We start from the raw sequence: 127,448 nt of genomic DNA on the forward strand, positions 1-127,448 counted from the left end.
CCATCACAGTGCTGGAGAGATGGTTCAGCAGTTAATAGCTTTTACTGTCTCAAGGGACTCAGGTTCAGCACCCAAATAGTGCCTCACAATCACCTGTAATTAATTCCAGCTCCAGATGATCCACTGGCCTTTTCTGGCCAATTATGACTCCTGTATGCAAGTGCGGCACAAGTCCACGTACATGCGCATAAATAAAATATGAAACAAAACAAGACTGCAGTAATAGTTGGTGCAAGCACAGTCTAAACTAAAATTCCCAAATTAGTGGGTGAAAGTTTCAGTATAAGCAGGGCATTTGCATACCCTCAAAATATTTGCCCCTCATAAATGTCTTCAGACTTGCAATGGGGGAAACTAGTAACTTCCCAGTGGAAAATGGCAGCCAATCACCCTTTTATCATGTGAGCAAGGTCTGCTATCCATGAATTTGAGACAGTCTTTTCCATTCTTCTTTCGCATCATGTGTGCACTGGGTTAAAAGTAATTATGTCAAGGTCAAAAGCAGTAGAGTGCACATTTTACGGTATTGCATTGAGCAAGCTTGAGACCGACTTTAGAAGAAACCACTTTCCCTTTCTCACTGACTGGGAATCCTTTCCAACGAATCCCAGAGAACAGAGTTTACCCAATCTGCAGAAGGCAGAAACTATCCAATCAGAGCAGGTCTTTCACGGCCTGGCTAAATCATGATTTTCTTCAAAAGTTTCTCTAGCAAAGGAAGCTCACACCTGTAAACTGTTACAGATGTTCTTGTTTTAATATCTAAAGAATGAAGGCCAGTGAGATGACTTCCTCAGGGAGGCCAGCAAGTGTGATGATCCCCAGGACCCACATGATGGAAGGAGGAAACCCAACTCCCAAAAGTTATCCTCTATCCTATGTATATGTTGTGACATATGCACATGCATTGCACACATGCTCGCTCGCTCTCTCTCTCTCTCTCTCTCTCTCTCTCTCTCTCTCTCTCTCTCAAACAGAAATGTAACAAAATTTCTAAAATATAACCAAGTAATCCACTTCAAAAACAAATAGTTATAGCAAATTCTTATCTAGAATGGACAAAAGAAGGGACTGGGGAGTTAGCTCAGTCAGTAGAGTGCTTGTTAAGCAAACATGAAGACCTGTGTTCAATTCCCAGCACCCACATTAAAAAGAAAAACCTGAGCATAGTAGTGCATACGTATAATCCCAGCACTGGCCAAGGAGAGATGAGCATATCCCTGGGGCTTGTTGGCAGGCCAGTCTAGCTTAATCAGCAAACACTAAGTCTGAGTAAGAAAGCTTGTCTCAAGAAACAACATGGATGTTTCTTGAGGAACAACACCCAAGATTGTCCTTTGACCTCCACATGCATGCTCATATTTGTGTACAAATACCCTCCAATACACACACACACACACACACAAATAAAAATGTGAAATGCACAGAAGAGGCCAAGTACAGAGGGGAACTTGTTAACATTTTCCCATCCCTTTTCTTCAACATGGCTTTGGCTAAGCAAAATGGGAAGACAGACCTGGGAGACTAAGAAGGAATGCGACTTCTACAGTTTTCTATGCACATTATGGCCCATTACTAAGAAATTATAAGAAAATAGTATTTTCACAATTAAGGTGCAAGTCAAAACATAACCAGAAGAAATTCTGGAAGCAACAGGCATTATGCTTTTGTGAGAAAAGTTGATATTCAACATGGGAACATGGGAATAAACATACAGATTTTTTTTCTTTTTTTTTTTTGCAGGGTCTCACTATGTCGCCCTGGCTGATCCAGAACTCACTCTATAGATCAAGCTGGCCTCAATCTCACAGAGAACCACCTGCCTCTGCTTCCCTGTGTGGGCTCCAGTGGTTCTCAACCTTCCTAATGCTGTAACCCTTTAATACAGTTCCTCGTGTTGTGCTGACCCCCAACCATAAAACTATTTTTGTTGCTACTTCATAACTATAAATTTGCTACTGGTATGAATCATAATATAAATATTTGTGTTTTCTGGTGGTTTTACGCAACCCTTGTGAAAGGGTCATTCGACACCCCCCCCCCGTGTGCAAAAAAAAGGGTCACAACCCACAGGCTGAGAACCACTGGAGGAAAGGCTTGTGCCACAGCACCAATGTAGCAGGCCACTTGCTTTAGGTGGACAGGGCTCAACTGAGAAGAAGGAGCCAATAATGATTTCCTGATAAAAACTGACCTGCACAAGTGGGTTGTCCCTCCTCACTCCCGAACTTTAGCAGTTAAGTTCAGGGGCCCTATCAGAGGCCACATTACACCTGAGTTGGCTCTCTAGGCTGTGCAGAGTGTTGTGTTCCACAGTTCCAGACAGGGGGAAGGGGGAACAATTAAGAATGCCCAGAGTCTGGGGGAGCAGATTGCCTTGTGTGGAAGGGGTGGGGGTGCAGCCAGATGTCAGGTCTAAGTGTTCTCTGTGCCAGCCGAATGTGAACAGGACTCTACAAACAATGGGCAGCGACAGAAGTCCCCAGGCTTGGAGACTTGGCCCTTGGAAGCTTGGCTCTGGTAGACTGCTCCAGAGGAGGAAAACCCTGGGAAAAGTGAAAAGGCAGAAAGAGGCCACAGCAATTAAAGGTCAGCATTGTGAACAAGAGGAGTGGCTATTTGAGAGCCTTTTTCTTTTAAGACAGGCTCTCACTATCACATGAAGCCTAGGCTGTCTCAAAACTTGCTTTGTTTACCAGGCGGTCCTCCAACTCAGAGACATCTGCCTGCCTCTGCCTCCTGAGTGCTGGGATCAAAGGAGTGCGCCACCACTTCTAGTCCTTGAAAGCCATTTTCAAAGTATATCTGAAACATGCCATGTAGATTCTGTTATGCAGATGATTTACATTGGTAAGGAGCCAAGGTGGAGAATTCTTATTTTGTTGTTTGGTTGGTTGTCTGATCTTTTGGGTTTTTTGTTGCTTGTTTGTTTGTTTGTTTGTTTGTTTTTCAGAAGTGTCTCACTGTGTAGTCCTGGCTGTCCTGGAACTCACTTTGTAGATCAGGGATCTCAGAGATTTACCTGCCTCTGCTTCCCTGAGTGCTGGGATTAAAGGAATGAGGTTGGAGGATTCCGTTTTAAGATTTATTTATGTTTACTTTATGTGTGTGAATATTTTGCCTACATGTACGCATGTATACCGTGTACATGATTCTTAGTGTCTGTGGAGGCCAAAAGGCTCTGGATCCCCTCGTACTAGAGTCACGGGCTGTTGTGAGCTGCCATGTGGGTGCTGGGAATGGAACCTAAGTCCTCTAGAAGGGCAACTAGTGTTCTTTTTTTAAAATTTTTAATATTTTTTATTATATATTTTCCTCAATTACATTTCCAATGCTATCCCAAAAGTCCCCCATACCCTCCCCCCCCCACTTCCCTACCCACCCATTCCCATTTTTTTGGCCCTGGCATTCCCCTGTACTGGGGCATATAAAGTTTGCATGTCCAATGGGCCTCTCTTTCCAGTGATGGCCGACTAGGCCATCTTTTGATACATATGCAGCTAGAGTCAAGAGCTCCAGGGTACTGGTTAGTTCATAATGTTGTTCCACCTATAGGGTTGCAGTTCCCTTTAGCTCCTTGGGTCCTTTCTCTAGCTCCTCCATTGGGAGCCCTGTGATCCATCCAATAGCTGACTGTGAGCATCCACTTCTGTGTTTGTTAGGCCCCGGCATAGTCTCACAAGAGACAGCTATATTTGGGTACTTTCAGCAAAATCTTGCTAGTGTATGCAATGGTGTCAGCGTTTGGAAGCTGATTATGGGATTCTAAGTGGATCAAGGAACTTCACATAAAACCAGAGACACTGAAACTTATAGAGGAGAAAGTGGGGAAAAGCCTTGAAGATATGGGCACAGGGGAAAAATTCCTGAATAGAACAGCACTGGCTTGTGCCGTAAGATCGAGAATTGACAAATGGGACCTCATGAAACTGCAAAGCTTCTGCAAGGCAAAAGACACCGTCAATAAGACAAAAAGACCACCAACAGATAGGAAAAGGATCTTTACCTATCCTAAATCAGATAGGGGACTAATATCCAATATATATAAAGAACTCAAGAAGGTGGACTTCAGAAAAACAAATAACCCCATTAAAAAATGGGGCTCAGAACTGAACAAAGAATTCTCACCTGAGGAATACTGAATGGCAGAGAAGCACCTGAAAAATGTTCAACATCCTTAATCATCAGGGAAATGCAAATCAAAACAACCCTGAGATTCCACTTCACTCCAGTCAGAATGGCTAAGATCAAAAATTCAGGTGACAGCAGATGCTGGCGAGGATGTGGAGAAAGAGGAGCACTCCTCCATTGTTGGTGGGATTGCAAGCTTGTACAACCACTCTGGAAATCAGTCTGGCGGTTCCTTAGAAAATTGGACATAGTACTACCGGAGGATCCCGCAATACCTCTCCTGGGCATATATCCAGAAGATGTCCCAACTGGTAAGAAGGACACATGCTCCACTATGTTCATAGCAGCCTTATTTATAATAGCCAGAAGCTGGAAAGAACCCAGATGCCCCTCAACAGAGGAATGGATACAGAAAATGTGGTACATTTACACAATGGAGTACTACTCAGCTATTAAAAAGAATGAATTTATGAAATTCCTAGCCAAATGGATGGACCTGGAGGGCATCATCCTGAGTGAGGTAACACAATCACAAAGGAACTCACACAATATGTACTCACTGATACGTGGATATTAGCCCAAAACTTAGGATACCCAAGATATAAGATACAATTTGCTAAACGCATGAAACTCAAGAAGAATGAAGACCAAAGTGTGGACACTGTGCCCCTTCTTAGAACTGGGAACAAAACACCCATGGAAGGAGTTACAGGGACAAAGTTTGGAGCTGTGACGAAAGGATGGACCATCTAGAGACTGCAACTAGTGTTCTTAACCATTGAGCCATCTCTCCAGCTCCAAGACTCCAATTCTAAACAAACATTTTGTTCACTGGCTTGGAGTCTGGGTGGATGGGTTGCTCAACCAACTGAAGGCAAAAGTTTCTGTTGGGTGGGGATGAAGGCAAGATAATGGACTCATATTTGAACCTTCTTCAAAGAGAATGAAATATTGGTTCACTTTGTAATGTAGATGATCCTGGACAATAGGACAGTAACCAACAGATTCCAGTCACAAAAAGTCATTTATTGTATGACTCCATCTCTAGAACAGGCAAACGCAGAGAGACAGAAAGTAGGTTTGTGATCCCTATTGGCTGGTAGAGTTAGAGAGAGTTGGCTAACGGGCATAGGGTTTTGTTTTTAGAGTGATAAAATGTTCTAAAGTTAACTATTCGGTTGGTTGCACAACTGTGAAAACACTAAAACGGGTGAATCATACACTTTAAATAGACGTTTGTGCAACATGTGAATTATTTCTCTTTTATTTATTTATATTTATTTTTATTTTATTTATTTATTTTGGTTTTCTTTTGAGACAGGGTTTCTCTGTGTAGCTATGGCTGTCTTGGAACTCACTCTGTAGCCCAGGCTGGCCTTGAACTCAGAAAACGCCTGCCTCTGCCTCCCAAGTGCTGGGATTAAAGGCGTGCGCCACCACACCGGATTTCTTATAAGCAGAGATATATGTAATAGTCGCTGTAAAATGTCAGTGTGGGACTCATGGGAAAGTTTAGAGCTGGATTGTAGTGATGATTATAGTTCTCTCAGTGCCCGTGGGCTGTACGTACACTTAAAATGGTTCTGGGGGTGGGGGTGGACACATGGCCAGAAATTAAAAGTACTTGCTGCTCTTGCAGAGGGCCTGAGGTGACAACAGCCTGTAACTCCAGTTCTACACACATGCATAGAAAACACTTATAAACATAAGATCAAGCCTTAGAAATTTTAATCCAATCATCTATAAGCTCACTATTACCAAGATTTCCAGAGATATATACATACATGCAGACAAAACACCTATATACGTAAGATAAAATAAATACATCTTCTAAAAGTGGCTAAAAGGGTAAAATGTTATGTATCTTTTGCCACTAGGAAAAAAAAAAAACCATTGTGGTTGATGGATTATGAGGCCAAGCAGTTATTTTTCCTGTGCTGAGATTCTGAGCCCAGTGATCTGAGCTGAGGATGGGGAGTCCCAGCCATCTCCCAGGCTGTGAAGCTCCCAGTGTGGAGAGCAAACCCAAGATGCATTCGTTCTCAAGCCCCAGAGGAGGTCATGGGAGTTAATTGAAAAGTCTCTGAACCAGGCACTTACCTAATAAGATATGGCACAATCCTCATGTAACACAAGGTCTTATTAAATAGAGTCAGCTAAATCAAGTTTACTTCCTCAAAAAATAACTACAGTCTAGCCACAGGCAAAAGTAGAGTCACTGAAGTTTGTCCCATGTTGGCCTTGCCAGCCCTGAGCCTGGGCTTCTTCTATTCCCAATGGGTTTTTTTGTTGTTGTTGTTTGGTTGATTTTATATTTTATTTGTTTGTTTGTTTGTTTGTTTATGCCAAAGGGGAGCACCAGGCGTAGTGTCCAGCAGCAATGTGTGGAAACTGACTAGCAGTGTGCACTGGATACCCTATCACAGACCTGCCCACTTGGAAACACACTGGCCCATGTTTTAACCAACTGTGTGGGGAATTTTGATACAGATAGCACAGGAAAACTCTAGCTATACCTCTGCTTCTCAGACCCAAGATGAATGACTGGGGCATCTGAGAATGTCATTGGTGCTGCCCACCAAGCCTGATGTCATGAGTTCAATCCCAGGACCCATATGGTGAAAGGAGCAAACTGACCTTTTCAAGTTGCTCTCTGACCTCCTCATACGTGCTATGGAGCACACACACACATCAAATATGCACACACACACACAAATGAATAAACAATTGAAAATTTGAAGGTTACTTAAAAGAAAATGAGCTGAAGGGTGCTACTGGTTACACATACCCTGACCTAGCAAAATTGACTTGATGTCTTATGAAAGATATGTGTCTCATTAGCATTACAAAAATAATACCTACTAAGGCCTTTAATGCCAGGGGCCAGCCCTGGCGGGGTGTTTCTTCTTTCTTGTTGGTTCTTCTTGAGGCAGAAGAGGGGGGAGAGTGTAGGCGAAGGTTAAGACTTTGTCGTACGAGAAATTTAAGGTTGTTGTATAATAAAAAGTTATCTAAGTCTAACTTACTATGCTATTGTAGCTAACCTGCCTTCTGTGATCCTCTGAGGCCAGAAAATGCAGTTTCTGGCACTCAGGACCTCATCCTAAAACAGCAGGAAATTAAGTAAAGGATTAATTGCTAGAGCCTTTCCCCTATTGTCCAGATGCCTCTTGCTTGTCAGGCTAGGGGGAAGTTTGGAGCAATAAACTTCTACTGAACCAGGAGAAGAGAATAACACTTCCAGAAGAAAAAACTTTTGCATAAGTGAATATGCATAACCTCACATAAGTTCATATACAGATTCATGCATGTGTATTTATTCATTTATACATTTCAATTCAAACCCAGTTGGGCCCAGTTTGCATTCTCACAATTACATACTTACACACACATGCATACAAAGACCAAGCACCAGTGCAAAAACACCTCACTCATTCTGGATGAAAAATGAGCTCCAATCTTTATTACATAGAGAAAGAAAAGGCTTCTACCCTTTTAATGCTAAATGAATTAAACCCATGTTTGTAAGAAAAAAACTTTGTTTCTTTTAATAAGACTAAGCCTGCCTTGTCCTTATCATGGGACCTGTTCAGTCCCATGGTAAGGAGAAGCCTGCCTGCTCCTTCTGCTCTCTGCTACATCTTATTTTCTCCTCTTTCCCTCTGCATTCTGCACATTGCTCTCTTAGTATTTCATGTTACCTATAATTTCTAAGTTACTCCACTCTGCATTTTTCTTCTGATCTAAAAAGTGTTCTGTCTAAAAACTTCTCCTCAGCTCAGTTCCTCTCTCAGCTCAGTTCTTCTCACCTCTGCTCCTCTCACCTCAGTCCCTCAGTTCTCATTCTTCTCTTTGTCCTCAGCCTTTAAACATCTTTCAGAATCCAAGATCACATGCTAAAAGTTCACCAAAAGTTCACACAGAAAATCAAATCATAAATTGAAAAAGAAGTTTACAACAGAGGATGTTTGCATGCATATCCACTAGGAGTAATATCTGGCTAAGCATCCATCATTTGTCTCAGCTCCACAGGTTCACTGAAGGTTTAAAACCATAACTAAGTTATAAGTGAAGCTTTGTATAGATAAACCCAGTTAATATTTTATCTTCTGTCCTAGCACCTATAATAAATCATTAGTTCCCCTTTTATGACCTTTGGTTAATTGTTTTACAACCTCTTGGAATGTGTTCTGAGTAGCAGAAAGTCTGGTTACTAAGAGCAATTAACTGGTGACACCTGGGAGACGGGCAGAAAAGGACCTAATAGCAGTCCCACTATAAATGAGCTTAATAATCACTGATATAATCTTAGGAATGCTTATAGGATCATCATAAAGACTTAAGTCATCTATTTATCTATATAGCATCACTATAAGACACATCTTCGTGGATCTGCAGAGATCTGTTCCAAAGGGGTGTGCTATTACTTAGTGATTATTATATATGTTTAATAATAACAGGAAAAGCATATTAATAGCAGGAATCTTTCCTAAAATGAATCCCTTACAGCCTTGCTTAATAAGGGCACACCTGTTGCAGATTATATAATAATCTGAAGCAGGCCATTTCAGGATGATCACCCATTATGGCTCTTGACACTTTAAAAATAAAACTCTAGGCTCTGGAGAGATGGCTCCGTGGTTAAGAGCACTGATTGATCTTCCCGAGGTCCTGAGTTCAATTCACAGCAACCAAATGATGGCTCACAACCATCTGTAATGGAATCTGATGCCTTCTTCTGGTGTGACTCAAGACAGCTACAGTGTACTCATATACATAAAATAAATAAATATTTTTAAAAGATCTGTATTAAAAAATAAAAAAAATGAAACTCTAGAGACTGTATGCTTATATTTTTCAAAACTTACTTTAATAAGTGTTTTCACATGCTTCAAACTCCCTTCTAGCCCACCATCCAAAGGTAGGGGAGAAGAGATGGGTAACAGGACAATATGGATGTAGACCTGTTTAAAAGAATTTGAGGGGAGGTGGCTAAATCTTTATTGTCAGGATACCAGCAGTCCAGTTCAGTAGTGTCAGGATACCAACAATCCAGTTTAAAAGTGTCGCCAAACAGGAATCAGCAACAGCATGATCCAGCAGAAACAGTCAGGCCCCCGCCAAATGGACACCAGTCAATGGAGCGACCAGAACCAGCCAAAATGCCAGAAGTTTTCTTCCATGCCTCTCTCTATGAAATGAAGATCAGTGAAGAAGCAAGACCACCAAAGCATTGCATAGCTAGCAATGCAAGCATGCTATGACTGACTGTCTGTTGGGTCTTACTTATTTATACTCTCTCCAAACATCAAATGCCCTCTCACAGATCTGCTTCAGCAAAACATCACATGAGTCTGCTCAGGAAAGCATCATATGACACAACCAGAAATTTCTACTTCAAAAGACATATACTATAAAATCAGAAATCTACATACACACACACACACACACACACACACAGAGTGCTCTTTTGTATGTACAGGCAAAATATTCATATACATAAAACAAAGCTTTAGAAATTTTAATCAAATCTCTAATTTTAGTACTACCAATTCTTGCAGAGATAATTATTACTATTAACTGGCTATATTCTCCCCTATATTTTCAATAAACCCCTCTCCTCAACCATACCTAGGAGCAGTCATGTCCTGATTTTCATTCATTATGTACATAAACTACTCCTCCAGAAATTACTTTACTTGGTGTCATTGTGATTTTTATCTGTAACTCCTTTCTATTGTTCTAATGATGAGAATGAAGATCCCTTGCTAAAGTGTAGTTCTTCACAGGTGATGGCTTCTGGCAGGGATAGGGAAGGTCTCAGTTTTCTTTAAATTGAGTTTCTTTTAGAGGCTGGCCCCTGGAAGTTTGACCATACTCCAGTGTGTATATGAGCAACTTAAATTGGACTTGGAATCTTTTCTTTTTATTTCTTTTTTTGCTTCAGGGAAGAGATCACAAGAGTAGGGGTGGACCTGAGAAGACTGAGAAGTGAGTGTTATTGGGGTGTATTGGGTGACATGCCCAAACAATCAATAAAAATGTTATGTTGGAAAAAAGAAAGTGGAGCTCCTTGTGGAATTGTGTCAGTCTTTTTCCTTAGAAGATTCTCAAGTTACCTACATTAGTTAGAGAGAGAGAGACAGAGACAGAGACAGACAGACAGAAACAGACACAGAGACGCAGAGACAGACAGAAAGATGGAGAGAGACAGAGTTTTGTTAGGTCGTTTTGTTTTGCTTGCTTTTCATTCCATCTGGAATCCTAGCCCATAAGATGGTAGTCCCCACATTCAGGAAGGTTCTTCCCTCTTCAGTTTCTTCTCTGAAATCCCCTCACAGACTTGTCTCCTAGGTGACTCTGAATGCAGACAAGCTGACAGTAAAGATTAGCCTTTTCTTTTTCACATAGATTTGGTTGGAAAATACTAATCCTGTCAAGAGTAGGGGTTTGTTTGTTTGTTTGGTTTTTTGAGAATGTATTTGTCTTAGTTTAGGATTACTATTGCTGTTATTAAATACCATGACCAAAAGACAAGTTGTGGAGGAAAGGGTTTATTTTAGTTTGTTTTCACATCACTGTTCATCACTGAAAGAAATCAGAACAGGAACTCAAGTAGGGCAGGAACCTAGAGGCAGGAGCTGATACTTTCTTATAGAACACAGGACCACCGGCCCAGGGATGGCATCACCCAAAATGAGCTGGGCCCTCCTCCACTGATCACTAATTAAGAAAATGCCTTACAGCCAGATCTTACAGAGGTATTTTCTCAATTAAAATTTCCTTTCAGATAACTCTAGTTTTTGTGTGTCAAGTTGACATAAGACCAGCCAACACCAGTATTTTATAACCTTACTCTAGTAATTAATTCAAATTTCTGCCTTAAAAACACTTAAGCAATTCTGTGCCACTCTTAAATGAGGTGGTAAGCCTTTTTCAAGGAGTCTGTTCTCTGCCTATCTATAGTTTGAGCTGACCTAAGCTGGAGAGCTTTTTACAACATGGCCTCACTATGCAGACATGACTTTGCCTCAAACTCATAATTTTTCTGCCTCGGCCTCCCAAGTGCTGAGATTACAGGTGTCACCATTACCCCTGGCTGATGATGCTTAATCTGAGATTTTTTTTCCTTGTGCACAGCTTGACTAAGACCATCTAGCTATTTGCTACCCAGAAACTATCCTGAGCAGGAAAAATTCTTTGGCTGGCTGGTTGGCTGGCTGGCTGGCTGGCTAGCTGGTTGATTGGCTGGCTGGTTGGCTGGTTGGTTGACTGGCTGGCTAGCTGGTTGGTTGGCTGGCTAGTTGGCTGGTTGGTTGACTGGCTGGTTGGTTGGCTGGCTGGTTGGTTGGCTGGCTGGTTGGTTGGTTGGCTGGTTGGTTGACTGGCTGGCTGGCTGGTTGGTTGGCTGGCTGGTTGGTTGGCTGGCTGGTTGGCTGGTTGGTTGGCTGGCTGGTTGGTTGGTTGGCTGGTTGGTTGACTGGCTGGCTGGCTGGTTGGTTGGCTGGCTGGTTGGCTGGTTGGCTGGCTGGCTAGCTGGTTGGTTGGCTGGCTGGTTGGCTGGTTGGTTGACTGGCTGGCTGGCTGGTTGGTTGGCTGGCTGGTTGGCTGGTTGGTTGGTTTTGGAGGCAGGCAGTGTCTCTTGTAAACCAGGATGACCCTCCAACTTGCAACAAGATGAGTATGTCCTTAAACTCCTGACCCTCCTGCCTAAGTCTCCCCAGCATTGAGGCTCTAGGCATACACCACCATTCCAGGCTGAAAGAGAGAATCTTGAAATGATATTTTGTCTTATTCAGTTAGTAAAGTACAAGACTGAGGAATTGAGTTTAGGTCCCAAGACACCTACATAAAAGGCCAGAGCAGCACTGAATGTTTGTATCCTGCACCCCACCCCCGTGGCAAGGGTGGGATGGTGAGAGAGATGAATAGATTCCTGTAGTTTGATGGCCAGCTAATGGAGCCAGATGGCTGAGTTCCAGGTCCAGTGAGAGAACCTGTCTCAATATAAAGTTTTCAAAGTAACAAAATGTAAAAATAATTAAAATGATTTTTAAAAAGGATAGTCATTATAGAAAACATCTATGGCCTCTACACATTGCACATATATGCATGTGTGTGCACACACATGAATACATACACACATAAAAATTTTTAAATAATTAAAAATGTAGCATATATATGTGTGTGTGTGTGTGTGTGTGTCTTTCATAGCCATAAATAACACGGTTAACCTGTCATATAGTTACTAGATCTTTCCTGACCTCAAATAAAGAAGTGTAAAATTCCATATGACAAAATTTTACAGATATAAAAATTTATACATCTTATATAACAGAGGCATGGCATATATGACACTGCTCCTATGCCTCTGGGCAGCAAGAAGGATGATTTTAAGATAATCACCATCTCTGATGGACAAGAAGGGTCTGTGATGCTCCCTCATGCTCTTCTGCTAATCTCTAACGTCAATGTAAGTCAAGTGTTATTTCTATTTTAACAACTGAGAGGACTGGAGTTCAAAGAAGCTAAATGGCATGCTCCATCAGTGCTCCTTCCCAGAAGAGAGCAGTCCAGGGAACAGAAAGCCAATTGTGTCTGATTGGATTCGAAATGACAAAATTGTCAGAAATGTAACTAAATAGCCTATTTGTTTTGTCATGGTTGAGAGTTCCTACTTAATGGTCTTTACACAGAATTTCAGTGCATCCTCATAGATATTTTGCTTGGCAAGGGATCTGAATGCATTTGTGATCTGGATGCACATCAAAGGCTCATGGCATAACACTACAAAAGACACAGAAAACACACTTACCTATCTCAGGCCTCACATTTTCTTTTAACTTAGAAAAGACAACCACTCCCCAAAGGTTACCACTCCCCTCCCTGCCCCGTCCTCCCTCTCTCTCTCTCTCTCTCTCTCTCTCTCTCTCTCTCTCTCTCTCTCTCTCTCTTTCTCATATAATTATATATGTGTGCCTGTTCATGTGAGTGCAGGCACAGACATACCGCCATATGTATGTGGAAGTCAGGTCAGCTCTTGCCTTTCTGCCTTAATTGAGTTTCATAATTGTGTTAGCCAAGCAAGCTGCCATATGCGTGTCAGAAGATGCTCCTGCCTTCAGCCTTAAGCCACCATAAGGCAGTGTTAAGATTACAAATGCTCTCACTAATTACATCTGGCTTTTAAAATAATTTAAATTTCTTTAATTAAACTAAAATTTTAAGAGTTGTATATGTGCCTCAGCTTTTCATAGCCATACACAATAAGCAACATAGGTAACCTAAACTTCTGATAAGTACTAGCCCTTCACCGACCACCTAAATACATAAATGAAAAGGCTTACATGGCTACTAGGGATCTGGTCTCAGGTTGGCAGGCTTTGGGGATGAGTCCTATTACCCACTGAGATACTTCCACAACCTTGTTCTTTGCTTCTTAAGCCAGAAGAGCATACGGGTGTAGTCAGGGGCTAGGCATGCAATCTTGAGAGATTTCTCTCTGTGGTTAAAGTTCCTCATCCAGAAAAATGAAATACCAGTACCTACCTCACAGGACTCTAATGAACTGTAATAGAGCAACCCTTACAAGGTGTTGGGATAGTGTCTGGCACTGTTTTAGATTTTCCTCAATGAGAATAATGTTAATAAAAGAAAGGACTGTTTTTAATGATTACCATCTCTTGGGACTAGGAATCTAGCTCAATTGTCAGAGTACTTGCCTAGAATGAATGAAAACCTAGGTTCAATAGGTTCAACCCTGGCACCACATAATAGCAGTAGTCACCTGACTTGGGAGATGACGGTAGCAGGATAACAAGTAAAGGGTCATTATGAACTACATCAAAAGTTTGGGGCTACCCTGGACTCATATAGGGTCATCCTGGACCCTGTCTCAAAGAAACACACAAAAGAGTGTCATATCTCATCCAGAGACTGCCCCACCTGGGGATCCATCCCATATACAACCACCAAACCCAGACACTATTGCATATGCCAGCAAGATTTTGCTGAAAGGACCCTGATATAGCTGTCTCTTGTGAGGCTATGCCAGTGCCTGGTAAATACAGAAGTGGATGCTCACAGTCATCTATTGAATGGAACACAGGGCCCCCAATGGAGGAGCTAGAGAAAGTACCCAAGGAGCTGAAGGGGTCTGCAACCCTATAGGTGGAACAACAATATGAACTAACCAGTACCCCCAGAGCTTGTGTCTCTAGTTGCATATGTAGCAGAGGATGGCCTAGTCAGCCATCATTGGAAGGAGAGGCCCTTGGTATTGCGAAGATTATATGCCCCAGTACAGGGGAATGCCAGGGCCAGGAAGGGGGGTGAGTGGGTTGGGGAGCAGGGTGGGGAGAGGGTATAGGGGGCTTTGGGGATAGCATTTGAAATGTAAATGAAGAAAATATCTATTAAAAAAGAGTGTCATATCTTTACTATTTTATGTTTCCTTATTTTAATAGTTTAGAAAAAGTAATGGCTACAATTGAACAAATAAATATCTAAAGTGATTATAGAGTTTTAAAGTGTGTGCCACTGAACAATTGCAGCAAATATCCTAAAACTACACTTCATCAATCTAGCACATTGACAACTTGTATTGGCCATCTCTCCTTCCCCAAACCTGCTAAGAGGTAGTGAAGGAATATGTGGGACGCCTCTGCCAATGGCAAGAACAGGAAAGGAAACATCAAGGCACTGAATATGTCAAGGGTAGGGTTCAAACAGAAGCCTGGCGAGCCAATGGCTTAGCAGGAGGCCATAAAACTACAGCCTGCAGCACACTCTGAAAGGGACCCCTCGACCAACCAAACTTCTGCAAAGCTCAAGGCTCAGATCAAGGTCATGATGTCATCCTTGCTATACTAAGTAGTTGAACTCTCCGGTCCTCCCCTGACTCTGTCCAACCATCTAGGCACTGCAGGTAGGAGATGCCTTGTTATGCAGGCATTTATCCCAGGACCATCTAGTTCCCAGTATGGTAAAGAGCAAGGCTTGCTCATCCCCCATGTCCTCCTGGACACAATGAAATGAGATATACCTTCTTCAGAATCACCCAAGGGGACCTAGAGAAAAAAATCCCCAGATGTGAACATGGGAGAAACTCCAACGTGATAATGGTTCCCTGAAGGACCAGAACCCAACATGTGAGCTCCACAGTGGCTTTTCAATGCCTCTGCAAACTGGAATCACTAGTGAGTACTTTCTGTGGGATTGATGCAGCTCCTGTACAGGCATAATCAACTCCTCTGATCTTATGATAGTATCCCTGACATTTACTATGCCTAGCTCTGCTAACCCCCCCCCCCGATGTAAAAGTCTAATTCTATTTCCAAACTTTTAGACCCAAATGCCTACAGTGGGTTCTGTTTTCCCACCTTAGTCTTGGCAGTCTCGAAAAACCAAAAAAGAAAAAAAAAAAAAACCCAAACTGAAGGGAAGAAACAACCAGACACACAGACCCTGAGTATACCAAAAAAGTACATGCATTTGCTGTCAATTGATTCTCAACAAAGCTACCAAAAATAGACATTGGGGAAAAGCAGCCTATTCCACAAAAGATGCTGGAAAAACAGAACCACACATAGATGTTTGAAACTTTCCCCCGTGTGATGGTTTGTATACCCTTGGCCAGGGAGTGGCACTATTAGGAGGTGTGGCCTTGTTGGAGTAGATGTGTCACTGTGGGCGTGGGTTTTAATACCACCTTCCTAGTTGCCTGGAAGTCAGTCTTCCACTAGCAGCCTTCAGATGAAGATGTAGAACTCTCAGCTCTGCCTGCACCATGCCTGCCTGGATGCTGCCATGCTCCCACCTTGATGATAATGGGCTGAACCTCTGAACCTGTAAGCCAGTCCCAATTAAATGTTGTTCTGTATAAGAGTTGCCTTGGTCATGGTGTCTGTTCACAGCAGTAAAACCCTAACTAAAACACATATATTCATTAACAAGTCTTTTAAACTTTTAAAAAGAAAAATACAAATGGACATAAATACATGAAAAAAATGCTTAATATCATTATCCACCAGGTAAAAGCAAATCAAAACTATGGTAAAATATCGTCTTAGCCGGGCGTGGTGGAGCACGCCTTTAATCCCAGCACTCGGGAGGCAGAGGCAGGCGGATTTCTGAGTTCGAGGCCAGCCTGGTCTACAAAGTGAGTTCCAGGACAGCCAGGGCTACACAGAGAAACCCTGTCTCAAAAAAAAAAATATATCATCTTACTCCCATCAGAATGGCTATTATTTTAAATAGAAAAAGCAATAGCAAAAAAAAAAAAAACAAAAACAAATACCCAAAACTTAAAAAACAAATGTTGTCAAGCACTTGAAGGAAAATGTGTCATATAACTAAGTCTATGAAAGACAGTATGGAGCTTCCTTCCAGAAACTAAAACTAGGGGAAGGAGAGAGGGCTCCATGCTTACCAGCAAGGGCTGTTCTTCCAAAGGAACTGGATTCAATTCCCATCATGCAGATTACAACCATCTGTAACACCAGCAGTAAGGGACCCAATGCTGGCCTCGATGATCACCAGTCATACACAGACATTCATGCAGGCAAACCATACAGACAATGGCATATGTTTTAGCCATAAAGAAGAACGGAAACCCTGTTAATTTAGACAAAATGGAAGGAATTATAAGACATCAGGTTAAGAAAAGAAGAAAAAAGACTCAAGAAAAAGACAAATAACACATGTATCACTTATATTCTTTAGAAAAAAAAAAGTCAGGGGGCTGGAGAGATGGCTCATCAGTTAAAAGCAGTGGTTGATCTTCCAGAGAACCTGGGTTCAATTCTCAACAACCACATGGCAGCTATCTGTAACTCCATTTCTAAGGAGCCAACATCCTCACACAGACATACATGCAGGGAAGACACTAAAGCACATTTGAAAAAGTCAGCCTGAGTCTTGGTCACTGTTCTATTGCTGTGGAAAGATACCATGACAAAGGCAACAACTCTCATCAAAGAAAGCATTTAACCGAGTTTCAGAGGCGAGTCCATTATCATCATAGTGGGGACATGGTGACACGCAGGAAGGCTTAGTGCTGGAGCTGATGTGCATCCAGATTCACAAGAAGCAGGAAGACAGACAGAAAGGCAGGCAGACACACAGAGAGAGAGAGAGACAGACAGAGACAGAGACAGAGACAGAGACAGACAGAGACAGAGAGAAAAACAGAGAGACAGACAGAGAAAGATAGAGATGCACAGAGAGAGACAGAAGCACAAAGAGAGAGAGAGAGAGAGAGAGAGAGAGAGAGAGAGAGAGAGAGAGAGAGAGAGAGAGAGACTCTGAGCCTGGCTTAGCCTCAGTAACACACTTTCTCCAACAAGACCACACCTCCTAATCCTTTCAAATAGTGCCACTTCCTAATGGCCAAACATTCAAATATATGAGCCTATTCGGGCTGCTCTTATTCAAACTACCACAGCCATGGTGGTGGGAGTATAAAGGTAGATGTGATCTTTGTATGCTATATGCATGTATTTAAGAGGTTCCGTTAATTTGTGCAAGTTGTATGTGTTATGAAACGTTGAAAGAAAGCATGTGTGCCTACAAAGTGGATACACACATGCCAAAAGTTGACAAGGATTGAGACCAAATTGTTAAATGCTATTACTGAGTAGTCAGAAGTAGTGGAAATCAAAGGGAAATTAAAGTTCTTATGTATAGTTTCTCACTTTTCAGAACTTTCCCCATCAACGATACATGACCTATAGAGCAAGAAGAGCTTATCTCCAGGTTTTATAATAGCCCATGCAAGCATGAGTATCTGAAAAACCTAGAGAGTAACTGCAGCACCTGACGTCAAAGACTGTGCATGAAACAGTGACATTGCTAAAGCATCTCTCAATTCCCATTAGTAATTCATGCACCTGGAAACGTGATTTAGACATTTAGACGTGCGTTAAAGCCATTGCTGTAAATGCACAGATCTTGTTCTTATTTTATCCTAGGGTCTATGAACTCATTCCACCTTAATGTGTGATGCTGGTCCTCTGGTTGCTAGGCAGCATTAAAAAACAAACAAAACAAAACAAAACAAAACAAAACAAAACAAAACCGGCAGTCCCTCTTTTGTCCTTTAGGTGGGGCAAGAAAGCTTTAGAAGACTATCAACCAAAGTAGCAGGAGAGCCAATTGCTGATGTAGTTGGGGGAACCCAGAAATTATCCCCAGTCCCTTTGGTGAGATGTTTGCTAAAGAACTTTTTTTTTCTGGGACAAAACCTGTTTTCAGAGAGTTTTATAGTAAAAACTCAAGTTGAAACACAAAATGTTTCAATACGATAAGTGCACCTGTAAGCAGAACCTTTTCCTAGTATTTTTTAAATGAAAAGGTACTCCAATTGAGGCTCCGAGGAGATGGGTCAGCTGGTCAAGTGCTTGCTCTGAAGCATGCAGAGCACAGTTCAGAGCACCGGAACTCATGGGAAAAGCTGGGTGCTGTGGCAGTATACTATTCTGTGGCCTGCCTCAGACTCCCGATTTCACAGATGTTACAGTTGCACTCTAACTCCAAAGGTTTGTGTGTAGGAGGTGTGATCTTGGGAGGGGATGGACGCCTTAACTGGGGTCTCAAGAGAAGTCTTTAAAATGTTTGCGAGTGTGACCTAGAAGGTGCTACGAGGACCCTGACTCTCTCCTTTTCTCTCTGCTCCTTGTCTCTTGGTGGAAATAGTTTTGGGAAACAACTCCTGCTATAACCAGCTGTCTCGTTACAGTCTCCAAAGCAACAAACCTAGATTGACACCTACAGGAATATATTGAGATACTATAATCTCTAAGACTAAGAGGGGGGGAAACACTCTTTTCTCCATGTTTGGTTTTGAGACAAGGTTTTGCTCTCTTAACCCAGGTTACCCTTGAGCTTGCTTCAATCCACCTGCCTCAATCCCCCAAGTACTTAGATTAAATATGTGCATCATCCATCTTGTAAAACTTGTTCTGGTTTTCTCCTTGAAAGTAGGTCTCTGAGAACACTTTGTTACAAGGACAAAAAGCTGACTGGCAGATATATCGGATGATTGACTGATGAAGGAATTGACTGTTGTTGGGACTCTGGGTGAAATGAACAAACATTTAAGATAGGAATCCCAGAGGAATTTTATGGGTGTGGATGGGATGTATCAATGTAAATTAGTAATTTCTAACATATACATATGTATATGTTAATATGTATAAGCATGTATGCATATGTTTCCCAGATATGGCTGCTGAAAAGATTTATAGATGTAAAGGCCTATGCAGCAGTAAGCATTAGTATCTAAGAATCCCTCTCTAATGCTATCACTCAGGCTGAGAAAGAGAGGTGAGGGGGGAAGATGGGAGATGTTGTAGTATAGTCTGGCAAATATTATATGCATGCTCATTTGAAACTATTGATGCATTTAAAACTTTTTTTTAAATATTTTTTTTTATGTATCCGAGTATCTGGCCTGCATGTGTATAAGTACACGGGGTGCATCGTACCTATGAAGGCCAGAAGAGGGCCCCTGGAACTGGAGTTACAGGTGGTTTAAAAGTCACATGTGAGTGCTAGAAACTGAAGTGGGGTCCTCTGCATGAGCAGCAAGTGCTCTCAACCACTGAGCCATCTCTCCAGCCCTTGAAGAAAACCTTTGAATAGATAGCTTGTCATATATGATGATGTCATCCATTTCTAATTAAGTTCAGATGAAAACTAATTGACTTCTAAAGGCCCACCTGAGAAAATAGGGCCCAGTAGGGGAGATGCTGGGCAAGAGAATGATAAAGGAATAGCAAAGCTTGGGATCAAGAGGAAGCTCACTGGGGATGAGCAGTGAGATAACTTCTCACACAGCACTTGGCCCATAGTAGAGGTCTCCTGTGTGCTTCAGCCCCTCTTTGGTTAACCATAAAACAGAGAACTCTTGGGAGATCAGTTTGGGCACATAGGAACCCTCAAGAGCAGTCCACCTTCATGCCTGTCTCTTCAAATAGTTCTTAGGCCAGCTGCTAGAACTTGAATTTATCTTCCACTGGTACCAGGAAGCTACTAGAAGACTGTGGCTAAAATGGAGACTGTCAGTCAGTAAGTAATTTTGAGCTACTCTAGCAAAGGAGAAGGATGAAATGAATAGACGGTGGTTCCTAATTAGTGAGTGGGGTCTTCCACAGGGGTATATTTAAGTATACTGAGACGACTAATCCAGTGAGGCCAGAGAGTCAGGGATTAGGCACTCCACAATGCAGAGGCCAACAAAGCCTTGGGGATAATGGAAACTGGGCAAACATGTGCAAAGGTAGGAAAGAAAAAGTATATGGATGAAGGCTCAGAGGTTAAAGTGCTTCTCATGTAAGCATGAGTTCAGATTCCCAGAAACCCATAGAAATGCTGGCTGGTCATGGCTGTCAACCTCTATTCTGACCTAAGAAGACAGAGATGAGGGACCCCAGAGTAGGTTGGTTAGCAAGACAAGCTGTATCAGTGAACTCTGGGTTTGACTGAAAAGGCTTGCCTTGACAACTGCAGAGATGGCTTTCCAGTTCTAAGCAGCTAAGAGCACGTACTGCTCTGGCTGAGGACCTGAGTTTGATTCCCAGCACCTACATGGGAACACAGCCATCTGTACCTCCAGTTCCAGGGGCTCTGATGCCATTTTCTGTCCTCTCTTGGCACCAGTCAGGCATGTGGTGCACATGCATTCATTCAGGCAAAATAAATCTAAGTACAAAAGACAGAACATTTTTTTAAAAATGTCTCAGTGAATAGAGTGGGTGATCAAAGATGGATCTTAATGTCAACCTCCAAAAGCATGCAAACATGTGCATGCAGCCACACGTATACAAAAACATCTATGCCCACATGCACAACACACACGGCAAAAGATAAACAAACTAGAGTATGGCATACTCGAATGGGTGTCAAGCTGCTTGATGCATTCTGCTGGGAAGGCAGCAACAGCATCCTCTAGGAAAACACATCTGTCAGATTGGTTATAAAACAGACGTGAAGCTGACGTCAAAGCGGAGCAACCAGAACTCCCATGCATTGTTGGTGAGAGTATAAAATGCTGACACTACTCAGGAAAATAGCTTGGTATTTTTATTACAAAACTGTCCATGTGATCATACCATCTGACAATCCCACTCCTGGACATTTACTTACATTCAATAAATTCATGAGGGAGTGTCGACTTTAGTTTATTCATGATTGTCAAAATATGGAAGCAACAGATGGTGATCAAGTAGCAAGGCAACAACTAAATGATGCCATAAGTACTACTTAGCAATAACAAAGAATGGATTTGGAGCAATGAGGCAGGGAGGGCTCTTGAATGATGCAAAGCAGTGAGAGTCACTTAAGTTTTGAGTGTGTTTAGCAAGTAATCATAAAAATAAACAAAGGCACAGAGCAATTGTGATAAAAACTGCATGGTACTGGTATAGTGACAGACAAATAGACCAATGGAATAGAATTGAAGACCCAGAAATGAACCCACACACCTATGGTCACTTGATCTTCGACAAGGGAGCTAAAAACATCCAGTGGAAGAAAGACAGCATTTTCAACAAATGGTGCTGGCACAACTGGTTGTTAACATGTAGAAGAATGCGAATCGATCCATTCCTATCTCCTTGTACTAAGGTCAAGTCTAAGTGGATCAAGGAACTTCACATAAAACCAGAGACACTGAAACTTATAGAGGAGAAAGTGGGGAAAAGCCTTGAAGATATGGGCACAGGGGAAAAATTCCTGAATAGAACAGTAATGGCTTGTGCTGTAAGATCGAGAATTGACAAGTGGGACCTCATGAAACTACAAAGCTTCTGCAAGGCTAAAGACACCATCAATAAGACAAAAAAACCACCAACAGATTGGGAAAGGATCTTCACCTATCCTAAATCAGATAAGGGACTAATATCCAATATATATAAAGAACTCAAGAAGGTGGACTCCAGAAAGTCAAATAACCCCATTAAAAAATGGGGCTCAGAACTGAACAAAGAATTCTCACCTGAGGAATACCGAATGGCAGAGAAGCACCTGAAAAAATGTTCAACATCCTTAATCATCAGGGAAATGCAAATCAAAACAACCCTGAGATTCCACCTCACACCAGTCAGAATGGCTAAGATCAAAAATTCAGGTGACAGCAGATGCTGGCGAGGATGTGGAGAAAGAGGAACACTCCTCCATTGTTGGTGGGATTGCAAGCTTGTACAACCACTCTGGAAATCAGTCTGGGGGTTCCTCAGAAAATTGGACATAGTACTACCGGAGGATCCAGCAATACCTCTCCTGGGCATATATCCAGAAGATGTCCCAACCGGTAAAAAGGACACATGCTCCACTATGTTCATAGCAGCCCTATTTATAATAGCCAGAAGCTGGAAAGAACCCAGATGTCCCTCAACAGAGGAATGGATACAGAAATTATGGTACATTTACACAATGGAGTACTACTCAGCTATTAAAAAGAATGAATTTATGAAATTCCTAGCCAAATGGATGGACCTGGAGGGCATCATCTTGAGTGAAGTAACACAATCACAAAAGAACTCACACAATATGTATTCATTGATAAGTGGATATTAGCCCAAAACTTAGGATACCCAAGATATAAGATACAATTTGATAAACGCATGAAACTCAAGAAGAATGAAGACCAAAGTGTGGACACTGTGCACCTTCTTAGAATTGGGAACAAAACACCCAGGGAAGGAGTTACAGAGACAAAGTTCGTAGCTGTGATGAAAGGATGGACCATTTAGAGACTGCTGTATCCAGGGATCCGTCCCATAATCAGCTTCTAAACGCTGACACCATTGCATACACTAGCAAGATTTTGCTGAAAGGACCCAAATATAGCTGTCTCTTGTGAGACGATGCCGGGGCCTAGCAAACACAGGAGTGGATGTTCACAGTCAGCTATTGGATGTATCACAGGGCTCCCAATGGAGAAGCTAGAGAAAGTACCCAAGGAGCTAAAGGGATCTGCAACCCTATTGTTGGAACAACATGATGTACTAACCAGAACCCTGGAGCTCTTGTCTCTAGCTGCATATGTATCGAAAGATGGCCTAGTCGGCCATCAATGGAAAGAGAGGCCCATTGGACTTGCAAACTTTATATGCCCCAATATAGGGGAATGCCAGGGCCAAAAGAATGGGAATGGGTGGGTAGGGAAGTGGGGGGCGCTATGGGGGACTTTTGGGATAGTATTGGAAATGTAATTGAGGAAAATATGTAATAAAAATATAAAAAAAAAATAAAAATAAAAAAATAAACAAAGGCTTTCATAACCAAAGAATGAAATTTGAGGTGCAGAGATGTATTTTAAAAAGCCAATCTTTTAAAAAATGTTTTTCTTTTTATTTACTTTACATCTCAATTACAGCACCCAACCCTCCTCTCCTCCCAGTCCTGCCCTTATAAGTTGCTCCCCCGCATTGGCCCAGGGAAAGGGTGTTCCCCTTGGTTACCACCCACCCTGGGACAACTAGAGCCAGCAGGACTAGGCACATCCTCTCCCACTGACGCCCAATCATGCAGTTGAGGTAGGGGGAAGGGGATCCAATGGCAGGGAACACAGACTGAGACAGCCCCAGCTTCACTTGTTAGGGGACCCACGTGAAGACTAAGCCTAACATCTGCTACAATTTGTAGTGGCTCTAGATCCAGCTTCTGCACTCTTCCTGATTGGTGGCCCAGGCTCCGTGAACCCCCATGGCCCCAGGTTAGTTGATTCTGTGGGTCTTCTTGTGGTGTCCTTGACCCCTCTGACTTGCTTACTTCTATCCCTCACTCTTTCATAAGACTTCCCGAGCTCCACCCGAAGTTTGGCTGTGGGTCTCTGCATCTGTCTCCATCTGCTGCTGGATGAAGCCTCTCAGGAGACAGTTATGCTAGGTGCCTGTCTGAAAGCATAGCGGAGTATCACTAATAGTGTCTCTCTCTCTCACACATGGGAATGGGTCTCAAGTTGGGCCAGTCATTGGTTGGCTATTCCCTCAGTCTCTGCTCCATCTTTATCCCTGTGACTTTGTTGCTGGGAATGGAAATTAATCTAGACAGTATGGAGTATCCTCAGAAAACTGAAACTACTGCTTCTAGGTATAGATTCAAAGGAGATTGAAGTCAGCAAGTCAGAAATGCCTGCACACCTGCGTGTGTTGTTATGGCACTGCTGGTGGTTCCGATATGTCCTTCCAGGGCCAGTGAGATAGATGGCTCAGCCAGTGAGATGGCTCAGCAGATAAAAGTGCTTGCCTTCTGTGAAGGGACTCTGGTCAGCCCAGCCTGGCAAACACGGCTCTGGCAAGCCTTGCCCTTCTCCCTTATTCCTTTGTTTGTTTGTTTCCTTTGGTTTTTCGAGACAGGGTTCCTCTGTATAGCCCTGGCTGTCCTGGAACTCACTCTGTAGACCAGGCTGGCCTCGAACTCAGAAATCCACCTACCTCTGCCTCTGCCTCCCAAGTGCTGGGATTAAAGGCGTGCACCACCACTGCTCCCGCCCTTATTCCTTTTGCCTCACTAAAACTTACATTACATTCCTAAAGGTAACCTCCATGGTCCTGCTGAGGCTATCAAAGTATTGAAATTCAGCAATCAAAAGCCCCTTTTGGCTCACCTAATTAACATGCCCAATTAAATTTAAACACCTTATTCTAACATGGGGTTTCCCCTTTTACTTTTATAAACCACCATTTGCCTATGGGCCAGGTTTGTCTCCTCTCTACCCAGAGGTAGTCCTTTGTCCTCTGGAACAAACACCCCCCTTCCCCTTCTCCCTCTATCTCCTGTCTTTGTCTCTTATCCCCTGGCCTCTCTAGGGCAAAAAAATCTTTTTGCTGAGAACTTGGCCTTCAAGGTCCTGAGCCAATAGAGGTGTCTTATATCATCCAGGCCTGAAGACTTTAATTCTTTCACTGGATCCTATGGAGAAAATGGACTTTGGAAGTTGTACACACACACACACACACACACACAAATGGGACATTGTTTAGCCACAGAAAAAAAGAAATAGTATTTACGCAAGAGCCGAATAACAGGATATCATATTACATGACACAAGACACAGAAAGTCAACTCCCTTTTCCCCCCTTTCTCATAAGTTAGAATTAAAAAAATATATATATATATATATATATATATATATATATATATATACCAGATATATGGTGGCACCTGCCTTTAATCACAGCACTCAGAAGGAAAGGCAGGTAGATGTCTGCGAGTTCAAGGACAGCCTGGTCTACACAGCCAGTTCCAGGACAGCCAGGGATATCACACAGAGAAACCCTGTCTCAACCTCCCCCGTCAAAAAAAATCCCCTAAATATTAGTGACTTAACAAAGAGTGAGAAGGATACCTGTGGAGTGGGGAAGGGAGGTTAGGTCTGAACAGTATAGGTCAGACATATGTATGGAAATATTACAAGCCCCATTTATGTGCACGATTATCATGTGTGAAATCAAAACTGTTTAAAATATTAAAAACATGTCATTTGATAGGGGCTGAAGGTCAAGAGAGTGTAAAACCCACAAAAATTCGGAAAGGAATTTTTGCAGGTGGTATTCTGTATTTTGATTGAATTATTGGTTACATAAGGGTCTATAGTGAGCAAACTCATTCAATACATAAAAGATGAATATCATTTAGCACAATAAACTTGACTTTTAAATTTAAAAAAAAATATTTTTGTGCATGGGTGTTTTGCTTGTATCACTAATATCTGTGTACCGTGTGTGTGCCCAGTGGCCACAGAAGCCATAGAGGCTGTTGGATCCCCTAAGATTGGAATTACAGTTTATGAACCTCCATGTGAGTGCTAGGAACCGAACCCAGGTCCTCTGGAAGAGGAGCAAGTGCTCTCAACAACTAAAACAGCTCTCCAGCTCCCAGACAGAACTTTTTACCTGAAAAATGGTGTCAAGCTCAGGGTTAGAACTTTTTCCTTAAAAAGCACTGTCAATAATTTTTTCATATAATATATTTTGATCATATAATTTCCCATCCTCCAACTCCTTCCAGATTCTTCTCCACCTAACCACCCTCATGTTCTTTTCTTAACCTCTCAAAGAACAAAACAATAACAAAAATAAAAATCAAGACAGAAAAGCTAAAGTCAGCAAGACAAAAAAAAAACCCAACAAAACAGAAGTGCACAAAAAACTGTGCAGTCCATTTTATGTTGGTAACCTCCAGCTGGGTCTGGGGTCTGCCCTGGAGCATGGTTGGAGTGTGGCCCATTGGAGAAAACAAACGGATTTTCCCTTTCTTTGCAGGTATTGAATGCAAACAGCTTTTTGGTTAGCGGGACAGCCCTTTTGGTCCATATCCCCTTCTTAGTCCTGGAATTTTGTCTCGTTTGAATCTGTGTAGGCTGTCGTTAGTTCACATGTGTATCAGCCAGACTCACTCTACAGCATGTCCTAGGTTCCATTGTGCAGATATATTACCCTTTCTTTAGCCATTCTATCAATGCCACTTGGTTTACACCTTTTGGCTCTTCTGATTAATGCTACAATGAACATTAGCACACGGGTGTCTGAGCTCCTGTTTTCTTTTTGGATGTATAGCCAGGAGAAGTTGCCTGGCCATATAGTAATGCTGTTTTTCTGACTGAGTATCTCAGCAACTATTTTTTTCCTGTACAACTGTTAAGAAACTGTCAAGTGAGCAGTATTTTGTTTCCTGCAGTATCTTGCACAAACTGTCACCAGCAATCATCTCTCAACATTGAGGTCACTTTCTTCTCTACTAAACATTAAGTATATTACAAGAGATTAGAAACTGAGACAAGAATTTCCTCTAGAAAATTATCTGTAGGGCCAGGCATGGTGGTGGCTTATGCCTATAATCCCCATGCCAAATAGGGTACAGGATTTCTGGAAGTTCACAGCTAGCCTGGGTTACACAGGTTCACAAAAATAAAAGACGAAAGAAAATTACCTGCAAAGTTCAACCTGCTTTTAAGTATCTTAAACAATACACAGAACAAAAATCATTTCCCAAATATTAACATTATAATGCAGGATTTTATGTTTAGCCTTCTGGAAATGGGATTCTATCCCTTGTCCTATACAATGGATGCAAGTAAATGTCATACTAATTTAGACATGTTTTATGAATGTTTATGACCATCTGCAAAGATTAAATATAAATGAAATATAATCTCTACCTCAAAAGCAAAAGAGAAAGGAGGGAGAGGGAGGGAGGGAAGGAGAGAGACGGAGATACTCTAAACCTAGGTAGCCAAACTCAGAAAGGTGCTCCAATGAACAAACCTAGCAGGTACAAGGAACAAGTATAAGAGTCATTGCTGGGTCCCCGTCCTTTTCGAACCTAAGTGAAATTGGGTTGACGTGATGGGATCTGGTTACCATCTCTCCTGGCTTCCTTGAAGGTTTTAAAACCTTAACTCAATTTTGGGCCTACAGTCTTTAATGATAATTTTATTCATAGAGAAAGAAAATAGTTTTGTCTTTAAAAACCAATGTGTATCCCAGGCTATCCTAGACCAAGAACCTGTTTGGCCCCACAACCAGTTTGTATTTCCTTAAAAAAAAAAAAAAAGGCACCTGGGCGTGGTGGTGATGCCTTTAATGCCAGCACTCAAGAGGCAGAAGCAGGTGACTTCGGAGTTCGAGGCCAGCCTGGTCTACAGCAAATTCCAGGACAGCCAGGGCTACACAGTGAAACCTTGCCTCAAAATACCAAAACAACAAACAAACAAACAAAAGAAACAGTGAGATGGAAACTTTTATATAATTATATCACACTTTGCCTGTAATAATTTATACTAAAATGTCAGTATCACATATAAATAAGTTCACCATTTCTTAGAATGTGGGAGGAGGAACATCAGGAAATGAAACCCTACTGGGCTAAAGTGAAACAGAATTCAAATGAAGGTGATCCTTGTTGCCATGTTTGTAGTGACTGACATTCAATGATGGGGAGAATGGAATGTTCTTATCACTTTAAGAGACTGACTTTCATAAAAATGTTAGGGTTTTTGTTATGTGACAGATAATAGAAAAGCATAGTCTCTAAATCCCACCAGTTAAGTAATGAGGTGTTAACAATGAGTAAGTATGCTTTCAGATTTCTATGCATTCATATGTATACCCAATAATAATAACAGCAATAACTCACTACATTTCTTATTTTCATTAAATGCACTAGAAAAGGAATCAGAAGTGAAATAGAAGGAGCTGCTGACATTGAATGCTGTCAAGCTTTGGGTTCACATTGAGAAGCACTGTGCTAAAATCAAGGAGCTGTGAAAAAATTAACATTGGTTATTAGGGCCTGTCTCAGTCATTGTTCTATTGCTGTGAAGGGACCATGACCAAGGCAACTCTTATAAAAGCAAGCATTTCTTCACTGGGGGCTTGTTTACACTTTCAGAGATTTAGTCTATAGTCATCATGGCAGGGAGCATGGCATGGAACTGAAGCAGTAGCTGAGAGCTACATCTTGAAACACGGGAGGGGGGATTGCACAGGGGACAAGGGACTCAGACTGGCAGGGGCTTTTGAAACCTCAAAGCCTTATCCCATGCTTCCTCTAAGAAGCACTCATTGACTCTATCAAAGCCACACCTCCCAATCCTTCTCAAATAGTGCCATACTCTGGCAACTAACCATTCAAATATTATGAGCCTACAGGAGCTGTTCTTATTTAAACTACCACAGGGTTTCACTGATGGTACCAAAACATTCCACCACTGGGCTTAGGCCTTCTGGATCCCAATCTTAGGATATTATGACTTGACATGACAGCTGACCATGGAAGACAGTTTTAGTATTCTATCCATTTCCCTCCACGTTTCCTGGTCTTAGTTCTATCTCCATGGGTTCAGAGTTTTCGGTCATGTTTTGCTGGAAGCCTGTGGGGCAAGTTGGAATTCCCTTTCCTCTAGGTGCTACTTAACGCCTACAATCAGGCTTGCTGGACCAGCCAAAGGTGTTCCTTCTTTCTGTGACTCTAACTTACCCAGGCTTCCCTACACCTTGGGAATGTCTAGTCCTGGGAAATAATAACTTTTTGCTGGAGTCCTGGGGATAGCATAGGGGTTTCACCTTCACTTTCCTCCACATAGTGCTGTCATCTATTTATGGAAGGATTTGAACTTATGCATCTTGACATGCAACACATAGCTGGATTCCAATCCTCTCCTTCCTTGTCTGGTGGCTGCTAGACATTATGTGCTTAGTTGTTGCTATCTAGTGTAGGCAGACTTTCTAACTTAGCTTTACTTTTTTTGTGCTTCAAAGCATCCCCACCTTTCCCTAAAAAGGCCTCAAAGTGCTGCAGATGTAGCTCAATAAATAAAACATCTGCCTTGCAAGTGTTGCTAAGTCAGCTGACTCCATTTTTCCCGTTCCCTAGTTAAACATGTTAGAACTTGATGTCTATGTTCCGTATGGTGTTCTATAAGCATATCCCAGTTTTTTTTTTACTTGTTCCTCTGTAACTTTGTCACTTACATATCATAAATTGTTTCATAGTATGTTCAGAGAATTGGCTGACCATAAAATGTCTCATGGTATGTTCTAGGAACTGTCTGACTATAAACCCACATGTACTTTCCCCAAGTTCATAAAAATAACTGCAAATATCTGCTTTTTACAATCACCTGCTCGCTTGCTATACAAAAGGACTCCCCTGCTTTTCGTCGTAGTTGCTTCTCTCCTTCTTGTAGGAGACTGCAAGTTTGGCGCAGCTATAAAGATTTTTTTCTTTTTTCTTTTCTTTCTTTCTTTCTTTCTTTCTTTCTTTCTTTCTTTCTTTCTTTCTTTCTTTTTTTACCTTATAACCTCTTGGATTTTAGCTCCAGGTTTTCAACATCAAAGCAGTAAGAGTCCGAGGGTTAGACCTCAGGCATCAACAAGCAAACAATAACAACAAAAATGGAGTTCATTAACTGTCTTTTCTAGTTTCATGCCAACTAGATACAAGTTAGAGAGAGTAGTTCAATTAGAAAATGTCTCAATAACAACCAGCTGGAGGCAAGGCTAGAGGGCATTTTCTTAATTAATGATTGATGGGGGAGGGCCAAGCCCATTGAGAGTGGACCAATCCCTGGGCTGGTGGTCCTCAGTTCTATAAGAAAGCAGACTGAACAAACCATGGGATGATGCAAGGCAGTAAGCATCACACCTCCATAGCCTCTGCACCAGCTCCTGCCTCTAGGTTCCTGCCTCCAGTTTGAGTTCCTACCCTCACTGCTTTTGAAGATGAACTGTTACATGGAACTATGAGTGAAATAAACTCTTTCCTTGCCAAGTTGCTTTTGGTGATGGCATTTCATAACAAAAATTGTGGCTAAGACATTAACTAAAATATGTTAAGTTGGTATGCATCTATTTAAAGTGTTTTAATGTAACTAATTTTTAACAGAAAAAAATACGTGCTCATCCGGCCGGATCAGAACAAAAGGAAGCAAATTCACCCAAGAGGAGTAGACGGCAGGAAATAATCAAACTCAGGGGTGAAATCAACCAAGTGGAAACAAGAAAAACTATTCAAAGAATCAACCAATCAAGGAGCTGGTTCTTTGAGAAAATCAACAAGATAGATAAACCCTTAGCCAGACTCACTAGAGGGCACAGGGAAAGCATCCTAATTAACAAAATCAGAAATGAAAAAGGAGACATAACAACAGATCCTGAAGACATCCAAAACACCATCAGATCCTTCTACCAAAGGCTATACTCAACAAAACTGGAGAACCTGGATGAAATGGAGAAGTTCCTAGACAGATACCAGGTACCAAAGTTGAATCAAGATCAGGTTAATGATCTAAACAGCCCTATATCCCCCAAAGAAATAGAAGCAGTCATTAATAGTCTCCCAACTAAAAAAAGCCCAGGACCAGATGGGTTTAGTGCAGAGTTCTATCAGACCTTCAAAGAAGATCTAATCCCAGTTCTTCACAAACTATTCCACAAAATAGAAACAGAAGGTACTCTACCCAACTCATTCTATGAAGCCACAATTACTCTGATACCTAAACCACAAAAAGACCCAACAAAGATAGAAAACTTCAGACCAATATCCCTTATGAATATTGATGCAAAAATCCTCAATAAAGTTCTTGCTAACCGAATCCAAGAACACATCAAAACAATCATCCATCCTGACCAAGTAGGTTTCATCCCAGGGATGCAGGGATGGTTCAATATACGGAAATCCATCAACGTAATCCAGTATATGAACAAACTCAAAGACAAAAACCACATGGTCATCTCCTTAGATGCGGAAAAAGCATTTGACAAGATCCAACACCCATTCATGATAAAAGTCTTGGAAAGATCAGGAATTCAAGGCCCATAACTAAACATGATAAAAGCAATCTACAGCAAACCAGTAGCCAACATCAAAGTAAATGGTGAGAAGCTTGAAGCAATCCCTCTAAAATCAGGGACTAGACAAGGCTGTCCACTTTCTCCATACCTATTCAACATTGTACTTGAAGTCCTAGCCAGAGCAATTCGACAACAAAAGGAGATCAAAGGGATACAAATTGGAAAAGATGAAGTCAAAATATCACTTTTTGCAGATGATATGATAGTATATATAAGTGACCCTAAAAATTCCACCAGAGAACTCCTAAGCCTGATAAACAGCTTCGGTGAAGTAGCTGGATATAAAATTAACTCAAACAAATCAATGGCCTTTCTCTACACAAAGAATAAACAGGCTGAGAAAGAAATTAGGGAAACAACACCCTTCTCAATAGTCACAAATAATATAAAATATCTTGGCGTGACTCTAACTAAGGAAGTGAAAGATCTGTATAATAAAAACTTCAAGTCTCTGAAGAAAGAAATTATAGAAGATCTCAGAAGATGGAAAGATCTCCCATGCTCATGGATTGGCAGGATCAACATTGTAAAAATGGCTATCTTGCCAAAAGCAATCTACAGATTCAATGCAATCCCCATCAAAATTCCAAATCAATTCTTCAACGAATTAGAAAGTGCAATCTGCAAATTCATCTGGAATAACAAAAAACCTAGGATAGCAAAAACTCTTCTCAAGGATAAAAGAACCTCTGGTGGAATCACCATGCTGGACCTAAAGCTTTACTACAGAGCAATTGTGATAAAAACTGCATGGTACTGGTATAGTGACAGACAAATAGACCAATGGAATAGAATTGAAGACCCAGAAATGAACCCACACACCTATGGTCACTTGATCTTCGACAAGGGAGCTAAAAACATCCAGTGGAAGAAAGACAGCATTTTCAACAAATGGTGCTGGCACAACTGGTTGTTAACATGTAGAAGAATGCGAATCGATCCATTCCTATCTCCTTGTACTAAGGTCAAGTCTAAGTGGATCAAGGAACTTCACATAAAACCAGAGACACTGAAACTTATAGAGGAGAAAGTGGGGAAAAGCCTTGAAGATATGGGCACAGGGGAAAAATTCCTGAATAGAACAGTAATGGCTTGTGCTGTAAGATCGAGAATTGACAAGTGGGACCTCATGAAACTACAAAGCTTCTGCAAGGCTAAAGACACCATCAATAAGACAAAAAAACCACCAACAGATTGGGAAAGGATCTTCACCTATCCTAAATCAGATAAGGGACTAATATCCAATATATATAAAGAACTCAAGAAGGTGGACTCCAGAAAGTCAAATAACCCCATTAGAAAATGGGGCTCAGAACTGAACAAAGAATTCTCACCTGAGGAATACCGAATGGCAGAGAAACACCTGAAAAAATGTTCAACATCCTTAATCATCAGGGAAATGCAAATCAAAACAACCCTGAGATTCCACCTCACACCAGTCAGAATGGCTAAGATCAAAAATTCAGGTGACAGCAGATGCTGGCGAGGATGTGGAGAAAGAGGAACACTCCTCCATTGTTGGTGGGATTGCAAGCTTGTACAACCACTCTGGAAATCAGTCTGGCGGTTCCTCAGAAAATTGGACATAGTACTACCGGAGGATCCAGCAATACCTCTCCTGGGCATATATCCAGAAGATGTCCCAACCGGTAAAAAGGACACATGATCCACTATGTTCATAGCAGCCCTATTTATAATAGCCAGAAGCTGGAAAGAACCCAGATGTCCCTCAACAGAGGAATGGATACAGAAATTATGGTACATTTACACAATGGAGTACTACTCAGCTATTAAAAAGAATGAATTTATGAAATTCCTAGCCAAATGGATGGACCTGGAGGGCATCATCTTGAGTGAAATAACACAATCACAAAAGAACTCACACAATATGTATTCACTGATAAGTGGATACTAGCCCAAAACTTAGGATACCCAAGATATAAGATACAATTTGCTAAACGCATGAAACTCAAGAAGAATGAAGACCAAAGTGTGGACACTGTGCCCCTTCTTAGAATTGGGAACAAAACACCCAGGGAAGGAGTTACAGAGACAAAGTTCGTAGCTGTGATGAAAGGATGGACCATTTAGAGACTGCCGTATCCAGGGATCCATCCCATAATCAGCTTCTAAACGCTGACACCATTGCATACACTAGCAAGATTTTGCTGAAAGGACCCAAATATAGCTGTCTCTTGTGAGACGATGCCGGGGCCTAGCAAACACAGGAGTGGATGTTCACAGTCAGCTATTGGATGTATCACAGGGCTCCCAATGGAGAAGCTAGAGAAAGTACCCAAGGAGCTAAAGGGATCTGCAACCCTATTGTTGGAACAACATGATGTACTAACCAGAACCCCGGAGCTCTTGTCTCTAGCTGCATATATATCGAAAGATGGCCTAGTCGGCCATCAATGGAAAGAGAGGCCCATTGGACTTGCAAACTTTATATGCCCCAATATAGGGGAATGCCAGGGCCAAAAGAATGGGAATGGGTGGGTAGGGAAGTGGGGGGCGCTATGGGGGACTTTTGGGATAGCATTGGAAATGTAATTGAGGAAAATATGTAATAAAAATCAAAAAAAAAAAGAAAAAAAGTTTTCTCTATGATATGGTGATATGGTGATGGGTAGTTTTAAACTAAAATTTATGCTGAGATTATAAGTTAACAAAGAGCCATAAAACACACACACTGTTCAATCTTTTGTGTCTCTGTGTTACAGTACTTAATGTTCTACTTATAAATTCTTTATCTTTGTAGATCTTTCCCTCTAGTGGTTTGAGATTCTTTAGAGCAGGGATGGTGTTACTATTGCCACCATACTACCAGTGACAAGGTTAGCACATGGGAGGAACTGAAAGGGAGCAACGGTATGAGACTCAGCCAAAACTTTTCTGGGGTAGAACAATGGTTCAGCGAGGAAAAGCATTTGCGACACAAGCATGAGGATCTGGGTTCAGATACCCAGAACCTAAATAGAGCCAGATGAAGCAGCACATGTCTGTAATTCCAACATTCCTACAGCAAGAGAGGAGATGCAGACAGAAGATCCCCTGGAAGCTTGCAGGCCACTGAGCCTGCTATATGCAGCAGCAAACATGACACCCTGTTCAAACAAGGTAGAAGACAAGGACCAACACCTGAGATCATCTAACCTCCACATGTAGAATGAAATACGAACACTTATACTCACACACTCCAAAATAAAAGTAAAGTTCTCCTCTTTTTGTTTTTGACATAGGGGTTTCTCTCTGTAGTCCTGGCTGTCCTGGAGCTCACTCTATAGACCAGGCTGGCTTCAAACTCAGAAATCCGCCTGCCTCTGCCTCCCGAGTGCTGGGATTACAGGCGTGCGTCACCACCGCCCGGCTTAAAGATCTCCTCTTAAGCATTTAAGAATTCAGATTCTTTTTGAGGGCATTGAGAGTAGTCTTGTTCAATTTCCGTGTGAAAAGTGCATATGTAAATTTTACTATTTACTGATGTCTCGTTCAGTTAATATTTAATGAGTTTCTACTGTTAATTAAGATGCTAGATGCTGGGGATTATGGTGAAGAAAATGGACATGGTCCCTGTTTTGCTGTATGCTGTAAATTATCCTAACTTTTAATTTGTCTGGGATTATTTTTGTATCGTATGAATTTCTGAGACAATATCTCATACAGTAGCTCAGGCTGACCTGAACTCTTCAAACTTGAGGCAATCCTTCTGCCTCAGCCTCCCGAGGGCTGGGATTCCAGGTGTGAGCCACAGAACTTGGGGTGCACTTTAAATTATAAAACAAGGATTTCTTTCTAGGCTATTAATCTGATAGCAATACTGTCTGAATAAGTATTTTGCCAGATAAAAAGCTTTGACTTTTGAGGCACTGTCAAAAATTTAGACAAATATGCCTAAATGGGCATATTTGTGAAATGGAATACTAAATTAACTATCTTACCCTTAGGTGCTACAGTAAATAAAAGCATCTATAGTCATTAGTTTACCAAGCTTTATTTCTATGTTCAATGGCCATTTTCCTTATGACACTACAGAAACTACACATACAGGGACCACATGTCTCATCTATTTTCTTGTTCATCATTACACGAAAGAAACACACACACACACATACACACACACACGAGATTGAAAGAGAGAGAGATGATAATCAAATGACTACTAGTTTTATGACTATCTACTAGAATATGGGAACAAATGAAATCAATTATCTTAAAACTAGGGACTGGACAGATGGCTCATCAGTTAAGACCAGAAGCTGGTCTGAGGCCCTTGATTCAATTCCCAGCATCCAGTGGCATCTAACAACTATCTGTAACTCCAGTTCCAGGGCCTACATCCTCTTCTGGCCTTTGTAGTCATTGTATGATACACATGTGTGGGGCAATGGGCTACGCACAGACAGCCTGGTCTCCAGTCGAGCTGAGGTCTTGAACCCCAGTGGTACCCAATGGGTGGTAATTTTCACCTACATGGGACGGTAGGCGTTTGATCATGTCTCCTGGACCTCTGGCTCCTGTCGAAGTTACTGCCTCCACAGCCCCCACAGGAGAAGCATGTGGCTTACAGTCACATAGACGATGTCCCAAGCTTCTGGCCTTCTGGCTAGACTCCTCCCCAGTTACCTAGCAACAGCAAGATAACAAGGAGGTTGTTTGGCCCCTCCTTGCTCTTACTCTCTAAGCTTTTATTTCTCTTTCTCTAAGCTTTCACCTTTCTCTCTTTCTCTTTCCCTTCCCCCTTCTCTCCTCTTGGCCATGGCTGGTCTCTCTCGTTCTCTCCCTCTTCTCTTCTCTTTCTCCCTGCCTTTCTACAATAAAGCTCTAAAACCATAGACTGTCTCTGTTCATTAAGGCTAGGATTAAAGACACTCACCTGCGTGGGAACCACCCAGCTCCCCTCTTTCCCTCTGCCTTCTCTCCACTTATCTCTGGGGCCAAGTGCCGCTATTCTGTTCTCAGCAACTCTGTCATATCCAGCATGGGATGCGGGAGACTGAGAACCTGGTACTGGGGGCTGCTCCTTGTCCAACCCCCGCCATGTGGGGTCAGTGGCTTCACACAGCCAGATGTCCACCAGGGCCATGTGAAAAGTGTTCAGCAGTCCTCCCACGTCTGCCCGCCCAGAGCACCAGAACTCTGGCCAGACAAGGGCTCTCTCCCTCCCCTCTCTTCCCCTATACCCATAGCCCCACACACATGCAGGCAAAAATAATATTTTGTTTTTCAAGACAGGGTTTTTCTGTATAGCCCTGCTGGCTATCCTAGAACTCACTTTGTAGAGCAGGCTGGCCTCAAACTCAGAAATCTGCCTGCCTCTGCCTCCCAAGTGCTGGGATTAAAGGCGTGCGCCACTGTTTTGTTTGTTTGTTTGTTTGTTTTTTTTAGGCAAAACACCTATGTAAATAAAATAATAAAACTAAGCTTCATGGGGGGCTGGAGAGATAGCCCAGCAGGTAAGAGCACTGACTGCTCTTCTGAAGGTCTCGAATTCAAATCCCAGCAACCACATGGTGGCTCACAACCATCTGTAATGAGATCTGACACCCTCTTCTGGTGTGTCTGAAGACAGCTACAGTGTACTTATATAAAATAATAATAATAATAATAATAAATAAACCTTAAAAAAACCCCTAAGCTTCAAGGACTGAAGATGTAGTTCACCTGGCAGAATTCTTGCTCACCATACAGAGTGAAAACATGCCTGTAATCCCAACGCTCCAGAGGTCATCATGGCCATCCTCAGCTATATAATCAGCTCCATATTAGCCTGGGCTACATGAGACCCTGGCTCAAAAAATTACAAGTAGTTTTTTTTTTTAAAAAATACCCAAACACCACAAACTTACTGTACTATTGCATACATAAAATTCTCCTTTGCCCTAAGCCTCACATTTAGTAGGGTTGGCAAAGCTGGCCTTCTAGCGGTAGCATGCAATACAAAGTCATCTGTGTGCACCATCTACGTATCCTCCAAAGAGCACTGAATCAAGGCTCTGACTTCCCTCATCACTGACCCATTTAAGGAAGAGTGGCTCTTGTGTGAAAGAAAAACATTTCAAAAAGAACAAATGGAGAAAATATACATCACTATGTGTTTACCAGTATTCAGTATCAATAGGTTGTCAGTTTCATGAAAAATACAAAGAATGCTCTCACCAACTGCCAGGTAACAACAGCTTCAAGCAGAAAGAACAATATTTTATTTTCTTACAAATAAACATGTCACAAAAATTTGTCTGGGAATGTATATGTACTTTTAAGCGGAAGAAAGAAAACAAAGACGTTTTTGGACCTATAGACTGTGTTTACTATCCCATGGGTCCTATCTTACACATAGTAGATATGAAACACCTATCAACTGAACCAAAGATATGCTGTCTGTAAGATGTGTCTGCAAAGTGTCTAGTACCCTAGTAGTAAAGTACAATGTTCAAATATGCAGGTTTGTCTGTCAGATTTGAAAAGCCTTTAAAAATATAATATGCATAAGCTTGCCCTGAGGGAAAAGAAGATGGAATAGAGATTATAAAATCCTTACATTTTTTCCACAATAGCATTTGAAACTAGAAAAGAGCAAATGGTCATGGAAAAACCCAAGATACACATGACCCGGTGGAAAAGATGCACCTCTTTTTTAAGCTTCTTATATTGTATTACAAAATGGATGCCACATACAGGCCTTGATCTTCGGAAACTTCAGAAAACTTCAAGTTAGAAAGAAGCCAAAATGTCATCAGAGAAAGAAAAGCCAGTATAAAATTTGCTACTGTAAGGCCACTGTTTAAAAGTTCTTTCATGTACAGACACTAAATAATTCTGACACCTGTTCTTAAAACACAAAGCTTTCAACATATAAATGTTTACATGGAATTTAATTAAATCCTCTCAGTGAAACCATGCTGAGAGAAAGATGCATCAACAAAGAGTGCCCCTCAAATGCTTCTGCTCAGAGTTTTTGCAAAAGAGCTTGTAGTTAAATACAACTTTTGAAATTGAATACTGTAAAAAAGTTGCAGCATTCCACTACTGAAAAATAAAGATATTTTATCAAGAAAGTTACAGTATTAGTGTCAATTCCAATTCCTGACAAAAATGAGATGCTCAGTTAAGTCTTCATATAGGGTTGGCTCCACTTGCAACAATTCCAGGTTGTTTGTCCTTGGCAATACTGGGTATTCCTATCAAGAGAAAACAAGAGAAATATGGATTTCCATGGAAAAGTCAGTTTCCAACATCTGAACTAAAGTTTGTGCCATGGTGCAGTTCTCAAATTAATCTGTATAGTGCTAACTTGCAACTCACAATTTACACAAAGCTAATGTTTAACCCTGAAGATATCATTTAAACATAGAGCACATCAAAACAGCCAAAACCCAGTAAATAGGTAGGACAAGAAACCCCACTAGAGGGCACTTGTATTATTAGCACATGGAGAAAGCTGCAGTGTGCTCCTTGGGGGATTTTCAGGGAAAGAAAGCACTCTGGCCTCAAATTTTGCCTCTCTAGTCCCCAGCCTGACACAACAGAGACACCTGTGTACAAGCTAGCATATTATTCTTTCCATCACATCCATGACTTCTTATTCCAAAACTATATCAACTCTTGTAATGACTGATAATTGCAAAGAAAACTTTTGAAAAACTTTCCTCACTTTCAGATGGTTGTCAACAAAAGACATAAGGCTTCAATAAATATGAGAAAACACTCACAAGAACAGGAAGATTATGATAAAAGTAAAAGATGTGGGTTTTATATTGTGGTATGGTGCAAAACCACTAAATTACCAACTACAAACTTGATATAAAACTATACAAATATTAAAACTAAAAAATGGTAGAATGGCATGTATTTCAGAGACACTGAAAATAAAAATTTATGCAAATATATCCTTACCTTTTAACTAGGCTCTTACATTAAAACTGAAAGAAATGCAAAAGTGTATTTATTTTTAGCATTAATATTAGATTTTTTAATTGTTTAATTCCAAATAAAAACAATGCTGGTAGAAAAATCTTATTTCTTCTATCTTGCTTAACAAACACATGCACATACATTTTCAACGTCATTTATCTAAAACTGGTACATGAAAATAATCTGGTAGGTGGCATTGTATTTTATTATTAATTGCACAATATAAAACCATATAAGTGTATCTTCAAATAACAAGCCACCAACACATTGGTGAAATGAAAAGAAATTCTATGTACAGTAATTCTAAAAAAAAAAAAAAGTTCCACTGAAAATCTTATGGAAGCATGCAATTTTTGAATTACTTTCATCTTGACATAGTTTATCATCTCTCCAACTGATCTCCCACTCTTCCACTGATTTGAAAGATATTTTTAAGTGTAATACTGAACTGTTTTATCTATGTTTTTTTTTGTTTTTGTTTTTCAAAACAGGGTTTTCTCTGGGTAGACCTTACTGTCCTGGAACTAATTCATAGACCAGGTTGGCCTCTTACTCAGAGATCTCCCTGCCTCTGTTTCCCCAGTTCTACTGGGATTAAAGGTATCTGTTCCACCACTGCCCTCCTTATCTAGGTTTTCTTAACAACACAGGACCACTACAAATGCTGCCATGCTAGTCTTATTATGTCTCATTTTAATTCCCTGGGAGCCTGCTACCCACTTCTATCCAAACCTCTGCCTTCCCTTACTCTACACAAAGCCACGTGTTAGGATTGAATCTATTTCTTATCTTTTTACAATGGTTTGAGATTATAATGACATCATCTCTTCCCTTCTCTTTTTCTCTTTCCTCATTTTCTCCCATCTCCCCTTCCAAGCTCTCCCTTTTATTTTTACCATGCTCCTTCAAAGTCATGAGCTTCCTTTAATTACACAGCACCTTAGGTCACTAGAACACCCTACCAGTGGAGACAGGATCTTATTGTTCAGTACTGGTCACAAGCCACCCTGCGAAGCTTCCAGGGATTTTCACATCTCCCCTATCTTGGTGGATGCTAGGATTGCAGATGCACACTGCTTTTTCTGGATTTATGGAGACTGTGGGACTGAAATTCAGGTATGCACTTACACACTTACTGAGCCATCTGTACAGGCTCCTTGAATTTATTATTTTGTTTTACCTGGGGGAGGCACCCACAGCACGGAACACTGAATTCTGAGTGATGGTGTCAAGAAAGTGAACAAAGAATGGGGAATGTTGGCCTTTAATCCTAGTACTCTGGAGGTACAGCCACGTGGATTTGTGTGAATTTAAGGCAAGCCTGACATACATAGACCAGCCAGTACCATGTAGTACTTGTCTCAAGGCAAAAAAAAATTGGTTTTTGCCAGGTCATGATGGCACATTCCTTTAATCCTAACACTTGGCAAGCAGAGGCAAGCAAATCGATCTCTAGTGAGTTTCAGTCCAGTATCATCTATAATAGTGAGTTCCATGTTTGCCTGGTTTATATATTTAGATAGACACACACTCTCTTTGTCTCTCTTTCTCTCCTCTCTGTCTCTCTCTCTGTGTCTCTCTCTTTCTCTGTGTCTCTGTCTCTCTCCAAAGAAGGAGCTGGATCCTGTAGAACTACTTATGGGCAGTTGTTAGACACCATGTGGATGCTGAACATAAACCCAGGTACTCTGTAAGAGCAGCACATGCTTTTAACCTTTGAGCAATCTCTCCAGTCCCACTCGTATATCTTCTAACTGAAAATTAGTTATTGAGTATAGAAGTAAAAAGACTTGGGAAGTTGAAATAATTAATATACCCATATGGTAGAATATATGTTAATATACCCATACAGAATAATATGCTTACCTTTTTGAAAAATATATGAAGAAACTCAGTGTACATGTCATGATCCTAACACTTGGGTAGTTGAGGTTGGATGGTCATGAACTCAAGGCCAAACTGAACTATATAGTAGAATATTGCCTCAAAAATTTTTTTGAAAGTAGAAAAGAGAAAACACTCAAAAAACAAAAACCAGAGAAGCCAGAGTCTCCATGTCCAAAAGACTCCAGGTCCCAAGTGATGATGCACACGTAACATTTCCTTTTTATGTTGGTATGCTGCAACTCAGGCTTGACAGACACTTAGTAAATTCTTGCTGATTAATCTGATCTTGGTTCTTTCTCTTCTCTCTTTTTTTTTTTTCCAAGACAGGGTGTCTCTGTGTAGCCCTGACTGTCCTGGAACTCACTTTGTAGACCAGGCTGGCCTCAAACTCAGAAATCCACCCGCCTCTGCCTCTGCCTCTGCTGGGATTAAAGGCGTGCGCCACCACGCCCGGCTGGTTCTTTCTCTTTGTGCTGCACGACTTTGAACCTTTCTTGTAATCCCAAGGCCACAAATCCCAGTCTCTAATTTCTTTCCATATGTTATTTATGCCTTTTCTAGTTATGGTCAGTTTTTTTTATTTTCGCCATTTTATTTTTGTTGTACATATTTGCTTCAAATCAATGAATTTCTAAGTCAGGTTCAGGTAACTGAAAGGCCTTTATGAGGAGTTTATATTGTCTAGACCCAACATAGGATGCAAACACAGTCTGAAGTAAAGTAGGAAATAACATTTTTATAAAAGCAGGCTTAGAAACTGTAATCCAGTAATTGAGGATGTTTCCCCTCTGTGGGAGGGGACTTGATTCATACCTGGCAGCAAGGCCCCCATTGACGGGTATAGACAAAAGGATAGGGTCCAGACTACCCATAACCAAACCAACTAGTGCACCCTGTGTTGTGGTATAGGTTTCACAGTTCAAATCACCTGTACTCAAAGATAAACTTACAAGACTTTGGTAGAACAGGTTTGCTGTCAACAATGGGATCATAGCCATTGGTAAGGTAGAAGCTAATCGAGCTTGTGTCACATTCCTGATTCGCTATTAGGCTCCCCAGAGCAGCATAAGTCCAATATATGCTGATCCATATTTAAGCAGATTCCTGTCTGATTCTGGAAGTTGTTTAATTTTTCTGGATATGATACGATATTAAATCATCTTTGCTAGTACTTGGTTTATGACTTTCCATCTTGGACCACTCAGCGGAATGACCGCAGCTTATGGTCGCCTCCTCCAGCTGCCCGTGCTTGCCAAGGTCTTCCCGTACCCAAGTCTACTGCAACCTTTGTTAGGGTCGCCTGAGCTCCATCTCTGGCTCACACGTGACTCTACTGTCAGTTTTAATAGGCACATAGCATATGGGGACTGAAGGATGGATGGTTTTAAGGAACTGTGTGCCTTCCTGACCAAATGCATAAGTGCTTATGGGTTTTCAGTGGCTATCGTCTTACCACTTATATTTTTTTATTTCTTGAAATTAAAATATAATTGCCATCTTTTCCTCCTTTTGACCCTGTATTTACTAGGTCTGGGCCCTATTTTGACATATAATTAGATCATAAAGTTTTTTTTTGGGGGGGAGCAGGTTCTTACTCTGATCCTCCTAGAACTTACCATATATCCCCAAGCTTGCCTTGAATACATGACCTTTCATATTAGCCTGAGATTACACACCTGAGCCACCATAGCAGCTGTCCATCAAGCTTTCTAAAAACTTCCTGTGAGAAGCACAAGCTGTTATGAAAGATATCTGAGTGCTAGGACATTAAAAACAAGCCTTTTTCCAGGAAGTAATGAACATATGTCCCTCATCTTCCAGTTCAAATACAAAATTCAAGACTAGAGAAACCCATTATAAGTGAAGACAGTATTCCTTCCCCAGCTAAGAAATAGGGTCCTGGATCAGATTCGGTTGTTCTCAGATCACTTTCTCTTTGTTCCAAGATGGCCTGATCCCAGGATCTTGTCTGAAAGAAACCCTCTTTAGTCAGATTGATTTCCACTACTGGCCTTTTGTTCCTTTGTGGGAATTTCTCAAGTCCCCACCCTTGTCTCATCCAATCAGGTCCCTGCTATTATTTAAAGTAACCCAACTCACAAAGTGCATCTTGCTCAGTCCAATTTGAGGAGAAAATGGACGTAACTTTGATTCACATTGTGTGTATGTGTGTGTGTCTGTGCATGTGTGTCTATGTAAAAGCCCAGACTCCCAAATGGTACTCCAAATCGGGACCCTTCTGCTCCTCCTTGAGGAAGAAACATACTATGGAAACAAAGAGACCATTCAAAAAATGTGGCAGCAAAACTGGATTTCTAGCCAAAGAAGAGCCAAACTAAATTTATATCTATCTCTTACCCTTTACAAAAATCAGTTCAGTTTGGGCGTGGTGGTGCACACCTTTAATCTCAGCACTTGGGAGGCAGAGGCAGGCGGATTTCTGGGTTCGAGGCCAGTCTGGTCTGCAGAGTGAGTTCCAGGACAGCCAGGGCTACACAGAGAAACCCTATCTTGGGGAAAAAAAAAAAACAGTTCAGAACAGATCAAAGACCTACATTTATAACCTGAAATACTGAAAGCTTTTGAAGAAAACTCAGTGGTTACCCTTCAGGATATTGGAGTAGATAAGAACTTTTAAAATAAAACAGCAAGAGCACAGCATTAGCCCTAAAATCAAAATAATGTGACTACATGAAAACAAAGTTTCTGTATAGCAAGGAAAACAACAAGCAGAGCTAAGAGTGCACACAGAATGGGAGACAATTTTTACCAGCTATACTACAGACAACAGGCTAATACCCAGGATTCACAAATTGCAGAAATCCTAAGTCCATCTCTTATCCTGCAAATTTTCAACTTCCTTTTTCTTTAGAGGTAAGTAGTATCCATTTTCATACATAGCAAATTTTCATTATCCAAAACTCCGTTCACTGGCCACTAGATTGATTCCAATTCTTTGCTATTATGAATAAAGCAGTAAGAAACATGAGCATGTGTGTAAATATCTTTATGGTAGGATATGGAGTTCTCTGGGTATATGGCCAAGAATGAGAAAGCTGGACCATATGGTAGTTCTATTTTTAAGTTTCTGAGAAAACGGATTTCTATAGTGCCATATTAATGTACTCCTACAAATAGTAAATATGGATTTCCCTCTTTTTACAACCTCTCTAACATCCATTGTCAGATTTGTTGATGGCTACCATTTTGACTATGGTGAAACAATATCTCAAAGTGGTTTTAGTTTGCATCTCCCTGATGGCTAGGGACACTGAACACTTTTAAAAATAGTTATTGCTCACTTGTATGTGTAAAGAAATTGGATAAAATGGTTAAAGACCTAAAAATGAAAATGGAAACAATAAAGAAATCATAAGGGAGACAACCCTGGAGATAGAAAACCTTGGAAAGAGAACAGGAGTCATAGATGCAAGCATCACCAACAGAATACAAGAGATAAAAGAGAGAATCTCAGGTGTAGAAGATACCATAGAAGATATTGATACATCGGTCAAAGAAAATGCCAAGTGTAATAAAAAGTTCCTAACCTAAAACATCCAGGAAATTTGGGACACACGAAAAAAGACCAAACCTAAGAATAATAAAAATAAGAGGTGGTGAAGCTTTCCAGTTCAAAAGGTCAGAAAATGTCTTCAACAAAATCATAGAAGAAAATGTCCCTAACCTAAAAAAAGAGATGGCCATAAATATACAAGAAGCCTACAGAACACCAAATAGATTGGACCAGAAAAGAAAATTCTTCCCATCTCATAATAATCAAAACACTAAATGTACAGAACAAAGAAAGAATACTAAAAGCAGTAAGGGTAAAAGACCAAGTAACATATAAAGGCAGACCTATCAGAATTACACCAGACTTCTCAACAGAGACTCTAAAAGCCAGAAGATCCTGGACAGGTGTCATAGAGAGCCTAAGAGAACACAGATGCCAGCCCAGGCTACTATAGCCAACAAAACTCTCAATCACCATAGATGGAGAAACCAAGATATTCCATGAGAAAACCAAATTTAAACAACATATCTTTCTACTAATTCAGTTCTACAGAGGATACTAGAAGGAAGACTCCAACAAGGTATGCAACTACACCCAAGAAAACATGAGAAATGAATTATCTCAAAACAAACCCAAAAGAAGAGATCACACATACATATAATACCAGCATCACAATACAATAACAAGAACTAATAATCATTGGTCACTAATATGCCTCAACATCAATGGACTCAATTCCCCAATAAAAAGACACAGGCTAACAGACTGGATATGTAAGTAGGATCCATCACTCTGCCTCATACAAGAAATATACCTCAGCAACAAAGATAGACATGACCTCAGAGTAAAGGGCTAGAAAAAAAGTTTTCCAAGCAAACTCTCCCAATAAATAGTCAAACTTGGGGCTGAAACAAAGAGAACAATACAAAGAATCAACAAAACCAAGATCTGGTTTTTTGAGAAAATCAGAAAGATAGACAAACCCTTAGCCAAACTAAAAGGCTTAGAGACAGTATCCAAATTAACAAATCAGAAATGAAAAGGGAGACACAACAGAAACTGAGGAAATTTTTAAAAAATCATCAGATCTTACCACAAAAGCCAATAGTTGACAAAACTGGAAAATCTAGATAAAAAGGATGATTTTCTAGAGAGATACCATGTACCAAAGTTAAATCAAGATCAGGTAAACTATGTAAACAGTTCCCATAATCCCTAAGGAAATAGAAGCAGTCATCAAAAACCATCCAAAAAAAGGCCCAGGGCCAGATTATTTTAGTGCAGAATTCAATAAGATCTTTAAAAAAAAAAAAGAGCTAATACCAATACAACTAAAACTACTCCACAAAACAGAAACAGAAAGAACACTGCCAAACTCATTCTATGAAGCCACAGTTACCCTGATAACAAAACCAAAGGCTCAACAAAGAAAACTTCAGATTGATTTCTCTTATGAGTATCAATGCAAAAATGGTCAAAAATAAAATTCTCACAAATGAAATCCAAGAACATATCAAAACAATCATTTACCATGATCAAATAGGATTCATCCCAGGGATGCAGGGATGGTTCAATATATGAAAATCCATCGATATAATCCACTATATAAGCAAACTCTAAGGGAAAAAAAAAATCACATGATCATCTCATTAGATGCTAAAAAAGCCTTTGAAAAAAATCCAACACCCCTTCATGTTCTAAGTATTGGAGAGACCAGGTATTCAAGGCACATACCTAAACACAATAAAAGCAACATAAAGCAAACCATTAGCCAATATCACATTAAATGGAGAAAAACTTGCAACAATCCCACTAAAATCAGGGACAAGGCAGCCCATTCTCTCCCTACCTATTCAATACAGTACCTGAGGTTCTAGTCAGAGCAGTAAGACAACAAATGAGATCAAGGGGATACAAATTGGAAAGGAAGAAAGTCACTATTTGTAGATGATACCCAAAATTCCACCAGAGAAATTCTACAGCTGATAAACAACTTCAGCAAAGTGGCTGGATATAAAACTAACTCAAAGAAATTAGTAGCCCTCCTTTATACAAATGATAAATGGGTTGAGAGAGAAATTGGGGGAAAACGCCCATTGCAATAGCTATAAATAATATAAAATATCTTGCTGTAACTCTAACCAAGCAAACTAAAGTTCTATATGATAAGAACTTCAAATCCCTGTAGAAAGAAATCAAATAAGATATCAGAAGATGGAAAGATCTCCTATGCTCATGGATTGATTGGATTAACATAGTGAAAATGGCCATCTTACCAAAATCAATTTACAGATTCAATGCAATTCACATCAAAATTCCAACACAATTTTTTACAGACCTTTTAAGAGCAATTTTCTTTTTTTTAAAATTTTTATTAGATATTGTCTTCATTTACATTTCTTTGGGGGGGAGGGGTTTGAGACAGGGTTTCTCTGTATAGCCCTGGCTGTCCTGGAGCTCACTTTGTAGACTAGGCTGGCCTCTAACTCAGAAATTCACCTGTCTCTGCCTCCCAAGTGCCACCACCGCCCGCCTTTCATTTACATTTCAAATGCTATCCCCAAAGTCCCCTATAGTTTGCAAGACCAATGGGCCTCTCTTCTCAATGATGGCCGACTAGGCCATCTTCTGCTACATATGCAGCTAGAGACACAAGCTCTGGGGGTAGTGGTTAGTTCATATTGTTGTTCCACCTATAGGGTTGCAGACCCCTTCAGCTCCTTGGGTACGTGTAAGAGCAATTTTCACCTTCATAGGAAAACAAACAAACAAATAAACAAACAAAGATAGCCAAAACAACTCTGAGCAATAAAAGAACTCAATAAAAGAACTTCTGCAGGAATCACTATCCCTGAACTCAAACTGTACTTCAAAACAATAGTGATAAAAAACCACATGGTATTGGTACAGAGATAGACAGGTTGAACACTGGAATAGAATCAAAGACCTAGAAATAAACCCACAAACCTAACCTACAGACACTTGATTTTTGACAATAAAGCCAAAACTATCCAGTGGAAAAAGGAAAAGAATCTTCAACAAATGGTGCTGGTCTGACTGGCAGCATGCATGTACAAGAATGCAAATTGATCCATTCTTATTTCCCTGTACAAGCTCAAGTCCAAGTGGATCAAGGACCACAACATAAAGCAAGATACACTGAATCTAATAGAAGAGAAAGAGGGAAATAGCCTTGAATGCCTTGACACAGGAGAAAATTTCCTGAACAGAACACTCTTAGCTCAGGCTCTAAGATCAAAAAATGATAAATGGGACCTAATGAAACTGAAAATCTTCTGGAATGCAAATCTTCTGTCAATAGGACAAAATGGCAACCTACAGATTGGGAAAAGATCTTCATTAACCCTACATCCAAATATATAAAGAACTAATATCTAAAATATATAAAGGGCTAATATCTAAAATATATAAAAAAATTCAAGAAAACAGACTTCAAAAACCCACATAACCCAATTAAAAATAGGGTACAGAGCTAAACAGAGAATTCTCCAGAGGAATCTCGAACGGTCAAGAGGCACTTAAAGAAATGTTCAAAGTCCTTAGTGATCAGGGAAATGCAAATCAAAACAACCCTGAGATTCCACATTATAGCAATCAGAATGGCTAAGATCAAAAACTCAGGTGACAGCAAACGCTGGTAGGGATATGGAGAAAGGGGAACATCCCTCTATTGCTGGTGAGAGTGTAAACTTGTACAACCACTCTGAAATTCAATCTGGCAGTTCCTCAGAAAACTGTAAATAGTACTACCTCAAAGCCCAGATGTTCCATCATATCACAAGGACACATGCTCCACTATGTTCATAGCAGCTTTATTTGTAATAGCCAGAAGCTGGAAACAACCTAGATGTCACCCAACGGAAGAATGAATACAAAAATGTGGTTCATTTACACAATGGAATATTACTCAGCTATTAAAAACAAGGACGTCATGAATTTTGGAAGTAAGTGGATAGAACTGGAAAATACCATCCTGAGTGAGGTAATCCAGACCCAAAAGGACATGCATAGTATGTACTCATTAATAAGTGGATATTAGCCAAAAAGTTCAGAATACCCATGATACATCCCACAGGCTGTAAGAAATTAAACAAGAAGGCCCAAGTGAGGATGCTTAAATCCCACTTAGAGGGGGGAATAGAATAATCATAGGAGGCAGAGGAAAGGAGGAACCTGGGTAGGAGGATGAAGGGAGAGGGGAAAAGAGGGGCAGGAGCACATATGATGGGGGGAGATAGGAGAGAGGCCCAGGAGAATGAATGGAAATATTCATCTGCCAGGGTGGGCAGAGCCTCTAGAATGTTCCAGAGACCTCAGATGGGGGAGGCTCCTAGGATTCAATGTAGGTGACCTTAGCCAAAATGCCCAACTGTGGGGATATAAAACCTGAAGTGACCACCTCCAGTAGTTGGACAGGACCCCCAGTGGAGGGATGGAGACACTAACTTTACTGGTTAGTTTTGTGTCAACTTGACACAGCTGGAGTTATCACAGAGAAAGGACCTTCAGTTGAGGAAATGCCTCCATGAGATCCAACTGTAAGGCATTTTCTCAATTAGTGATCAAGGGGGAAAGGCCCCTTGTGGGTGGGACCATCCCTGGGCTGGTAGTCTTGGGTTCAATAAGAGAGTAGGCTGAGCAAGCCAGGGAGGCAAGCCAGTAAAGAACATCCCTCCATGGCCTCTGCATCAGCTCCTGCTTCCTGACCTGCTTGAGTTCCAGTCCTGACTTCCTTTGGTGATGAATAGCAATATGGAAAGGTAAGCTGAATAAACCCTTTCCTCCCCAACTTGCTTCTTGGTCATGATGTTTGTGCAGGAACTAAGACACTAACCCACTTATAAAACTTCTGGCCCAATATTGTTCCTGTCTAAAAGAAATATAGGGACAAAAATGGAGCAGAGTCTAAAGGAATAGCCTACCAGTGACTAGCCCAACTTGGGATCCATCCCATGGGTGGGAACCAATCCCTAACACTATTACTGATGCTATGCTGTGCTTGTAGACAGAAGTCTAGCATGTCTGTCCTTAGGAATGTTCTACCATCAGCTGAGACAGATGGAGATACTCACAGCCAAGCATTGGACAGAGGTCAGGGGGCCCTCTGGAAGAGCTAGGGAAGGGATTGAAGGAACTAAAGAGGATGGAAACCCCATAGGAAAAACAAGTGTCAACTAACGAGGACCCCCGGAAGCTCCTAGAGACTGAGCCACCAACCAAGAGCACACATGGGCTGGTAAGAGGTCAATGGCACACACGTAGCAGAGGGCTGCCTTGTGTGGCATTAGTGAGAGAGGATGAACTTAATCCTGTAGAGATGTGATGCCCCAGGGTGGGGAATGCGGGGGCGGGGGCACCATCTCAGAGCTAAAGGGATGGAGGATGGGGAAAGAATTCTGGCAGGAGGGACTGGGAGAGGACAACATTTGGGATGTAAATAAATAACATAATTAATTAAAAAATACTTTCTCATAGACCAGGTATATGGTAATAAGTAATTCTAGCTCTAATTTTATGGCACCTACCCTATTTAGTTAATCATGCATCAATTAATTAATCCATGTGGTAGTCTACTAACTGCTTAAAGAATGGCTTTTCTAACACTGCAGAAAGTTAAAATGTGAGGTATGTCTTAGCTACGGTTCTATTGCTGTAAAGAGATACCACAACCAAGCCAACTCTTATAAAAGAAAGTATAAAAGCAAGCAATTGGGGCCTGCTTACAGTTTTAAATGGTTAGTCCATTATTATTATTATGGTGGGAAGCAGACAGACATGGTGTTAGAGCAGGAGCTGAGAGCTTTACATCCTGATTAATAGGCAGCAGACAGAAAAAGACACGGTGCCTGGTGTGGGCTTTTGAAACCTCAAAACCCATGGGACCACTTTCATTCAAACCAGTACAAGACGTTAGTTAGATTAAGGTGTCTCTAGGGCAGAATTTTGAAGTTCCCTCTGATGCCAAAACTTAGTACATTAAATGATATAACTGCAGGCTACAGGTGTGGCTCAGCATATGTAAGTTCCAGAGTTTTATCTCCAATACCACACAAAATGATATGAATGGTACCCTGCACTCAGTAGCCCCATTTGAGCAAAGTGTCCTTAAAGAAAATGGGAGTCACTATTAGCAGAAACAAATGATTCTAGACTTCATTCTTTTTAGGGCATAAAGACTGAGGTAAAATAAGATTGATGGGACCAGTCATCAATTTTCCCACATGGGATGTAGTTTCAAAGTAGCACATGCTAGAGGGATAACCTAAAGGTCTCAGTTCAAACCTGGCAAAGATATTAGCTGCCATATCTCATTCCTTTCCCCAAAGGTTAAGAAAAATGGAGTTCAATTGTTATGGAGCATGCTATATAATAGTAGGGTATCTAATTTCATGCTACACTCAAGAGTTGGACTTTGTTTAAACAAAACTATAAAAGCCTATCTCAATCTTGCTCACAGGCACAGTCAGTAGCCAGACTGAAAGAGACAAAAATCAACACACATATAATACTAAGAAACAGGAATTAGAGTTTAGTTTATAAAAAGATATGGAAATCTTTGCTTTGTAAGCCAATTAAAAATATTAACAGTGAAGCCAGGTGTGGTGGCACACACCTTTAATCCCAGAAATTGGGAGGCAGAGGCAGGTGGATTTCTGAGTTTGAGGCCAGCCTGGTCTACAAAGTTAGTTCCAGGACAGCCAGGGCTATACAGAGAAACCCTGTCTCAAAAAAACAAACAAACAAAAAATGTTAACAGTGGAAGGGTATTATCTATAGCTGTATAACACTGCTTCTAAAAGTCACTGATTATCAAACAAAAATCCCAGTGCCAGGTATGGGAAATGTCCTTACTAATTGTTGGCCAGAGAAGCCTCAGAGACTCTCTCACAACAATACAAGCTATTACCATACCTCTTGGTTGCCTACCAGAACTAGATGACAAGATCTTATTGCTAAAGACCTTGGTTACCAGACATACAGAAAGCAAGCTGTAACTGAGCTGAATGTTTTTCTCCCCGATGGCTAGATTTCATAGTGCTGGATCCTGCTATACTGGCTGTGAGGGCAGTAAGGCATCAGTGGTCTTACCAGCTTTGGATTCTGTATGCTGCAATGTAAATTGGCAAGGCAAGATGTGTCCACTGGTACAATAGGAGTACAATTGTTATAAGGTAAAATAAGTGTTCTTGGGCTGGATTTGAAGACCACTCCATAGGCCAGAATACAAGTCTAGTACTATAAACCATGTCAAAAACCTATGGCTGGGAAGGTCCTAAGTCCTGGGACAGGGCTTACTATTTTGTTTAGTTAAAATTAACATGGCACTATACTGAAATCTATATGTGTTTATACTTATAGACAAATGATATTCCCAGCTTTGATCAGAGACGCTTTTCTGCACAGAGAATGATAGAAAAGATGTTTCAAAAAGATGGGTGAGTATTCAAAAACAGGACATTAATTTATGCCAACCCCTCTAAGGCACAAGCAATGCTGGAAGAGTGTGTGGAAAGAATGTCAGAGCAAGATAATAGGGAGAAGGGCTGCAAATGCTACCTTCAGGACATGATAAAGCCATGGCAAAAATGGATTTCACAGTAGCTACAGCTGTTTGCACTGAGCTTGCACAAGACCAGGACTGTCAACAGCCAATCATGGATCAGAAGAGGGCTTATAGGACCCTACCCCTTTGTAGTGGTTTGAATGAGTATGGCCCTTACAAGTTCCCATATAAGTCACTTCTGTTAAGTTGGTAGAACTATACGGGAAGGATTAGGTGGTATGGCATTGTTGGAACAGCCCTTAGGTACTACCCCAGTGCCATGCTTGCCTACTTACTGCCATGTTCCTTGCCATGATGGATGGCTATGGACACTAACTCTCTGAAACTGTATGCTTTAAATATTTTTTTTCTTCTGTAAGTTGTCTTGGTCATGGTACTTTGTTACAGCAAAAGAAAAGTAACTTAAGAAACCCTCCCAGCTGAACTACTGGCAACTGATGGGTTCTGGGGAAGAGATCATTACCTTCAGTTGTCTGCTAACTGGTGAGCCCATGAGGCTCCAACCGACAGCTCCAAGGCTGTGGCCACAGAGATAATCTTGGTTTAAAATCAACACACACACACAAAACAAAACAACCAAGCAAACAAAACAAAGGTATGAATGTGATAAAGGAGACATGTGGGAAGAGGAGAGAGAAGAGGGTAGAAGTAGGAGGGAGCTAAGAGAAAGTGAGGAAAAGAATACATTACATAAATGTATGAAATTGTCAAAGAACAAATTAATTAATTAAAATGCTTTATTTAAAAAGGGAAGTAGAGTCCAGAAGAATATGTCTAAGTAAAAGAATATTAGACAATGAAAAGTAGTAAACAGCAAGCTTTTGGCCTCCACTTGTGGTCATCTTCCTTCCTCTGCATTCCCCATGCTGAAGTGCCATAATGCCCAGAGTTGATCCTGATTTTTCAAACTCCAGTGTACTTGGATGCCATCACAGTGTCAGAATAACCATGAAAGACAACAGGAAACAGACACCCACATTGCTCTGGCCTCTAACTGTAAAACTGTTATATTATAGGCCATTCAGAGCCTTTACTTAAATGTTCATTTTAAAGACTAACTACACAACAAAAATATTAAAATACAACATTCAAAGAGCTATGCTGTATTATAGTTTTCTCTGAGGCCAAGATATTCCATCCAGCTGGGCGGTGGTGGCACACGCCTTTAATCCCACCACTTGGGAGGCAGAGGCAGGTGGATTTCTAAGTTTGAGGCCGGTCTGGTCTACAGAGTGAGTTCCAGGACAGCCAGAGCTACACAGAGCTACCCTGTCTCAAAAACAAAACAAAACAAAACAAAACAAAACAAAACAAAACAAAACAAAACAAAAACAAAAAAAAGATATTCTATCCTTCATGGAAGCTCCTTGAGCAGGAGGTAAACAATTCACTACTGTTTCAGGAAGTCCCTGAAACTGATCAGATGCACCAGGCCTCTTCCTGTCAGAGTAAACAATAAGTCCCTCTCAGATGGAAGAAAGCTGAGTTGCAAAAATGGCTCTTAGATGGGAGCTGTGCTGCCATGACTCAGACAAGGTAAGCCTCATGACTCAGACCAGGTAAGAGGAGAAGAGCTTCAAAGATTCTGAGACCAGATCAGCTAACTGGAAGAAACCAGCCTAGCTGCCTGGAGGTTTTGACTAAAGACATCTGGAAAAATATTTTCCAACCTGTTGACCTTCCTGCAGTGCAGGACTGTGCAGTGCTCCACGTTTCCAGCTTTTCCTTCCATGCTGGGTAGGTTTTGGTGATGCAGCTATATTTGAGTCATTTCTGATCCCATAAGTAACCCCAATAAAATTCACTGGCTCCCTAAGTGAAACTTTAATGGGATCTGTATTTTGTTCTGATGTGGGTTCCTCATCTGAGGTGGATAGGGTGTGTGTGTGTGTGTGTTGTGTCTCCCAAGGAAAAGTTAAGTTTTGTTATACCACAAGCCGGCATGTTCAAATTGTTTCAGGTAAACTGGCAAAAAAAAAAAAAACAAACAAACAAAAAAAAAAAAAACAAAAAAAAACATTTTTAAGCTTAAATAGTTTTACAACAACATTCTATCAACATTACTCTTGAAGTTTTCATTCAACAATCATACAATAAGATAATTTTGAAAATCTAGGTTGTTCTTTCTTTCTGTTGTTCGTTCGTTCTTTCTTTCTTTCTTTCTTTCTTTCTTTCTTTCTTTCTTTCTTTTTGGTTTTTCGAGACAGGGTTTCTCTGTGTAGTTCTGTCTGTACTGGAACTCACTCTGTAGACCAGGCTGGCCTCAAACTCAGAAATCTGCCTGCCTTTGGACCTCCCAAGTGCTGGGATTAAAGGCGTGCACCACCACTGTCTAGCAGGTTGTTTCTTAAACGAGATGAAAACCCCAAATATCTAGCAAACATTTAAAGTTATTCAGTATTTTTAAAGTATTTACCAAACTAACCTTTTTTTTCCTCAGAAATCTGTTTCTGAATTTATTGGTAATAAATCCTCTTGGTCCAGCAAACCGTAAGCGCTGGTATTTAGCCTGAATATACATGCTCTTCTGTACCAGGTGTGATTTATAATGAGGCTGGAATCTGCCACCCAAAAAGTTCTGTAAAGGATCCAAAGAGAATCAAATGTTAAAAATACAATTTCCAAATCTATTCTATAACAGGCAGGAGAATAACATTCAAAATAGCCCTTGATTCTAGGCACTATGTGTATTTTAAAAAGGCCTTAATACCTGCACTAAAGTATACTTCTCTGTATTATATTTTAAAATTTTGCTATATAGAAAATAGTTCTTTTTAATTGCTAGTAATGGAGCTAGAAAGATGGCTCAATCAGTAATGTGCTTGCTAAGCAAGAATAAGGACTTGAGTTTAGATTTCATCTACCTGACAATACCAATGATAAGTGTTAGGATAGGGAGGTAGTGATAAGCAGACCCCTGGAGTTCATTGGTAAGCCAGCCTATCCAAATTGTTGAATTCCTGGCTCAATGAGACACTGTCTCAAAAATCAAAGTCGATTTAGTTTTCTTCTTCTACATGTTGATGTTTAAGTCTCCCAGATCCATTTGTTGGAAGATACTATTTTTCTACAGTATTTATTTCTGGTATCTTAATAAAAATTCAGGTAGCGTGAACTTATATCCAGGTCCTCTATTCCATTGATCTGTGTCTATTTTTTACAAGTATCATGCTCTTTTTATTACTATTTTTGGGCTCTGCAGTATAGCCTAAAATTACATATGTTGATACCTCCTGCACTATTCTTTTTGTTCAAAAGTGTTTTTGTTATCCTTAGGTCTTTTGTGCCTCTAGATACATCTTAAGACTGTTTTTTCCACAGTTATGAAGAATGTCCGTAGAATCTGTAGACTGCTTTTGGAAGGACTGTCGATTTTACAGTATTGAACATGATCCATGAGCATATGAACTCTTTCCATCCTCTAGTATCTTCCTCACTTTTTTCCTTCATTGTCTTAAAACATTCACAGTGAAGTCTTCTGTTTCCTTGATTAAGTTTATTGTCAGGTACTTTTTGTGTGGCTGCTCTGAATTAATTTACTGATTTCTTTTTTTAGTATGCTTGTAATTGGTATATAAGAAGACTACTAACTTTTGCATACTAATTTTACATTCTGCCACCACACTAAAGTGTTTTCTCAGTTCTGAGATTTATCCAGGGTCTCTAATTATATCATTTCAAAAAGGAATACTTTGACTTTTCTTAGTTGTATCCCTTTTATTTTCCTTTTCTTGTCTTATTGCTTTATCAAAGATTTCAAGCATAATACAAAGTAGCAGTAAAGAGTGGCCACCCTTGCTTTGTTCTAATCTTACTGGGAATGCTTTGACTTGTTTCCATTTAGTATGATGCTGGCTAGGTTTGAGACATAATGCCTTTATCATGATTAGGTATATTCCTTCTATCTCTAATCTCTTCATTACTTATTTTTCTTTAGATTTATTTATGTTATGTTTACATTACATATATACAGTACACTCAGAGGCCAAAACAGAATCCTCTGTAACTGGAGTTATGGATGGTTGTAAACTACTAGGTGCTGGAAAACAAACAAGACCTCCTCTCCAAAAGGATTGAGTGATCTTTGCTAAGCTATCTCTTCAGCAACTCACACCCCCAATCCCCATGATTTTTACCATAAGGGATTTTAGATTTTCCCTATGGCCATTCTAACATCTATGGAGATGATCATGTGATTTCTATCTTTGTATTTATTTATGCAGTGAATTGTATTTATTGGACTATCCCAGTATCCCTAGAATGAAGGCAACATGACCATGACAAGTACGTTTTTGATTTAAGACAGAATTCAATATGCAAGTAGTGAGAACTTTTACATCAATGTCCATCAGACAAATTGGGCCTTCTTTTTTCCTTCCTTCCTTCCTCTCTATATTGGTTGTTGTTGACTTTGTCCACTTTGGTATTAGCACAATATCGGCTTTATACAAAGAGCTTAGAAGCACACTGGTTCTTTTCTACTTTGTAAAATAATTTGAATGCACTGGTGGTAGGTTTTTTTTTTAGGGTCTAATAGAATTCTTCAATTAAATCATCTGGCATTGAAGATTTTTGGTTATGAGAAATTTTATTGTTTTATCAATCTTATTGGTTTGTCATTTTAACTTATTTATTTCATCTTGGTCTAATTTTGGTAGGTTAGATGCATCTAGAAATTCACCCATTCCTTTTAATAGAATATAGGTTTTTAAGGTATATCCTTATAGCTTTTATTTCATTGATAACTATTTTCATGTCTCACTTTTCATAACTAGTATTATAAATTGGTGTTCTCTTCCTTTGAGTTAAATCTGGTTAAGGGTTTATCAATTTTGTTTATTTTTTCAAAAAACAAATTTTTTGTTTTACTGATTCTTTGCATTTTTGTTTGGTTTTGTTTCATTATTTCCACCCTGATCTTAATTATTTCTTTTCTTCTACTTCTTTAATCAGTTTGCTCTGTTCCCCCCACCCCAAGGCCTTAAGCTGCATTATTTGTCATCTCTCAATTTTTTTGATGCAGGCACTTAGCCCTATACTATCTCTCACCCTGCACAAAAGTCAACTCCAATAGATTACAAATATAAGACCTGGAACCCTGACTCTGCTCAATGAAAAAGTAAAGATTAGGGCTGGTGAGATGGCTCAGTGGGTAAGAGCACCCGACTGCTCTTCTGAAGGTCCAGAGTTCAAATCCCAGCAACCACATGGTGGCTCACAACCATCCGTAACGAGATCTGGCGCCCTCTTCTGGAGTGTCTGAAGGTAGCTACAGTGAACTTACATATAATAATAAATAAATAAATCTTTAAAAAAAAAAAAAAGAAAAGAAAAAGTAAAGATTATACTTTAACATATAGCCATAAGGATTTTCAACATATAGGTATACAGGTCTTTCTAAATAGAACTCCAATAGCACAGGCAATAAGGCCAACAACTGATAAGTAGAATCTCATGAGATTCTGTATAGCAAGAGAAACCATTAACTGAATAAAGAGGCTGCACACAGAATGAGAGAAGAAATCTGTCAGCTACATATGTGATAGAGGATTATTAACTAGAATATATAAGGAGGAATATATAAGGAGATTCAAACATCTAAACTCCATGAAAACAAACATCCCAAATGGGCTAAGGGACTAAACAGAGTGTTCTTAAAAGAACAAGCAGGAATGGCTAGAAAACACTTTTTAAATGGTCAACATACTTAGTCATTAGTAAACTGTAACTTGAAACTATTCTAAGGACTGACTGGAAAGACGGATTAGAGTTAAAAAGGACTGGCTGGTCTTCCAGAAGACAAGAGTTTGGTTCCCAGCATCCATACAACAGCTTACAACTGTCTATAACTCTAGTTCCAGGGAATTGGACACCACCTTCTGGCTTCCATAAGTACTGTATGTACATGGTCTATTGACATACATGCAGCAAGTGTCTAGATACATAAAAATTTTAAAAACTGCTATTTTTTAAGACTTCACCTCCCTCCACTGAGACAGACCATCATCAAAGATACAAAAGACAACAAATACTAGTATGGTTATAGGTAAAGAGACCCACTAGTAGACAGGTAAATTGGTATATACACTTTAGAAATCACTCTGGAATTTTCTCAAAAAATTAGAAACAGAAGAGAGGCCCCTTGGTATTGCAAACTTTATATACCCCAAAACAGGGGAACGCCAGGGCCAAGAGGTGGGAGTGGGTGGGTAGGGGAGCAGGGCGGAGAGAGGGTATAGGGAACTTTTGGGATAGCATTTGAAATGTATATAAAGAAAATATCTAATAAAATAAATAAATAAATAAATAAATTAGAAACAGACTACCATGTGACCTAGTCATACCACTCCAAAAAAATCTCACTACAGAGGTATTTGCACACCCATTATCATGGTGTGCAATGGAATACACAGGGAAATTGTGGCCTCCCTTCCCCCAGCCTGGAACCTGCTTGCTCAAGGGTGGAACTACCTGCTCATTCGTCCTGCCACGCCTACTGCTGGAACCTGCCTTTGCTGCCTGGAGGCACACACGTGTTCGTCCTGCTACTGGACCCTGAGTTACTTGGCGGGATATTGGGTTCCCTCCCCCTTCCTTTATAACTGAGTGTCTGAAAATAGTAAAATTGAGCCTTGATCAGAACGTTTGTTGTCTTGGCTCCATTCTTTCTTCCGCCCCGTCTAGATTCCTCTCTTTTCAGTTCGAACTGCCATTGTTCGTGTTGTGGACTGTGGGCAGGCCGCAACAGGAAATGGATGAAACTAGAAAAATATATTCAAGGTAAACCAGGGTCAGAAAGACTAACAGTACATGATCTCTCTTCTGTGCAGATCCTGGCCTGAACTCTTTAGTTTTAGGTGTTTAACTTGGAATACCTATAGAATCCAGGAAACCAGAAAGTAGACAGTGGGCAATGTTGCCGTAAGGGAATGGAGACAGCAGAATACAGGCAAAATTAGAGTGGAGAGGGGGAGTACTAGGAATAAACTTCAAACAGGGAGGGGTGAGAGTATGGAGAGTTGAGGTAACAGGGATGCTCATGAAAATGGAGGTATGAAAGTCACCTGAACACCTATTATGTGGTACCCCAATTGACACATATATATGTATATATATATACATATATATATATATATATATATATATATATAAAGGGTTTGAAGACAGATACTTCACAAGGCTAGACAATGCCAGTCCTAGAAGTAATAGTTCTGTGTTGGCAGTGACGAGGTCCAAATGCTGGCCAGTGAGCTTTTTATACTCTTTATTCCCTTTTGGAATAAGAAGTACTTAAAAAAATCAGAAGCATTTAACTAACTTTGATTTCATAGTTAAGAGACTAGATTTTCAAAGACAACTTGAAACTTTTACACTTAAAGGACTTTTAAACTTGAGTGTATTTTACATTGTGCTATTTAACATGAGATCTTAAAGATAAGAAAGGAAAGATCGTAGTTTAATAGTGATTGATGTTTTTGTGTGAAGAGTTGACAAAAGGACAAATGTGTACTGGTGGGCTTTTTGTCAACCTGGTCATCTGAAAGGATGGAACCTTAGTTGAAAAACTATATCCATCAGATGGGAGTATGGCGAGTCAGTGGGAGTTTTCTTAATTAAAGTTTGATGTGGGAGGGTCCATCTCCCTGTACAATGCCATCCCTGGGCAGGTGGTCCTAGACTGTTTAAGAAAGCAACCTCAGAAAGCTATGGAAAGCAAGCCAGTTAGTGACATTCCTCCTTTGTCTGTTTTGGTCCTGCCTCCAAGGTTCCTACTTTGGCTGCCCTGATGATTGTAACCTTTAAACCTTCTTTTCTCCAAAAGGTGATTTTGGTCAGTGCTTTTTCACAGCAACAGAAAAGCAAGTTAGGTAAGGGTCACTAAACAAAACACCTAGTGCCAGGTATGGGATACTCCCATAGTGGTTAAGGCTCCATCAGGAATGTTCCAGAGGTTCCAAAATAATACAGGGCTATTACCATTCATCTTGGTTGTGTACAGAAGTAGACAGATACAGAGAAAGCAAGTTGGAATTGAGCTGAATGCTTCCTGCTGGATAGTTTTCACAATGCTAGAAGGTACTATATAGGCCTGGGGGAATAAGGCAATCATGAACTAGCACATCTACTGGTCAGCTACAGGTGGTAAAGATGACTTAAGGCCCTACACACACTGTACAACTATTGAAACTACAGATGCTGGAAACAGGGGAGGCATAATATCCAGCTGTTTTGCCACTGATGAACCCATCAAGTTCTAATGGACAGTTTCAAACCCAAGGACATACATACAAACCTAGTTAAACCCTGTGGAACACAGGACAAAATGCCATAAAGTAGGGGGAAGACAAGTGGGAGAATTTGCACTTACAGAAATGGTAAATGATGGTATGTAACCTTGTCCCTCAAGTACCCCCTACTGGTTAAAAAAAGAGGGTGACAGCCAATAGCTGGGCCGAAAAGACATAGGCAGGGATTAAGGTTCCCAGGCTTGAGAGCTGAGGTGAATGAGGAGAAAAGAGAAGGAGGCAGAGAGAGGAGGGAGGTGGAAAAAGAGGACACTGCCATGGAGTAGGTGAATCATGAAAACATAGCCATGGAGACTAGGGAATTGGGGCAGCCCATATGGAACATGGTAAATTCTAACTCGAGATTACTGATGGGAAAGTAGATTCTAATAGCATAGAGGGTAGTTACCTGCCCAGCTCTAGTGCTATTTAAAGCTTATAAATATAAAGGTTGTGTATCTTTTATCAAAGAACTGAATGATAAAAGTCAGGATAGAGGAAACTGATTAAATATTCTCTACAATACCGTACATATGTATATACACTCACAGATGCTTAAATAAAATTATTCCTGCCAGTTCTTTCATGTTTTCTTACCATGAAATAGCAAATATTAATTGTATGAATGATGAAAACTAGATTCTATCCTATAGGAAGCATAAAAGGACTGTACATATTTATGGTTTTGATATTGACATTGTATGCTGGAGGTGGGAGGAATGTTTAGTTTTGTCAGACATACACAAATCTTATGTAAACCTTTCCAAACAATTCTATGAACCTTCCTCATTCACTCTTCTCATACACTTGTGGCTAGTTGCATTTTCAAGCAACCGCCTAGAAGAGTTTGAGAAGTGAGCCAGCCCACGTGTTTATAGATGGAATCTACCTCTACTCTACTAAGTCTTAAATCCTTTGTAATTTCTAGAAGCAAGTGCATTACTATTTGAAAACAGGGTTCCACTAGTAAAAATGAAATTCAAAGTCAAATCCTGAAGAAACATGTCAGTATTAAACTGGTAACTATTAAATATAAATTCTAGAAGTATTTATAGAAACTAGGAACAGTAGTTTATAACTTTTTAAAAGACTACAAAAATAACTTTTAATGTACTGACACAATTATTTCCAATATATAAGCCCACAGTCAGATATAAATGGAAAAACAACACTCAATACCTTAAAAGATCCTTTAGAGCCTCTTCTGTTTTGATGATTTTCCTCAACTCTAAATATCTTCTGATCAATGGCATCTTTTCTCTGCATCGTATAGTTCTGAACAGAAAGTATTAATATGGGTTAATATACCTTAAGGGTTACTTTATAAACTAGTCTCACCATTTAAGACATATTTTTGAAGATTAAGACCCCAGACCAGGGAGCATGGAGCTTACATACTTCTTCTCTCATATGACCCATGCTAGTTTGTGAGGGGCCCGTTTCATTCATGCCTGTGAGAAGTGTAAAAAAAAAAACACTCTGTATAACACCATGGTTGACTTTTAGAAAGTGGACTATAAATCTATCATTTACTCATGTATGTATCTTGGAAAGAAAGAAACCCATTGCCAGCAGGACTTAGTAAAGGGTTTCTACTGCCCAAAAAACCCACCAACTTTCCACACTGCCAGTAGGCATGTTAGCCCAACACATCGACTTTAATTGATCGAAGGTAATATTCTTATGATAGCTTGGGAAGGCCCAAAAAAAGAAGAAAAAATAGCTATCTTAGCACTCTAACTACAGAGAACCCAAATCCTCTCGCAGAAACAATTAAGATGGTACCCATTCTCCAGTTTCCTATTTCTAAAACCAACAATCTTATTACCTTCTACTTAATCCATTTCTGTGGAGTCTGGCCAGAGGGAAGATTGTACTAGGCAGCTGCTGACATGGCTCCTAATTATCTCCATCAATGATCCTTCTCTTTGATTGTGGGTATGATCTAGTAGCTTGCTTCTTGTAATAACCATATGGTAAAGTAATGGGATATTACTTCTAGCATAAGGTAACAAACTAACTTTGGCTTCCATCATTTAGTCATGACTTACAGAAGAGCTGTCGGCTGGCTATTATATCATGATCCATTCTATAAGCAAATCTTTAAAATAGAGCAATTAGTAGTTTGGTGGGCGGTTGGAACATGGAATAATTAAACATAAGGCATGAGAATCTTTACTGGGTAATGACAATATCCTATTCAGACATGGTGCCACATGCCTGTCATCTTAGCACATAGAAGGTGAAGGCAGGAGAGCTGCAAATTTGAGGCTAGCCTGGGATATATGGTGAGTTCCCCTGCTTAGCCTGAGCAACAAAGTGAAATCCTGTCTCAAGTCCAACAACTGGACTATGGTGATGACTCTAACACATCTTGGAGAATTACTAAAACTCACCAAATTATACACCTGAAATGAGTTAACTTTAGAGTATATAAATTATATCTTAATTAAGTTGTTACCAAAACAGCTTAAGAAAATTAGTACTATAATAAATTGAACTTCAATTAAATCAAGAGATGAGCTACATTATATCATAAAAATCTTTAAGCCTCAATGCTCTTATAACACATAATGAAGTTACAAGCACTTTGAAAAGTATAGATATATTTATAAAGAATATACAAAAATGAAAAACTTGAAACTCCAATCTTACTATGTAAGGTTTCTGAATAAATTTTCTAAAATTTGATTTTATAAAATGTGGAGGCTTTTGAAATCCATCAGCACGAATAGTCTTCACCTTTGAAAAACTGGAAGACTGATGATTCCTAATAAAAGGAAAAAAGAACCGTGTTACTTACATCAGTTAAAAAGGAGAAAGTCTTCAAACATACAGCACAAGAGTAAAACCCCAACGCTCTGTCACTACTAAAATGATAAAGGATCGTCATTAAGACTGACATTTTCAACAAATATTATTTAACTAAGCTGGAAACGATATTCCTTGTACTAGGGGGTCTCAATCTGAGGTCCAATGACAGGATTCCTGGCTGATACATGGAAGTTTTTCCCCCTCAAGTAAAAGCATCACTGCCTGCCCCCGCCCAATTCCTGAGATTCTACTTGACAGAAGTATCAGTGACTCCTGGCCTATCTCATTATCTTCTCTTCCCTTATAAGAGGGAAGGTAAAACATGGTCACCTCACTGGCAAAGTTATGCGCTCTGATACTGCAAAGGACAGGCTCCTAGCTCCTGACAATGACAGCAAGAGTCTCTGACAATTAGGTCTGCTGGCGAGGAAGATCCTAGAAGGCTCATTTCTATAGGCCTTGGCAATTCTTTCCTTGTCATATCTCCCCACAATGCAATTACGACCTTTTCTAGTCTTTTGCTGGCCCTGTTCCATAGTGAGCCAACTACTCTGCTTCAGCACTTCCCAGGTATTTTGTATGGGATAAAATCCGTATTCCTGATGGTTTCCCGTGTCCTTCTTGCCCTAGCTCTTTATTTTATGGCTGTACTACCTGCTTTCTTCCAATAGCCCCAAACACATACATTGAACTTTAGATAATTAACTGTGTACATATAGTTCCCAGCACATACCATGATCTTTCCTGATTCCACAACTTTGTACCTGCAATTCCTCCTGTGGTCATTTCCTTCCATTTAGATTAACTTCAAAGTTCGGCTCCATTTGTACCTTGTCCAAAAATTTTCCTAAACTCCTCTGAAGTAGAATAGATATCCCTACTATGACATATACAGCGTTTAGAAGTCCTAAGCCCTATGTCTATTTGTAACTACTACTTATACCTCTGTGTTTTAATGGAATGTTTTGAATTCCACTGTAGTTGCCTTATTTGTGGCCCCAAAACCTGATACAGACTAAGAGTTCAGCGTTTATAAAATGTTCAAAAACCTACTGCCCTATCAAAATGTTTTGTGATGTGATATTAAGTCAAAACAGCAAGGTACAATTGTAATACTATGCATTGAAGATAATTTCAGTACTTAAAAAGTACACATAGATGCCTATAAAAAAGATAAAGTCAAAAATAGATTAAATATTAAAAGCGATCATTTCTATCTAGCAAAATTACAAATGCCTTATGTTTTTAAAATTTGCTTTGCAAAACACATCTAATAAAGGAATACAGGTTAAGCATCTCTAATATGAAAATCTGAAATGTGAAATGTTCCAAAATCTGAAGTCTTCTAAGCACAAATATAAAGAAAAATTCTTAAAAAAATAAATAATGAAAAATTCTACACCTGATCACACAAGTCAGTCAAAACAGATACACTAAAATATTTTATAAAATTTCCTTCTGTGTATGAATAAGATAAATGAGTTTCATGTTTAGTTCTGGGGTCCATCCTCCCAATAGCTCATTATATAAATGCAAGTATTCCAAATAATCTCAAATCTGAATTAACTCTGGTCACAAAAATTCCCAGTAACGCTCAGCCTGTAGTATCTAGAATACATAAAAAACTCTTAACATGTTATTATATTTTATTTATTATATGGAGCCAAAGCACACATATAAAATTCAGGAGAAAATATGCTGGAGTCAGGATTTTCCTTCTACCATGTAGGTCCCAGGAATTCAACTCAGGCTGTCAGGTTTGGTGCCTTTACCCACTGAACCAGCTCACTGGCCTGAATAGTAAAAAAATATTATCTAGATGTGGCGCCTCAGGCCTCATACTAAGCACTTCAGAGTCAAACGAAAACAGATTTCTTTAGTTTGGTGAGTTCTAGGCCAGCCAAGTATATAATGAAACCCTGTTTCAAAACAAAAACAAAACTCTTAAATTCTCATACCTTAGCAGTAAAAACATTAACTTGATTATAAAATGAAAAAAGGATTTGAACAAAAATTTCTCCACATAAAACATATATGTGTGTGTGTGTGTGTGTGTGTGTGTATATATATATATATGTGTATATATATATATATATATATATATATATACCAATAAGCATATGAAAAAAATGTTCATCATTACTCATTAGGGAAATACAAATCAAAGCCACAATGAAATGTTATCTTATACTCAGTAGAAAAGGCTACAATAAAAAAAAAAAGTCACACTCCGTGTTCCTAATAGCACCACTTATAAAAAGCAAAAGGTGGAAAACGTACAAACATCCACATAAAACCAGGTAAAAACAATGTAGTCTATTCAGCCTCAAAGTTCTTTTTAAGGAAATAAACATTGACATATGTCACAACATGGATGAAATTAAAACCATTATTAAAGTGAAATAGGCCATAGAATGAAAACAGTGGCTTTTTTCTGTAACTCTTACAGTCCCCAAGGCCATGCTAATCCTTTTAAAATTCAAAGATTATGACTTTTCTTTGGTTAGAACCTCAAATGTTCCTAATTCTACTCACTGTAAACTTGTCTTCATATGATTTGGCGTCATCTACAAACTTTTATCCTTTTGTATATGTTATGCACTCTTCTTGCCTGTCTCTATCTAGGTATAGACACACATGTGCCACAGGGCACATATGAAAGTCAGATGACGACTTAGGATGTCATTCTTCACTTTCCCCCTTGTTAGAAACCAGGTCTCTTGTTTGTCCACTGCTGTGTCCGTCACGCTAGTCCACAAGCCTCCAGTTGTTATATTGTCTAGGCTAGTCCATAGCCTCCAGTTGTTATATTATCTCTGCCTTCCAATCTCCAAAAAGGATTATTCTGGGGACCTAATCTAGTACAGGCTTATTCAGCAAGCGCTCTGCCCACTGAGCCATCTCCCCTTTATACCATTGGGATACCCACTAGATCTAATTATAGTCCTTAGAAGTTCAAGAAGAAAACATGTTTCTGCTTAAGATCTTTGCATTTAGTTCGCTGTACTGTATATACGCTCAGATAATGTAGTTGGCTGACTCCTTCAGTGAATTCATATGCCCACTAAAATCGTAAAACCCTATCACACAAGTCACTCTTCCTGCTGAATTTCCACTTCTACCTTAATTTTTCACCATTACTACACCGACATTTTCTTTCTCCTACCATTAAATCCTAAGTACTAAGCAGTCAAGAGCTTTGTGTAGTTTTTCACTGTATCTCCAATGCATAGAACTGCAGCTTTACAAGAAGAAAATAAACACATACATATCTGTCGTATATACGAAAAGAACTCTATGAAGTTCAACTTCATTTTGTATAAACTATCTTTTCCCTAAATTCCCTACTGATAAATTTTTGGTAGTTTAATGTCCTTTTTAAGGTCACTGATAAAATTTTTAAGCTTTTAAATTATACACAGCCTGGGGCTGGTGAGGGCACTGACTGCTCTTCCAAAGGTCCTGAGTTCAAATCCCAGCAACCACATGGTGCCTCACAACCACCCATAATGATGAGATCTGATGCCCTCTTCTGGGGTGTCTGAAGACAGCTACAGTGAATTTATGTATAATAATAAATAAATCTTAAAAAATTATACACAGCCCATATATATATATAAACCGCATCTCAATTACATTGTAGGGGACTTAGTAACACTGGTTAGAAGAAAGAATAGTCTTTGTAAACAGCATAAGACTTGGGAGAAATCAGGTAAGATACTGATCACAATGAGGAGCTAATAGAGAACTGCCTTAGACATCGGATGGAATGCCTAAGAATTAAGCTTGCTGGCAAAAGATCCCAAAACAGAAAGGAATAGTACTCCAAATAGAAATGCATTATAGCTAAAGTATCATCTGCCCCATCTGTGGCTCTGTAAAGTCATCACACATTCAACAAATATGGACTGAATTCAAGATACTGGAATATAGCACTGAGCAAACACAGATAGCCTTCAAATAACTTACATTTTAATGGAAATCCCATAAAAGGAAATCACTAAATCCTATGATTTGTGACATTATGCTTTATCTGAATTTCTCTAGAAACTACATGCTGAAATTTACTTATGTAAAAAGGAGATCAACTGGGCAAACTTCATTTCTAAGATAAAAGGGTAAACTTCAATAAGGAAATTGAACTGAGTCAAAGATGGAACAGTTCTACATCATTTAAAATTTCTAAATTTCATTTTTATTTAAAGAGTGTATATTTGCATAGATGTGCAAGTGTGTGGATGTCCCTGTCAAGATGAACAGGTGAAAGTCAGAGAACTGCATGTGAGATTCAGCTCTCTTCTTCCATATGGGTTCCAGAAAATGAACTCAAGTTCAAATTGTCAGGCTTGACAGCAGGCACCTTTACCCACTGAGCCATCTCCCCAGCCCTGGTATCATTTTAAAAAACAAAAAGCAAAAACAACAACAACAACAACAAAAAACAGAAAGAACCTCACAGGTAAAGACATGGACCTGAACCTCTCATACATTGCTGATAGGATAAAATGATGTAGTCATGTTGGAAAACAGTTTGGCAATAACCACCTATCTCATCAATTCTACATGTAAGTATATACTTAATAAAAATGAAGACATGACCACACAAAAACTTGCACACAAATGTTCACAGCACTATTTATTCACAATAACCAAAAAGTGGAAACAAACCAAAAGTCCATCAACTGATAAATAGATAAACAACATATGACACATTCATACAGTGGAGCATTATTTAGTCATAAAAGAAATCCTTGATTTCTAGCATGAATAAGCTTTTAATACATGCTACGTAAAATAAGAAATCCCGTCACAAAAAGCCAAACATTGTATTATTGCATTTATATAAAGTGTCAAAAACAGGCAATCCATAGAAACAAAATGTATAACAGTGGTTGCCAGGGAAGGGAAAAAGAAAAATGGGGGGGGGTCACAGCTGGGTACACTGTTTTCTTCTGGAGTGACAAAATATTTTTTGGGATAAGTGGTTCTTATACAACTCTGTGAATATAGTAAAAACAACTCAATTGCTTACTTACAATGTGTGAATTTGATGGCAAAGAATACTGAAAACGTTTTTAAATTCTCATGTTTCATGCTGTAATACCATCCTCAAAGCTAACATTCATAAACTTAATGCTAACCAGCTATATTTTACTTAATCCTGATCAGCAGTATGATGTAAGCATAGTTCTCATTCCTATTTCTCAGATGAGGAAACAGAGGCTAGGTAACCTACCCCAAATCATCCACATAGCTAGGATTCTTAGAGCTGGGCATCAAACCCAAGTAGTATGCCAGCATTCAAGATCTATCATCTCAAAGGGCAAGGATCTGCCTTGGGACATTTACAGTTATCATTGTAAATATTGAAAAAAATCCTGTTTCTTGGTATACTGTGTTTCAAAAGCTTTCTCAACTAAGAAAAACACATTAGACATCTTGTCACTGAACACAAGTGACACTATGTGTTAAGCATATAATATTAGGAAATTGGTGACTTTTACCCAGGAAAAGACAAAAATTTTGCATTTTCCAATTGTTTTATATGCAAAACACAACTTCACTATCTTTTAATCAATTCCAAACTTACTGTCAAAATAAATTCCAGTTAAAACAAGCTCCATGTATTTTGGGTAAGGTTAATCAAGTTTGGAGTTGACTTAAAATTATCTAGTCAAATACTTAAAATGTCTTAAAAAGTTGATCTAAAGGTTATAGAAGAACAATTAGCACTGTCCCTTCCTACTCATAGTCCTGTTTCTGAGGGACACAAAGACCCCTGGCCCAAACTCGACAGTCTGCCTCATTCAATTATTCCTCATAATCCTCTGCCTTCACACAATCATACCTTCTACTAGTTCTCAGAACTACAGGTAGACTAGGCTCAATCTACATGACTAAAGACCCCTGGAAAGAGTTACGAGGTTGAATTTAACAATGATATGGCGATGATCTCTTTATAACTTCTGCTAAGATACCAGTGACTTAAGAGTATAGCTGCCCCTGTATAATAAGATGGTCTTATCACTATACTATGGAGAAAATTCTAAAGATTCGTAAAATTTATTGACAATTTGTAAATGGGCAGAGTCAATGAGATCCAAATTGAGGTCTCCCTCTGCTGTTTCTTTTCTGTGTTTTGTCTTGTCTTGTTTTTGAGACAAGGCCTCACTACACAGATCTACCTGCCTCTCCCTCTACAGTGCTAGGATTAAAGGTGTGTGCCACCAAACATATCACTTGTTCTACTGCAACTGTCTACTTCATAGACTCAAGAATTCCCAAAGAGAACTGTACTGACATCAAAAAATTTTGTACTCATAAGTCAGAATCTAAGTGTCTAAACCTATTACTTTCAAACTGCTTGATTCAAATAGCCCATAAAGGTTGCTGGTCATAGCTCCTGCTAATATTCAAACAGTTGGTATATTCTTCATCTCTAGAATTAAAAGACTTCAAATATTCACCCACTCCATTTTTAATGTGTAGAAAAAGCTTCCTGTAACCACTGAATAACTGAAACATTTTAAAAACACATAAAACAAATCTGAACACTCGGGCAAAAATTAAGCACAAAAAATGTAAAAACTACTAAAACCAAAAGCTCCCAGATAGCAGGATGTTTTTCATTTACTGATTACCTCTCTGTAGGACTAGCCATGTGAAAAATATTCTCATCTTCATTCTGTAATCGCTCTTTTCTCCTTCTCTCAATGTCATGTCGTAGATCATTTGGTTCTATTACTTTGACCAGAGTCTGAGGAATTTTGACAGAAGACAAACTATTCACATTACTGTTAGTAGCACAAAGACAATTTCTAACAAGAAACTTACTGTTCTTAATTATTTTATACCCATGCAGCTAATAGTAGTATAACTGATAAAAGTATTCTGAGACACAATTGAAGTTCTATTTTGTTTGTTTTTGGAGACAGGGTTTTTCTATGTGTAGCTTTGACGACCCTGAGCATGACTATGTAGACCAGGCTAGTCTTGAACCACAGAAATCTGCCAGCTTCTGCCTCCCAACTATAGGGATTAAGGGTGTGGGCCACCATGGTTCAGAATCAGAAAAGCTCTTATACTAATCCAAGAATCCTACTTCCAAGATTTTATCCCAAAGAAAAGGTTGCCTCTTTAAAAATACTGAAAATAACAAAAATGAAACAACTTAAATGTGAAAATAATTTAAGGGGAAAAAAGAATGATGCAGGATGTTATGGCAAATAAATCAAACAAAACTATACAGCCATAAAAAATAATAAATTATGGAAGTCAATATGGAAAAACATTTACTAAAAATTTTAAAACTTAAAAACATCAATTATAAAGGACCATGGGGAGAATTTAGAACTTTTACATAAAAGAAATGCTATGGATTATTGGCATACTGAATTGCATCTGAAAGACTGTTAAAATATACCATGCCAAACTGGGATTATGAATTTTTTTAAGTCTTCAAATTTTCTGGAGATCAACTATAACTAGAAATTTTACAAAAGCATTATTCAATAAACTAAGCTACCTATATTTATTGAATCTTTATTTCATAAATAATTTATATAGTCTATCAGAAATAAATTAAAATCTCTTCACCACAGAAAAATTCTCAAAGGAAAAATTAGTGATACATTTAGAAGTTGACATGCTTTTAAAGACTTGTTTTCTAACCTGATCAGTCATAGAAGTCTTTCTAGTCATGAAAGAAATAGAGAGTGGGAGGGGAAGTATTGGGTAGAAAACATATAATGATAATGAAAAACAAATTAGTATTAGCTTCATTATTTTGCTAGTTTTTATTCCACAGAATCGTTCCTAAATTCTACAGCAAACAGATAGGCAGCACCAAATGCCACAGTTCCTTTGCATTGCTTCCACATACAATTAAAAGTATATTCCACATGCCAGATTTGCAAAATGGCTGGCTATCAACCATATTTTCTATAAGCTTTACTCTGAGAAGTTTGGGGATGAATATTCAATGTAATTTTAAATCAACTTTTCAAAGTTGTTATGCTTAATAACCATGCCTCTCAAAGAAAAAGTTTGTTCTTTTCAGCATCTCACTCCATCCTGGACTGCCATCAGTCACTTGGAGAACTTTTTCAATTTATATTCCTGAATGTCATCCTTTCTTTATAGACCTTTAACTCCTTTCCCACTACTATACCAATAATAATTGTACTCACTTACCTTATCTGGTTCATATACCATAGTATATTTATTCTGAAAATCATCCAAAGACATATCTATTCGCCTAAAATAATAAAGGCACATAATTAAATAATTATGCTAATTATGTTATACACTGATTCTTTTACTACAGGATAGAATTAGAAATAAACCAGTAGGTCTTAGAAAAAGCCAAAACAACCTGCTGTCAGGTGGCTTTTCATTTCTTTTGTTTTTTAAGATAGGGTCTTTCTAATGTAGCCATGGCTGTTTTGAAACTCACTCCCTTAAATTCAGGTATCTGCCTGCCCGTTTCCCAAGTGTTGGGACTAATGCCATGTGCCCTGATAGGCTTTCACCTACATGGCAGTCTACTAAGCCATACATACCCTATGGGCACATTGTAGGGAAGTCTTGGTGGTTCTCCAATCACTAGTGTGACCTCAAACTCAATTTTGGTGATGGATAAAATTATAACATTGAGGACTGGTGAGATGGCTCAGTGGGAAAGAGCACCCGACTGCTCTTCCAAAGGTCCGGAGTTCAAATCCCAGCAACCACATGGTGGTTCACAACCATCGGTAACGAAATCTGACTCCCTCTTCTGGTGTGTCTGAAGACAGCTACAGTGTACTTACATGTAATAAATAAATAAATCTTTAAAAAAAATTATAACATTGATTCATCTCAGTATTCCATACAGGGTGCACCACCTGCTCAGACAAGTACCAACAGAAGGCATGCATGTTTTCATCAGACCTCAGAACAATCATTTGTGACAACTACTACAGACATAGCAGAATCAAAGCAGGTAAATCTTTTTTTTCAAAGGCCCACACATTCAAACAGTGTTAAGTCAATGATGTGTACTGGCCCAACAGCTGTTTAGATTGCTTTTGGTATGTACAAAATACACTTCTGGATTCTATACCAAGCTCAGAAGAAAAGCAAGCTCAGAAAGCTGGACTCTCTTCTGAGGACTATTCTTATGAGGTAAGTGAAAAGACAGTAATTAATCATTACCTGTGAAATTCTGGATCTGAATTTGATTTCATTTGATTGAAATCTGCATCCTGTTTGTTTTTTATTCTTGAGAAACGTTCATTTAGAGTAATATCAGGTGTTACAAAACTATCTGCTGAAAAAGGAAACAAATAGTTCCATGTCAATGTAAAACTGAATGCCCTTAAAAGATTCTATAAAACTCAACATCAAGAAAGGACCATCAAAATAATCCAAACTGTTCTCCTTTGAAAAGAAATATGACCCAAACTATTTGTATATTAACTTATAATGCTCACATGCCTTCCCAAACCCAAACAAGAGTTGACTTATGAAGTCAAGGATTTTCTTCCTATCTGCCACATTTGCTTTCTTGTCTAGAAGAAATTGTTAAAGTGAGAATCATTCTTCTTCATGGGAAGACCATACTCTAGAAAGTTTGGAAGATACTCTATAGTTCAACAGTGAAAATTAAATCAATTAACAATTTAATCACTCTAATCTCTGAATGAATGCTGAATTAAGTTATGCTTAAATACCACAGAGTACCTTCCAACACCACTTCATTTTTGCATTAACTTCAGTTCATAAAGACATTCTAAAATCAGCTATACTACAAGCTTTTAATAGTAGTACAGAAAGAATACATACACTCAACCCATCCAAATATTATACAAGCAATCTTCTCTCCTAATTCACTAGTCCCATTCTGGGACACTCTCTTGTTTTTCTGTAATACTACCATACTTTCTGAAAACTATACTCTTTGGATAAAAAGAGATGGCGTTGAGAGGGTAAACTGTTGCTGACAAACTGTACTTTTTCATATTCAAAATTAAGGTTTAGGGGATCAAACTCAGGGCCTTACCCATTCTTGGAAAAGAGCTTTAATATTGAGCTAAACCTTTAGCTCCCATCTACCTGGTTTCCTTCACTTAAGGGATAGGAGAGAAAATAATTATTTTTTAAATATATTTTACTTATGTGCGTAAGTGTTTTGTCTGTGCACTAAGTGTGTGACTTGTGCACAAAGTGTCCAAAAGAGGTCTAGAACTGGCGCTACAGAAGTCTGTGAGCAGCCATGGAGGTACTGGGAACTGAATCTAGGGCCAGTACTCTTAACTGCTGAGCCATCTCTTTAGCCCAAATAATTATTTTAGAAATATGTTTCATAGTCAGGTGGTGGTGATGCATACCTTTAATCCCAGAACTTAGGAGGCAGAGGTAGGCAGATCTCTAAGTTCTGAGTTCCAAGCCAGCCTGGTCTACAGAGGAAGTTACGCAATAGCTATGACTACACAGAGAAACCCTGTCTCAAAAATCAAAAATGTCTTATTAAGGTAAAAATTAAATCAAATAAAAATTTGACATTCTTAAGAATCCCTTGCTTATAATAATTTACAGTACTACTAGGAAGAATTGTTTTACATCACTGATTTTCCAATGGACACTTTGTAACGCAAATCTTTAAAGCCCTCATTTAGCTTTTTGATGTCATAAAGAATGGAATCATCAACTGATTATACATGAACAAGCTTATAGCATAAAGTCCTAGAAAGGCCTTGGGGAAGTGTTGCTAATGTCACAAAATAACCTAGACTTCTGCAATGTCTAGGATGTATACCTGTTTTTGTTGCTTCTTCCTCCTTTATTAGGCTTTTAATGTCTGTCATTTGGAGTTGTCTGATCATTTTCTGACTATTTTTTTGTAATCTACTAGCATTTGAAAGCAGGAAGTTATTGAAAATACATAAAAAGAAAAACTAGTCTTGAGTGAATGTCTGGTACACTCTCCAACAGATTTCCTAATTTATGACCTACTTAAAATGGAATATTAATTACAATTAAGCTACATCAAAGGTACTTGTATCTTGGGAAAAGTTGGTACATTATTTTTATGCTATATTTAATGTTTGTGTAAAACATACCAACCTTTAACTTTGTGGATTAGTGTTATGATTTCCTGAGCAAATTCTTCAGTAGGTTTATTTTCAGGATTCTGAGTCGAGTCAAGATGTTGAAATACTGGATGAAAATTGTCACTTGTTTTGCCAATAGCAACCAAATCATGTGATATCTGTCTCTCTGCAGAATATCTAGAAGTAGACCTAAAATAATTTCAAATATTTAATTAAATTTGTAATTTTTGCTATTTTGCCAAGGAAGGAATTTGTTAATACTAAGATAGCTAAATATTAAAAAGATTTAATTATTCTGCCATAATTTAGGCACTAAAATTACATGTTATAAAACTAATAAACCATGAATGGAAAATAAGTATAGATAAATGGTTCTGAGCTCTTTTCAAATAACAATAATTACAATTCTAAGTGAATTTTACCTTCAAACACATAAGGCATTAAAGTCACCTAATATAAAAAAAATCAGACTATTTTCTACTTTATTATTGTCAAAACATTTTAATCAGCCACTCTGAAATACCACCATACTTTAAAAGCTATTACAAAACCTAAAAATCTTAACTATTAAAATTCTCACCAAAAGCAATGAGAAGCTTAGAATAATGTTTTGAAACTAAATCTATTTAGAAATTAACTGTGGAACAGCAAGACAGTTTAGCAGGTACAAGAAAGAACCTGCCATGGAAGCCTGGTTCCTAGAACCCATGGTGGAAGGAAAGAAAACAACTCCCTAAAACTGTCCCCCAAAAGAGGTCCTCTGACCGCTATATACCTGCCATGGCACATGTGCACTAGCATTCTTACCTCAGCCAAACACAGAAACACTACAGTCTCATTCCTTCTATCTTGAAGAATAATCTAGTCAAACTGAAGTCATGCTGAAATCACAGTAGGAATTACATCAAATCATGTCTCCTGGGATCCCAACAAGACATGAGCATTTGAACTCTATTCGTGTCTCAAACCTAACTTTTCTCTACAAAATAAGAACCTGCTAAGATCTCTTCCTGCTAAAAGAGTCTATGAGTGTCACAAGCAGCAAAGGACAGCCTGAGAAGCTGCATAAAGAATAGATGCTAGCCTGGTGAGTGTCTCATGACTTTAATCCCAGCACTTAGGAGGCAGCAGCAGATTGATCTTTGAGAGTTTGAGGGCAGCCTGGTCTACATAGGGGACAACCAGAGCTACATAGTGAGACCCTATCTCAAAACAAAACAAAACAAAACACCAAAAAAAGAACAAAAGCTGAATTCTCCTTAGTGTATGCCTGGATTTAAAAAGACAAACAAAAACCTGGCAGTATAAAAACACATAACTTCTTAAAGATTACCAAGTCCTTGAAATGCCCATACCCAAGAATTACTTGGAGATAAGATATGGGAACCAGAAGACACAAGATCATCACCTATTACTAACTTCATAATTTATCTTCATTCCAGGACTTTGGAGGAAATTATTGGTAATCTTTTGAACATGTAATATACTCTAGCCAATAATATAAACTTCATCTTGGAAGCTGCAAATTAAGGTGTAAAAATCTATTAATATTTCTTAAAAAGCTAATACCTAAATGTGTCCGTCTTGTTCCTGTCTACTTTGACAGTAAGTGGTTTCTTCTTGATAAGTGAATAGCATTTCTCTTCAGGTTTTGGGCTTGTATCAAACTGTTTACTAAAAGATGCATTCTCTTTTCTGCAATCTTCTTTATTATTTTTTTTCTTCCATTTGTCATTGCAAGGCTCCAAATCAGCATCCTTTGTATTTGTATGATTATAGGAAACACAGTTTTTGTTGTAGAGATTAAAAGGTCCATCGATTTGCTCATTCTCAATTTCTCTTCCTCTTGTAGTACTGAAACAATCTAACTCTCTATTTCCAGGAACTTTTAGAGAACTGTATTTTCTGTCTTCTTCCTTTAAGTACTTCTGAAATCTCCCATCAGGAAAGTCCTGCTCGCTAGCTGAGAGCTTATGATGTTTGTGACGGTAGTCGTAGGATACTCTGGTTGTCGAACTTCTCTCTGGGTATTCTCTCTCAGTATATCTGTGACTTTGGGCTCCAAAGCTCCACTCTTCTTTCTTCTCTTGGAAAGGTAGAAAAGAATGCTCAGGCTTCCACTTTGGGATTCTGGCTGGATCTCTATTTTCATACCTTGCTGCATCTGGAGGTCTTTTTGATGTGTAGCCATACTTTCTGAAATCATGATCCTCGGGATACCTGTATTGACATAAAGAAGTTTATGTGGCAGAGTTTGTACCATAAAAGACCCCATGTAGCTGGACGTGGTGGCGCACGCCTTTAATCCCAGCACTTGGGAGGCAGAGGCAGGCGGATTTCTGAGTTCGAGGCCAGCCTGGTCTACAAAGTGAGTTCCAGGACAGCCAGGGCTACACAGAGAAACCCTGTCTTGGAAAAAAAAAAAGACCCCATGCATCACACCAGTAAACAGGACATTCACAGGACTCGCATTCTTTTTTTCTCATATGTGTAATAAGTAGAATCTTAGTGTTAAGAATTTTTATTTCATGATTTACTCATTTCTAACTTAATAGAAGTCTTGGATTTAAATATATCACTTGTCTTGTTTGGTATATTGTTTTAATTTGGAAAGGATAATTTGAAGTTAACTGAAATGATAGAAGTTGAATTTATACTTCCATTTTTTAAAAAAAGTCTTGTTATTAATAAATGATTAAACTTTGTATATTAAAAAAAGAAGTTTACATTTGCAATATACAGAAGTAAAACTTTTGATGTCTAGAATAATGAGCAGACTGGCCTTAAAATACATCATGCAATGGCAAGACAACCTCATGTGAACTCAGTAAGAGGGGCATGGAAGTTTAAAAGCAACATCTTTTAAAAACATTCTGGAGCATACCTTTAATCCCAGCACTCCAGAGACAAAGGCAAACAGATTTCTAAGTTCAAGGCTAGCCTGGTCTACAGAGTGAGTTCCAGGACAGCCAGGGCTACACAGGAAAAACCCCCTCTCAAAAAACAACAACCAACCAAACAAACAAACAAAAACACATTCTAGCTATCCACATAAATTACTCAAAATATAAATTATTTTATATTTTGAGATAAAAAATTATGATATTCAATGTAAAAGTAACTTTATTACTGGAGGCTTTATGCCAAATTCCCCAGACTTAATGATTTCCTGTACCTCTTCTGAAAAGAGTTCCTTGTGCCAAAGTCTTCTGAGCCTCTTCTGGGTGACTGAGGGTAGCTTTCTTCTTGCACCCTCTGGTGTCTCAATTCATCTTCATGCCATTTCTCTTTAAATCTCAACGAATCTGCCAGTGACATCTGAGGTGGCTTCCCCAGTGACATCTGAGGTGGCTTCTCTCCTCTCCCACTTCCTCTACCTCTGTGATCATCAGGAGTATACCTTCCTTGCACTGTAGGGATATAACAATCCCTTTCGTGCTCCATGTAGGTTGCTACACTTTCTGTGTATGTGGACATATACTGAGATCTTCTGTCATCATCTCCTCTTCCAGGAAAATATTCTTGGTGAGGCTTATATGTATCAAATTTTTCAACAGGTTTTACATTTGGAGAAGGTGATCTATTTACATAAGACCGATGATATGAATTCACCCGAGGGGGAATCCTTGGTTTATTTTGTCCATGTTTTTCATCATCCATTCTCCAAGTAAAGGGTCTTTGTTGATCATTTCTATATTCAGGGTCATAGTGCCCATGGAAATGTCTTTCCTCATGGTATTCAAAATTTCTAGATTGTGGTGATAATGACCTATGTAAACAAGCAGAGAGAAGTTTAGTTCACTTTGAGACAACTAACTGTTTTAAAATACTTTCCTAGAATTCTACTACCATCCCCCTCAAGGTAAATCTAGGAATTTGTTTTCTATGCACTTGGACTTGTATACTGGTGTGAGGGAGATGGGTTAATGATTCTTTTGTCCTACCTGACAACCATACTCTTGTCATCCTTACTGATGTATTCTATGAACACATCAAAGTGGGTTAAATATACATATGATATTAGAGGAGGACCAGATCAGGTAGTAAGCAGAGCCTTGTTTTTGAAAGACTACTGATAGCAAAAGTAGATGTAGTACCTTCAAAGTGCCAATCAAGAAAAGCTTACCTCAGGTTCAATAGCTAACTGAGAAACAAGCATGAGTAAAGTAAGAAAAAATATGCAGAAGGGGAGGGGATGGGGATGGTCTCTGTGAGGGGGCAGAATCTGATGTAAATAAATAAATTTTAAAAATATGTTGAAAGTGTGAAGAAAACTAAAGATGACCTCTGAAATTACATTCTAAGACAATGATGCTACAATTCAAACACCAAAAAATGTTTTTATAGTGTTTCCAACTGGCTGTTCTCTCCCTCAAGGCTTTACCAAAGAAGACACTTACCAGGTACCATGGGCAGGGAAGAAATAAATGAGAGAGACATAGGACATCAATTTCTATACTATGCCTCCATACAACAGGGGTTTTTTTCTAAGAAAAATAAGAAGAGTCCCACTTTACAACCCAAGCTGGTTTGACTGGGAGTATCTCTGTTGACAAGTCTGACCTTATACTTAACACAATCTTTTTGCCTCCAGCAACAAAATGCTGGGAAAACAAGTGTGCACTACTATGCCTATCCCTCCATAAATACTTCTAACATGAACTGCTGTTCTTTCCAAAATCTCCTCCCTTACATATCAACTGAAATATGTGCTGTTGAAATAACTTAGGACTCTAGTCAAAGTATGTTTTAATGCAGCTCTAATGCTCTCTAGGGGACAGTATTATATAGCTCTTCTGTATCTATCTTTTCTATAACTTAATATTGCCAAAATGTAGACCTGTATTCCTACTGAGAAGACTCCCACATCCATGGACAACTCTCTAAGTTACTCAGCCTTAAAAATAAGGGAGGGGTGGGGGTATGGTAACTCACACCTTTATTCCTGGTACTTGTGAGGCACAGGCAGACAGATCTCTTAGTTTGAATCTAGCGTAGTCTATATACTAAATACCAGGTCAGCCAGTGAAACCCTTCCTCAAAGGGAATAAAAAAAGGAAAGAAACTCACTTTTGCATCTGAGTGAGAACCCCCATGTGACCTGTCCACATCCTTTAGGGCTTAATGTCTCCAAATCAGTAAGAAAAGAATACCCTGGCCATTTTAAAAATTTACCTGCCCTTGGGAGGTAGAGGCAGGCGGATTTCTGAGCTCAAGGCCAACCTGGTCTACAGAGTGAGTTCCAGGACAGCCAGGGCTATACAGAGAAACCCTGTCTCGAAAAACAAAAAATTATCTGCTCTAAGAAGCTTCAATTATGAATGAATCTTTTTTTTTTCTAATGACAAATGTGTATCTTCCACACAAAAGAGGAAACACATCTATCTTCTCCAGTACCATTTACATGGACTTGGCAATATTGTCGCCTAGAGTTGCCAAATATTACTTATCAGAAGCAGAAACTCTGCCATCTTCATGGTTTATCTCATCTCAGGAGGGGAAACAACTAGAGTCTCTGAGTAATTCCTCAAGATTTCATCTCTTTTCACTGCTAAGCAGAGAACCTGGGAGTCAGAGGCAGAAGTTTCCCAGACAGGATGAAACATTCAAGATCTAACTTTAGCCCTTAATTCACTTTTAAAACTGCTGACATTGTTTTATGTCTTGTTATGTAGTACTCACTTCCAGAAACTTTTGTTATAAAGGTTATTAACATTTCCAATTCTCCTAAAGGTTAGGAGATAATTCTCTAGTCTCTAGAGTTTTGCATGCCTTATGAGTGGAGGCACTGGCAACTTTGGTCCCCCAGGGAACAGCCTTGGAAACAGAGATCAGGTCTCCCTCATGGATAGAGAGAGGGCTTACTTGTTTGCTGCCCATGATAATAAGATAATGCTTACTCCAAGTGACTCAAGTGCTTCAGCTGTGTCAAAACCCCAGAACCTGTGACAAATTTGCATCATCTACCCAGATAGCTACTCTAGAGCACTGGCCCTCGTGGGTTCTTAGAAGGTAGAGAAAATGTCTCTAACATGGAAGTGTCTTGTAGCAAACTAGTATATTGACTTCTAAGTAGGAACAAAGTACCAAACTCTTTGTAGTTCTTAACAAAAAACAAAACAAAAACAAAAACAAAAAAAACAAAAACTGATAAGTAATTAGAAAAGTAGGCACTAAGCGTTGGCAGAGTCCCTGAGGCCATTACTCTAACAGTCACACTAAAAGAAGGCTAAAATAAGGCACATTCTGTTATCTTCCTTGTGATACAGTCTTTTTGTCTTTACAGTTTCTTTTCTTTTTGAAACTTCTCCCAAATTGAACATGATTTTGTGACATTTATAAAATGAAAACTAAATTACTGACTGATGATTCACTCTATTATTGGAACAAGCTATATTAACATAAAAATCATGGTTTAATCTTTCCTGTATGTAATAATAGTCCTTTATGTCAGTCTGAGCCTTATTGGTCGTAAAACAGAATGAATTCTTCTCTCCCTAGAGATGCCGAGTGCTTTGCCCCTGTCAGAAGCACTTTCCCCACTGTATCAGAGTCGCCTCCTCTCCCCAGCCAGTCTGTGTGCTTGCTAAGGCCATGGAAGATGGGATACTCACTCTTGTGTCCCAGAACTGGGATGCATCGAATGTACAATAAACTGGTGGAACTATTCTAGTCTAATTATGTAAACTATAGTACTGATACCACCTACCAAAGAAAACAAATGAGAGTTGAACTAAAATTGAGCTATTCAAAACCGCTTTTTTGCCAAAGTTGTAAAGCTCCTAATAGCTTAAAAAAGTAACCTCAAAGACATTTCTCATTCTGGATGTGGTCACTGCATTCGTTTTTATTATAAAGTAATTCTAGCCCCAATTAAACAAATTTATCAGCTCCTCAAATCTACAAATACTACCATTACCATGATTAATCGAGTACTATGAGCAGCCAGGTCCAGTGAGCTTATGGAGGCTTGAGCAGTAACGGTGATTTCTAAATCCAAGCTAAGTAGGAAAAGCATGGGACTCCTCACCTTTGTTTCCACCTGGGGGATCTGGATCTTGACCGTGCCATCCTTTAGCATATGAGCTGCCTGATCCACTTTTTACACTGCAAAAAAATACAGCATTAGCATGTTTGTTTGTTTGTTCGTTTAAAAAAAAAAAAAAGCACCTGTAGTATGCTTTAAAACCTGGTGATTGCCAAGAGAAAGCTTAATTATTCTGTAAGTTCAACTTGCCTTTGTACCACTAAGTGCTAGAATTAAACACACCCAGTATGTTTGTCATTTTTTAGATTTGTTTTTATTTATAATCTTAGGCTACTTCTGAGATATGTACATATCTCTAGTTTTGCTATCACACCAATACTAAAAAATAAAACAGTATATATAAACAAACAAACAAAAAAAAAAAAAACAGGAAAAAACTACTCCAGAGTGACAACATCTCTGCAGCTGGGAAAAGCCCACCTCAGCCCTATGAACATTTTATGGTCTATAAATGTATAAAGCGTGCTATCCACCCTGACTTGTCCTGAAATTGCCTTTCTGCAGCATTTTCCAAGCAGCTGGATCTGAGCAGTGGAGGGGCCGAGGCTTTCACTCTCTCCTGCCACCACTATCTTAAAAACACTGTTGAGGAAAAGTGATTCTGGGGTAACACTGAGTGTATTTTTACCTTGTTTGTTAGCATGGAAATCCAACAGCAAGTTCATTTTTGTGTGTATAAGCATGGAATGAGTCAGGGCCTGACCTCAGGTGTCGTCTTCTCTCGCTTTCTACAGTAAGGTCTCGAACTGTCCTGGAGTGCATCTTTTCATCTAGACTGACTAGCCATCTAGCTGCTGAAATCCATGTCTTGGTTATCTTCCCCCCATTTCTGGTTTTCCTAACATGTATCATTATACCTGGCTTTTATTTAGATGGCTGAGGGCCTAAACTCAAGTAATAATAAGCAAACACTTTACCCTAAGCCTAATTAATCAGTAGATCTTCAGATCCAAAACATAGTCTCTTCCACAGATACTGCCACCTTCTAATCATTCACTTACAGCCTGTAGTCTTCCTGCCTATTATCTCTGCCATTATCTACAACCCAAACCCTTTGTGGTCTCTACCACTAACGTTACAGCATTCTTATTTCACTTCTTCGACTAGATATGAGAATTGTCAAACACTCAGCCATTCGCCAAGGCTTTCTTGTAAAATTGTGAGATTTTACATAGGTAGATGGAGTTGTTAGATTATCTTTAAGCCATTCCTGGACTGACCATGTATCCAGTCAGACTTTCCTTCCGTTCTTCATGAACAAAAGCTTATAACCTTATGGTATAACTTTGGTCTCTGTAAGAGCTATAAACTGAATCCCAAGACACTAGCTATAGTCCTTACAGGAGGCCACTGGAGTTACATGGAATATACAATGATGGAAAAACTACAAATCCCTCCAAGGAACCCAGAACCTGAGGGAGATAACCTCCAAGCCTGTCCACGAATTAATCCAACTATCACTCCCTCCGATCTTCTACACTCTACTTAAGACAGACTTGCTCAGAATGAACCTGGGCTATCACAGGTTAAGGAAACGAGGGGCCTTGAAGGTTTGACTCCCCTTAATGTCTTCACTAACCTACAGGTTATCTACTACTAGATAGCTGTCCGGTAAAATAAAATGTGAAGTAGGCTAGGTGCAACAGCAATTCTGGGTCCCCTGCACCACTGGTTCATTCTCTAACCCCCAGGTCTCATGTCCCACAGCACTTTAGGGGACCAGAAACCTTTTATATTTCAAACTGAAATAACAAGGTTAACATAGAAAGACTGTTGACTCTATCTTCAGTTCCTTCTGCCTTTCTTGCTTGTACTAAGATAGTTTCCCTATTAGAAGTCATTTTGAAGTTTTCATACCTTGGCCAACTATTCCTGAAATGTTAACATTCTATAACTTAAACTAACATGAGACTAAGTTTTAAAAGAAATGTATAAAGAACCTTTTTAATACTTAAAACCCAGGTAACAATAAAATCTAAGACTTGTACCAGGTAAGAATCCTGTGGTCTAACAATGTGTGGACAAGTAATCTTCATTATATTATAAATATCATAAATATAATTTGTATTCAACTCCTTTTTGGTACTCTGACAAACTTATTGTGTTGCTCTGTCTCATGATTAGATCTTCATTACTAAATATTTTGTTAAATTTAGAAAGAAAACAGAAGGGAACGGGTAAGGAAAAGAAACAGATCTGAAAGTTATGACCATGCATTTTTGCCAAGGAAAACAAACAAAAACACAGAAAGGGGTTGTAAAGATAGGTCCATGGTGTACAATTGTAATCCCAGTCCTAAGGAGATAGAAATAGGCAGGCCGCTAGCCTACTTAGCACAGTCCAGACCCTTGAGAAACCAACTCAAAACAAATGAGGCTGAGGAGGAATAGCTGAAATGTGTGCTCATCAGCCAGGAAGACTTGTGCTCAAAATCTCCAGCCCTTATGTAAAAGCCAGGTACGGTTGTGCAAGTCTGTAATCTCAGCACTGGAGACAAGAGAGATAAAAAGTTCAGGGGCTTGCTTACTAGTCTAGCTGAAACGACCATCTCCAAGTTCATGTCACAAAAAAAAATACGGTAAAGTAACTCATCTTCTGGCTTCCACATGTACATGTGTGCACATATAACCTATGCACACACATACGCATACACAAAATAAAGACTATTTTAGGGTAAGCTTTTATAGCAGGCATAGTTGTGTACAACTTTAATCTCAGCTCTTGGAGAGGCAGGCAGAGACAAAGTTCAAGGCTAGCCTGGTCTACAGAGTGAGTCCCAGAACAGCCTGACAGAGAAAAATCCTTTCTTGAAAACCAGTAACAAAAAGAAAAGATTTTATACAGTAAACAAGATTTAGTCCTAGTTTTAAAAAATAAAAATGAGGGCTGGAGAGATGGCTCAGTGGTTAAGAGCACCGACTACTCTTCCAAAGGTCCAGAGTTCAAATCCCAGCAACCACATGGTGGCTCACAACCATCTGTAATGAGATCTGATGCCCTCTTCTGGTGTATCTGAAGATAGCTACAGTGTACTTAGATATAATAATAAATAAATCTTTTTTAAAAAAATGAAATAAAAAACACCATTTTTTTCCAAAACAGAAAAGGAAAAGTGAAAGACAAAACCAAAACAGCTTCAGAATGTCACAAAGGGTCCAAGTTAGGTTAGAAAAAGCTTTCTAGGGAGTTAACTCTCGTTCAGAATTGTTCGGTCTGTGCATGGCTGACTTGGTTGGCTTCCTGCTTTTATGAGAAAAAGTCCTGAACCACAGCAAGTGAGCTGCTCAAAATGTTCAGTTTGGCCATACATTAAAGTACACTATACTTTTTGACAGAAATGGACAGAAAAATGGGTTGGGTTAAATTTTCTTCCCAAGAACTTCAAGTGTACTGCAAGGAAACCCCTAATTGATGGAATCAAGTTCCAGGTTTAAGTTCAGAGACCAGGGTTTTGCAAAGGGATATAGCAGCTGACAAAGATTCCTGAAATGATTAATTTACTATACAATTAAATAAGCATAACTGAGAATAAGGAAAGAAGTTTTCTGAAGGATAAATTTAAATATATGTATATAATTGAAGGTTGTTAAATTTTTCAAGTTCAGGGGCTAGAGAGATAGTTCAGTGATTAAGAACATTGCCTGCTCTTTCAGCAGAGCTGGGTTCACTTACCAACACCCACATAAATGTTCACAATCCTCTTTACCTCTAATTTTAGGAGATCAGACACCCTCTTTTGGCTTCATCCAACACTGTACAAGTGGTGCATAGACACATATATACACAAAACACGCATACACATAAAAAATAAGATTTTCTAAAAGTTAAAATTCTTAAGGTTAGCCAGGCAGTGGTGGCACATGCCTTTAATCCCAGCAACTGGGAGGCAGAGAGAGGCAGATATCTGAGTTCGAGGCCAGCCTGGTCTACAGAGTGAGTTCCAGGACAGCCAGGGCTACACAGAGAAACCCTGTCTCAAAAAAAAAAAAAAAAAAACAAAAACAAAAAAAAAACAAAACAAAACAAAACAAAAGATATTGGGGGCTGGAGTGATGGCTCAGAAATTAAGAGTACTGGCTATTCTTCCAGGGATCCAGAGTTCAATTCCCAGAAACCACATGGTGGCATATAAGCATCTATAATGAGATCTGGTAAGAGATCTGGTGCCCTCTTCTAGCCTGTACACATACATGCAGGCAGAAGGCTGTATACATAATAAATAAACCTTTAAAAAAGCAAAAACTATAAAAAAAGATATTAATCTGGTCTTTAGATCTGGCTTAAAGAGTTCTATATATGTGTACATATGTAAAGACCAGAGGCTAACCTCAGGCATCATTTTACAGGATGTTGCCCCCTTTATTACCTCTTCATTTTAGTGAATTAAGTGAATTATTTAATTCTTTTCCAACATTTACTTTGTTTTCTGTTTTATGATAGAACAGTGGTTCTCAACCTTCTTAGTGATGTGATCCTTTAATATGGTTCCTCATGCTGTGATGACCTCCAACCATAAAATTATTCCATTGCTATGTTATAACTAATTTTGCTAGTTATGAATCGTAATCTAAATATCTTATTTTCAGGTTAGCTGATATATGCAACCCCTGTGGGGAGGCAAAAACTTTTTTTTTAAAGATTTATTTATTTATTATATGTGAGTACACTGTAGCTGTCTTAAGACACACCAGAAGAGGGCTTCAGATCTCGTTATGGATGGTTGTGAGCCACCATGTGGTTACTGGGATTTGAACTCCGGACCTTTGGAAGAGTAGTCGGGCGCTCTTACCCACTGAGCCATCTCACCAGCCCGAGGCAAAAACTTTTAAGGTTGTCTTTGAATCTGATTTTCCGAAGAATACATCTGCCCCTTAGATTCACTTGAGCTTGTGGAACAGCACAGGCCTTTAACCAAAGCACTTAGGAGGCTAGGAAAGGCAGGCATTTCTCCATGAGTTTGAGAGCAGATTGATTTACAAAGGAGTTCCAGGCCAGTCAGGACTAGCCAGTCATAAAATCAAATAAAAAAAACAAAAGTAAAAAAGAGTCCTACATGCCTTTAATCCAGCACTCCGAAGGTAGAGGAGGGACTGCTCTTGATTTCAAGGCCAGCCTGGTTTTTTGTTGTTGTTTTCTTGGGTTTTTTTGTTTTTTTTTTTTGGTTTTCCGAGACAGGGTTTCTCTGCGTAGCACTGGCTGTCCTGGAACTCACTCTGTAGACCAGGCTGGTTTCAAACTCAGAAATCCTCCTGCCTTTACCTCCCAAGTGCTGGAAATAAAGGCATGTGCCACCACTGCCCTGGCCAGCCTGTTCTAAATAGTGCATTAAAGGCTAGCCAAAGGCTACAAAATGAAACTCACAAAATAATCAAAATTAAATTAAAAATAAAAATGAAGATAGAACTGGTTATTCTTCCCTATGGGCAGCCAAGCACTTTTCTTGGACATAGTTTTTGTTTTGTTTTGTTTTTTTCAAGACAGGGTTTCTCTGTGTAGCCCTGGCTGTCCTGGAGCTCACTCTGTAGACCAGGCTGGCCTTAAGCTCAGAAATCCTCCTGCCTCTGCCTCCCAAGTGCTGGGACTAAAGGTGTGTGCCACCACCGCCCGGCTTGGACATAGTATTAAACTAGCTTAAAATACAAGCCAAACTGAATTCTTGGAACCCTGCAACTGAAGTTGGCAGGGTGGGAGATGAGTATATGTGACTCTTCTGCAGAGAGAAACCTTACATTTCCCAAACAGCCATAGGCGCAGGAGAGGGGAACAGGCACAGCAGGCTGCGCAGCTCCTGTTACATTTGGACTCGACTATAAATGCCGCATAGAGCACCGCAAGGGCGCGAACGTATCTACAAAATGTCCGCTGCCTCCTTTACTCCACCACCACTCAGGTGCTGAGACCATGAACCAGTGGCCACCAAGGGGAATGGGGAACACCCTCAACTGGGAGGGGAAAATGACAGAAAGGAATTGTGAAAGAGGGGAGAAAGCAGGTAGAAAGAAATCAAAATCAAATCTCACCCTTCTCTGGAGATGTGAGTTTCAGCCCCTAACCATCACTCACAACAATGGAAAAACAAACAAACAAACAAACAAAAAAACGTAAGAATGGGGACGGGGGGTGGGGGGTGGAGAATACATAAGGGGCTCCTGAACAGCAGAAATTACCGCCGTTTATGTGTCCTGCTCTGCCGGAGCCGTCTCCTCCAACCTTCAGCTATTTGTGAGCTCAGTCTCCTCCAACCTTCAGTTTATGCGCTTTCCCGCTTCTTTTTGCTACCTTGTTTCTTTTTGGGACCTGGGGATTGCACGAGACTGGCGAGGCTGGCTTGTGGGCCCCAGACTCCACCTGTCAGTCTGCTTAGCTCAGCAAGGAAATAATTCAAGCAACCCCCTCCCCCCACCCCCGCGGAGTTGGTGGCGGTGGCAGAGGCAGTGGCAGCAGCAGTGGAGGTAGTGGTGGCTGCAGCAGCCACAATGATGACAGGACCCACAATAGCAGCAGGATCATTTAGCAGTTAATCCTTTGGCTGCTCTTGCAAAAGACCCTCATTTGATTCCTAGCTGTAACTCCAGTTCCAGAGGAACAAACGCCCCCTTTTGGCACCAAGGCATGTATGTGGAGCATAACCATCCATGCATACACATAAAATAAGTCTTAAATAATTTAAAATGGGAAAAACTGAGAATGTATATTTATAACAAGCAAAGCAAAACCCGAGCCAAATTAATCCAAACATTTCACTATTAGTGAAATATTAAATTCAGGTGTGGTGGCATATGCCTTTAATCCCAGCACTCAGGAGGAAGAGACAGGAGGATCTCTGCGAGTTAAAGACCAACATGGTCAAACTGAGTTCCAGGATAGTAAAAGAAAACCTGTCTCACAAAACAGTGAATAAATAAATTAATGATTAAATACATGACACACACATTTTTTTTTTTAAATTTCTGATCTCCTCCTCTACTTACCCTAATAGTCCGTATAAAACTCCTTGTTTTCCCTAATCTGGTCATGCTGCTCCTCCTATTTCAATGTCCTTGCCTCAGTTTGCCTGAGCTTTTCTGAGTTGTCTGACCATCATTGTCGGTGCTCTTCCTTGAATTTCCTTTTTTAAAAATTCTGAATTCCTTCCTCCTTGGGGATTCTGGGTTTGTTCAGTAATTATTTCAACATATTTTATTTATTTACATGTTATTTTAAAAAGGCAAAATTTCTAAGTAGTGTATCCCAAAACCAAAATTCAAGTAACCTATGAATATGATCAAGTAGTAATTGGGAAATGCAAATAAAAACCCAACCTTTTCACACCCAAAAAAGTGGTTATTGCTTTAATGAGTAGGCAAATGTATGGCACAAAAGGAGCCCTAATACACTGCTAGAATATACCGAAATATAAGTAGCTTGGAAGCAGTATGAAAGTACTCCAAAATATTGAAATGCCCATATCCAAAAGCTCATCAATTCCACACAAACACACACACCATGGAGTGGAGACTCTCAAATCTTAGTGTGCACTAAAATTACCTGGAAGGTTGATTAACAGAGATTGATAGATCCTAACCCTGGTATTAAAAGTACTACAAAAAGGAGGAATTGTTAGTGCTAAAAGAAGTGGCAGCAATAGAGATGCATATGTGGCATACAAAGTATAAAATATTTACTATCTGGCCTTCACAGAAAAAAAATTATCCTATTTAAATGTCATTTCTTTTGCCAGCAATGTTGATTAAAAGGGACAAAAAAGCTTTAAAAGAAATAAAATGACAGACTAAAACCAATATGGTATTGACTGAGATGTCAGAAACAGATGATAAATATAATTATATTACTGCTTCAGAGTAAAACATAAAAGAGCAGAAGCAGTGAATCATCTGTCTACCTGTGAACACAAACACCCAGCTAGCAGGGTCATTTACTCGCAGGAGGATGCTGAAAAGAACCCTGATGGCAGCCTTAGCAGACAGAACACACCCTTATTCAGCTGGCAGAGCAGACTGTAGCAACTCCTTTTCTCTTATAAACTCCCTCTCCCTTTTCATCAGATCCTTCCCATAACCCTGCAGAATTTTCACATCTTGCTGGAACCATATGGCCCTGGGGCTATCCTAGCTCTCCATGACAACCAAATTCTTCAAAAGGCTAGGCAAATTATATTTATGTATTTAGGAATATATATGTATATATGTAACAGCAATTAAAGAAAAAGAGACCATGAATTTGAGAGCAATAAGGGTACATGGGAGGAGTTGGGGGAGGAAAGGGAAGAGGGAAATGATGGAATTAGAGTTTCAAAACACACACACACAATACAAAGAAAAATAAAGCCTCAATGAAAGAAGAAAATGTGAACTAAGGAATTTATATCAGCCAATATACAATTACAACCCAAATGTCATGCACATGGACACATGCACACACAAACAAAATGGATTCAAGAACTAAATACACAAAATCTAAAACACATATAAATAATCCTTATGACCTTGAATAGGGTAATAGTTTCTAAAATATGGCACTAAAAATATAAACAACAAAAGAAAAAATTAATTAGGATTCATCAAACTTGAAATATTATGCTGTGAAGAATCCTAACAAGGGAAGCTAAGCTGCTGAAACAGGTCATGATCAGCCAGAGGGCTGGAGGCTCACTACCATTCTACTGGCCAGGCTGTTGGATACCAATCTGGAGTTGGGAATATGGTCATATATCATGGAGCTACAGCAGCAATCATGTGCACTGGAATATGGGAGAACCCCTGAGGACCAAAGGACTGACGAGGCTGCAACATGCTGGTGCTGCAATAGCACGGGCCTGTTTGCCTGCCAGACTGAGGCCCTGGACACGATTCATGGAGACTTGTCCCATGTGGCCAATAAAGATGTATAGTATATTCACTCGAAATTGCTCAGATGAAGTATGTCCACAGCAAGATTCACAAACTTGAGGCCTTCATGAGGCTAACCCTGACAACAGAATGGCCAGGATGGAGGAGCAAGCCATCCAAGTCTAGGTTGAGCTGGGAGGACCTTCTAGGCATTCAGAAGGTTCCTGTACAACATCAAGTGTTTATCCCCAACTGTGTGTACCTACCAGGAGCCTACCCTTAAGCAGGCAGCGCAGCCTGAAACAGCACAGACCACTCTGGGCAGCAGTAAGAAGCCTCATCTCTGAGCCAACTAAATAAAAGAGGCCTCCAAGTCAGACTTTTTTCCTGAGTACTGAGTGAAAGAAAGATCTTATTAATAGCTTATATGATGTTAGAGCACGATATTGCAAAATACCAATTCTAATCTAAAAGCTGTTTGGTAGATAGCAGAAAAGACAAATGAATTAACTGATCTGTGTAATATGTAGAGCTGGCTTTTTGTTTTGTTTTTGGTTTTGTTTTTTACTTTTTTTCAGACAATTTCTGTGTATCCTGGAACTCACTCTGTACACCAAGCGGCTGAAAACTCACAGAAATCCACCTGCCTCTGCATGCACCACATTGACCAGCTTAGACCTGTCTTTTTTGTTGTTGTTTTTTGTTTTTTTTAAGAGCTGTTATTTTTATGTTTGTTTTGTTTTTAAAAAAATGTGTTACCCTGTCAAAATTTATATATAAAACAACCACCACCAAGAAAGTAGAAATACAAAATGTAAAACAAAGAGGAAAAAAAAAAACAAGTCAAGAGATAACCCAATGAATGAATAATTCTTCTTTACAAATCATTTATCTTATAAAGGAATGCATGAATACTTAAGAGTTTCTATATCACCCTGAATGTACTTAATTTCACCCATATCATAAAAAGAATACAACTTAGTGACAATCAAAACTTTTCAAATGGATAAAGGGGATGAATAGACATTTCTCCAAAGTATAAAACTGACTAAAAAGCACAAAAACCCCACAAAACACTAGTCATTGTGGAATGTAAATCAAAATGATAATAAATATCACTCACGCCCTGACAATGAAGATAGCTATAATTACAACATTACATGATAGCACGTATTTTAAGGATGCAGTCTTATTACAATCCTTACATGCTGTTGGTGGAAATGTAGATGGTACAGTCAGCCACTTTAGAAAAGTCTGGCACTTCCTCAATAAAGTCAAACAAGTTGTTACCATACCATGTGGAGCAACTATTATTCCATCCCAGGTATATTCAATCACAGTAATTGAAAATATGTCCATACAAATCTTTTCACGGGTTGGCTCAGTGGTTAAGAGTGCCAACTGTTCTTCCGAAGGTCCTGAGTTCAAATCCCAGCAACTACATGGTGGCTCACAACTATCCATAACGAAATCAGATGGCCTCTTATGGAATGTCTGAAGACAGCTACAGTGTACTTACATATAATAAATAAATAAATGTTTAAATCTTTTCACAACAATGTTCACAGGAGAATTTATAACGTCAAAAGGTAGAAACAACTCAAATGTACAGTAAGATGAATGAAAAAAAATGTCTCCCCTTCCTCTTCCTCTTCCCATGAGGTCCGAACTGGCCTCTCTTTCTCTTTTTCTCCTCTTCTGTCCTTATCTGTTCCCTTTCCCCCTTTCTCTGCCTCTACTCCTTTTCCAGGTCCTCGCTCCCCTCCTTTCCCACAATAAAACTATTAAACTAAAAAAAAAAAAAAAAATGGGAGAGCACCCTCATAGAAGCAGTGGGAAGGAGATGGGATAGGGGGTTTGCAGAGGGGAGACCAGGAAAGGGGATAACATTTGAAATGTAAATAAAATATCCAATAAAAAAAGAAAATAAATTTCCCTATTTTTAATCACAGAAAAATATGTCATACATATACAAAGAATATCTAACCATAAAACATAGAGCAAATACTAATATATGCTACAACATAGATGAGCCTAAAAGCAGTATGTTAAATGAGCAAAGTCATTCACAAAGGACCTCATATTGTATAACTTATGTAAATCCCCAGAAATGGAATGATTGCTAATGTTTAGTGTTTTTCTTTTTTCTTTAGGTTTTTGAAACAGGGTTTCCCCTCAGGAAAACTGGCCTCACACTTCCTGTGTAAGTGAGGATGATGACCCTCATCTCCTGATTCCCCTTCCATGTATAGCCCAATCCTGGGATTCCAGGCATCTAGCACCACACCCAACAGAGCATTTGGGGTTGAAGAACTGTGCTGGAATTAGACTTTTGATCATGTTTGCACAATTGTATCAAAATACTAAAAATGCTGAACTGTACACTTAAGAAGGGTACATTATGCAAAAAGATTCCACACTAAATACAAATCAAGTATTTACAAATTCAAAGAATAAAAATTCGGGCTGGTGAGATGGCTCAGTGAGTAAGAGCACCCGACTGCTCTTCCGAAGGTCCAGAGTTCAAATCCCAGCAACCACATGGTGGCTCACAACCATCCGCAACGAGATCTGGCGCCCTCTTCTGGAATGTCTGAAGACAGCTACAGTGTACGTACATATAATAAATAAATAAATCTAAAAAAAATAAAAATAAAAATAAAAATTCCCCAGGAAACCCTTTGCAGCAAAAGACCACAGGAATAAGAGGGTAATCAGTAAGGAGCTCAGAAGAAAGGGAAAAGCAGAAGTGAGGAGACCAGGCATGGATTATTCTCATGGTCACAGAGCGAGTGTTACCTTATCACCAGTTCTTCAGTAAGGAAGAGTCATAAGTGCACACAGAATTCCACTTTTGCTTATCATTCTTACTTTGATCACAGGGGGTAAAGTATTTGAAAAGTAAACACAATAGAAAGAGCCAAATACAAAGATAGGCCACTAAAACAAAAATACTTATGTGCTTACAGGCTGGGGAGATACATCAGTAGGTAAAAGTTCTTGCCATATAAGCACAATGACTTAAGTTGGATCTCTAGAACCCATGTTTTTTTTTTTAAAGAGCCTACAAATCTTTCTTTCTTCCACACACATGCTATGCCATGAACATGCATATATATATACACACACACACATACACACACACAATACGTGTGAAATAGTTCATCTTTTTATTTATTTTTTTACTTTATGTGTATGAGTGTTGGTCTATATGTATGTTCTGTATTGTATTATTTGTGCATGTGGTGCCCACTAAGGCCAAAAAAATCATCAGATATCCTGGAACTGGAGTTTCAATACTTGTGAACAATCATGTGGGTGCTGAGAACTGAATCCAGGTTTTCTACAAGAATACAAATGTTCTTAACTGCCAAGTCATCTGTCTCTCCAGCCCTAAAGAGCTGTTTATTTAAAAGTAAAAAAAAAAAAAAAAAAAAAAAAAGTAAGTAATACTGACAGTTAAGCCAAGTGCAGTGGCTTACACCTATAATCCCAGCACTTTGGAGGCTGGAAGGTAGAGGATAGCTATGAATCTTAGGCCAGGCTTTACACAGTTAGTCTGAAGCCAGCCTGGGCTATAGAGTAAAACCCTGTCTTGTGTGTGTGTGTGTGTGTGTGTGTGTGTGTGTGTGTGTGTGTGTATAGACACAAAGCCTAAATAATCAAATTCTTTGAGATGCATTAAAAACAATGACCAGTCAAATACTCATTGTAGGAGGCTGAAGGAACAGACCCATCAATAAAGTCTTCACCATGCAAGAGGCCCTGAGTTCAGATCCCTATTCCCTCCAAAAAAGCTAATAAAGCAGCACAACTGTAATCCCTGGGCTGGAAAGGCATTTGCTGGCCAGCCAATCCAACACACGCTGTCTCAAAAACAAGGCACAGGACAATGAGCTAGATCAGCAGTAGACTCCTGGCACATGAGCCTGGAAACTGAGTTGATCTCTCAGATCCATGTAAAGGCAGAGAGAACTGATTCCACAAAGCTTTTTGACCTCCACATGTGTTCCAGCACACACACGTGCATACCCTCCCAAAGTCTAATAATAAAACATAAACATTTAAAAATAAGATAGACAACAACCAAGGAAAACACTGACATGAATGAATACACACATACAACACATATACACACTCACTGTGGTAAACATATTTATCAGTAAAAGAATAAATATGTGTTCAGTTACAAGATTAAAAAATTAAAATAACAGCTGGGCGGTGGTGGCGCATGCCTTTAGTCCCAGCACTCGGGAGGCAGAGACAGGTGGATTTCTGAGTTCGAGGCCAGCCTGGTCTACAAAGTGAGTTCCAGGACAGCCAGGGCTATACAGAGAAACCCTGTCTCGAAAAACAAACAAACAAACAAACAATAAAATACAAAGGAAGCAGGCCCAGGACGCTGCTTAATTAGTACAGTGTTTGTCTAGCATTCACGAAGCCATAAATTCAGTCCCCAGCACCATATAAATCAGTGGTTTTCAACCTGAGTCACAACCCCTTTAATGGACCTTTTCACAGAGATCCCCTAAGACCATCAGAAAACACAGATATTTATATTTTGTTTCTTAACAGTTGCAAAATTACAGCTATGAAGTAGCAAGGAAACTAATTTTATGTTGGGGGGATCACCATAACATAAGGAACTGTAGTAAAGGGTTACAGCATTAGGAAGGTTGAGACCCACTGGTGTAAACCAAGTGTGATGCACATATGCCTAAAATCCCAATATTTAAGATATAGAGGCAGATGATGGAAAATCTAGGTCATGCTCAGATGCACACTGAGTTTGCAGCCAGTCTGGACGAGGTGCAGTCCTGTCACATGAGAAGAATGAAGGGAAGAAAGAAAGTGATTTAGGTGTGGTGACATATGCCTATAACCCCAAAATTCCAGCATGAAGGAGGGCCAGGTAAAAGGACTATAAATTTGAGTCAAGTTCATCTAAATAAGACCCTGTCTCAAAAAACAAACAAAAAAGGGAGCTATGTTCAATGTACACAGTATACACTATGAAAAACAACTTAAAGTTCAAACTTGAGTATGAAAGAGTGTGGTGTGGGGCCAAAAAGTATCACTTAAGAGTCTTTGAAAATGAGTCCTTTTTTTGTTTGTTTGTTTGTTTTTGCTATTGTTATTTCAAGACAGGGTCTCACTCTATAGCTCTGGAGCTCACTCTGTAGATCAGGATGGCCTCAAACTCACAGAGAAATCTATCTGCCTGTGTCTACTCCTTAGTGCTGGAATTAAAGGCATGGCCCACTACACCTATTAAAACAAGGTCTTAGAGGCAGGCGGATTTCTGAGTTCGAGGCCAGCCTGGTCTACAGAGTGAGTTCCAGGACAGCCAGAGCTATACAGAGAAACCCTGTCTTGAAAAAAAAATTAAAACAAGGTCTTAATAGTGCCTAGACTGGCCTCAAACTTCTGCTTCTCAACCAGACTTTGTCCCACATACCTGTAATCCAAACACTCAAGAGCCTGAGGCAAACGTGAGCTAAGCAGTGACATCCTGCTTGACAAAAAAAAGAAAAAAACAACAACTGAGGGCTAGTGATACAGCTAAACTGGTACAAAGTGATTACCTGGCATTTAGGAAATCCTGGGCTCAATTCACAGCACTGCAAGAAACACACACCTCACAGCTGATTTTGCAATCTTTTGTCTTTGCCTTTTGAGTTCTGGAAATACAAATCATAGCTTCAAACATGCTAGACAAGTACTCTACCAATGCTACTCCATTCCTAGCCCCAGAATAGATTTCAAAAACTAGACCTTTTCTAAATATGTATGTCCGTGTGTGTATGTGTGTGTGTGTGTGTGTGTGCGTGCCCAAGAAGAGCGGAGAAATAGATCTTTTTCAGTAGCTCTCTACGTAACTTTTTTTTAAGACAGGAATCTTTTATATCACCTGAAGTTCACCATTTCAGCTTAACTGAATGGTTAGCAAGCCTCAGAAACTCTCCTGTCTGTTTCTTGAGAGCTGGGATTAGAGATAAATACTTTGCTGCTGGCTTTTTATTCAGGTACTAGGGATCTTAACCCCAGTTCTCATGATTCCACAGCAAGTACATTACTGGCTGGGCCATTTTCCCCAGCTCCAAAAGTTTACATTTAAAATTTTTGTGCTTCAAGATGCTTCTGTGCTCGGGGTGTTGGTGACCCATGCCTTTAATCCCAGCACTCAGGAGGCAGAGGCAGAGGCAGGTGGATTTCTGAGTTCGAGGCCAGCCTGGTCTACAGAGTGAGTTCCAGGACAGCCAGGGCTACACAGAGAAGCCCTGTCTGGAAAAAAAAACAAAAACAAAAAACAAAACAAAACAAAACAAAAAGATGCTTCTGTGCTCTGAAATTTTTACAAGAAAGTAAAACCTTCAGTAAGACAAAGTATGTGAAATATACTTTCATAAATGTCTCATATGACCCTAAAAGGTAAGACAAACATTATAATCCCTTGTTCATTGCTGAGGAAATACCTTAGAAAAAGTTAAGTGATTTGGTCAAGGTAATCAGATATATTATAATTCAAGTAAGTCATAACTTCAAATCCCTTGTTCACTTAGAAAAACCCTTACTAACTTGTTTTATTTTTTAGAACACCGAGTAACTGGGAAGCTGAACTGCTATCAATAACCGAGGAAAATAAAACAAACATGACTGGCATGCACCTGCAATCCTAGCATTTAGGGGCCAGAGACTGGGAATCAGAAACTCAAGGCTATCCCTTGGCTACACTGTGAGTTCAAGACCATCCTTTCTTTAAAGACTCCCTTTAAAAAAAAAAAAAAAAAAAAAAAAGGAAGAAAGAAAAAAAGAAAGCCTCAACATAAATGAACAAACAAACAAACCTTTTAAAGTTTTGGACCTGCTCACATCTAGGGGAAAAAAAAAAAAAACGTTTAAATATGCCAGGCCTGGCCATGCAGGCCTATAATCCACTCAGGATGGAGAACGGGTACAAAGTTCGAGGGCTGGCCAGCCTGACCAATAGAATGAGTTAAACAGCAGCCTGAGTTGGGTGAGACTCTATCTCAAAAGGTACATAGCTGTATGGTGGAGTGCTTGCTTGCCATGGGGAAGGGCCTAGCTTTTATTTCCAGGCTTATAAAAGAAAAAAAAAGTTAAAAAGGTAGCCTGACAGGGAGCCTCGAGGGCCCTATTTTCTCCTGGCCGTTTGGAATGTGTTCCAGAGAAGCAGTCACTCAAGGTGTAACTGAAAAAAAAAAAAGCATATTTCGAGGGTTAAGTTTCTCTAGGGCGGTCCTGACCCGTGGCCCAGTTGACTGAATTCGTCCCAGGGAGGTCTGCGCTAGCTAGCTAGCCTTTGACCTTGTCCGCGGAGGATGCGGCTCCTGAGGCCAGAGCATCTTTGGTGGACAAAGCCGGGAGCATCGCTCCGCACCGCTGCGCTCCGCACCGGAGGGCTCCGCGTCCCCGGGCTTCAGTCTCCCGGCACCGCCCCCTCCCTGGTCCCTGGGGACCCACGCGGCACGAGCCTGGCGCCGCCACCTGCCCGCCGCCGTGGGCCGGCAGACCTGGGGGTTGTGGGGGGCGGGCAGGTGCCCGGGCTGGAGGCGGCTCAGGAATAGCACCGGCGGGGACAGCCTTCGGAACCCCACCCCCGAGGGCAGAGAGCCAAGCGGGCGCGCCAGGGGAGCCTCGAGGGGCGGCAGCCGCTTAGGGAAGGCGCCGGCCCCAGCGTGAACGGGAGAAGGGATGAGGTCCCTGAAGAAGCCAAGTCCGCCCGCCGCCCCGTTCCCGCCCGCCACCGTGAGAACTGCCACTCGTGGGCGAAGGACACACCCTCCCTGCCTCCCAGGCTCGGGCTTCCTCACTCTGCCCACTCCCCGAACCGCTCACCCTTCAGAGAAGTCGTCACCATAGCCCGTCGCTGTCGCTGTCGCCGAAACCTCCGCCGCTACAGCCGCCGCCGCTGTTGCTGCTCCCTCACCGCCTCGCCCCTCACGCAGCTCCCGCCTCCTGCTCCAACCAGCACCCAGCTCTCCCCGCGGGCCCGAGACCCGGAACCACTTCCTTCCGGAATGGTCTGGTCCCAACCCCCTCTGGCCCCGCCCACAGTGTCCGCCTCCCGCCCAAACTTGCTTTCAAGGAGGATAAGCTCGGGTTTCCAGCCCCGCCCAGACGACGCCCGCGGGCTCTCTAACGCCCTCTGCTGGCTGCGCTCTCCCACGCGGTTCCCTGAGAGACTAAAGTGCGCTCGCGAGTTGATCTGGCTAGAAGGAAGAGAAGCACCCGAGGTGGTGCAAGTCTGAGACTCTTTGGAGTTGAGGATCGCGGCCTAGAAGTCAGCCCTCAACTTGGTTCTCTTGATCTTCCTGCCTTGTGTGCAGTATCCGCAGACAGAGGCAGAGGTATCCGCCAAGGTTTTTGGTTTTTGGTTTTTGGTTTTTTGTTTTTGGTTTTCGAGACAGGGTTTCTCTGTGTAGTCCTGGCTGTCCTGCAACTCACTCTGTACACCAGGCTGGCCTCGAACTCAGAAATCCGCCTGCCTCTGCCTCCCAAATGCTGGGATTAAAGGCATGCACCACCACGCCCGGCTGGCGTCTAGCTCTTTACGTGGCCCTCAAAGCCTAGGAAGAATGTATATATCTGAGCCTGCTTCTCCTTGACCTCTGTCCCCACCTATTTAATTCGCAACCAATCATCCAACTTTTCACCATTTCCCATAGCCTCAAATGAAGGGTCTGCTTGGAAAACGGGACCTTCTGAGCTTTCCAAATGGGTTAATGGTCCCAATAAATACCAACCCCTCTCAACTCTCCTCTCGTTTATATTTTCTTCTTTTTTTTCTCTTTCTCCTTTCTCTCTACTCTCATTTTCCTCCTCTTTTGTGCGTATAGTGCTCTGTTTGTATGTCCATGTATACTTCCCCCGTGTGGGGTGTGTGGGGGGGGGAGGTCAAAGGGCAACCTCAGGTGATATTCCTTGAGAAGGATTGTCCACCTTTGTTTAGGGTGTCAGGGTTTCTCACTGGCCTGGAACGTTCCAAGTAGGCTAAGCTGGCTGGCTAGCAAGTCCCAAGGATCTGCCTAGCTCTGCCTCCCCACTACTGGAGTTCCAAGCATGTGCCACCATGCCAGTCTCTTTTTACACAAGGTCTGGGGCTCTGACTCAGGTCCTGATCCTTGCAAAGCAAGCACTTTACTAATAAATCTATCTCCCTAGGATCGCCACCCCTCACCCCCATGTATCACTCTCTGCCTGCTGTATCTAGAGGGAACCCAGGGCTGTGCACTCTGTGTGCAAGCATGCTAGCACGAAGCTCTCATAACACACACAAACACAACTGCAAAAGAAGGATTTGTTAGTGTAGGTCCCACATTAGATTCTGGATAGTCCAAACAATGACTATTTGCCCCCTGAAGAAGCAAAACTACGTTAGCTATTCAGTCCAAGAAAGCTGGAAGTCTCAGAACAAGTGGCATCTATGATTGCCTACAAGCTTCTTAGAGAGTCTTTGTGTGGGTTAGTGCTGAGAAGCTAAGACTCTGGAATCTGGTGGCCACAGAACATGCTGTGGCCATTAGACATATCTGCTGAAGAAGTATAAAGCTTGCACACTCTGGCTAGGAATCTTCATTTCTCCACCTTTATTCCTTTGGAGCCCCAGGCCTATTTGGATGTTGCCACCCACATTCAGAACAGCTACATTCCCCCTCAACTGCTCTCCTGCATGTCAATCATCTCTGACAACACCCCCACAGATACACCCAGAAGTGTGTCACTAGGCATCTCAATCTAGTCAGGTTGACAGATCATGACAAACACATTTTAAGCTACCCAACGATTCCACTATTCAACTGCCTTACAGGGAACACAAATGATAGGAACTGCTTCTTGAACTTGAGTGTATATCAGACTCACACAGAGGCTCTTCTTGTTGGGGGTCTACCTCCAGAGTTTCTCATTTGGGGACTTTACATTCACTCATGTTTTTCATTTACTTATTTTTATTGTAGTGCTTGGAATTGAATCCAGAGCTCTGTGTATATTATAAGTAAGTTATCTACTGCTTAGCTATCCCCCTCAACCATTGAGTCATATCTTTGAACAAAAGCATTAATATACGGTGTATAGGGATAGAGACTTAATACAGCACTGGAGTGCACGGTACTCATACAGCACGAGTAGACAGGACTAGGTTAGGATGCAGAAGCTCTTTGAAGAAACAAAAATAAAGATATAGTGCATGGTTGTACCCTCGCTGTTCTTCTGCTATAACACCCATAACATTAAAGTTGATTCCTTTAGTTTGAGTTCCAGGCAGAAGAACTAAAGCAGACTTGCAATGGCTGTGTGTGTATACTAGCTGCATTTGTTGATAAATGTAAGAAACATATTCAAATGCTTGGATTGGTATTTCAGCATAACTTACTATACAAATTCCTTATACTCAGCATACTTGGAATTCAGTAACAGGTTTGTAATTTCATGAAGGACAAGGAAAGTAATGGGAAAGTTTAATGATATTTTATTTTAATATGTGTACATGAAGAGGCAGTGTTCATATATACACAAAAAACTGTTGCCACATGCAAATTGTTTTTGTTTTCTTTTGAGACAAAGTCTTAAGTAGTTTAGGATCGCCTCAAACTTGCTATGTAGCTGAGGATGACCACAAACTCCTCCCAAATGCTTGGATCACAGGGAGGAGCCATTATGCTCAGCATTATGTGCAAATTGCTTACCTGCTTTCTCCATGGAAATAGACAGAAAATAGAGTCAAGAACCATCTGTTTGACTTGAAAAGGGTCAGAGATGAGTCTAAAAATACCGCACACAGATCAGACAGACATACATACACACATAATGACGAAATACACACCCAATTAAAGAGAGAAAAAACATATTTCTTTTGGTTGTTTCTGTTCTTTGTTTGAGGCAGGGATTCTCTGTGTAACCTTTGCTGTCCTGAAACTAACTAAGTAGATCAGACTGGCCTGGAATTAAGAGATGTGCCAAGGATCAGCCTTGGCTAGGAGAGGGGTTCCAGAGAGAAGGGGTTTTGGGGAGTTGGGAAAAGAAACCACTCGAAGTCAAGTCATGGGTTCAAGCCCCAGGTTCTGCTGAGATGGCTTTCCAGATTGCTTACTCTCTCTCTCTCTCTCTCTCTCTCTCTCTCTCTCTCTCTCTCTCTCTCTCTCTGTATGTGTGGGGGGGCGGGGGGGCTGTGTGTATTTTCTGCTCTAGACAGCATTTTCTTGCTAGTCTGTAAACTCTCTGGTTGAGACAACTCTCTCTGCTAGTAAAAATTCTAAAAACTATATGGATAGCTCATGGGTTTTCTGACCAAAGTCAGAGAATCTTCTCTAAAAAACTTATTGGATCTTCTGACCAAGTCAGAAATCCGGTTAGAAAAATAAAATCTTGAAGAGATGTTTTTGCTCTCCAGACATCTCCAGGTAGCTCAGCTCTTCTCAGAGAAACTGTTCTAAGAACTGCTATTGCTTTGTGCTAGCTCAGCTCATGCAGACCAAAAGCCCAGGTTTTATTTACATATCAACTCAGTCATTTACTCCAGGTCGCCTTTGATTATCCTGTTTCAGCATCCTGGGACTCCAGCCCCTTAACTCTTAGGAGACAGCAAGCACACATTTTCTTTTACCATTGCAAAAGAACTCAGAGATCTGCCTGCCTCTGTTGAGCACAGATGCTAACTACCTGGGAGGGACCCTGCCCTGTAATTAACATTTCTACCTCCCTTGGGCCTGGACTCAGTGTGTCTCAGGCTGACCTTTAACTCAGGAATCTGCCTGCCTTTGTGTCTTCCTGTCAAGGCTGGCTCAGAGTGCAGCTGCCTTTGTCCCTTTAGATTCATGAAGCCCCTCATGATTCACATTGCATCATTATATTTTCATAGTTGAGAAATTTTATCTCTCTCTCTCTCTCTCTCTCTCTATATATATATATATATATATATATATATAGAGAGAGAGAGAGAGAGGTTCAATATATATATATATATATATATATATATATATATTAATAAAAACACAGGTCCAATATATATATATTGAACCTGTGTCTTTGAGTTCTTTTTCAAAGTCTTAAGGGCTGTCCTGAAAGTCCCAGTGTTTACCATTTTGCTGAGATATTAGCCACACCTTTGTCTCCTGGACTTGTGCTGTCTCTGATTATCATGGAGTCACTAACATTAACAGGGAGAACAGTCCTCTAAGGAGGAGTGAAATATGTACATTATTACACAGACAAGCCTTATCCCTGTGGCAGCCCTCAATACTTGTGGAGGCCCAACACCACTGGCTCTGTACTAGGGGCAGGAAACATGTCACTCTGTCCTCACCACATTAGCATTTTGTCTAACCTCCACCCCAGTTACCTGGGAACAGCTCTGTCTTGCTCAGGCCTTCTGGCTCCTGCTCTGTCCTCTAGCCCCTTCCTCCTCCCTCCCCATTCTCCTCCCCTCTCTCTCTCCATGTGCGCATGGTTGGCCTCTACTCCTCTATTCCTTCTCTCTACCTTTCTCTGTCTCTACTACCCTCTCACCTCCCCTCCCCATGTCCTGAATAAACTCTATTCTACATGATAAAATCGATACAGTCGTCGTCGTGTAGCTGGTCGCTCAGGGGGAAGGGACGACTCAGCATGGGCCCACCGAGACTCCCCCTTCCCCCACACCTGACTACACATGCACCAAGCATATTCCTTCTCCCTCATCTTTTTATAAAACACACCATTTGGTGCCAAGACTCGGATTTAGAAGCTCTGCACGTTTGCATCCCCCCTGCTACAACATGGGGAACCAATGCTCTGTACCCCAAACTTCTGAGAACTGGTAAGCCCCTCCCCCCACTGGTCATCGTAAATATCCCCATCGTCCCAGGGGAGAGTTCTTGAGCTCAGAGCTACCCCTGTGCTGCCCTTGAGGATGGAGACATTCAGTGTTTTCACTGTCCCTTGTTCTAGGACATTTCCCCTTAGGTGAGATTTTCCTCTCTCCTCTAAGATGGTTCCTTTCTCAGTGCTGAGAAATCCCAGGCCTGGGTGAACTCTGTCACTCAGGGCACCGGCCCAGAGCTTACCAACCAGACTATCATGTGAAGACTTGTGGTCTGGCCTGGCTGTCAGTCTCCCTGGTTATGAATAGTGTTCTCAGGACGTTGGTAGGGGTAGTTAATAACTTTACTCTCTCCCAATTGGTTAGTCTTCGCCAACATGTCCCTACTTACTGGGATGTCCAGGTGTAATTCACAGTACACAGCAAGCAATATCTCTATAAGCCCACTAAACTGGCACTTTAAAACAACAAGTGTCAACTAGCATAGGCTTCTCCCTGCCCCCTCCCTCATTCTCTCGCCATTTGTTCTGCTCCCAGCTCACCTCATGAAAAGCAGTTCTGGCCCTGACCTCTGCCAGGGATTCTGTTTGTTGAGACATTGCTTTTCTGTGTCCACACGACCATCTGCCACACCTACACATGTATTCTTTCTGAAGCGCGCAGGGCTCTTGCACTCTCCCTGCCAAGGCTGCCACTGTCCCTGCCTGGTCGTTTGAGCTCTGCCACAGCCACCAGAAAAGCCGCTTTCGCCCTGCCCCCTTGTGCTTTCTGTGCTCTGCCCTGACTCCCGTGCCTCTGTTGCTGCATGAAAAGAGCCACTCTGGCATCTCCTGCCAGTTTCTCCTACCTCAGCCCTGCCCCACTCTACCTGCCCCTGTTGCTGTCCCCACTGCCTTCCCTGGCCATGTGAGGCCTGCCCGGGACTGCTGCATGCACACTTTGATCTCCCAGCCGCTTCTCTTGCCTCAGCCCTGCTACCCCCCCCCCCCCTTCCTGCCTTCTTAACTCCACCTTGAGTCAAATTGCTAGGAGATGGAATGCTACTTCAGGCATTTCTTCACCCACCCCAGACTCCCACAGGCTGAGAGGGGCAGTGCTGGCCCACAGCTGGGGAAGCACTGTTTTCCAGCTGTTAGGAGAAGCCCCACCCCACCTGCTTGCATCTGAGCCGTGTTTGTGCGCTTTACAGCACCACCCCTGTGTTGCTGCCATTGCAGCCTTTCAGTGGTACTATGCCCAGTGAGTGCTACCTGGGATGCATGCTGCTATCCTGGTTCCTCACTATCTGTGATCTTCAGGTGCCTCAACAGCACACGTGAGCACTTGTCTCTCTCTCCACAGACCAGCCGGTTCCCATGGCTTGCCCGCCCACTCAGTTTTGTGTCACAGGCCTGAACCCACCTGGACACATTCTCTTTCTGTCACCACAGTCCCAGGCCACTGCTGTCAGCTCTCTTACTTATTTCTTTACATTCTGGTCTACACCAACTGTAAGCCAAGTGTTTCTCTACTAATGCAAAATGTGCTTTTCTATATTATGCAACCTCTCAAAGTCACTTAACAATTAAGATATTCGTTCCTATCCTGCCTTGGTAAATAATAATTTTTGCTGCTGCTGCTGCTGCTACTACTACTACTACTAAGTTATGTTCTATTTATTATACACATTCTCAAACAAATAATTTAACAAACCCAATTGTCTAACACAGATATGACCAATCAACACAGCTCTCAATCTTGTCAGAAGTCTGCTAATGATTATATTAATTATGTTATATTATATTATTAATATATTAATTATATTATATTAATACTTAAACTTATGACAGGGAGAGACTCCCAGAGCCTAACAGCTTACCCCCAAGGTCTCAGAAGATAATGGACACAGCTACAAGAGACTACCTAGTTTGTGGTATAAAATGTACTGAATAGCCCCACTATTGCCCTGCCTGGGCTTGGTCTACACTGTGGACAACCTGGAGTGTCAAATGCCTCATATTGCCTAAAGTCAACATGGATCACTTCTCATTACACCATATCTATTCCACAGAGGAAAAAAGTTCTCTGTCTTCTGGGCTTGAAAGCCAGACTGACTCTGTCCAAGTTGCCATGGAGACCACAGGGAACTGGTTAGCTAGTTGCCTATAGGTGAACTATGTCACTTTTTAATTAATACACGACTCCTAAATTATAATTTATTCCTCCCCAGATTTCTGACTACATTGACAGCTAAGGTAACTGTAGCTTGATAGCTAGAAAACAGACCTCACTCTTTACCCTAAGGTAATCCACCACTGTATTTACTCATTAATACATTCATTAACTAGCTAAGACTGCCAGATTTCTTATAGACTTCACGATAAACGATACACAAGTTCAGATGTACCTAAACTCAGTTTCCAGCAACTAAATGCTTCATGTTTCCTCTTATTTCTATGTCACTGTCCTAACATTAAACATTCCACTATGATCCAACTGTATAATCACAAATTCAAATTTCAAGTTTTCTTTGGTTGTCTTTTAACTAAATTTAAAGTGATATATATTCAGTCTCCTAGACAGAAGGAAAAAACCCTTCTTGTTTCTTCTGCTCTACAAAAAGCTCATCTTAAAGACTGTTCATGTTCTTAACTCATGCTGTTATCTCTTTTACAAACTTAAAAGCTACAGGAAACCCACTCAGATCTACCTCTCATGGACCCAATAGACTAGCCAGTTAAGCACATCTGCTAATCAATAGCCTAAAGTTCCCACTGACTACATATTCCAGAGGGTGGGATTCCTCTGGGTTTTAAATGTACATCTAAGAAAAATGCTTTATTCTCCCAAACATACTTAATCTTATTCTCTACACTATATGTATATATATATATATATATATATATATATATATATAGTATATGTGTAGATAGATAGATAGATAGATAGATAGATAGATAGATAGACAGATAGATAGATAGATGGCTGTGGGTGTCTGTGTGGCGACAGATAGATAGATAGATGGGTGTGGGTGTCTGTGTGTGTGTGTTTCAGCATCTTGTCAAGTCCAGGCACTTACTACAATCCAGAAGCAACCTCCAGATGCTCCAATCTCCTCTCACAGACACAGATGCTTCTACTGAGCATGTTCCTTCTGATCTATCCACAGATGGTTCCACAGACCCTGGACGGCCACTTCTGCTAAGACTAGACCAACATTCCCAACATTCCCATACCCATTTTCCTAGATATCCTAGAGACACGTCACCCCAAAGTCAGCTAAAGATCACTATGACCATATTCCTGCTCTGCCATCACCTCTTTCTATTTTTTTTTTTTTTTTTTGGTTTTTTTGAGACAGGGTTTCTCTGTGTAGCTCTGGCTGTCCTGGCACTCACTCTGTAGACCAGGCTGGCCTCGAACTCAGAAATCCGTCTGCCTCTGCCTCCCGAGTGCTGGGATTAAAGGCATGCGCCACCACGCCCGGCTATTTTTTTCTTTTTTAATTAAACCGAAACAGGGGAATGTTGGCATCTTGTCTAGGCTGTGCCCCCACAGTTATCTGGCAACGGCCAGGTATGCCTGACTCACTAAAAGAGGGGCTGCTCATCCCTTTCTCCACTCTCGCTTGCTCTTGCCTTCTTGTTCCTGCTCTGTCCATTTGCCCCTTCCCCCACTCTCCCCATTCCCCTCCCTCTCTCTCTCCACATGCTCATGGCCAGCCTCTACTCCTCTTCTCTCTCTCTCTCTCTCTCTCTCTCTCTCTCTCTCTCTCTCTCTCTCTCTCTCTCCCTTTCTCTGTCTCTACTACTCTTTAAACTCCCCTCCCCATGCCCTGAATAAACTCTACTCTATACTATACCATTGTGTATCCCATCCCTCATGGGGAAGGGATGCCTCAGAATGGGCCTGTGGAGGGACCCCCCCCTTCCCCCACACCTAACTACACAGTCACCAAACATAGTCCTTCTCTCCTTATCTTTTATTAAAACAAAATGCACCGAGCTCATGCTGGACTCGGCATCTCCCCCTTCTTAGTTTTTGAGGGTGTGAACACTGATCATGAGTACTGTTACTAAGTAAGTGCTCAACTTGCTTGATGAAGACTGGAAGGAGAAGCCAAGCCAACAATAATAAACCAACTGCAGTTCCTACAGTCATCAGTGAAGCCCCAGAGGAAGAGGAGAGGAGGAGGAAGAGGAAGAAGAAAGGAGGAGGAAGAGGAGGAGGAGGAAGAAGAAGAAGAAGAAGAAGAAGAAGAAGAAGAAGAAGAAGAAGAAGAAGAAGAAGAAGAAGAAGAAGAAGAAGAAGAAGAAGGAGAACCTTTGCGTAGCAGAGACAAAAGCTGCGGACACTTCGTCAACAGAAGTGGATTGATCCTACTCTAGAATTACTAATATCCATGATCTTATGATATAGGGAATACATATCCAAAGTCAAACTTGAATTGTTCCAAAGTTCCTTTAAATGAGACTGAATTTTAGACCAGTCATGTTCAGAGGTGTTATATTACAAGGGGGTTACACAAACCGAATGGGACAATGGATGGCATTGCATCGATACCCTGATCTTAATAGTTTGAATTTAATTTCCCATAAAGAGGATTGCTTCCTCTAAAGTGCTAAGCCAATCCTGAAGTCCCCTGTCAATATTTTACTGGATCATGAGTGAAATTGACACATTTTTGTATAACTAATCTATATGATATGCCAGGTGAATCACTTTAACTAAGGATGTAGTGGATAAGGCAAAACTAGAAATCATACCTATTAAGGCTGTGATCCCCACTGTCAGGACTGCAATAAATCTTTTAGCCAAAGTAGCTCTAAGCAAAGGCTGTATAAGCAAATTTGAATAAGAAAGGCAATCTCCCTGGAGAAAATGCAACTGCATCATGGGTGAGACCTAGCTGGGAAAATACCAGGCTCTGGCTGTCTCTTTAGATGCTGCATGCAGAGTGGGTCTCTCCTGGTCAACCAGCTGCAGATGACTGAAAGATTCTAGGACCGCCTCTGTTCCATCAGGAGAGTCCGGATCTTCATGTGCAGAGCTTGATGACTGATCATGACTTCCTTTTTTGTAACAATAGACCTATGGAATGGCCACTATGGGGTAGAGAGGGTGGGTAATGTGCATGATAAGCCTGTAACAGTTTGATTGGCAGCATATTGGTGCTCCGTTGTTATAGGACTAGAAAAGAAGCAAAGATGTTAGAGAATCTTGGCCCTGGAAGGCCCTTGGACCTTAAAGGTAAGTGAGAATTCACCTGTGTAGCATAAAGGAAAGCAAAGGTGGAAATTGAGGTATTTTATTCACCTGCTGAAGGAAGTTGAACTAGCTAAGGAAGAAGATACCATGTTAATTATGTATCTGGGATGGGAAGTAACAGCTTGTCTGTGAAAAAGAAACTGGTTTAAGTAGATAGTATTATTTTATTAATTAAGGATTAAATAATGGTTATTAACTTACTTGGTTTGACCTGAGGAAGGTAGATTTGAGTGGATTCCTTGAAGCCTATAAGAATCTCTAAGTTAAAAAAAAAAAAAAGATAAATCCCTTTCCTTTCCTACAACGATCTAAGGTTTATTCACATCCTCTATCCTTCATAACTTGCATTATCAACCTCAATCACTTTCTCCCACCTTCACACATTTTCTCTCAGATATGATTTTCTGAAGCTCCAAAGAATTTTTAAACGAATTGAAAACATTTTAAGCAGTTTTGGATTAAAAGGTATGAACGTTGTTTCAGGTGTTCCTGTTATGAAGGAAGAACAAACAGTTAAACAATTTTTAGAAAAAGAAGCATGAGATTTAAGTTTTGGGTGAGCTTTGTTATTCCAAGCTCTCATAAGCAAGATTGCACCCAGTTTTCTCTGCCTGGTGGGTCCTTGCCTCGCAGATCTCATCTAGGCTTGGCCTAGGGAGGAGGAATTACCCTGCTCCTCTGCCAGAGCCTGCTCCAACCTCTTGCTTCAGTGGCTTTAGTGTCTGCCTGGCAGGTCCCTCTTCCCTGCATGTATGTCCCCTTGACTACATGTCACCACAGATTGGTGGGTGGCAGGTTGTGCCACTCTCTGCAAACCCTGGAAAAGATCAGGAAAAGAAAAGGCAGACATGCCTGGTGGCACTCTGCTGTCAGGGCCATAGGTGGCTCAATGGCCATAAGCATGACCCCTGGCCTTTTGCCAAGTCCTCTATGAGGATCAAAGCCCATCTTTCCCATCTGTTGCATGACAGGATCTATCAGCAGACAAGTTCCCATTTGACCGAGCAAGTCTCTTCCCCAGAGTGTAAAGGGTAGAGGAAGTATTGTATAAGGCTGGAAGGTTCCTCTATTTTCCTGTTCTTCCCAATGCAAAGTGGCCATGCTTTGAGCAACTTTGGAGGCATGTCCCACACCATATACTATGGAGGGACTATATGTGGTGGGCCAATTTGCAGGCCAGTCTTTGTCAGTTATGCAAGAGACATCTGCTCCGGTATGCAAAAGGATTTTGATAACTTTTCCATTTATTGTTATCACCTTAAAATGTCTGTTTTTCTTTACTTCTTCCACTCAAAACACTAGATTACTTGAGTCAAAGCTTTCCTCTTCTCTGGCCTGAGTTTGTATTGACTGACCCTTGGCAACAACAGCATTTGAGCAAACCTTTGTCCTGCATGAACCTGTACATTTTTGTGGACACCTGTAACATGATTTTTATTTCTCCTGTGTAGTCAGAATCGATAACTCATGGAATTACATGTATTCCTTATCCCTTGTAATGAGGTAGAGCTTCTAAGATTAGTCCCATCATGCCCATGGGCAAAAGGATCATGTACCCCAGTGGGCATGATCCCTGGTGGAGAATAAGGAGTTAATATGACTGAGGCAGTGGAACTGAAGTCTAGTTCTGGGATCCCTGGGGATCCCTGGGGTGGCCCAACATAGGGAGTCGGCTGACATCCTTTGTTGACTGGAACATAAGGATTCATGCTGGCTCTCACGATTTAAGGGCCCTGGGTCTGGGCTCCCTGAAAGTTGCACTACTGAGGAAAATTCCCTTTAATGGGGAGGGAATGGCCTAGCATTTTTGTGATATTTCCATCCACATTCTCTCTGCCAATGGTAACCTTTCTGTAGCTGGAGGGGCAGTACCTGCTCAGCCCATAGCACTCTGCACTGGGCCATTTCCCCTTTACCCAGGAGGGCACCGGTAGCATCTGTGCCTAGGCTGTCCACACTTGAAACAAAGGCCAATACTTGGACCTTTATTTTTTTAGATCCCCCTTTTTGAAATGGGGAAAGCCCCTGGAAAGCTGCTGCCATTGCCGGTCACTGTGCTGTGCTGGCGAGGGTGTAACGTCAGCACAGAGGCAGACAAGATCTGGAATATGTCCAGAATGCCTTGCAGGTCTAAGCAGGTCTCCGCAGGCTTTATTAGCATTTTCATAAGCTAATTGCCTCAACAAGACACCTGCTGCCTCTTCGTTAAGAATTATTTTTGTGACTGCATCTGTTAGATAGGCCACAGAATCAGCACAAGGCTCTTCTCCACCCTGGCGGATGTCTGCCAAAGCCAAGGTTTGTGACCCAGAAGAGGGAAACTTCCTCCAGGCAGTAATAGCAAGATTTGACATAGCCACCAAATTTTCTTTTGATATTCTTAATTGTGCCTTAGGGTCCAAAAATGCCTCTGTTCCAGCCAGTGCTTGATAGGTAGCCTCCATATTTTTTGAGAACAATTCTTTTCTGACCTCCTCCACATACTCTGTTTTCCACAACAAAAACTGTCCTCCTGAGAGACAAGCCCTTGTTACCTGCTGCCAGTCCTGGGGTGTCAACCAATATGTGTCCATACTATCAAGCAAGGACATTACATAAGGAGACATAGGGCCATATTCGAGGTGGATTCCTTAAGTTCCTTCAGTAATTTATAGGGAACTGCTTCCCATGTCTGCTGACCACCGTCCTCATCAGCATGGAATGCATGCGACTGGAAAACATTGAAACGCTCAGTTGGTCGGCCTCTCGGGCTGCATCCCCCAACCTCTTATGAAACTGTTTTTTTTTTTTTTTTCAGTTTTCCCTGTCCTTCTAACCTTGATTTTCCGAGCAGTGCTTGTCAAGAGAGACCATGCCTCTTTATGATATTTAACAACCTCCTCTTCTGGTATTAAAGCACCGCGGAGATATGGCCATTTGTCTTCTGATTCAGTTTCACTTTCAGCAACAGAACGATTTGCTTGTAAAACCTTCAGCAAGTTGGGGGTAGGGGGCGCAGCGATGATGGTGGCTTCGTTTCCCCCCAAACAAATCAGAGCTAGTTGACTTTACTGAAACCAATTTGACCAAGGCCGAACTCAGTGAGGCCGATCATCAATTGTCTCTGGCTTTGTTTTGTTTTTTCGTTTTGTTTGTTTTGGTTTTGGTTTTTCGAGACAGGGTTTCTCTGTGTAGCCCTGGCTGTCCTGGAACTCACTCTGTAGACCAGGCTGGCCTCGAACTCAGAAATTCTCGCCTGCCTCTGCCTCCTGAGTGCTGGGATTAAAGGCGTGCGCCACCACGCCCGGCTTAATTGTCTCTGTTTTTAAGGTTTGCTCAGTTGTGCTCAGGCACTTTTTCATCTTCTTGGGTTTGAACCCACTTGCAGAGCTGTCTTTACCGACCTTGCACCAGGTATCAGGGCTCAGTGACTCTGCTTCAGGGAACCATGGACTAACTTTCTGTATAAACTCAAAGAAATCCTGCAACAAAAGACTTAATATACATTTCTCTACCTTTTGAATTTGCTTGACCCATTTTTATCTAACAAATCTTCATTCCTTTGCCAAGCACAATCTCACACGGAGGGTTCAAGACACTCTAAGTGAATTCCATCCCAAACCGAATGTGCCCAATATACTTATCTACCCGGTCTCTGTCCTAGTTCTGGGCACTACTTGCCAAAGACCAGCCTTAGCTTGGAGAGCCAGAAAGAAGAGGTGTTTGGGAGCAGCGAAAAAGAAACCACTCGAACTCAAATCGTGAAATCATGGGCATAAGCTGCTAGTCTAGGTTTTGCTTTGATGGCTGGCTTTCCAGATTTCTCTCTCTCTCTCTCTCTCTCTCTCTCTCTCTCTCTCTCTCTCTCTCTCTCTCTCTCTCTCTCTCTCTCCCTCTGTGTGTGTGGGTGGGGGGGGCTGTGTGTATTTTCTGCTCTAGACAGCATTTTCTTGCTAGTCTGTAAACTCTCTGGTTGAGACAACTCTCTCTGCTAGTAAAAATTCTAAAAGCTATATGAATAGCTCATGGGTTTTCTGACCAAAGTCAGAGAATCTTCTCTAAAAAACTTATTGGATCTTCTGACCAAGTCAGAAATCCGGTTAGAAAAATAAAATCTTGAAGAGATGTTTTTGCTCTCCAGACATCTCCAGGTAGCTCAGCTCTTCTCAGAGAAACTGTTCTAAGAACTGCTATTGCTTTGTGCTAGCTCAGCTCATGCAGACCAAAAGCCCAGGTTTTATTTACATATCAACTCAGTCATTTACTCCAGGTTGCCTTTGATTATCCTGTTTCAGCATCCTGGGACTCCAGCCCCTTAACTCTTAGGAGACAGCAAGCACACATTTTCTTTTACCATTGCAAAAGAACTCAGAGATCTGCCTGCCTCTGTTGAGCACAGATGCTAACTACCTGGGAGGGACCCTGCCCTGTAATTAACATTTCTACCTCCCTTGGGCCTGGACTCAGTGTGTCTCAGGCTGACCTTTAACTCAGGAATCTGCCTGCCTTTGTGTCTTCCTGTCAAGGCTGGCTCAGAGTGCAGCTGCCTTTGTCCCTTTAGATTCATGAAGCCCCTCATGATTCACATTGCATCATTATATTTTCATAGTTGAGAAATTTTATCTCTCTATATATATATTGAACCTGTGTTTTTGAGTTCTTTTTCAAAGTCTTAAGGGCTGTCCTGAAAGTCCCAGTGTTTACCATTTTGCTGAGACATTAGTCACACCTTTGTCTCTTGGACTTGTGCTGTCTCTGATTATCATGGAGTCACTAACATTAACAGGGAGAACAGTCCTCTAAGGAGGAGTAAAATATGTACATTATTACACAGACAAGCCTTATGCCTGTGGAGGTTCACACCTATTGGCCCTGCCCAAGGGGCAGGAACCTGTCCTTCTGATCCCACTAAGGCCATGCTGGACCCAGCAGAGATCTACCTGCCTCTGCCTCTGCCTCTGCCTCTGCCTCTGCCTCTGCCTCTGCCTCTGCCTCTGCCTCTGCCTCTGCCTCTGCCTCTGCCTCTGCCTCTGCCTCTGCCTCTGCCTCTGCCTCTGCCTCTGCCTCTGCCTCTGCCTCTGCCTCTGCCTCTGCCTCTGCCTCCCATGTGCTAGGGTTAAGCATGTACTACCATGTCCACTTTACTTACAGTTTCTATCCAAACAGAAAAGGCAATAGTCATTCCTAAATTGTAGACATTTTTGTACATCTGGAGCAGTGAATTCCAGGTGGCCAGAGGTGAGAGATGTTAAGCACCAACCTGATGACTTGCAGGAGCACAAATGACTTGGAAGCCACTGCCTCACTAAAAGGCTCATCTCAACATAGGTGACAGTTCAAGAACTCCAGCCCTGGAACTTTCTGCACAACTTGCAGGTAACTCTACAGGTGCCAGCAGCACCCTCTTAGGCAGCCCAACCTTCTCTAGACAGCGTGACGTGTAAGAGTGAAGGACCTCAACCCTCAGTCAGTGGTACTTCCTCTGAGATGCCCCCAAGTGAGGCACTGAGACACAGATCGATGCAAAAGTAAGAGATTTATTTTCTGGTGCATCAGGGCCAACCCTCAATCGGTCCCTTGAGGGGAGTGACAAGAAGGCAACTCCAAATGACTATTGTTTTTGTTTTGTTTGGTTTGGTTTGGTTTGGTTTTCTGAGACAAGGTTTCTCTGTATAGCCCTGGCTGTCCTGGAACTCACTTTGTAGACCAGGCCGGCCTTGAACTCAGAAATCTGCTTGCCTCTGCCTCCCGAGTGCTGGGATAAAAGGTGTGTGTCACCATGCCTGGCCCCCAAATGACTATTAAAAGGAGTTTTTATACTTTTTAGGGGCACAGGTTACATCAGCAAGGTTACAGTTCAAACTTATTAGCTAAGCATGTTGACCTTTAAATCTATTAGCTAGTAAGCATGACACACATTGAACTCTATCTGGGACTTTCCCAAAGGCCAGGTGACTATCAGTCAGTACATTCTGAGAATTTTTTACTGAAGAATGTTCCTGTGAGTGTAGAATGGAACTTGGCTTAGCCTTGACCCGAGGCAGGTGGGCGTAAAGCTTATGAAAGCCCTTAGGGTCCCTCATTCCCCCATTTTTCTTGTACAAGCTCCAATCCTGGAGCTATGCTCAGGGGTCTTGGGTAACTAATTCATTCTTCAGGTCCTGTCCTCAGGGACTCATATTGTTGGTGCAGGACCATCAGTTGTACTGCTCCTAGTCTCACTTTTATGAAGGCTCTAAGCTTGTTCAATATGCAGGGTCCAAAGGTCAACAATAGCAGGAGAACAATTAGGGGTCCTAACAAGGTGGATATGAGGGTGGTTAACCAAGGGAGGAGTTAAGCTAAGAACCTGCCCTGACTCTGTTCTCTTTCTCTCTTTCACTTGGTTATAGCCCTCCCCTCCCCTTGGCCATGGAATCCTTAACTCCCTCTCCCCCACCAACCCCAGGGAATGGTCTCAGAATGTGTTGTTTCACACCCCTAGGTAGCACAGAAAAAGTGGGTGCCCCAGGAGTCTAGGCCAGCCACTAAGTTACAGAGATCAAAGACAAGGTCTGGCCACCAGGTATAAGGTGAGTGTTCCACTGTAGTGGACCAAGCTACATCCCCAGTGGCTGAGAGTACTTGCCAAGTCACTTTGGAAGGGTTGTGGGAAGTGCCGAGGCTCAGATCAGGAAGGAAGAAACACCATAGCCATCTCATGGTCTCTCTGGCCTTGCAGAAGGAGGCAGGTGATCTTGAGCTTGGGGGGACTGCTCCGGTGTCTGGCTGCAATCCAGTTGGTGTCAGGCAGAGGTGCTGATCTGACGGGAGTTACATGAACCCAGGAAGTTACTCCATCCACTTTAATGGAGGTTGGGGTGGTCAACACCACCAGAAATGTCCCTTTCCAGTTTGCTTCCAAGTTTTCAGCACAATGTACTCGGTACTCCTGTGGAACCTCTTGGGTACTTGTGTTATATAGGGCACTAAGTTTAGGCCACAATTCCTGGTGGCTGATCTGGAAAGCTTGCAATAGAGACATAAGATCCTTGTCAGCCTGAAAAGTCACTCTCGGGGAGGGGGGGTGTCAAGAGCCAGGGTTAAGGGAATGGGGGGGTCCCTTACATGATCTCAAAAGGGGTCAGGTTAAAATGGTAGGGGTGTTCTGGTCTCAGGACAGGGAAAGGAGCACCACCCAGCTAGTGCCAGTCTCCAAGGACAATTTAGTTAAGGTCTCTCTTAGGGTTCAGTTCATTCTCTCTACCTGCCCTGAGCTCTGGGGACGGTACACACAATGGAGCTTCTCATTAGTCCCCAATACCTCTGCCAATCCCTGATTTACCTTAGAGACAAAAGCAGGAACATTATCTGATTCCATTACCTTGGGCACGCCAAACCTCTGGACATTTTTCTTCTAATATCTTCTTGGCTACCACAGTAGCTGTTTTCTGCTTGGTGGGAAAAGACTTAACCCATCCAGAGAAAGTATCCACAAACACTAGGAAGTATTTGCAACCATATTTTCCTGGCTTAACGTCTGTAAAATTGACCTATCAATATATTCCATTCTCTTCTAGGTCTTTTGCCCTGTTTACTCTTGGCCACGTAAGCATTCACTTGCTGGAATACCTTACACTGTTCTACTGTATCTCTGGCTAAAACCCTGAGGTCCATTATATATATATTAGATCCCTTGACTGCTTGGATGGGCATATCCCCTAAATGAGTAGTCCATCTAGGCATTTGGCCAAGTAAGTCTTTTGCTTGCTTTTTGGGGAGTATAGTTCTCCCTTCATGTGTGCACCATTGTCCTTCTCTAGGTAATAGCTGGTAAGGTGGCTAGCAATCTGAGTCCTTACTTCTTCTGTGTATTTTAAGTGAGGCCACCCCTTAGTCTGGTCCCATTCCCCAGCAGATGTCTCTTGCAGGCCCATAACTGGCATAAGCTCCTATATAGCCACTTCTCGAGCCACTTGATCTGCCTGGTTATTGCCACTGAGTCTCTTCCTTTCTGATATCCTGGGCAGTGAATAATACTCACAGTTGCTGGCTTCATCAGGGCATCCAAGAGATCCAAGATTTCTTGCTTGATTTTTATTTCTTTTCCCTCTGATGTGAGCAGTCCTCTCTCTTGGTATATAGCTCCGTGGACATGGGCTGTGGCAAAGGCAAACCTGCTATCCGTGTAGATGTTAATTTTCTTGCAGGCCCCAAATTCCAAGGCTTTGGTGAGGGCAATTAGCTCCGCTTTCTGCACCGACATGCTGGGGAGTGGGGGGAGGTAAACGGTTCAACCCAGATGCCATTTGTGCCATCTACCACAGCAGTACCCGCTCGTCTCTGACCTTCATGGAGAAAAATGCTCCTGTCTGTAAAGCAGGTAGCCTCAGCTCCCAGCAGGGGTCTGTTGGAAAGGTCTTTCCTCCACCCATGGGCTCTACTTTTGGGCCAATTAGTTGTGACCTGTCGGGCAGGAAGTGTATCTGGGCCCCCATCTTGGAGAGTAAGTCTCACCCCAACAGAGGGTAGGGATAGTCTTCTGGAATCACCATAAATGAACTGGATACCCAGCCCATCCCTAGGTCTAGTGTTCTTCGGGCAGTCCATTTTGGTGCCAGGTTCTTTGGACCCAAGATCTTTTCTTGGTAATGGGGCCATCCACTTGGAGGAGGACTGAGTGTTGAGCCCCTGTGTCCACCAAGAATTGAGTGGGTTTCCCTTCCACTCCCAGAGTTACCCTTGGTTTGAAGAGGGGGTCCAAACCCCATCCTCCCTAGTCACTGTCTTCTCCCAGGGCTAACATCTTCGCCATCTGGGGTTACTTTTTCCAAGGTCTGGGATTTCCTACCCCTGGATTCCATTTGTTAGGTCACTCTTGAGTCCAGTGGCCCTTATCTTTGCAATATGTACACCAGTTCCTTTCAAGGGGGTTTCTGTCTCTTTTTGGTTGGAGTCTCTCTTCTCTGCATTCCCGGACTACTCTATCCAAGATTCTCTGTAGATTCCTTTTCTGTTGCCTTTCTTTTTTCATCTCCCTTTCATCCTCTTCCTTTCTTTTTCTCTTTCTCTGCTCCTTCTCCTCCTCTGTCTCCCTGTTGTGGTAGACTTTCTCAGCAACCTGCACTAAATCCCTTAGTGACTTATCCTGCAGTCCCTCCAGCCTCTGAAGCCTTTTCCTGATATCTCTACTAGCCTGGTCTATAAAAGCCATAGTCAAAGTAGCTTTGTGCTCCTCATTGCTGGGGTCATAGGGTATATATTGGCAGAATGCCTCCATGAGCTGCTCTAGAAAGGCTGAGAGTGACTCATCTGGTCCCTGCGTAACCTCATGTACCTTTGTCAAATTGGTGGGTCATTGTGCAGCCCCCTTGAGATCTGCCAACAAAGCCTGATGGTAGACCTTCAGGTGCCCCTTACCTTCTGCTGTATTTAAAGTCCCAGCCAGGTATAGTCAGGGGAAACCCACTGTTGATGACAGCCTGGTCAATCAATGGTGCCCCGTATCTGAAGGGCCATTCTTTCTGGCTTCCTGTATTATCCTCTCTCTCTCTTCGGTTGTGAGGATCACTTTCATCAGTTGTTGGATATCATCCCAGGTGGGCTGATGAGTAAATAAAACAGTCTCAAAGAGATTAATCAGCCCCTTGGGGTTATCTGAAAGGAGGGGGATGTTGGGCCTTCCAGTTGTACAAGTTGGCAGAAGAGAGGAGCCAATATTGCATAGCCTGATTGCTCTTGTCTAGAGGTGGGAGAGCCACTGTGGTATCAGGGAAGGTAGTTCTCAGACTTTGGGTCCCCATAGCAGGATCAGGAAGTGGGGGGGTCTCCTCCCACTCCTCCCTCCGGTAAATGGGGGTGCAATAGCACCCTTATGGACTGAGGATCCTGGGGCTGGTTCTGACACTGGTGGGGCCATGGGGGCAAGGGTAGGGGAATATGGAGGAGGAGGGTCTTGGAGCAAAAGGTCCACTGTTGAAGGGTCTTGGAGGATCCACTTCTTCTAAGGTCCAGATCCCTCCTCCCGTGCTTCCTTTTCCCTGACAGCCAGAACCTGCCAGGTGGGTCTTAGGGAAAGACCCTTTTATCCATGGGGGGAAGGGGAGTCCTCCATGAGATTCTTCCAGGTAACTATATAGGGCACTTGGTCTGGATTCCTGAGGGATCCTGGCCTAAAGACTCTCTCTACTGCTTTGATCACCTGCAAGTCCCGACGGGTGACCATCTTACTCCGAAGTTGGGCCATTCGGAGAAGCAGAGAGTAACTAACTTCTTCTTTACTACTACTGACAAGTTTTCTCCTCTTTCCCTAACTTCCCTCCAGTGGTTAACTAGGATGTTTAACCGGGTAGATTCAGTGTATTCTATGTCCAAAAATAATGTCAGTCCAAGTCCAAGAACACAGAAGACACAGACAGTTCGCCCCTGCCACAGGCACAGAAACCAGGTTATACAGACAGTTCTCGCCCCTGCCATGGGTGTAGAAACCAGGTTATAGCAAGACTTGGTAGGCTTCCACTAATGCTGTGTCTTGCTGTTTCCAAAAGGAGCAGAGTCATCCCAACTCCCTCCGGGGGTGGGGGTGGGGCCTGAAGCGTCCTCCAGATTCCCCACAGTCACAACATTAAGGCACGTTTGCCAGCCGCCATTGACCGCACCAGACCAGAGGCTTTCCAGCCAATACACTGTGCTTTCGAGTCCAAAGTGAACGCAAAAGACAGAGAAACAGACACAGACAAACGCTTATGAATAAGCGCCTGCTGTCGTGCTTGGTCTTTTTCCCTCCAATAAGTCTAGTCGGTGGTCACTCGGGGGTCTCCTCGAATCCTGGATGAAGCTCCCAAATGTAAGACCCCCCAACCCTCGGTCAGTGGTACTTACTTTGCGATGCCCCCTAGTGAGACACTGAGACACAGATCGATGCAAAAGCAAGAGGTTTATTTTCCAGGGTCGACCCTCAATCGGTCCCTTGAGGTGAGTGACAAGAAGGCGACCCTAAATGGCTATTACAAGCAGTTTTTACATCACAGAGACACAGGTTACATCAGCAAGGTTAAATCTATTGGCTAGCAAGAGTGACCTGCATTGGAACTCTACTGGGACTTTCCCGAGGGCCAGGTGACTATCAGTCAGTACATTCTGAGAATTTTTTACTCAAGAATGTTCCAGTGAGTGGAGAATGGAACTTGGCCTAGCCTTGACCGGAGGCAGGTGAGTGTAAGTCTGGCGGAAAGCCCCTAGAGCCCTCCAAGCGTCTCCTCCTCAGCAGTCCTTTACTTGGAGAATACTGGTGACAGGCAGGTGATCTTGCAGCTCTCAGCTTGGAAATTACAGTTTTTTTTTTTTTTTTTTTTTTTTTTTTTTACATTCTGAGTATCATGAGTCCCCTCTTTCTCCTGCAAGGAGTTTTTCTGTTAGTATAAAAGTTGGGCAGTGGTGGCGCATGCCGTTAATCCCAGCACTGGAGAGGCAGAGGCAGGCGGATTTCTGAGTTCGAGGCCAGCCTGGTCTACAAAGTGAGTTCCAGGACAGCCAGGGCTACACAGAGAAACCCTGTCTCAAAAAACGAAAAAAAAAAAAGCTATACAACAGAATGTGCATACATACATACTAACACATACATACGCGCACATATATACGTCTTCCTCTAGAGAATAATGACTATTATATGCTTAAATCAGAAAAAAATTTAAAGGGCAATTAATTCATGCTTTGATATAGACTTAGGCAAAGTACTCACCATCCATGTCATTTGTTGGAGAGAGAGATTCAGAGGAAAATTAATAGGTGGGTCTGACATGTATTGCAGCTCCTCTTCTATGTGGCTTTTTTGTAAAGGCTGTTTGGAATAAAAAATAAAGTAGGGCAGATAACTCCTTTGTCCCCTGAAAACACTGCTGGCCTAGATTTCCCCAGAGTTTGTGTGTGTGTGTTCTATTTTAGGTTATATTGAGTGTGGTCGTAGTATTAATGTCAATGTTTAGATCACACATTGAAAGAGCCATATGTGTTTCCTGCAATTGTTAATGACAGTTGATGGGTAATGCTGAGCTGGCCTTGATTTCTCCTCCTTTTCTTTTGGCTCATGATACAAACTTTTTTTGGTGGGGGGGCATGGTCACTGTTCTTTCTTTTTGTTGTTGTTTTATTTTTTATTTTTTTTTATTTGAGACAAGATTTCATGTAGCCCAAGGCTCACTTTCAACTATTGATCTTCGTATCTCTACTGTCCAATACAGAGATGAGTTATGCACCACTTGGATAATCTTTACTTTATGCCTCTGTGTGTGTGTGTGTGTGTGTGTGTGTGTGTGTGTGTGTGTGTGTGTATAGGATTACTGGGAGTCCCGTGTTTGCTCTGCCACAGGGCTCAGGCGGCTCAGGGAGGTGGGACACGGAAAGTTTGACTGCACTGACCCCACGCCACTACCGTTTGCCGGGCAGGTGTTGGAAGCTTCGGAACACTGCTCCAGGGGTGAGAAGGACAGTCTAAGGTCCTAGGGACTGCAGGAGCTGGCTCGGAGTTCCCCGGGCCTACAGGGAGGCCAGAGATGTCTGGTTCTCAGGCTCTTGGGCACCCAGGCACAGCTGGGAGCCGTGGAAGAGCTGAGAACAGAGTGGGGGGTCTGAGGGCTGGATCTAGCCTGGGGCCAAGGGGGAAAGAGGGGAGCTCTGGCTCGGTCCCTCGGTCCCTCGGATCCTGGTGAAAAGAGACAGTCCATGGTCTTAAGACATTTATTGTCATGGCGGAAAGTGCATGAGTAAAACCTTACCTAATGTCTTAGGGCGGGCCTGATGTTAAATACCTTTTACTCAGAGTGTCTGGGAAGGAAAGCTTAATTGGCTAAGTCTCCAGGCCTTTAGTTACCTCATTAAAATGGAGATCTGTCTTGAGGCTATGTGATCTGTGGTCACATCTTCTACGGAGGGGCTTGGGGCATTGCCTTTACGTGACTGAAGGACACAAGTCTATGGAGGGCTATGGCCTTCTGCCAGGAGCCTAGTGTCCAGGAGCGTGGCAAAATGTCTGTAGTCCCTTCAGGGTCACTGGGGTTTCTAACCTTTGTTCAACCTGGAACCAGGCTGCCTTTCACGGTCCTACATGAGTGTGTGTGTGTGTGTGTGTGTGTACTCTTGTATGCATATGTGTCTATAGGTGCTGGAGGAAAATCTCAGGTGTCATTCATTTGTATGAATGTCATCTACCTCCTTTGAGATAGTGGGTTTTTTGTTTTTATTAGCCTGGAGCTCATCAACTGGGCTAGACTGGCTGGCCAGTTAGCCCCGAGGGATCCTCTGGTTTCTGCCTCCTCAGTGCTGGAATTGCAACTCTGTGCCATCCTTCCTGGTATTTTGAGTGAGTTCTGGAGCTCAACCCAACTCAGGTGCTTATGCTTGCAAGCAACTGCTTTACTGACTGACCGATATATCCGCCTGGGCCACTTTGCTTCTGTAATAGCCGGGTCAATGGTAGAGCACAGACAAAAATGATTTGTTTGGAAAAGGATGTTTGGGAGTAAGCTTAGGGTTCAGTTTTTTGTTGTTGTTGTTGTTGTTGTTTGTTTGTTTCTTTGTTTATGTGAGTCCTTGCCTTTATTTCCTAGAGAGATGGAAAATGAATTTATAAATAAAATCTGGTTCCATAAATTATTTCTGGGGCTGGAGAGTTGGCTCAGCAGTTAAGAGCACTGGCTGCTTGCTCTTCCAGAGGTCCTGAGTTCAATTCCCAGCAACCACATGGTGGCTCACAACCATCTGTAATGGGATCTGATGCCCTCTTCTGATGTGTCTGAAGACAGCAGCAACAGTGTACTCATATAAATAATATAAATAATCCTTTAAAAATTATTTCTGATGAAGTCTTTTGTAGTTTAATGTATGTAGTGGTGTGGTACTCATTTTGAAAGTTACATATTTGTAGGTTTTTTTAAAAATAAAAATTCATATGTGGGACCAGGAAGGATGGCTTAGCAGTAATGAACACATGTTGCTCTTGCAGGGGCCCCAAGTTCAATTCCCATCACCCATGACTGGAAGCTCACGATAGCCTTTAACTCTAGCTCTAGGGGATCTGATGCCTCTGGTCTCTATGGGCACCTCCACTCATATGCACATACCCACATCCACATACATATACATAATTAAAATAATAAGAATAAATCATAAAATTGATATAAAATTAACACAAAGGAAAAAGACATGTCTATGTGAGCTTTTTTGTTTGTTTGTTTGTTTGTTTTGTTTTTTGGTTTTTTTTGAGGCATGGTTTCTCTGTATAGCCCTGACTGTCCTGGAACTCACTTTGTAGACCAGGCTGGCCTCAAAGTTAGAAATTCGCCTGCCTCTGCTTCCAGAGTGCTGGGATAAAAGTCATGTGCCACCACGCCCGGCTCTATGTGAGTTTCTAATCTCATTTTTATTGCATTTAAAGCTTGCTGTTCTTCTAATTTTTTCCATGCCCCTTACAAATATCTTTTTTGATAAATTCACTTCATACATATTTTCCTGACATGAACTAGTGCCAGCTGTACCATGTGTGTATCACATATTAAAGCTCCCCCACCCCAGATCTCTCTCTGCCCTCGAGTCTCTCTCCTTGTCTCTCCAGTGCTTCTTTCTCTACCTGCTTAGGGGGTTTCCATAGGGGAGACCTGGAAAGGGGATAACATTTGAAGTGTAAATAAGAAACTATCCAATAAAAGAAAAAATAGTTTTAAAAAAGACTACTCGCTGCTCTTCCAGAGAACCCAGGTTCAACTCCCAACACCTACATGGTGACTCACAACTATAAAGAAATAAAATATCCTATGTATTATTTGCTTACGTTTATGTCTGTGTACTACATCATGACTTTTGCAGGCAAATGGATGGAACTTGAGAATATCATCCTGAGTGAGGTAACCCAGTCCCCAAAGGACAGGCACAGTATATACTCACTTATAAGTGGATATTAGCCCTAAAGTACAGGATACCCAGGCTACACTCCACAGACCCAAAGAAGCTAAACAGGAAGGAAGGCTCAAGCAAGGAAGCTTGAATCTCACTTAGAAGGGGGAATAAAATAGTCATAAGAGGCAGATGGAGGGAGGAAACTAGGTGGGAGAAGGGATGGGGAGGGGGAGTAGGGGTTCAGGATCAGGTGTGGGGAGGCACAGGAGAGATGTTCAGATTGTAGAGTTTGAAAATCTCTGAAGAAAGATCCCAGACTCAGATACTATGCAAAAAAAAACACTCTCCAAAATGGCAACCCCAGAAAAAGGTGCACAGGCCTTCTTATAGTGAACGAGGAGAACTCTCTAGAAGGATTAGGTAATCTAAAATGTCATTGGTGGGTGCTGGGGGGTCACAGGCGGTTAGTGGTCTGCATTCCTATGTCATGAAGGTTTTCTCATAGGATGAGCTAGGGCTGCCCAGCACAGATGGCCCATTCTGAGACAACCTATTTCCCCATCTTTGTGGTTATTCCTGGGCTGTTCTTCAGGAGGGGGTTTTATGATCTTGTTCTGGATTTTCTAGTCTGTTTGTGGAGCTGGTGTCGTATGGCCTAGTTTCTGGGACTTATGGTCTGTGCCTGGAGCTGGTGCCTTAAGGCATTTTTTTTTTTTTAAATCAGACCTGGTCCTTAAATGGAAACAAATGAGGTTTATGTCGTCCTTTCATTCCCCCATTGAGCAAGGCCCCATCTCAAATCCTTGAGATGTCTCCAGGGGCTGATATTACTGCTTAAGAGTCATCAATTGTACTGTAAAGATTAGTGCTCATATGAATTTGACTAGAGCATTTATCACACAAGTGACAACAGTTAGCAAGAGTAGAATTGGTTCCACTAGTGCTTATATTAGCATAGGGGGACCCGGAAAATAATGATTCATACCAGTAACATAGCTCTCCTATGGCCTGGCTGAGCCCTCCCTGTTCCAGGAGGGATAAGCCTAATCCCCTCCCATTTTGTAATACTACTTCAGCTAATGAGTCTAGTGGCTGGTCTAAGTAAGTGATGGACAGGCTGTTCTAATTGAGCTAAGTCTGAGTCTTTAATATTATTTAGGCCTTGAAGAGTCTCATCTGCTTTGACAAGGGCCACAGTAGCAGTACCAAATTCCAGAGCTATGTCAGACCCTACAAGCACTGTAAATAGGATTGGTGAGGCCTCAAAATCTTGTTTTTCCCTGTACTGTTTCAGAGCTGTCTCCTTATAGGTACTTGAGGGGACAGGGGACCCAGGACACATAAAGCTGGAATTTCTAAGTATCTGTGGATGGACGCAAGGGATTAAACCTGAGGTGCATGCAAACCAAGTTCCATGGGGGGCACAAGGCAGGAGTTGCTGGATTCTACAGTAAGGGTGTAATCACCTTGCAAAGATGTTTAAGGTGAGGCAAGCTATTTAGTCTTCCCCCTTTTGCTATTACAAATAGTCCCTTTCCAGTTACTGCTTGAAGGGTGAGGACCAGAGTCCTCCCCAGGAACACCTTGACAGGCTTTCTAAGGGTGCCAACAGATTTTCTGTGGTAGCCCAGGTACAGTATGGGGGCCTGGGGTCCAAACAGAGCCAACAATCTTCTCTAGTGAGGTTAGTGATGGAGCTAATAGAATTAAAGGTGGAGTTAAGTAGTTTAAACAGGACTGTTGTGTCAAAGGCCCTAGGGAGGCCCATCCCATGGGCAAGCACCAATCCCTTACACTATTAATGATGCTGTTATGCTTGCAGACAGGAGTCTAGCATGGCTGGCCTAAGAGAGGCTCCACCCAGTCTGAGCTGACTCAGAGAGATGCAGATACCCCCAGTCAAACAGTGGATGGACTCTTTTTTTTTTTTTAAGATTTTATTTATTTATTATATGTAAGTACACTGTAGCTGTCTTCAGACACTCCAGAAGAGGGCATTAGATTGCGTTACGGATGGTTGTGAGCCACCATGTGGTTACTGGGATTTGAACTCAGGACCTTCAGAAGAGCAGTCGGCTCTCTTAACCACTGAGCCATCTCGCCAGCCCACTTAGGGAGTCTTATGAAAGAATTGGAGGAATGATTTCAGTCCCAAAGGGGATAGGAACGTCACAGGAAGAACAACAGAGTAAACTAACCTGGACCCTTGGGACTCTCAGAGAGCCCCAACCAGAGAGCATACACAGGCTGGACCTAGGCCTCCCTCAACATATGTAACAGCTGGGCTGCCTTGTCTGGTCTCAGTGGGAGAGGATGCGCCTAGCTTCACAGAGACTTGATGTGCCAGGGTAGGGGGATACTCAGGGAGGCTGCACCCTCTCAGAGGAGAAGGGGTGGGGGATGGGGAAGGATAATTGGAAGGAGTGACTGGGAGGTGGGCAGTGAGCAGGATGTAAAGCAAATAAAACAAAACAAAAAAGAAAAAAACATAACTATTTTCCCCTCAGTTTGTTAGTTTATTTATTTGCTTATTTATTTATGTGTATGTTTTGTCTTTGTGTATATATCTGTTCCACTTGCATGCCTGATGTTGTCAGAGGTCAAAGGAGTAGTGGCTGTAAAATGTTATGAATAAAGATCATGGAGTTGTGGGTTTTGTTTTGTTTTGCTTTTGGTGCTGGGAACTGCCTTAGGATGCCATGTATGCTAGGCAGCACCCTGCTACAGAGGTATATTATCAAAACTAATTGTGTATGTTAAAAGCATGAGTTTTACAGGATGTCAACTCTATCTCAGGTGTTTAAAACTAATTTATTTGGTAGTTTCTTTTTCATTAATTTATTCACTTTACATCCTAATATTGGCCCCCTCTCCTCCCAGTCCTCCCTCACACAGATCCTTCCCCCATCCCCCCTCCCCTTCTCCTCTGAGGCATCCTTCTTCCCCCTTAAGGCATCACCCTTCAGCACATCAAGTCACTGCAGGACTATGTACTTCCTCTCCCACTGACGCCAGACAAGGCAGCCTAGTTAGAGGAATGAGATCCACAGACAGGCAACAGATTCAGGGACAGCCCCTGCTCCAGTTGTTGGGGGACACGTATGAAGACCAAGCTGCACAGCTGTTACATATATGCAGGGGGCCTAGGTCCACTAAGTGCTTGCTCCCTGGTTGGTGGTTCAGGCTTTGGGAGTGCCTAAGGGTCCAGGTTAGTTGACTCTGTTGGTCTTCCTGTGGAGGCCCTGTCCTCTTCAGGTCTCTCAATCTTCCCCCAACTCTCCCACAGAACTCCCTGAGCTCCATCTAATGTTTGGCTGTGGGCCTCTGCATCTGTTTTCATATTTTTGTTTGCTTTTGTTTGAGTCCCGGGTCTCTCTACATAAGATAACTCTGGCTGTTTTCGAACTCACTATGTAGCCCAGACTAGCCATGAATTCAAGATATTTGCTGTCTCTTGCTTCCTAAATGCTGGGATTAAAAGTGTGTGACACCATGATCAACTCAATTTAAAAAAAAAAAAAGGTTTCAAGGAGAAGGCAGAATTCTTTTTTTAATTAATCATTCCCAGAACTAGGTCTTCCCCTATAAGGTTCTTGGCTGGTCACTGCTACAAGCAGTAGCAGTTTTTTTTTTTTCTTTTTGTCAATCTCATCTCAGGGCACCTATCCTGTAGTTAAAGCCAGCTCTGCTTAATTCTAGATGTATGTGTTCGGGTGTGTGTGTGTTACCCTTTTTGTATCTACCTCATGGCATGAACAAATCTTAACACAGCATTGAATAAGCTTAGCTCATACTGCCTGTCATTATGGTATATTCACACAGAAACCTGCAGCTCAGTGAACAGAGGCTCACTTCTTCCTTGTTCCACTTCCTGACTGCAGCATATCCTGGGGCAATAGACAACAGGTTCCTCAGAAGAAGTTCCCAATTTTTGTATCTAAATTTTGTTCCACCTAAACATTAAAGCACAATTGGGCTCCACATCTTAGATGATGCTTTTCATCTCTTCACTGTAACTTCTGGAAGCACCAACTCCTGTTATTTTTCTACAGGTACAAATGGCCAGCTTCTCTATT

General features: G+C 41.0%; 1 protein-coding gene and 1 pseudogene across 5 annotated transcripts; both read right to left on the reverse strand.

Moving 5' to 3' along the window:
- Positions 1-37,357: 37,357 nt before the first annotated feature.
- On the reverse strand, positions 37,358-98,453 carry Bclaf3 (BCLAF1 and THRAP3 family member 3). Of its 5 annotated transcripts, none has more exons than XM_029473527.2 (13): positions 98,319-98,453; positions 81,613-81,689; positions 77,758-78,351; positions 76,152-76,802; positions 74,596-74,771; positions 72,685-72,799; positions 71,683-71,746; positions 70,131-70,246; positions 63,331-63,445; positions 61,855-61,950; positions 54,816-54,968; positions 39,387-39,412; positions 37,358-38,671 (listed from the first exon to the last, which is right to left on the reverse strand). In XM_029473527.2, exons 2-12 carry the CDS (start codon positions 81,651-81,653, stop codon positions 39,407-39,409), a joined length of 2,127 nt encoding a protein of 708 aa, XP_029329387.1. In that variant the 5' UTR covers positions 81,654-81,689; positions 98,319-98,453; the 3' UTR covers positions 37,358-38,671; positions 39,387-39,406. The 5 variants fall into 5 exon arrangements, with proteins under 5 accessions (XP_029329387.1, XP_029329385.1, XP_085694059.1 ...); XM_029473525.2 differs by lacking the exon at positions 39,387-39,412 and adding an exon at positions 96,044-96,139; XM_085837933.1 differs by lacking the exon at positions 39,387-39,412 and having other exon boundaries at positions 63,418-63,445.
- Positions 41,553-43,615, reverse strand: LOC110286856 (transmembrane protein 126A pseudogene; annotated as a pseudogene).
- Positions 98,454-127,448: the final 28,995 nt, after the last annotated feature.

This window comes from Mus caroli, unplaced genomic scaffold (genome assembly GCF_978045245.1).
Source record: "Mus caroli unplaced genomic scaffold, Mus_caroli_1 scaffold_5, whole genome shotgun sequence".
Taxonomy (NCBI): domain Eukaryota; kingdom Metazoa; phylum Chordata; class Mammalia; order Rodentia; family Muridae; genus Mus; species Mus caroli.

Excerpts from the sequence above, each read along its gene's own strand:
- Bclaf3 (XM_029473525.2), bottom strand. The coding sequence starts at position 81,653 with ATGGCACGGTCAAGATCCAGATCCCCCAGGTGGAAACAAAG. Across the intron at positions 74,772-76,151 it reads AACAAGACGGACACATTTAG|GTCTACTTCTAGATATTCTG; the intron begins GTATTAGCTTTT and ends AAATTATTTTAG. Across the intron at positions 72,800-74,595 it reads ACTAATCCACAAAGTTAAAG|CAGATAGTTTTGTAACACCT; the intron begins GTTGGTATGTTT and ends TTCCTTTTTCAG.